General features: G+C 40.5%; 1 protein-coding gene across 8 annotated transcripts; it reads left to right on the forward strand.

Annotated features, from left to right (window-relative positions):
- Window positions 1–2412: 2412 nt before the first annotated feature.
- Window positions 2413–114345, forward strand: LCLAT1 (lysocardiolipin acyltransferase 1). 8 transcript variants are annotated; one of them, XM_036380232.2, is made up of 11 exons: window positions 2413–2521; window positions 2671–2764; window positions 6418–6524; window positions 7741–7857; window positions 8495–8609; window positions 34219–34339; window positions 40215–40383; window positions 42569–42767; window positions 55001–55147; window positions 63674–63790; window positions 110208–114345. In XM_036380232.2, exons 6-11 carry the CDS (start codon window positions 34278–34280, stop codon window positions 110714–110716), a joined length of 1203 nt encoding a protein of 400 aa, XP_036236125.1. In that variant the 5' UTR covers window positions 2413–2521; window positions 2671–2764; window positions 6418–6524; window positions 7741–7857; window positions 8495–8609; window positions 34219–34277; the 3' UTR covers window positions 110717–114345. The 8 variants fall into 8 exon arrangements, with proteins under 8 accessions (XP_036236125.1, XP_036236129.1, XP_036236126.1 ...); XM_036380236.2 differs by lacking the exon at window positions 34219–34339; XM_036380233.2 differs by lacking the exons at window positions 6418–6524; window positions 7741–7857; window positions 8495–8609.
- The last annotated feature ends 29834 nt before the right edge of the window (window positions 114346–144179 follow it).

A 144179-nucleotide genomic window follows, 5' to 3' on the forward strand; every position in this document is an offset into this window, starting at 1 on the left:
GCTGCCTGCATGTCAATGTGATAGACAAAGAGATTTATCTCCAAATGGTACAAAATTGCTCTAGGGTTCTTAAGGAAAACAGGAACACCATTACTCATTATTGTTTGTCTTTCCAATTTGTTTTCTCCACAGTTTTAAGTAAAATATCTTAACAAAAAGTTTATATAGCAAGGTGTTGGCATTGAAATGAGTGCTGTATAATGTTTCACATTTTCTAATCAAATTACAAACTTTGATTATCATCTCCTGACGGCACTCTCAGCAAGAAGAAAATGTCATTATTCTTACTACGCCGATAGGAAAGTGAGATGATTTATCCAGGGTCACCCTGCAAGTGGCAGAGAGTGGGCTGCAGTAAGATTCTGGTCTACATTTTGGTGCACGGAGTGCCAAAGCTCCTTACTTAGCTACTTGGAAAATCTTTCTCAGTATTTTATTAACCCATTTTAGCATGTATTTCCTCCATGCAGAGAGCTTCAACCCAAGAGGCAATTAGCCATATGCATTTTTGCCCAGTTTATCAAAAGAGCCATGACTGCCCTTTGGTACAAATGCCAAAAGCCACATGTAGACATGACTGCAGTTTCACCCCTCTCACCTTCCTAGACTACAGCAGTATAAAAATCTGGGGACAGCTTTCCATTTAGCATTACAGGGTTGCACCAGGAATTTTTGCAGATACTGCAGATGCAAACTATCTATTGCAGATGCCAGCTTCAAACTTCTGTTTGCAGTTTTAAGGTTGCCCAGGAGCCTGGCCACAAGTCTATGGTCGACAGCCCACGGCACATGTTATCCTTGGACGCATTCTGCTGATGCTATGTCTTTCATGCTAAGTTATTGCTATTTAAAATCTAGCAGTTTGCCTTGCTCTTGTCCTTTTTTTCAGGAGGCACCAGTGAGGATTCATTTCACCTGGCTTTAACTATGTCATCAGCCAGAGTGACCTCAAGGTGAGACATTTCAGCTCCCCACGTGCTGGGCTGTTTTAGACATCCAGTTTGGGACAGAATGGGTCACTTTTTGGAGCTGCCTAGAGGAGGGACTCTTGGTGACTAAGTCTGACCAAATGCCTGTTTCCTGGTTAGCACAAGTCAACTGAGGTGAATCACAGAACAAAGAGCCTCCCGACACAAGAGGCAGAGCGCTCCTACACAGAGCTGCTTTTGTCTCTTCAGCTAAAGCATTTCAAAGGATTTGGGATGCTATTGTTAATTTTGCATAAGACCCAGGTCCATTCTGAGTTTGAGATTGCACAAGGTCTTTGGGAAGCCCATTCCAATGCTTGACTGCTCTAATTTTGAAGAATTCCTTCCTATTAACTAATTGGGATTTCTCCTGCTGCATCGTGGGACCAATGCCTCTCATTTGCTTTATTGCACCCTGGAGAAGAATCTGGTGGTAACTTCTCAATTACCTTCCGCCAGTTCTAGACAACAGCTAAGTCCCGCCTTAGCTCCTACTTCTCCAGGCTGAATGAACAAATGAGAGCCCTCAAAAAGCAATGACAGCGGAATTTCCAACATTTTTATGACTTTTAGGAAGAGATTTCCCCAAAGGCTCATTCCCTATTTTTTTTTAAATTTCAAGTTTTGACCAAATTGATGACTGATTCTCAAGCCCACAAAGGTACTCTCTAAGGCGACAAATTCTCACTGGATCATTGTAGGCGTATTGGAAGAGACAATGTTGTCCTCAAAGCTAGCTACAGTGGGAAAGAAGGATCTCACAGGAGGAATGGCTATGGGGGATATATTCCTAAGTGAATATGGGATCAGGTTTTGCCCTGGCATTTGTCACTTTGCAGGAGTTTTGCAGAGGAACATGTTCATCTATAGATATGGAACTGATGTAGAATCAGAAAGAGCACCCAGGTTGCTTTGGTCCCCATCCAGCAACCAGGCATGGACTCACTTTGGTTTCACACAAACATAAAACTTTATTTAAAACCTCCTGGAGTTTCCCTTCTAGGGGAAGGGAAACTGGGGGTTTCACCAGCTTTGTTTACCTTATAAAAACATACATGTGGAAAGACTGTAAAGAGGTTAACTCCACCAACAGAGCGGTGGCAAAGGCGGTGCAATAAAAACTGAAAATACGGCCCGTTTCGGGGAAAGTTAAGACAAACCATCTCCTCACAGCAGTGGAAAACACGCCACGGTCGTTTTCCACTACTCTCCCATCGCACAGGCTATTTTATGACGAATTCCGGAGCTAAGCAGGAGTACGGTTTTCCCCTCGGTGCAGCGCTGTGGGGCGGACGAGCCACTGTCCCTTTTGGGCTCGTGCCCCACAGACCCCGAGCCCCGTCCGCGCGGTCCCTTTAAGGGGGCCCTGCCGCGAGCGCTGCCATGGCAACGGCGTGACCGCCGTGACCGGAAGTGAGCGGGGTCAGAGGCCGCGGGAACATGGCGGCGGCCCTGGCGCCCGTGGGCGGCGGCGGCGGCGCGGCGGCTCCGTGAGCTCCTCCCGCCGCGGCGGCTCCCTGGGCTCCTCCCGCCGCGGCGCTGCCCTGTCCCAGGTGAGGGAGGGGCGGACGGAGGGGAGGCCGGGCCGCGGTGCTGGCGGTGGCAGCGGCGCCGGGGCTCCGCAGCTCCGCAGCTCCCCTGGCCTCGCCGGGTGGTTCTCGCCCGCCGGGCTCTCTCTCAGCCGCCTCCCGTTTGTCCCCAGGCATGGTCGCCGCGCTGTAGGACGGCCGGGCGCCGCGGCGATGGAAGAGAGCGCTTGAGCTTGTCTGCGGAGGCGTTCCATGTGTGTGAGACGTGTACGGTACCCGAAACCTCGGTTTCAGTGCTGCTGCTTTTGTTGCACCTGGAGGAATAAATAACCGGAGGCCTGTTGTTATAATCTCATCTTTAGCGTCTTTCCTTTTAGCTTGTACATACACAGAAGCCAGTTAGGGTTTTTTCCAGCTGTAACTGAGTGGTATTCCTTGGTTATTGGTGCCTGTTGTCACTTTTCCCGTTAGTATTGGCGTGTGTGCTGCCGCCTGGGTTGGATGTGCCCTCTGGCAAAGCTAAACTTTGACCTGAATGGTCTCTTGTGCAGTGAATGCAGGGTGAGTGCTGCAACAAGGCTCGTGGCTTTGCACAACCGGGCTGTTCAGCACATAGCTGTGGCTGCAAGAAGCTGCACGCTAAAAATAAACGCTGGAGTTTTAAACTGGGCGTCCAGCTTTACACTGGTGCTTGTGTGTATTCATTGCAATGCAGTTCTTGGTCACTGGGCTTCTTTAATCTCTACTTCTGTTAGTGTGTGGAGTGGGCTACACTAATGGGTAGTGTATTTTACTTACTGATTGAAAACATCACCATATCTCACTTACTTCATAGCAGCTGGGTGTTCTGTCCAACAGCCCAGCCACTGCTTTTGGACATTTCAGTTGTAGATAGTATTGTAACCTTCTAATGTTTCTCAAGCATGAGCTTATTCTAACACTGTAAACCAGAGATTAATAGATGGGTCCCCCTCCATCCTGCTTCTTACTTAACAAATGGGGAAACTAGGATTAAAAAAAAAAGCCAAAATATGTCTTAAATTGAACACAGAAATCTAAAATGAGTTGGTTGACTTTGCAATCATGTTTTACAGTATTAGCTCATAGTCTGAATGCAGAGCTGTACCTCAGCACATCAAGGTAGCCTTTACCAGTGTGAATTCATAGTTTGGTCAGTGTGTGGGCTGCAGCTGAAGAGTGTGGTCTCACTCCTTTCCATGGCTGGCCATGGGTTCTTGTTACTCTCTTTGTAGTGGATTTAGTGGTTGGATGATTTCAGGGACAGCTGATCTAAGAGTTTTATGGGGATGGAAGTTATTCCAGTGAGTGCTTGCTCTGATATGAATGAAAGCTGTTTCTCCTTCTGCGCTAATGTAACCCAGCTGTGGGTCAACCATAATGTGAAACTGTACCTCGAGAAACCAAATCTCAAAGTGGTCATTCAGAAAATCAGAACTACACCTCAAACTTCTGAAAAGTTTCAGTTTTAAAAAAAGAAAAGTCAGTCATGTGTAGGGAATATATGGTAAAACTGAACAGAGTATAAGCCTGTGAAGGAACTTTCTCATCTTCCAAGGGTTTTTTCTCCATTCACTGCTTGCCAAAGTGTTTCTGTGCTGAAAGAGGGAAGTCACTTACAAACCTTTATTTAGACCTCACATGGTCCACCATGTGTACTCAGTGAGGCAGAATCTTGAAGGAAAGATAATTTTGTACCCTACTGTGAAAACCAGACTGAAATTGTGCAGGGAAACCTTGATTCTGGTATGGTCCAGCTCCTCAGTCTCAAGGAGTTTCGCCTTCTTGGCATTGTCTACCTCTGCCCTCCCCACAAACGCAATCTGGAAGGAAGATTGGAAGTGGAATAAGGTGTCATCTTCACACCCACCTGGGGTTTTAGCAGTGTTAGGATTTGCTGGATCACATAACCCTTTCTCCAGTTGCTCATGTGGGAAACTCTCACGTGTTTCATCTGTTCCTGCAGACTATCTACTCCTTTAGCAGCTATTTTTAGTAAAGCCACATTTTTAATCCCTAGGTTCTTAATGTGAACTGCCATAGGTGCAAATCCTCTTGTCCTTCTGCTGGCTTTCTACCTGATTCTGTCTAAGAGTTTTCCCCATAGAGTTTATTTATCTTAATTTTTGTTTGGACAGTCTCATGTATGTCTTTTCTTTCTTGTCACTTGTCCCATCCTTCAGTGTGCTGCTACCCCTTACTCCTCCCAACTTTGTCTCAATTTATGCTTTCTTCCTCCCTCATGATTATTTACAAATAATTGTGTTTTCCTCTGTCCTTCTTTCCTTATTTCATTCTCCTCTTCTCCACTTACAGTCTTGTTGAAGGCTGTCCCTTCCTTGTTCCCTTGTTTCTTCAGGTCCTGGTGCTGGGAGCACACAGACACGAGGCACTGAGCTCCACAGTCTGGTTCAATGTTTTCTTGGCACTGGCCTGAGGAGAGCTGGATTGTTTGTGTCGTGTGTGTGGTGCTTGGTCAGCACTTAGGGCTAAGAGAGGGGGAGATGGAACCTTTGGACAGTTGAATTTTTGGAACGGGTCCCTGCTGACTGTGGGCAAAAGCTCACAGTTTGATTTTACTGTTTGTTGCCTTGGCCTAACAAGTAAATTGCTCCTGAAAGACAATTCTGCATTGTGAATTGTCCAATTTTTTGCTATAGCAGGGCACAGTGAGATATGATAGAGCTATGATAGCAGAATTCTTCAAACATACCCAAAATGTCTCTTCATTTTCCTAATTTTTTTTTCTCTTAGCTGAGCTAGTTTACTTGTGAACTTGCCCTTATTTTGATACAATAAATTTAATTTACCTAATTACATTTGTTTGTATTAGAGTTCTTGAATGCTTAGGGATTAAAAACTGGGAGAGTCTTTACTTGCCAATGCAAAATTAGTAGCTTTGCACGCTATCTTTTCATGAGTTTGAGGACATTAATTTGCCTTTAATCTGATAATAGGCTTAAGGTGGTTTTCCCTTAGGAACAGAACTGTTTTTTTTCACCCTGCTTTTCCAAGATTTTGCATGTGTGATCCTAAAACTCCCCTGACTCTTGAGGAGCTTGTTTCAGGCATCCTTTGGTGTAAAACCTGCTATTGATGTTATTTTAGGTATCAAGGGAGCAGGTATTGCTTTCATTCCAGTGTTTCTGAAAGATATTTCTTAATTTCGGGTGCTTTTTCATTGAGCTTACAATGGTTTCATTGTTTTTAAGGCATTCAGCATCTCTTACTGTTGAGAGAAATTGATCTCTATTTGCTCTTCTCCTTTGATGGCAGCTCCAGAGGTGCCATGAAGGCTAAATGAAGAGTTCCTCATGAGTCTGTATGAAGCAGTTATGTGGATCAACTCACACTGCTGGTAGAAAGAGAATTAATTTTTACTGAAAAGTTTCTCTGGTCCTTTATAAAATTACTCTTTGAATGATGGTGGTCCTGTGAACTGCTGTGTCCCCACACATGCTCCTCACAGTTCCTGTGTGTTTTTACCTATAAATGACAGATTGTTTTGTACTCCTTTCACCAAATCAGTGAAACAACAGACTGGGCTGAAGTCAGAAGAGTCAAAAGATAACTGAACACTCAGGCTTTCAAAGGAGACCCAGAAATAGAAAACAACCAAGTCATTAATTTTTCTTCTTAAATCAAAGCCAGACTATAAAAGGCAGTGCAAGTACTGACAAGTACATGCCATCATGATTTTTAAACAAGAATGGGGTTACTTTGAATTTCTTACAGTCCTGCTAATTGCATCAAACTGTTCATGATTGTTGCAGATCAAGATTTAACTTACTTTTCAAAGTAACTGGAATTTACAATGGTTATACATGAAATGGACAAATAGCTCTGGGGTGAGCATGTGGTTATGTTTAATTTTTATCTCCTTTTAACTTTTGCATGGTCAGGTATGATAATGATCCCATGAAGATATGAATGTTAATTTTTTGAAGTAACAGAACATATGTTCTATGACCCTTTGCATCTATTTGAAGACCCTCTCTGGTGTTTGAAGGTAAAAATGTTCCTGTCTTGCTACACATGAGAGCTTGGGTGAAATGCTTCCTGATGCAGTTTTAATGGGGATAAAATGGCTGAGGACCCTCTGTTCAGCTTGAGCAGCTCTTGGAGAGACAGAGGCAACAGAGAGAGATTCCTTTTTTTTTCTTTTCCTCAGAGAAAATTCTTGAAGTAATTAATTCCACATCACTTGGTAATTCTGCTCTAAGATTTCATTATGGTTACTCCTATCTAGTGTTGGTATTGATGTTTAACATTGATTTCCTCAGTCTTCACACAAACAGTCTGCATTTGTTCAGATGGAGTATTAGCATTGTGTTTGAATTCAGAAGATAATTGTATATCTTGCAAATTACCCGATGGCTGTTTCATATTGAAACATTTAGAAATCCATTTCAGTTTCTCATAATTATAATGTTTTAGTCAGACAGCCATCTAAACTTAGGACTGCACTTTGGCAGTGATATGCTTGTTTTTCTAAAATGAGCACAGTTTTTGTGGTTAAATTTTCCTTTCATTTAAGTATAGATTTTAATCAGTGTAGGCCAAACTTTTCCAACCATCTTTAAAATTAGCTCAAGCCATATTTTAAAAAGTATGTTCTCCTAATGGGATTTGACTTACATCAAAAAATATATGCAGAAATTAATGTTTTTAAGCTGATTAATGTTTTTGAACTGTTTTAAAACAGCCTCAAATAGGATACTAGTAGTCACTCTGTAATAAATACCACTGAGAGCACTTCACGCTGTATTTCTGAAATTTGAAAGGTAGCTGTTCAGAAAGAAACTGTAAATTCCATTCATCAAGCAGCTAAATTACAACATCAAAACACAGTAAAATGCCTCTGTTTTCCCAGACTTCTCTGCAAGCAGTGTGTGAAGTTTTGGAGATTACTGAAGTTTTCATTGGTTGTCTTGTGTGTCCTTGGGCAGGTTATAGTTAGCATTTTCAGTTGGTGAGTTAAAGCTGTAAACAGATGTCCAGCAAGTGTACAGCTCTGGCTAGATGATATTCAGCATTTTATGTATTCCCACGCAGAAGTGGGAAGGAATTTGAATTGCATCTATCAGGTGACTATTACAACCTTCTGAGTTGCTGCTAAAGCTTTGCTTGTTTCAGTTTCTAGAAAAGTGCTAGAAAAACCCTCAAATAAAAAGACCCCAAGAACTGTTACCAATCTTGTATCACTGTTTTATACCCAAATGCAGAAAAAAAGGTCTTGGCTATACTGAGAGTTTTCCAGTTGGCAGAGTGTTCAGAGATGAAGGGAGTCAATCTGTCAGCAGACTTCTCTTCAGATAGACCATTTCTTCTGATCTACACAGGTAGAGTAAATTCCTTTCCCTAAGTGTGAGGAGAAATGTAAGAGAATGATGAGTCCTCTGGATTTCCATTTTGTGTTTTTATATGAGATGTGCTGGTTAACTTTGATAAACTCTTTCTCCAGTGAAAACAATGTCAAAAAATTCTGTCCTAGTTTGGACATGAAATTGTGACAAAGCTCATTTGGTTTTTTTAGACGCTTTATTTTATTATTCAGATGCTAGAAGGACTAGATCCTTCTGGTTTTTAATACCTGCAGTAATCAGGCATTTGTTCAGCTGAACAATTCCCTTTGTTTTCAAGATCATGTTTGTGATCTGCTTGAGTGTAAAGAGCATTGGTTTTGAAAAAGCAGATAGTACTTTAGCAATAATAAAACATAATAAATTTAATAATGACTGGTAAAGGTTGTTTTTTTTCTTCTAATATTTGCAGCTTGTGCTATTACCTTTAAGAAATTTATATGATGAAGCACTTTTAATTTCAGTGAATGATTTTTTCTCATAAACTTGACTAACTCTTCACCAGAATTCTTGTGGTACAGTGGGAATTTCTTAAGCATTCTGTTCACTGAAAAGCAGTTACATGTTTTGTCCTCATTGAGAAACAACTTTTAACTCTTCTGGTATGATATGCCAGGAGACAGTGATGACTGCATGCTGATCCATGGAAGATATAACTGTTCAAAGTGAGCCAAGCTGCAGATGAGCTTTCAGGCTGGTCAGAACTTGGAGCTTGTTTCTGGTTCTGCTGGGTAAGTTTTTGAGATTGTGTATCAACATGGGGGCCATGTGCTCCAGGAAGTCATTGCTTGGTTCTTTAACAAAGCCAAGGAGAACTGCAAAAGATTTCTCAAAGAGCAAAACAAGTAAAAGAAATTCTTACCTGTTAAGTCTCTGTTGGGAACCAGCTCATTTTTTTTTTTTTAACACTTCACTCATGGAAATCCTCTTTGCTTGAAGAGCCCAACATTTTAGAAAGTGTGAGGTAATACACTCATGCCAAGGTTATGTAGACAACCTGTAGTCTGGTAAGGTAAGGCAAATAATTTCCTTTCAACCTCCTAAACAGACAGTAGCTTTCTTCTGGTCCTCCCTCTTCAGTGTGAAAACACCACTAATCTGTCAATTTACCTAGTGAATTCCTTTAAAAAGAAAACAGTTTTAGCAATTTCTTTTAGGATCTCTTGCCCAGGTCAATAGATTTGTCCTTGGGACAAGCAAAAAGGATGGGTTGCCAGTCAGCTATTTTTGTGTAATTCATCATCAGATAGTGGAGTTCCCAGTTAATGCCCTGGGAATTGGCATGCACTTCACATTTGGAAAGGGGGTGTTTGGTTTGTTTGAATCTCTCTTAAATAATTACAGACTGTCTAGGAAGATGGAATGTAGTGTTCTGGTTATGTTTGATCTTTCTAAACTTCAGTGATAGACTGTTTGAGGGAAGGATTGGTTTTGCTGCATTTTGTGCTGCCTCCACGAGATGGATTTTGCACTAGAGTTTCCTTAAAAAAATACTCGTGTCTCAATATGATTTACAGTAAATGTTTTGCAGACTCATCTATTTCTAACCATTGGAAGTGACAAAGGGTGTGTCTCTCCCAAAATTATGGCTTTGCTCAGAGAAGTGTGTTCTTTTATTAGGAACATCAGGTTTAAATTTTCTCTTGAATACCAAGTTTGAAATGAAATCCTTATAGTTATCTGCTATTTTGAGCGCCTGCATGGGTCTACCATTCATTACAGAATGAATACTTCATTAATTTGTCATAAATTATTCTATCTTGAGATGCCAATTTCCACAAATTACTTACATTTTAATAGAAAATTTTAGAAATTATTATTTTATCTCATAGAGTATTTTTACTTATGTTGCAATAAAGGTAGGCATTGTATGTATTGTATCTCAGTCCTGCTATGAAGAAAGAATCTTGGTCATTTTGGTAAATATTGAGAAGCATTTAGTTTTGCACCTCTCCTGGATGCTGTGTTAGATGTTGAACAGTGTCAACTCCACTCAGCAATAAAAAACCCCACGCTTTCAAACAATACTTGAATTGAACAGCACATCTCATTTATACTATGACAGTGGGTAAAAAAGCTGCATGTTTATCTTGTCTGCCACCTTAATAGTTTTTGAAAGACAAATGCCTGCTAAGTTGTCCGAGGTCAAACAGCTATTTTTTTGTGTGTGTTCTAATTACAGCAGCCATCAAAGGACCTTGAGAGATGACTGACCTGCAAAATTGAGACAATGGCTCTGTAGTTATGGAAGTATGGAAATTAAGTTTAGGCAGAAGCAAATGTGCCTGAAGTGGTCACAACAGGGATATTGCTAAAATGATTCTTGATATCACAGGAATACATATTCTGTCTAAAGGGAAAAATAGCTGAAATGACGTGGGTTTTGTTGAGGTAATTGTGGTAGGCTGGTCTACTGAAGAACAAATATGATGTGTTACATAGCACTCCTGTACTTCTCTTTGAAAACATACTAATAGCAACTATTTTTAATTGGAATGAACCTTATGAAAAGCTTAGAGGATTTAGTAAAGTTTTCCTTTCAGTCACATGTTAGCTGGATTTTCTGATAGTCTGCCTTCTCTGTGTCTTTGCAGCTTGGCAGACTTTCACCTTCCTGCAACAGCACGGGGCCCCTGGAATGGCTGTAGGAAATCCTTCCCCTTTTTAAAGGGAAGCTGTCAGTTATTCCCATGTTCCTTCAGGTCCTTGTCCATTTTACATGTCGTCAGTGGCAAATAGAGGTGCCAAATACAGTTGTTCTTTCTTTTTTAACCCTATGGAAGGCATCCATAAAACTCTTTCAGGCAAACTGGCACTGCACGTATGTCCCAAGCTTTGTTATCATGGGCTCTGGGCATTCAGCTTGCCTTCAGAACTGAAGGTAGCAGTGCTGTGAGCAGAAAGCTAAAATGAGTTTGCATACTAGAAAGAAAGATTATATTCCCAGTCTCCATGATCTCTCACTGTGTATTGAAGTACAAAAGTCGCTGGAAAAGGTATATTTAGGACAGGGTTTTGTAAAGTTTAGAAATACATAATATCTTCATAAATATAAAATAGGCAAGCCTTCAAATTTTGGGAAACTAACTGGTAGCTTTGGATTTCAGTGCAAGATATTTTCTATGAGCACAGTATTAACACAGATGATAATATTTACTAGAAGTCTCACAAAATGGCATGTTGGCTAAGAGATGCCCAAAAATGGAAAGTAGCAAAATATTACTGTAAATATAGTTCCACAGGCGGCAGAATATTTTAGAATAAACATTTTTGGCTGTACAGAAAATTATTTGATCTGTTAGAAAAGTAATATTTTAATGAATGCTTATAGTGTAACAAGAGGAAAAAGAAATTATCAACAGGTATTTCTTTATCACCTAAAGACTGCTCTTACTGCTATTGCACTCCAGCCATTTAGCCAAAAGTTTACAACCTTTATAGGGAGTGTATATTACAAGCTGCAAACCCAATACATTTGGCCTGAGTATCCTGCAAAGATATTTCCTGCAAATTCCATTTCCCCACGATTTTTACTTGTGGAACCTTAGTTCTTCTGCATCCAGCTGATACAAGTCTCCCTCTTAAGAACTTGTGTTTTGTTGTTAATATGGAGGAGTGGCTCATCCTTAGGAGCCGCATCTACTTCTGTGAGACCTCAGTGTCTGTCCTCCATCTGAGAAAGATTATGGTGTGCTTTTCTGCTGATTTCAGGGTTTTGATTGATTTTGGAGGGAAGTTATAAGAACTTTCCTCTCTGGTTTGGGAGGTATTTGTTACAGAATTACCAGTCTGTTGTTCTTGAAAACAGTCACCCAGTTAACATCTCTCTCCTAAGCTGAACCTTACTGAGATCTGTCAGATTTCACCAGACGTGGGACTGAGGAGTAGAACATAAAAGAGAAGTTAATGTTGGAGTGGGATCTGGAGAGAAGCAGTGTTATGGGCAAGTATTTTTTTTCCATTTTCCAACTGTTAAGCTTCAACCACGTTAATAATATTTCTACAAAAATATTACTCGGCTAATTTAAAGCAAAACTCTAGAACGCTTATATCCCACATGGCATGAAACATTCCTGTTTTTTTTTTCTTGGTGTATGAACTTCTTACACAGAAAGGAAATGAATTTTAGAAAGAATGTTATACATAAACCATTTGAGACATTCTCTGTTAAGGAAATACCATCTGTCAAGAAAGATGCAGCCAATGTTGAGTTATATTAAAAACATTGTAAAGGAAACATTTCTCAAGGAAAAGTGGTTTAATTAAAACATTTTAACTGTTTTTGTTCTGGAAAAAGCTTAGGAAATGTCTATATAAGCATTCTAAATGCAATCATAATAAAAGCTCAATTAATTTTTTCAGAAGGAAGTTAGCTTGGATAAGTTGTTCCTTAATGTAGAATAAAGAAATTTTTTGACTACAATGTAACTAGTAGGAAAAAAGAAAAAGAAAATACTTAGAATCATTACTTTATTACCTTCAAATTCTATAGTTCGATTGATGTAATTGATTTTTGTTGATGGGCAGAATTTATTTCAAGGGGAAAATAGGTTACATTTTAGGATTTTCATATTAATGTTTTTATTTGAAAATCAGTTCTTTTATGAGCATTTAATAGCACTAGAAGACATTGTTTTGCCTCTGTGGAGGAAAATAGTGAAGTACTCATAAAAAGGTACCTAGATTAGGCATAAGAAACATTAAATATGATAGGATTTGCTCTTTCTTTAACTCAGTTGAGTCTGCTGGTTTAAGCAATTGTACACTGACTATACAGATTTAAACTAATGGCTTGAAATAAAAGCTTTTGCTTTAATTAGCACTTTGCTCTTTCATCCATTAACTTGTTAGTAATACCAGACCTACCCTGAAACATAACAAATACAGAAACAGTTATGTCTGATCCTTTTCTAGCTTCAGTTGTTTTTTTTGGGTTTTTTTTTTTGGTGTTTTTTTGTTTTTTTTTTTTTTTTTTTTTTTAATTTAGTGAAAGAATTTGAAGGGAATGCTTGGAAGTTATGGGTTTTGGCCAACTTAAATGCTGAGGTTTTGATTTTTAGGAAAGCGTGCATATCGTACATGGGAATGTTGGGTCTTCCTCTGTTTAAGACATCCTACCTTGTCATTGGAGTGTTTTCCTTTCCTTTGTTCCTTGGAAATAATAAAATGACATTTCTTAAGTTACACGATTGTTATTAGAGATGAGCAGCTGTTACTCTCCCAGATTCTCTTCACAGTAGGCTCATGATCTTAGACTTCATTAAAATACCAACAGAAACATAAGTGACAAGTGATATATGGGCTAAGTTTTTTAATATCACCCACATCTCCTTATTTGAATTGACAGGATGTACTTTCATTAACACGTTTTTTCCTCATTAAAAACTTGCTGTTTACCATGGCTTTTAGGAATGCCTTAGATTTAAAGAATGTGGTCTGTAGAACACATTTTACTTGTTGCATGTGCCTGATGTTGTATCCTGAACTGAATAAAGGATTGGAGATGATCATCTGAAGGTTTCTGTAGTTAAATGTCACTGAAGACCTGGATTTTACTTTTTGCTTAAGAAGCAACATATGTAACATTATTAACAGTAACCACTTGAGATCCTTGTATTTGAATAGTAAGGTTCCAAATTGGACATCTATAAAATAAAGAATGCAAAGCTTTCACAGCTGCAACTGAAGCTGATAACAACTGTGAATTGTGCTTGTGATGTACTGCACAGTGACAAATATTCTGAAAAAAAATTAGTCTGGAAACATTCCAGATTAAGCAGACACAATTCATATGCTGTGTGCTGAGTTATAATATAGGCCTTGAGTTATAAAAATAAAAATAGGATCTTTTGTGAAAATAAGTTAGTGAAATACAACACTTTCAGATAGCAGTATATTAAACTTAAGATGGAAGAAAAAGGAGAAAAAAGAGGGTTTTGCCCTAGAATTTTAATATCTAAGCACTCTACTATGGGAGGGGGAAAAAGAAATACAAAGTAATTTCTCCTTCTTCACCCTGCTGTCATGGCCTGTGCATTAGATAAGGTGGGGTTCCTGTGTGAAAAAGCAAACCAGCCAGGGAGCAACAGCTTTAAATCTGGTGCTTTATAATTTCTCTATGTTTCATTGTGCAGCTTCAGTATCCCAAATGTTTTTTTGAGTGGTGCTGAATCCCCTGATCTCCACTGTGGATGTAGCAAACTGTACTTACACTGAGGATGACCCCTTGATTAATGTCATCTTCTCCCTCTTGTAAATTCCGATGTTGCTGTATCTGACCAAAACACTTTCTGGGCCAAAACTAATCATTATGTGTTAGATTTCCACAGCATCACTTCATCTGTAGTCTGAGACTATGATTTCCTGGCAGTCTGTTTTATTGTAAGCAAATGATAGATACCTGAGATCAATGCTGACTCCACAGAGATGTCACTGGAATGAGTTCCTGAATATAGGATCAAGAGCACCAGAAAAACAAAACTGTCAGTATTCCAAGTTATTTCTACAAAGCTATTTACAATCACAAATGGTCCTGTAGTTTGACTGAATTCTGCTTTATGCCTCTCAAGTTCTGCTTTATGCCTTAAATCTTGCTTTGGTCCAGAGTGAAGCAGTTCCTTGTCTATTTACATATGCATCATTGAACACATAGGTTGTTGTTCCAAGAAGTAGGAGGAAAATAGCCTGGTCTAATTTCTCAACTCACATTCTGAAATTTTCCTCCCAGTAACTTGTGAAAATTGTATTGGCCATCCAGGACCACTTCTTCTAGTTTCAATCTGATAGCTCAGCAGACAAGGTGAAGGATGTTGATTGGGATGCCTTTCTCCCAAGGAGTTAATACTGAACCTCTGTGCTTTGACTTTTACTGTCTAATTGGTGATAGACAGCTTTCCCTAATCTTTGTTGGCTTTCACAGTGAATTTCAGCCTCCTAAAAATGTACTTGAAGTTACTTGATGTAAATATACCTTAGTTTTTATGATATTTAGAATGAGACAAAGCTGACTTGATGAACTGGCAGACATCTTTGCAGTTGATAACTTGGAGAGATTTGAATGAGGTGTGAAGCTTGGAGTTTTAGATTTATCATACTTTACCTTATTTGGTAATCAGTTCAGTCTTTTTCAGCTTTTGATGGAGGGAACAGTGGTTGCCTTTATTGGCACATCTGATAACAAATTACAATTAATGCCTTACCCTGCTAGCGGTAAGAAAAAAAATATATTCCTCTATGCACCAGGTAAACTTTGATGGCAAAAAGTGTTACCATTTCTGTTATGTGGTCTGCATAATAGGAAGTGACTAAATTATGCTATCAAAATGTGTAACAGCTTTACAGAAATTGCAGGTTTTAGATATTATTTTATAGGGTATCTTGCAGTTGACTTGAGGTGGTTTGTAATGTATAAACAAACCTACTTTCAGCTTAAAAGAGTCAGTTATGATATCTCTTAATGTAGTTTCCCATTTATATGCTTGATATCTCTATCTGACAGTATGGAAGCTAGAGGTAGAAAGTTATAAAGAGAAATTATTTGACTAGATAAAGTGTTATGGGAGAGTTCATATTGAGTCCCATTAGCTATGTTGTGTTGAACTGCAGCCAGACATTTTGAAATACTTTAAATCCCTAACGTTCCTGAACAGCTGGAGGAGAATCCTGTTCTAATATTCCTTCTAAAAGGGATTATTATTTATTTTTGTTGTAGTTTGGTCTAAGAATTTCAGTGAAGTATCAGGAAATTATTATATTTTTCCTTACTGACTCATGCAGTCAAACCTGATTTGAAGCTTGGAATCTGTTACCAGTAAAAAAGACTTATAAGTATGCTGTTAGAGGCTTTAGATCACTTTCAATTTTGTATTTTCCATAATATACATAAAATCCTATTTCTTGCTTGCTCTGTTGCCATTAATCTCTTTCTTCTTTACTGCAGTGTAAGTTATTAAAAATTCTGACGTCCTAAGAAATGCTCATCACATAAACGTCTCATTTTCTTTGTCTGTTACATCCCTTTTTCATAGTGCAGATTACTGCAAACTGCTCTGGAAGCACTGTGAAAGAATAATGGCTTAATATAAATAAGTGTAAAGGAACTTGAAGTTTTTGCTCATGTCTTCTAGTCTGCCTAGGTATTTGGTCCTCTTACCAAAATGTGGAGGGAGAAAAGTTGGAAGATGGGTAAACTTTTTTTTTTTTTTTTTAATATATTTATGGTTTCCTAAAGTAATTTGAACTATTTTAATAGGTCATGCTGTGACACAGAGTTACTATTTTTTTCTCTCAGCCTTGCAATATTTCACAACAACATTATCTGCTTTATTATTTGCTTCATGACGGTTAAACTGTTTGAAAGAAAGCTGAGGTCTGGTGAATTTTTAAGTGACTTTATAGTCTTCCTAATTTTGCAGCTAGGGAGATATTTTCAGACAGAATTTAGTTTCCTGAAAGCTGGCCTTAATTGTTCTGCTCTGAGTTAGGACCAGGACTGAAGCAATTATTGTAGTGGCTAAAGTAGAAACCCCCTCATGGTGAATTTGGAGGGCTCTGTGCCTTCTTGTAAAACCCTGTGCAGCAGCTTAGGTGAAACTTTTAACCCTTCAGGCTTAATTTCCCAGCTTATCAGAATACTCTATTACTTTCAGAAATGTTTAGGATTGATCCCCTGCACAGACACATACTGGATGTACAGGAGAGAGTTCAGTGAAGTGCCACAAAGATGGGGAGGGGACTGGAGCATCTCTGACATGTGAGGAGGGGGCTGGGAGCTGGGCTGCTCAGCCTGGAGGAGAAAAGGTTTGGGGAGGGACGTGTTATCAGTGTGTGCAAGTGCCTGAAGGGAAGGTGCAGAGAGGATGGAACAAGGCCCTTCTCTGTGGTGCCCAGTGACAGGACCAGAGGCAATGGACACAAACACAGACATTGTCGTATTTATGAGGTGCCCCGTGGCAGGAAGGAATGATGAATGTGACTCCATGTTCTTAGAAGGCTAATTTATTATTTTAAGATACTATATTATATTAAAGAATACTAAACTATACTAAAGAGTACAGAAAGGATACTTACAGAAGGCTAAAAGATACTAATGAAAACTCGTGACTCCTTCCAGAGTCCCAACACAGCCCGACCATGATTGGTCATTAAGTCAAAAACAATTCACAGCAGAAACCAATGAAACAACCACCTGTTGGTAAACAATCTCCAAACACATTCCAAAGCAACAAAACACAGGAGAAGCAAATCAGATAATTATTGTTTTCATTTTTCTCTGAGGCTTCTCAGCTTCCCAGGAGAAGAATCCTGGGCAAAGAGATTTGTCAGAAAGCATGAGAGTGACAAGACACATCAGAAAACACCTTTTTTGACTGGGAGGGTTAGTGAGCACCAGCACAGGTTGCCCAAGGTGGTTATGGAGTCTCCCTCAGATATTCATAAGCTCACTGGCTGCAGTTGGTCCTGCTTGAGCAGGATAGGACCAGAAGACCTCCAGAGATCCCTCCCAATCTCAGCCATTCTCTGTGGATCTGTTGTCTGTAGGGTACTGTGTCTGTATGGGTTTGAGATGACTCAGGGATGATTCTCTTTAAAAGAAAAAGATGTCTTATTAACTCCTGTAAAATTCTCACAGGAAATAACTACTTAGCTTTAAGTAAGCTGCAGAATAAGGGGTGTTATTTGGAAAACAAATTTCCTTTCCACTTTTAAGTCCTGGGAATCATGGGAATTGAAAACAGAAGCTGTAGTTTTAGCTGCTGTTGGAGCAACTTAAATGTACGTTTTAACTAAGCCACCCTAGGAAAATAATTATCTTTCCTGAGGAGGGGAAGGACAGAGACACTTGCTATGTAGTCTTGCTATAGGCTGTTTCTCCTCTTGTGTTAATGGTCTTGCCCTGTAAGAAAGGAAAGAAGCACTTTAAAACACAGGAAAATGTGGTTGTTGAGCCACAAAAAAATAAGTTTCAAGAGTGGTTTTGATGCTATTCACAATCTCTCTCATTCTTGATTTTTGCTTTGATTTTGATAGTGACAGTTTAAAGAAAATTATTTGAAAACCATGGTTTTCCTTAAGGTAATGGAAATCTGCTTGTCGTTTTTGTCATGCTTCCATTTTGAAAATGCTGGTTTATTTTCATAACTCTAAATTCAGTGACTTCAAAACGTGCCTGTACATTTTAATTGGCCTTCTTAACACATGCTTTGTTGTTAAATGAAACATTTTTATTGGCACAAAGATATTTGCCCCACCTATTTTCATTTGCTAGTGGTGGGAATGGTAACATTAAAGGCTGTTTAAAATATATGAAGGGAGTTCTGGGGTCATTCCCCACCTGTTGTTTATTTTGGTTTATGCAAGTACAGTCAAAAGTAATCATATTGGTGAAGCTCTTTCATTTAAGTAGTGCTTTTGGAGACTCGTAATTTACACATCAACAGGTTTGGCTTCTTCAAGCAAAACTTGGGACTTTTATGTTAGTGAACAGTGAATACTGGCAAGAAAGGTCATAGCTTTAAAGTAACCTGGAGTACATTGTACTGTTATGGAACAAAAGACAGTAAATACAGAAAGTCTTTGATTAACTTCTCCTGTTCAAAGTGTCTTGACCTTTATTGAGTTCCTCTAGCTGACATTTTTAGAAGATTTTTAGTATTCCTTTCATTATAAAGGGTTTATTTGTGTATTTGATCCCACATATTTCATTGTCATCTTCTCTGCCATTTGACTTTCTTTAGTTACAGTGGCATCTACATTTCATATCAGGATGGTTTCTGTAGTAGTGGAATGATGTAGTCCTTTTTTGTACAAAATTCTAGAAATGCATTTCTGTGACTAGATGGTATCTTGGTACACAAAAGAAATAGAAAGCAAAATTGAGTGAAAAACAAAAAAATTACCAAAGCTGAAAGCACCTCGGAAAACTTTTGAAAGACAGCATAATATATTCATGTTAGGAGTAAGTCCTATAGGATTCACATCACATATCTTTCTATTTTTAGTTTTAAAATTATTAGTTGCCATTTCTATTTAAAGATAATGACATATTTAGTCAGACTTAATGCAAGTGAATCATAGTATTGCATTATTATTGTATTAAACAGTGATTGTTGGTTGTGTTTCTTATACTCCTTATATTTTGGAGGGCAAAAATAACTTCTCAGTGCTCTGGAAGTTGCTCAGACATTTCAGTCTGGGGTGAATAAATTATACTCTAAATAAGGCAGGCAACAGGAATTCATATTTTTGTTTTCTTCAACCAGCCTTCTCCAGCTGGCCCCTTTCCTTCTCTTTACCCCCTGTGGTCTTAGCCATGTAGGCTGGATAAGATTACAGATACTTGTTTTACAAGGAGTCACTGCAGACTTGGTCTTTTTACATGACTGTTTGTGCTGGTTCTGCTGTCTGAGCTGGTGGCTCCCAGCTGTTCTTTAAAGGGTGTGCCAGGGCCGCTTTTTAGTATGGTTGTGTCCTTCCTTTGCCCAGTTCCACTCCTGGGCTTGCTGCAGGAGAATAAGAACTTCCTCCAACAGTTAAAGGTTGAATAATCTTAGTAGTTGGTGCCTTGGACAGCTGGCCTGCCCAACCAGACCTCCTGGCTTGGAGAGGCAGCTTCTCAAGAGCATCCCTTGCTCTGTAATAACTGAACAAATCCCAGATGTAAGATTTAATCTTCTCCTTACTACTTTCTTCCTCTGTAATACTGTGCTCCCTGAAGCCTTGAAGCTGTTTTACACACTCTGAACCAGCATTCACAGCTATCAATGCCTCCTAGTAAGATAGTCCATAAAATGGGAACTTTTCCTTAGAACAAGATACAGCATTTAGACTTTAAAATAAAGTCACAGGACTTTAGGTGTGGGGCTTCTGACTGATTATCTACTGCTAGTAGCTGAGGGAACCCGAGGGTGTGATTTGTACCTTTGTTGTTTGAATGGGCAGGTTGTCTGGCTGCTGTCAGTCCTTTTCCTTCATGAATTTGGATACTCAGCAAGAGTGAAGAAGGCTTAAAAATTGCTTGTAGAACAAAAGGATTAGGTCTTTTTATATAGAAGACAAGAACAGTCTGCTAATGAATGAGTAGTAGTGAGAAGAATGTAAGCCTGAGTATTTTATGGCATAAGATAAATGTTACCAGAGGCTAAGAATAAACTCACCATCTCTGTCTCTTGCAGGCTTTCTTCCTGCACTTTCTTATTGAGGTGTCTGACAAGACACTGTCAGACAGGACAACTAGCCAGCACTACTGCTGATTGTTTGGCAGTTTCTGTGTTTTTTCCACTGGTCATTTCTTTGAACTTCATACAAGATAACAAAGTTTCCTAGGTCAAGACACTGGAAATATTAATTCTCCATAAATGTTGTTCTGTTCAGCACAAGTCAGATCTGAGTTTATAGAATACTTTCTTTCTTCAGCCTCGGCAATTTTCCAGTTTTCTGAGGGCAAGCAGCCCAGCAAACACTCCTTCAGACAATTCCTCATCTTTCTCCTTTTTCCAGAATGAAAATCCAAAAATCTTGGCAATGGGGGCCAAAATAACAAAAGAAAAGTGGGTGTTGCCACTTCTTGCCAAGTTTTTTGTAAATGTTTCTCTCCTTCCCTGTCCCAGCATAACAGCAAAACTTCCCAAAAAATCCACAAAATAAACCAGACTCTTTTTCAACCTCTGCTCTAATTCAGAATAAATGCCATAAGGAAAATGCTAGAGAACAAGTACTGTAAAGGGTATATGGTTTATCTGACTGTTAATGTTTTATTCCTCATCAGTTAGGTTGCAGGAAACTCTAGGGCCACTGGTAGGTCCTTGATGATGCTCAGGTTTTATTCTTGTTTCTAGGATATCAGTTGGGTTGGTTCCAGTTGCTTTTCTTTTACTTGGTTGCAAGGAATCTTAACTGGGGCATGAGTGGATAGATAGATCTGTAGCTTTGGGCAGGCAGGAGTGAAATACTGTTTTAAAGAAGTGGAAAAGAAGGGGGTACAAGCTTCAGAGAGTGATTGTAGGCTAGGTGTTCTCTCTTGCTTGCTTGTTCCTCCTCCAGTGCCAGTGAAATGATTAGGAATAGTAGGGAGGGGGAGGGGGGCATGGCAGGCAGTGAGATCCAGGAATTAGTGTTAAGCAGACCAGAGGTGAGATTAGAAACCAAGGCTGTGCTGGCAGAATGAGTTCATACAACGGAGGGGGCAAAGAGCACTGCTGGATCAGAACCTAAGACCAAAGGGCAGCAAGAGGGACAGTAAGCAGGTTCTTAGAGCAATAATCAAGATGTTATCTGTAGCTACAGAATAAACCCTGTTTGGGTTTTTTCTGTACCAGGAGTGTGTGGCAGCCTCCGTTGGTGGAGTTCACAAGGTCAGCTCTTTGGCTCGTGTTATGCTGGTCGCTGGCTGCAGGTTTTGTCTTGAGTCACATGTGCTGCTTTTTCTACAGGTTGTTCTTATTTTAATTGAAATTCTTGCAGCTACAATGAATTCATTAGTAGGAGAGTTTTAAGAAGTTTTTTCCCCCCAGAGATGTTTTTTATCAACTAACCATTGAACTTAAACGTGTTCATAAGTGCGATAAGAAAGAATAATTTTTTCACCAGTGGCTTTACTAGAAGAAATTCTGTTTGAATTTACACATTCAAACTGTTGAGATTGCTGCTTTTTTATGTGTCAGGTCTGCAAAATTGATTTGTATAATGAAATGGCTGTGTGTGAACTGTGCCATGACACATTCAAACAGCTAATAATTGATTCCTTGAAACTATCTATATGTGTGTGAGTCATGGTTGGACTTGTGACCTCCCTAAAATGTTGGGGTTTTTTTCAGGATCCTAATTGTGACCTTTCCCCAGGAGTTAAGTGTCTATAAAGTATTTCCAGGTCAATGACTGTCAAAGTAGAATTCCAAATCAAAGGGAACAGCCATCCAAATTGAGACATAGTCTGGAATCTGAGTACCATGTCTGTGTAGGAAAAGAGCTTCTCAATTCCTGTGCTTTTGCTTCTATTTTGATTGCTAATATAGTTTCTTTTATTTATTTTGGAAAGTGCTAAAGCTAGAAAATCTGATTCACTGAATCCAGGCAATGTCTCATTGGAAGACTCCTGGAAAACCACACTTGTTCAAGACAAACATGATGTCATTTCAGTAGCAGAATCCTTTTGTGAGCCTCCTGGAAACAAATGTTTTGCATGAGGGCTCAATTTTTCTTGTTCTGGATTAATTCAAACAAATTACCCTGCAGACTGTATTTGTGGTAAACTTTTTTTGAGAAAGCCTTTTCTTGGGCCACATTCAGAGACAAGACTGACTCTGAGTGATGTTTAGAAGCTGCAGAGGTTGTTAGCTTGTGAACAAGTAAATGTATCAAGCAGAGCAGTGTGCTTCAGTCTTCTGAGCAGCTGGGAAGATCAGTGTTCTTTAGAGCTTCCAGCAGGTGTTTCCATCTGCTCTACAAACTATTGTGCTCTCCATAAACAAAGTATGTTGGCCTGGAACAGCAAGGCAGCTTGCTTTTCTTTCTTTAATTAGGTGATGGCTTAAGATATTTACAGAGGAAAGAAGATAATTTGCTTAAGTAAAGCCAATTTATAATAGGGATGTTGAGGACTCAGCTTTATCTCTTGGAATCTTTTTTCCCCTTCTATATCTGAACATTCCCAAGTTTCTGGTTTCTCTAGTGCAGGAGCAAAGACAGAAGGCTGCCTCTGAATGTCAGGGAGGGACTTAAGATATAAATCCAAATGACCTTATTGGGACTTTGACACATTTGCTTTCCAGCTGATTGAGAACATAGCCATGAGAAGAACGTGCTTGGGAATTTTCCACCTGCCCATTTGACGTAGGAGAAGAAAGAAACCATTCATTTCCTGACAGCATGTCTGAAAACTGGAGATGGAATGGTTATTTAATGTGTTTGGGTTTTGGCAATCTGATTCATAGTTTTTGAATGCTTGTAGTTGCCAGTTCTTGATGCAATGCATTTTTTTATTCCATGAATAAAAAGATGCAGCAGACAAATCTTCAGAGTGTCAGAGCACACTGTGGCCCGTTCTCTGTTTTGTTCTCCCTCTAATAGCAGGATAAATAAAAGTATTTTGAGGCCTGTCCTCTTCCATCAAGCTTCTGGGAAAGAAAAAAGAAAGGACGGGGGGGGAGAGGGGGAGGACAACAGCATGGAAAACTTTATGAAATTGCTTATGGGTTTCCTTTTCATGAGAAATTTCCCTGAAATTTTCCCCATGACTCATTTCCTCCTTATTCCTTTTTAAGTCTGTAGTTTGGGCTTTTTAATTTTTTTTCCTTTTCAAAGACAAGTTGGTAGCTTTTTCCGGCCCAGTGTGATGTTGATTTTGCAATGGTGTATATTTCACTTATGGGCATTGCAGTCTATTCTCCACGTGGGCAGTTTTCCTCTTGTCTCTAATTTCTCTGCACAGAGCAAAGACAGGAAGCAAGGAATACACTTCCACAGAAAACAGATGTAAATCATGTGTATTGTGTGAGGGAAAAAGTGGTGGGAAGTAGATTTTTTATTTTAGCAGATGTGTATTGATGCTTGCAAAGGTCCTGTGCTGAAAGAAGGTCAGTGAGAGAGTTTGTAATGATTTCATAGCTTCTGGCTTGCAGTTTTCCATTCATGCTGATGTACACTCCCTGCTGGGTATAGAATTTTCTAGAACTCATTCCCTGAAATGTGACCCACCATCTTCTGAGTAATAAAGGCAGCTCTTTTCTGGATTGAAAACTTATATAATTAACTCATTTTCCTTGTCCAGTGTGGGAGATGCAAAAGCTTGACAGAACGCCAGTCTTTAACCAAGACATAGTCATTGCTACTCAAAAATGGAACCCAAAAATACTTATATTTACTGTGAATCCATCTAGTCTGACCCAGTTCTTGCATATGCTTGCAACACTACAAACTGACTTCTCTTGCAAGGGAAAAAAAATCAATACTCTCAGGGTTCTTGTTGTACTGCTAAGATAAGGCTTACTTCTTTTACGGAAATATACACAAAAATGTGTTCCTCTTGTGCAGCTAGTGTTTAGTAGAGCAATTCAATGCATCTGAAGAATTATAAACTCTTCAGGACCTTGGCAGTGTTTCTTGGAATATCTGATTCCATAGGAGCTTGTGTGATCAGATCACCAAACTATCTGAGTGCTCCTCACAGTGCATTAAGGCTACTCCTCTCCTTACCCTCATCCAGGGCTCAGATAGATCAGTGTGAGTATTTAAGAAAATCGTGTGATCCCTCTAGCGAAGCAAAAGTATTTAAATTCCCAGTCAATAATTTACTGGGAAATAAAGCATAAATACTATAAGTAAAACTCTCTGCAGAGATAAATTAGATTTTGATCTCTACATTGGTAGAGGTCAAAATGATGACATAACGATTTACATAAACACATACTACTTCTATCACTAACTGTTCCCTTTTTAAAACATAAGCAACCAAATGGAAAACCTTGAAAGAAAAATGTCACTTGCTCTTTAATTGCTCTCCTATTAAGCAGTACAGTCCTCCTAAATGTTGAAGATTTCATGGTTTAGCATCCTCATCCTTTATGAAAAAAGAGCTTTTCTTTTAGAGAAATTGACTTTTTATCTAGGCCCTTTCTACATCATTAATAACATAATTTCTTCTAGTTGGACAAATTGCTACATCTCAAACAAGTTCAGGATACTCAAAAAGAGGTCTCAAGAACAAACTGGAAACTGAAATCCAAAATAAGATTAAAGTAAGTTTATGAAAGATATTAAACTACCCATGCACGCCTTCCTATCCCAATATAACTAGAAAAATACCCCCTGCATTAACTTACAGCTGTTACCTGGTAGGATCTTGCAAATACTAAGAGAAAGGGGCATTTTCCTGAGCTGTGGCAATGATGTCTTAGTTCCTCATTCTAAAATCAAGTGAATTTTCCATCCAGGAAAATTGCAACTCACTTTCAATTCTGTATTTCCATGTGTAAAGGGTGAATTCTTAGCTTGTTCTAGGATATCAACGCATCTAAACATTGATAGATGCTCTCTAATTGTTTGTTCAGCCAGATAGGAGCCCTGAGCAAAAGGTTTGCAATCTAATTTTTATGTTCTTGTCTCTGAATGTACAAATAAATGTGAGGAGTACTTGTTGAAAGGCCAAGTTCTTCAAAATTGTTCAGAAAATCTCCTGTTCAGCTAGGAAAACTAAATTTTTGAGCTTGATCACTGTTTATTCTTTTGGATTATGAATAACTTGACTGGAGACTGGCTGAGCATGGTATATTATTACTTTTATCCAGTTTCTCTAAGTGAAGACTGAAGTTTTGTGGTTAGCTTGCAATTCTCTTTATATATCAAAATTACTGTATGAAAATATGGGGAAACCTTTTTGCAGACCAACTGTTGTTGAATATTGTGGAATAGCATTCTATAAACATTTGATTGAGCAAACTAATGACATCTTCCAACCTTCAGCTTTGAGGAGGGCAAGTCCATGATAATTAAAATACCACCTCAATCTAACACAGTTTTTCCAAACTGGTGGCCTTGATTGAAGGATCTTCTGTATGTTCAAATCAAACTGAAGGAAAACCGAAGAGGGAGCTATTTTGTAGAAGCAATTAATTTTGCAAACAGGGATTTTTTTTTTGTTACTGAAGTTTGTTATGATTCTGCATATTTAGTAATTTTTTATATGTGAAGAGGAGAATGGCAATTTTATTGTCACTTTTTATCCTTTACATATCTCAGTGAGTCTGATGATCTGGGTCTGGAACTGATCTCCAAACCAGCTTGAAAGGGCTAAATTTCATTACATTCTGAAATTCAGTTTAGAAATCCAAGATGTGTGGGTCTACAGAGATAAGCATGTTCTTGTAAAGAAACCTTTTATTCCTAACAGGAAGCTCTTCCATGGCAGCTTGTACCTTTTTCCTTCACCCTCTTTCCTCAGAGGAAAAACTTGGAAAATCTTTGCTCTCACAGTAATTTGCATTTGGAGGGTCCTAATGGCATTCCTGAGGTTGTGTCTCTTTAGCTTTTCCTACTGTGATTGCAAATTTTACCTAGGAGTTCTAAAATATTAACCCCCTGTAGATCAAGCCTTCATGAAAATAAGCTGTATGTATATTTGCTGCTTCACAGGGAGAGAAAGTGCAGTTTTCTTTTGTGAAATTAGATTATAGGATGAGCCTTCTGAATAGAGTGAGATGGGATGGGGAATGAGGGAGAGTAATTCCAGTGACCCAACTTAAGGTACTTATGTAAATGCCCAAAATGAAATGAAGGAAATCCTTCTTTGATGGATTGGTACTGGGCTTGGCAAATTCAAAATTGCATAAGGTAGTTTTGATCCAGGATTTTAAAAAGTCTGTACTACTTTGCTGGTAGGAAGCAGAAGGCAGCTAATTTCTTTTCAATTTAATCTTTTCTCAAAGATTTTTGAAAAATAAAAACAACCAAACCCTTACTCCAAAAACACAGTAATGTATGTATTATACATACAAAAGAGGTGAAAGCTGAGTTAGAAGACCATTCTTAAAAGTACATTAATATCTATTTAAACTAAAACACTTGAAGAAATGTGCTCCTTTACATAAGCAGGTCTGGCTGTGGAAGCTGCTTGTGGTTTAATGTTTCATCACAATAATGGCAGCTTATATGTGCTTGCCAAGAGACCATTACTGTTTCTTCTGCTGCTCAGGCTCTTCCAGTGAAATATCTTTAAGGTGAGAAAATGCATATTTAACAGAACCTGTCATCACTGCCTGTGCAGTGAGAGAGCTTTGTGTGAACTTCTTACCCCATTCCACCAAGCATAATTGCTGGTGTTTCTGTGGAGCAATGTTTAATTAAAAAAAATTAAAGGAAAAAAATGATAAAATAAAACCAAATAATAGAATTAAATGTTACTTACAAGGAGAGGTTTTAAAAGTGACTTATGTAAATATAAAACTTTTTGATTGTAAATACTGTAGTATTCTACAATAAGTGTTTTCCTTTCTGTAAGGAAATAATGGGTAATGTTCATCTGATGTTGTCAGAAAATGGATTGTTCTGTAATAAAATCTTGATGCTTTGAGTTTTTTATTTTTATCCCTTAATGATATTCCTTTCAAAGAACCAGCTGTACCTTTACCTCAACATCCTTTGCCTGATGGAAACAAATCAAAGAGCAGCACACACTGGGACTAATGAGGGCTGCCCATGTGCTGTTTGATCAGTCAGCCTCTTCCAAACAGAGTTCATATGGCTGTGTTACTTCACTGGGTTTGTATACTTTGGTTATGTATTTCTCTTTGAAAAGGGTGTTAAATTGTCATATCATTAAACTAGTAAAGGTGGGGGAAGGATCTAAAAATTCTGGGTTTGATTACTATTGCTAGCTTACCTTCTATAGCAGAAATCCTCAAAGGTGTCACTTTTTTTTGTCTGTTCCCATTTCTCTATGGCAAAAACACCCAAACAAAATAAAACTTTGATTGCTTATTAAGTATGCTAATAATATCATTATTTAAAGCTGAATTTACTGTATGCATTGACCATAAAACTTTTTAAAATATTGATGAAGAGGATTGTTTGCATTTCTTAATATTCAGATCCAGGGCAGAGGGAAAGTAAAGACTCAAAGAATAGTTTCATGAGCATTTGCCTTCAATTTATTTTCCTCAATACTCTGTTCTGAAGTTCTCATCAGTACATTGAAATTAATAATGGGATTTAAGTGCCCAGCGATCCTTGCCATCACTTAGTCTGATGATTGATTCCTCTTACGGGCATTGCTTTAATAATATATCTGTTTGATCCCAAAAGAGGAGAGCTTCATAAAGTTGTTGTGAAAGCTTCTTTTCTTACTGTAATGGTTCAATGAAATGTTCAGCTGTGGCTGAATTGGAAAGGAAACACATGCTGTTGTAGCTTGTATGTAGCTTGGAAAAAAATTTCAATACAATAAATCTTAGCTGTTGTTGAAAACTCTATGCTCAGCAGGAATCCATGTTTCCTCAAGTTGTTTTCAAATTTTCTCCTTATTGCATGTTCTAAATTCTAAGCATCTCTACCCCTCCTTCCATGAGTTAGACAAGGACTCTTGGGAAACACGGGCGGTGGAAAACTCAGGCTCATCTATGCCTGAGTCAGTACATTAATCTTCTGGCTTGTAATTGGTTTCAAATTGTCTTTGTTAGAAGGCATGTTGTATTGCCTTGCTTAACTGGAGTACAGGGCTTTCCAATGACTTTAGGCTTCCCCTTTGACACAGTGTGTTCCTTCATTCCCAACGCTGCATTGTTTTACTGCTTTCTGTCCTCTCTCCCTGATTGTTCATCTGCAACAGCAGCAGGAGCAGGTGAAAATTATTTCAGCAGGCGTGAGCAGGTGTGAGAAGGAAGTTTTGAATGTTAAGCAACTTAATGTAAAATTAATATTTATATGTATTAGCCTTGAGAAATTATGGCCTTCTTTCTTTTAAGTTATTTGAGTTCGTCCAAGTATCTAACTATACTTTAACTGCCAGGGATTTTTCTCACAACATATTTGTAGAGACCAGTAGAAGTTGCAATTTATCTTCTATTTAAACTATGAAAAATGCATTATTTATCTTTAAATAAAACAATACAATGCTGTTTGCATTTCTAAAGAGAGCTTTTAAGGCCGTCTACATATTAAGAGCTATCCTCATGGAAGCCTGTGCTCCTGTATAAATTCAGATCAAAGTATATTCAAGAGCTCATATTTAGTGTTAGGAGTGGAAGCTCTTAGAAGTGTCCACATATGTTCTCCCGTGGAAGTTGGAGAAATTAACAATCAAAGCTAACTTTTTCAGAGATGCTACTTCCTCAACCACTGTTCAAGGGGGGTCTGCTGAGGGGAGAAGTCAGAACTATGAAGAGCAAGGCCTTGCTTGTCACTGGGGCTCTTATTTCACTGCCATTCTGGAGAATTAGGTGTAAAACCCTACTTAGTAGGAATTAAGACACAGGAGTGAGTTATCTTCATTTGGAGCCTCCAGTAGAGCAGAAATTCCCATACTATTCATTCTTCCCATGAGAGTGGAAAGTGTTGTCTCTGTGTTGTCTTGGGTTTATGCCTTTGGGAAAGACAGCAAGTTGACCCAGCTGCCAGTTAATTAATTCATAACATTTTAGTAAAGTGTTGGAACAATTTTCCTGTACCTTGTTTGATGAAGATTATGTAACTACAGTTTCTCTAAATAGTTACCATGTACTTACTTATGTTACCATAAATTAATGGCTTTAAGAGACTCCAAGTGATCTTGTGTAATTTTAGGTCTTTGATCTCTGTGTTGCGTCTTTTGCTATCACTACTCTTGCTCTTGTTTATCAAACTCTGATGGTCTTTCTGGCAACAAAAATATTTCAGAGGTGAACATCTCAGTGTAGGAGATTATAGTTGTTTCTTTGTTGCTCAGATGAAAAATGTCACTTAACTCTAGAACATAAGAATGTTTCATAGTCAATGCTCTTACTTTTAGTGCTGGCTTTTCTGTGTTTAACTTTGTACCTGTGTTTGTGATGTTTTTTCTTAACTTGAGCATGTCTTGCAGTCATACTTAAGGTGGAGTAATTTTCTTGAGGCTGTTGTGTTTGAATACAAAGTATCCCAGTAACTAAAAGCATACTGTCCTTTGATTATTTGAAACTACTCTGGGAGTTTCAGCATCGTGTTTACTTTCAGACAACACAGGGAGAGAAGCCTCAACCTGATGAGGAAGAGAGGGAAGTGGAATGTCATAAGCAACTATTTTTGAGAAGTCCATAATTTATAATTTCCCCAATAAAAACATCACTTTCTCAGTGCCCATTGCAGTGAACTCATTAAAAGCATTTCAAGAGCTGTGGTTACATTTGAGAATCCTTCTACAAATGCAACTAGAAATATGTGCTTGCTTTCTCACATATATCCTTAGTTAGTTGCCCAGTTACTAATGAAAATGTTTTATACCTTGAAGCTAAGTGCTAATCAGAAAGAGCAAATTCTTTCCAGGAATTCTGTGGTTTTGTATAATCTTTTTCCTGCAAGATCAGGGCCCTTGCTAAAAGGGAAAGTGCACACCAGGGTGTGTTCCCACTTGGAAATAACTGAGACAATACTAGGTCTTCTTGGAGGAGATTCTTGTAATAAAACAAAAAAGGGAAAAATCCTTTTAATGAATTGGTAGATCATTAAATCTTTCTGGCCCTAACGAATAGTGTGGATATGGCTGATGTTAAATGTGTTTCATGACTATAAGAACTGCTGTGAGAAGATTCTTGATTTAGGTATTTCTGGTAGCATGACCTGCACAGCCAGATTTGAACAGTATCTTCCTTTTCTGGATAAGATTTATCTAATGCAAAGATTGACTCACTGCGTTTCCTCTTAGATTCCTTTTTCATTGTCATTTATTTTAAGGGGGAGAGGGGATACCAATAAATAACCTTTCCTAGACTATTTCTACCTTGTCACCTGCTTCCTTTATCTTCCACACGATAGTTTTGGTGTAGGTCAGGGTATTATTTATCTTTTGGCCTCTCATTCTCTAGGTATGTGCTGTGGAGTTTTTCTGAATGATCCAAATGAATGTGTTTTTTTGCTTCAGTGGTCTTTTAAAAGTTGTTCTTTTTGTTTCTTTCCGCTATCACTTTTCAGCTTTTAAGGCACTTTTGTAGCAACATCAGTGGTACTGAGTCAGAGACTGGAAGGGGTTTTACTTGGTCTATAACAGTGCCCCAGATGTTGTTGGGAGGCTCTTTATCTGTAGCTCTTGCAGGCTTTCCTTCTCCCCCGCTTTTTTCCTAATAGCTCTTGTTAAGCCAAAGCATTGCTCACGTGTGTAAAATCTAGTAGTCCCTGAGTAGCTGTAATAGGTTATTTCCCTGACTGGGTCACTTGCTGTTCCGTATTTATTTCATGGATACTTTGTTCTTGGATTGACTAGCATCTATGTGTCTGCCCCAGCATGTCTGTCTAAAGCATCTGCAACTGCCAAATGTGTTTGCAGCTGACTTGAAGCTCATTCTTACTGTACATTGGCTTGATCTTTGTGATGGGGAATGCAGCACCTATTAAACCACTTCTAATTATTTTTATAAGCTTCTTTCAGTTCTGGCAAACTTTATTAGAAACTGAGTTTCTGTTTCAAATGAGCTACTATTTTACATAATAAAAGGCTAAAAATCATGGTCTTAGATGTTGCTTTTTTTCCCCCTGTTTGTCTTCTGGCAGCTTAGTAAAGTATTGCATAAGCACTGGCAGATAAACTTCCCCTGTTGTCTCAGCATTGAATTGCTTTATTTAGATTCTTATGCTGGTAATTTTTTTAGGCTAAAATGACCTTGATAAATTTTCATGGAAAACATTTTGTTACTCGTTTGTCAATAGTCCTGGATCCTTTGCATCTAAATGCCAAAAAATTTACAAGTAAGAATCAAATGGTCACTTATGTCTTTGTAGGTGTTTGAGGGACCAAAGCCATTCAGCTTTAACAAGGAACAACATGAGTTGCTTTATGGTACTGTACTGATGAGACATTTTCTGGCTTTGAGAGCATTTAAATCTGAAGAAGAATGTTTCATAGAATCAGATTCAGTATCCCTGGAAGCAGAGGCAGCATGTCTGCATCAGGCTGCTGCCATGAGTACCCCTGCTGAGCCATGGAGCTTTACTAGCAGAAGCACAGATGGACCAACTTAGTTGTGCTTCTTCCCAGGCACAGCCTGCATCCATGCACAGCACAATACCCATGGTTTACACCCTGAAATGCTCTCCTAGAAATGGCTTTGAAGACCTCAATCCACCTGAAGCCCTGGGGACATCCTTTTGGAGTCTTGTCAGGAGAGAAAAGCTTCCCGTTGTAGCTGATGGAAAGAGGAAATTCCAGAGCTGAAGATGGGGTTAAAGGTACCCTGCTTAGCAGTGGTTTGTAATGTAATCTTAGAAATAGCCAGGTATGATTGATCTTACTGGTGAGCTGCGCAAATGAGATGTGAGGGCTGTTCTCTAGAAGACTGAAAAGCACAGCAGATCTTCATCTCTGACTGTAAGGTCCTGAAGCAGAAATATTGTTAGTTAATAGTGGGATGGTAATTCGGCAACATGTGAGTTTTGACTATGCTTTGGATATTGATCTACATCAAAATATAGTAGATTGAAAACAGCATTTCATGTCCAGAAATGGAGAAAATGCAAATAAACTCTTTTCTGCTGCTTCTGATGGGAATGAAACATTTATAAATTTTCTGCAGAACTGCTGCATTTTTCTTCTTTTGCTTTGGAGCCTGCCAGGTAACCCATCTATTGTTTGTTCTATGCTTACCTTGGAAAGCAGCCAGCTTGTAAGCACAGCTCACTAGAAAACTACAATTTATGTGACTTTTAAAGTTGTTATAAAGTTGTGATACTTGCTGATGTGTAAGTATGCTTCAGAGTGCTGTGTACTCCTGACACAAAGGCAGCCCTGCAAAATTTCAAGTTCTCAAATGGAATTTCCAATTAAACAGCTAGGACATTTTTAACATTATTTGCAAATGTTTTTTTTCTTTGATATTTGTCTTGGAAATACATTTTTAAAAGCCTGAGGCGGTTGCAGAGACTCAGAGGCTTGGCAGAGTTATATTCCATTGATAATAACAATTTATCTTTATTATTATTGGAAAAAATAGTGGCATAACTTTGTCTGTAGGTGCTCTTCTCCATCTCTCATCTAAGTACTGTTGAGCCAGAATCACTTAATTGGTGGGCAAATGAAGATAAGTGTCTAGTCTTTCTCTTCAGTCATTTAATAATTTTGAGAGTAGATAAAATCCATAATCTGATCTTGCATCTGATTTTAGGTGGAAACTCACTGGCTTCAGTAAGTTTGCTGTTAGATTTTTAGCATAGGGCCTGCTGAACTTTTGCAGCATGTAATGTGCTATTGAAAACAAGAATAAAGTAGTTTAGCAATTGTTGCTGTACTGGTGATGACTGTCACAGGATAAAAGATGCTAAAAACCAACAAAGCTGCAGTGGATAAGAAAAACAAACCAGACTGCAGTATTACCCATCCAGAATCAAATTCATTTGCAGCATATATTATAGCTGGAAAAGGAGGAATTGTTTGGGTCAATATATTCTGTTATGAAACTGAGAGAGGTTTTTATAGAGGATGGTCACAAATACAGAGCTCTCAATGAAACTTTTTCCAAGCTGGGTAGCTTGCTTAAGGCCTCTGGAAGTCTGCTTTTACATCCCCCCTCGTTCTTTTCATAATTGCACTCTCTGAGTAATATGATTTAGCATAAGCTGTCATGCTGTTACTGTCCTGGTGATAGCCACTGGTTTTCCCAGGCTACATGAGTTTTCTTCATATGCCTTTCCTGTATTTCTTTAGTTGTTAACCTTAAGAGAAAATTCTGTCTAAATGAGGCCAAAAAAAGCCATTTGAAATTTCTTGGATGTCTCCTTCTCTGAGAGTGATTTTTAATTCAGTGCCAGTGGTAGATATTTAAAGATACTCCTGTGAAAATTACTGGTTTTCCATTTGAGTAACTCTTCTTCAGCATGAAGTCCTTTATTTCTGTTTCCCCACTGAGGATTTTATTGTGAAATAGATACTTCTGAATTTATAAATGTCACCCCTTCCCACCAAGAATAGCTCTGAACTAAAGTGTTGGGGTGCTCTTTTGCAGGGGAAAAGAAATTGATTTATTGGTTTGTTTGTAACATCTCCAGTTACAAAGTGGAATATTTTATCTGTTTTTCATAATTTCCACGTGGATTTGTTATCCATCAATGTTGGTCAGCTTTTTGGTCTGTAGACTTTGAAAACCAAAGGACACAGATTTGCCAGCTGTTGACCACAAGTAACTTTTTTGAAAAACAGAGTGGGCCTCAAGCTGACTTGCAGGTTTTATATAAAGTACTTAATAAACCTGTAAAATTGACACTGCTCCATGTTTATTGCAAGGTTATGTTGGTTTTTTGTTTGTTTCTTTTATTTAAAGAGGGGCTGGGAGGAATACAGCAGCTGTTTTTCATCTGCCAAACCTATTCTTGATGACTTGTCAGCCAGGGCACTCTATTTATATTGGTTGTTGTTTAATACAGGCTTGTGGGGCCCCAGCAGCTTGATGGATGGTGCAGAGCACAGCTCCATGCATAGAAAGCCATGAAGAAGGAATTCAGAATTATTAGTGTCTGTGCAATGTGCATAACAAAAAAAAAAAAAAAAGATGCAGCTTTTGGGAGTAAAAGCTCTTGTGCAGTTCTTCCTACAGCAAATTTGTCAATTCATCTAGATTTTCTGATTATAGTAAGGAATAAAAGCAAGCTACTTTTCCATAAATCATTCTTTCTTTTTTTTTTTTTTTTTTTCAGGAAGCAGCTGTAGCTGTTGCATGATACCCTCTTACAAATGATTTCAAATACCTTTGCTCATGCTTTCATTCAAGCTTTATTGGTCTAATGGTTGTCTGGAGCAACAGTGGAAAGAGAACAGGTAAACGAGGGTGAAAAAGCATCAGACTGATTTGATGTCTATACCCTGACTGAATTACCTGCTCACAGTGTCTAAAGGCTGTACTGCAAAGAATCTCAGCCAGCATTTTTGCATTTGGGAAGACACAATTACTTGGAAGAGCAAATTCAATATTCTGTTAAATTTTTTATTGAATTATAATAGTCAGATTAAGTCTTGGCAAATAAAAGAGATAATAAATTGTAGGATGCAGTAATAATCATATTTTATTTGTAATATTCACGGAAATTGCTCATTAAGTTTTGTATTTTTTGTATTTTATGTGTAAGCTAATTTCTGCTATACTGTCAGGGGTAGGGCTTGTGGTGATATTACCTTGTATTACCCTATCCTATATTGTTTTATGATGAATGTATCTCTTAAGTTTTTTAAATGCAAGAATTGTATAAAAAGGAAGTAATTTCAGTGGTCAAGTGCCTTTTTCTTTCTTTTTTTTTTTTGTGATAGTGATCTGTGCCATATTTGTATGTTCCTTAAAATACTGAAGTGCTTAAGAGAAGGATCAGAAACAAAATACAGTTCATGAAGAGTTCTGTAGAGAATGATGGAGCTTCCTGCCTGTGTTGCGTGGACTTCTGATTAGAGTGGCTATTTCTGCAATTAATAATTCAGCTTCCTCCTGCCATTGCTTCCCCTAGAACATCTTCTATTTCTGCAGTTCTTTTAACTGAGGCACAAGTGAGAAGTTACATGATCAAAGAGACGGGGTGAGTTGTAGATCTGGAAATACAACTGAGTCAGTCTGCACAAACTTGCTGCAAGCAAGTTTCTTTTTAAATACGGTGCTACACAGAAAGTAGTTTCTTGCTCTGGGTGCAAGAATTGATAAAAATTTCCTTTGAAATGCTGTTAAGGAAAAAAACCGTAAAATGCTCAAATAGAAAAGCGTGGTGATTTTGTTGGGCTTGAAACCTTCTGCTAGGATGTGTTATTTCCACTGAACTTTTGTTTGCTTGGCTGATGTTCAGCACCTGCTCAGACCTCTCATTTGCATCACTAAAACTGGGAAGGGTTGTCAATCTGCCTGCTCTCTTGTCTCGATAATTTTGTTTAGTAACCTGAAAAAACAATAAACAAGTGAAAGTTTGGGTCATTCATTTGCTGGTTCATTTAATGGACACCTAAGTAGTTGGCAAACTTTGTTCCTCTCTTGCCCACCTCCTGGAACTTCAATTCAGTGCACCCAGATCAAAGGTTTTTAAAATTGTTGTGAAAATGGTATCTTCTGATTTGGAAATTATGTTTCCAAATGCAAAATTGAACATGGGATCTGGAATTTACAGGTCACCTGTTTAACTGCCCTGCTTGGAGGAAATGCAGAAGTTAAGTCAGTTTGGAGTTAAGTGCTGGCTTTCTTTGCAGAGCTGTTAGAGAAGAGGTGTCACTGGCTGTCTGTGTGAGTTTCTGCTTGATTTTAATTGAAGATGTTTACCTTTTCTACTGGTAATTGACTGGAGAAGCATTAAATCCAGTGCCTAGTATTTCCCATTCAGGTTTGAAGGCTAATGAGCAGTTTTATTGCCCATGCTGATTGAATGGAAATGTGATGACCAGTAATCCGCCGTTGTTTTATTGGCACTGAAGAGCGTTTACTTTTTCAGTGGTGTAATAAAACCTGATTTGCTCACTTGGTAGAGCTAAGTGCTTGAAGATTTCTCTCGTTATCACGCAGCTGGCTCTGTTTGTCAGGTAGTACTGCTCAGTGCTATGCTGAGGCTAAAATCTTGTTTTACATGGAGCCTGGAAGATGAATTAACCTGTTTGTACAAGCACTTTGAATTAGCTGGGAGCTGTTAAGGAAGTTTGAATCATGGGGTGAGTTGACTATGCTGAGACTTTCATACGTTAAAGTTTTGAACTTTTCTGTTTCTTATCAGATAAACTTATTTTGCATCCTTTGTCCACTTACAAGCCACAAAAGCAGTTGTGAAGAAAAGTTTTGTTGTAGAGAACAGTCTGTTTAAAACCTTTTGAAATCACCATCACAACAAGCTGTGGTTTGTCTGTCATTTCAGTTGTACCTTCAATAAAAGTATTTAGATGTCAAACGAAACAAGCCAAAATCCAATCACAGGAAAATATCTTTGCTTTATGTTACTACGCAAACATTTTGTTTGCATAGTTTATCAAAATAATTTCATGTAAATATTCTAATAAAAATGAAGTTTACAAAAACTGTTTGGGAAAGTATTTTCTCCCCTTGTAGCCAAGAATTTTTCAAATTAACTGAAATAGAAAGCAAAAATTTTATTTAAAGAATTATTGTTTCCAGTTACCTGGAGACAGAGCATGTTTCCCTTCTGCTATGGCAACAAGAACATGTGAAGTACAGTACCCCAATAACTTGGAGTTCTGCCACGAAATAGATGAAGAACTACAAGCCCAGTATGAGGGTGCTGTCTTTATCAGCTTTCAGTCTGAATTGTAAAATAATTTTGACTGACTTCCCACAGCTCTGACCCCTAATGGAAAGTGGCTTTAAGATACATAAAGATCATCCTACACATTAAATTCAGCGTTGAGGGAGATTGCTACATTAGAAAGAGAATTGTCAGCAGCAGTAAGAGAATACTTCTGTACTTTGAAAATGCTTGCATCCTGTTCAGGCTTCCTGTTGAATCCTGTAATTCATTCCTTGGGTGTCTAATCTCTGACATGAGTCAGCTCCAATTTTCTTTGTTTTGAGATTTTTCACATTTGTTTTAGATCATTTTCCAAGTCCTCATTAAGAACTCCTTTCTTTGGCTGGTTTTTATCATGTTTTGAGGTTGCAGGCATGTATTTTGCATTGATTTGTAGCTGTTGCTTGTTGAATGCAGGTGTTAGATTTGGGATGGCTGACATATCTTAGAGAGAGTTTGTTTCTGAGGTAGGTATTTAAGGGCTGGGGAGTGCAAAAGGATGAAAATAGTCAGTTCCTTCCTGTCCTTGGTGGTGGGTGTGTGGAATGGTAAACTGGGTACAACAGCCTGGGTTTGCAGAGCCTGGCCTGGCCCAGCTGTGTGCCAGCCCTACGTCCTTACCCTTACAAAATTGTGCACTGCACTCCCAGTTGGATCTGCTGAAACTTTCTCCCTTTCTCTCCTTCATTGTGGTGGAGGTAATTCAGAGACAAAGTCCAAGTCTATCTGTTAATCTAGATAAATGCATGTGTAAAGATATATAATGTGTTAAATAGAAGCAATAAGCAAAATGGGGTATTTATCACACTAAAAATGTGGCTTTTAGAGTGATAAATAGCATTGATTGAAAACACACGTGGTATCTTTTGTGTCTTAGAAATAAACAGCGCAGCATTTAACCCACTGGAATGCACTGTAACTTATAATGTATAAAATGGAATGTAAAAGAAAGTTATGCTTGGTGCTGGTTGAAGAAGGGGAAATTCAGGACTTCCTCAGGTCTTTTCCATAGCTCAGATACTTTCATCTAAAAGAAACAAACAAAAAAGTGTTTATGAGGCAGTCTTTCACAGAAAAGACAAGATTTTTTTTTTCCTTAAATCTTTGGTTGTGTTTAATAATTTGAGGGAAGGACCAGTATAAACTGTGAAAAAGACAGCCCCTAAATAAGTGACCCACATTGCTTTTCTAAGAGTCTAGAAGGATGACAGAGCAGTGTCTCCTCTCTTTAGCTCTGGGGGTACCTGTGTGCAGCAGTCAGGTATTTGGAACTGGAGCATGTCCTCAGTCCTCTGTTGTCTGGCAGCCTTTTGGAGCCACAGTGTCTACCTGGCAAATGTCACTGCGTCTGACTGATGGCTCTGAGAGCCTCACAGAGGACCAGAGCAGCTGGCTAAAGCCTAACAAACTCCTGTTCTGTGTCTGGTAGCAGGTTTTACCTGTCTTAAAGCTGTTCCAGTTGTTTAGATACATTTGTTCCTCAAAAAATGCCTGTTCAGATCAAGCACATTGAATTTTAATTCTGTCTGTTGCCTTTTGCAGTAGGTCTCAAATCTTGATGTCAAGAGAAGCTTTTTCTTCTGGTCCTGCTGCAACTAATAATTCCCCCCCCCCAGCCCCCCTTTCTGTTGGTTCCTGCTTTTTTCTGGGTTTTTTGTTTTGGTTTTTTTTTGTCCTCTTCTGTCTTTATTGTGAACTTCCCCCACAGAGGTTTGCAATAACAAATAGAAAAAGTCCTAACAAAAAGAAAATTTCCTCCAGGGCCTTACTCTTCAAGGATCCCTTAATGTGTCAGAATTGATCCTACTTAGTGCATGCATATGTGCAGACGTGGTTATTTAGTTCCTGGTTTTGTACTCCAGATATAAATATTATGTATTTGTTTGAATTCAATTTTCATTTCCAATGCAGCAATCAGCAAACATTTGTATTTAGTGTTGCTTGTTTTACTATGCTGCAGAAGCAGAGTTAAATACAGCTTCCTATACCCTTCTTGCATTAAAAATTTGCATGGCCCCTTGTCTCAGCCTTTCTCCAAATACTATACAGTTTAGGCAATTGTTTAAACCTAAAAGTATCTCAAGAGTAGACCTTCTTTCTTGTTATTTGTCAAGATGAAGTAGCAGAAGCAAATTTCATCTGCTAGCAACCCTAGTGTTGCCATTTCTTGACTGTCAAATACTTTGCTGTGCAAACATCATTGCTATGGACATTGTACAAAACATGCTTGAGATAAATCATGTATGTTACAATACACAAGGCTTAATGGATTGCTTTTCCATTGCTCATTTTAAAATTAAACCCACCAGCTTCCTGTTTTTCTTGTCCTGAAGTCCTGTCTATCTGAGCTCTTAAAATTTCTAAAATAGCCTGTCAAAAAAAGGAGTTCAGTAAAGTGACTAAAAAGTGACTTCTGCTTAACCTTTGGTTTTATAAACAATTGGCTGAGTCCTAAATAGATGAAAACAGTCTATTTTTAGGCCCTAATTTAGAGAATTGATATTTCCACATTTGCTTTGTCATAGCTGGTAGTAGTTGCTAAATTGTGAAAGCTTGTAGCTATTACAAATGCTTGGAGGATTGCTGAGTGTTCTGCCATAATGCACTAAGAAGCTCAGTGTACTGTACATTTCAATTTATAATAAGACAGTGTAGCTGATAGCGCAGACACTGAAATATTTCAAGTCTAGACTATGCCTTAAAAAACACAGGCTATTGGCTTTTTGGTGCAGCAAGTTGGAAAATAACTGATAAGGGCAGTTGAAGTACAGCAGACTTCAAAGAGTGATGAGTTCTCTAAGCCAGGATGGGTTGGGAGGGTTCAGCCACTGCTTGCCTGCCTTGTTGGGATGAAAAGGGAACTGGTGTTTGAAAGGGCTGGTCAGCCTTGCCAGGTTTCAGTGGTTTGTGAGGGAGGTCGCACATAGATGGGGAAGAGAAGTTTCTGCAACGCTGTGTTTAGTAAGAAGAAATGGGATGGAGAACTAGAAGAGCAAAGTTTCCTCTCTTTAGAAAATGGTAATATTAGTATTTCACCACAGACAAAGGAAATGGCCAAAAAGTTTAATGTCACTGGTGTTCTCTTAATAGCCCTTTTGTACCTTTGGATAATAAAAATAGCTTGCTGAAGGTTTTGAGTGGAGCTACATATTGTAGTAATGGGTGGAAATTATGATGTAGCTGATACTTTTATGGCCCCTTTAATATCCCAATTCACCTTACAAATCACTGTGTTTATAAAGTCCTTCTCTTACTGCTGCTGGGGAAGAAGAACATTTTAGTTGTGTTTACTGTTGTCCTGTGTTGTTAGCTTGTGGTGTTTCCTTGTGGAAAAAAGGAAGAATATTACCTCAGACCAAGCTTGTGGACTTGAAGAATTACATAATATCTTTCAGTTTGTCTGTGTCTAACGTAATGCCAACCGTGTTTTTCAGAGCCATGGTGTCATGGAAGGGGATGTACTTTGCACTTGCACTATTCTTGGGAAGTTTTTTTGGAAGTATATTCATGCTGGGCCCTTTTCTGCCTTTGATGTTCATCTCGCCAGCCTGGTACCGCTGGATCACCGACTGCATTGTGGCCACTTGGCTCACACTCCCTGTGGTAAGTGGCACATCATCCAGGTCTGGGCAACTCTCCATAATCCCACAATTTAGCTTGCTCACTAAGACTTTAGATTTTATTTTAGTGTTTTTAAAGCAATTTATGCGTCTATCTAAACAGGCCCTTACATACTTACTATCTGTGGAGACTTTGGTTTACAGTGTTGTAAACCGTGTGTCTATTTACTGTCCCCCTCTTCTTTCACAGTTTAATTTATAGATCAGCTAATGTTGTGTGTTCATTTTATGCTTGAAAAGGTATTTTTTTGACATCTTCATCCAGTGTCAGTCAGATGCAGAGAAGAGTAGGTGAAACTTTAATAAACAGAAGAAAGGTTTTTTTAAGTGTTAACTTCCTTAATGAGTTGTCTTGTTAACTCTTTCTTTGAACTGTGCTCCAAGTGTTGTATTAGGAGAATTATCCACTGTCTGGTATATTGTTGTCAACCTTCACCATTCTGTTCCTTAATCCTTGTAGAATTCAGCCCTTGTAATTGAATTAGAGATAAATGTTTTCAGGTGAACAAGAAGAGCTCCCCCTAGAAAGGATGTATTCCTCACGTATCATCAGCTTTACAGCTATATTAATCTGGAAATCAATAACAAAGCTCTTCCCTGAATTGTTCCAAAGGAAAGGCAATGTGAATGGGATCTGTCTCTTCTTCCGTTCTCTAAAAGCCAGGGAACGTTGTTCCTCTAGGCCATTAGAGATTTGTTTAACTTTTTCTGAAGTGAAATGCCATATTGGTATGCAGAAGTATGTGTCTTGTGGCATAAAGGAAGTTCTATCCTTATTGCAGATCAAACAGTCTCTGCTTTTGCTGTTTCTTCTTGTGTGTTTTAAAGGGGTCTCAGCTGTTTCTTATTCTAAAACTTTTGTAGATTTTATCATTACTAAATGCAGTGAAATTAGGAGGGCTGATGTAATCAACAGTAAAGGAAATAGATTGTTATTTCTTGTCATGATGAAATTTAACTGGGTACTGATACTGTCACAAAATAACCCTTTCTCTGTTTGTCTTCAAATTTTTTTATAATTTCAAAATCTCCAAAATCTAATACCAATCTTTTCTATGATTAGTTGCCTGGGCTTTATAATTCTGGGTTATTAAAACAAGTTTGTGATAACTTTTTCAGTCTAGAAGTTTGATTTTTAGCCCACACTAGAGCTAGACAAAAATAATTTTAATGTCTTTGTGAAAAGGATTCTATCTTCTGAGAATTGTGGGAATTTAGATTCAGGAAAGGAGTCTCACAGAGATTTTGCATCCAACCATTTTGAGGCTCAGACCTTGTCTGCCTTAGGTTTCTATCCTTACACCCACTGCATTCTTAGTCAGGAGAAACAGGTTCTTGGTTTGTGTCTCCAAACAATAAAGTGTTCTTGTGCCAGTTGGACTCCAGCAGGGAAATTCTGACCCTGACCTCTGTGATGTAAGAAATTTTCACCTTCCTCACTCTGCTATCACATTTTACTTCCTTTCTAGGAGTCAGCAGGATGGGACAGTGAGGTGGGTCTGAACTGTTTCAGTTTAGTTTGGCTTCTATTAGGCACACACAGAGCTGGCAGAAATATGAACAGAAGTTGTTTTACTTTCTAGAGCTCTGTTTAAATCCCCAGTGTTTGCTCTTTTGTGGTTTTTTGGTTTTTGGTGGGTTTTTTGGTGTTTTTTTGTTTTCTTTTGGTTTTGGTTGTTTTTTTTTTTTGGAGAGAGAATGGGGAAGAGAGGGTAAGGAGGTAATTTGAAGGCCTTTTTCTTATGGTATTTTACTGGTTTCTTTTTCTGTGCTGTGTTAGACAGTGTGCTGCCAGTAACCCTGACCTTAGGGGCAATAGATGTTTGTGTGGCCAATCTCTCCTTAGGTTACCTACCAAGTTATAATCCATACTGAGTCACTTATGTTCCTACAGGATAGTATTCCTGGAAAACCAGGGAAAGGTAAGTTTAATGTAGTGATGGGAATAGAGTGCTTTTTAAAAAGTGCTGCTTAATTGTTGCTTCCTTTTCCATTGAACAGCTATTACTGGAGAAAAGCTGTCTGTTTTATTAGAAAACAGAAATTTGTTTACAAGTTGTAATGTGAGCGAATAAGTGAAATTATGTAATTCAAATTAATTTTTATTGCTAATGGGGTGATGCTTTTCTTCTGGGAGTAAAGCCATAACACTGAGATTCTATTTCTAGGCCTTGCTGGAAATGGTGTGTGGTGCCAAGGTGGTTGTCACTGGAGATGGATTTGTTCCTGGAGAAAGGAGTGTCATTATCATGAACCATCGCACACGAATGGACTGGATGTTCTTGTGGAACTGCCTGCTGCGATACAGCTACCTCAGACTTGAGAAAATCTGTCTCAAATCCAGTCTCAAAAGCATTCCAGGATTTGGTATGTCACTAAACCCTTTAATTTGAAAGGAAAGTATGTTTAAATTATGTCCAGCACAGTTCATAACCTGCTAAATCACATAGGTTTAAATTCTGTTTCAGTAATTCAAGAAAAATCTGTGTAAAATATGTGGCATGTGGAGTGATTAAACCATAAATCTCCAGAGGACACCTGGACTACATGCCTAAGCATTTCTTTTTTAAGATACTACATGTGCTGCTGTTGCTTGTAGGTAAATATATTTCTGCTTTACATACCAAAAGCATTTCTCAGGATGATGAAAAATGATTTTCAGTTTTTTCAAAGTCTCTTTCAGCATTGTGGTTTGGGTGCTATTTCACCCCACATTGCAAATGCTCTCATCAAGCTTCTTTCTTCATTATCCAATGTAAACTATTGAGAAGATTAAAAAAAAAGCTCTGTAGGCATTGTAAAGTTAATGGTTCATTTTAATAACTAATTTTAAATTGAACTTGGCTATGCAAAATATTCTGTGCAGGATATGAAATCATCAGGATTTATAGTGATGTAGGCTGGAAAGAGATCTGAGTTGCACATATTCAGAGAAATTGTTTCAGATAGTCCAAAAATTGTTGCACAAATGGTTTCTGAATAAATAGGCAGACTTATCTGAAATAAAAGTATCTCTGCATTTTATTTATCTCTTAGATTTATTTGCTGTTTTATACAAAACTAGCTTGGGCAGGATATGCGTCAACTTTATGATGTCGAAAGAGTAACCTTATTTATGGTTGCCTTTTGTCAGGCCATTTATCTGAACAGATAATTTTGGCAGGATTCCATCCTGAGGAGCCCTCCTACTGTTGCACTGGATTGCATTCACTGTTGCATTGTGTTGCATTCAGTGCTCTTTAAGTAACAGCAGCAACAGGGTAATGTGCTTTTATTTCTCTAACAGTCACATATTAAGGTAAATTTTACTTGACAAAAGAAAAATCTCTTTTAATATGACAGGAAATGAGAAAATGCTTATTAGGTATCTTCATTATACAGCAGAAATGTTTTGAAATCTTGGAATCAGCTGTGTATGCAACTTTTTATAGCAGTGATGGAAGATGAAGTCAGGAGTGTCCTGGGGAAGATTGATAGATTTCTGTCTTCAAAAATAACATATGTCTTGTTATTAAAAAGACCATTTGTATTTGTGCTTATTAATGTGCTTGGTAAAATGTAGTTCCTGAAAGGATGTTAGGAGTCATTTAGAGATTTTTTTTTTTCTTTTTTAATTTTTAAAAAATTCAATTCTCAATTTTCTGCATAAACTCAGCGCATCTAATAGATTTGATCAGTGGACTCAGGCAGATGGATCTGTGTCAGGTCAATATTAGCAGACCATGATGCCATCTTTGTTCTGATATAACAGCTTAAGCCACTAACAAAATTCTGGGCTCGTCCTCCACTTTGTGATGTAGAGGTGACACATGCAGACATTTGGTCCTGTTGTTTCCATTACAGAATGACAATTTCTGGTGGTAGAGCTGACACTTGGGTCTGTAGTGTTATAAACAACTATTTTTATGCCTGATCTCCAAGAATTCTCCACAATACACGGGCTTTGAGGACTTTGGTTGCAATTTTGTGAATTATAGCTTATTTTTCAGTAAACTGTTAATGTTGGGTTATTAATCACAGAAGGAGTGTTCAACTAAACTGCATCCTTCACTGAAGCCATGATTTGATGTCCCAAAAGTCTGAAAGATAAACTTCTGTTTTATCTTAGTGTATCTAAAAAAGAGGCCTTAAAATGCATGTCTCTGTGTTCAGTCAGGCTGTGTTTTGGGTGGCATTTTCTTGCAAAAATAAAGTATTCTGTGTATCTATGTAATTAGGAGATTGTTAGAATGTGAGACTCTTGGATTAAATGAAGACTGATGGAAACAGATGAAGCTGTATGAAGTTTGTTGGGGCAGGATCACTGCAAAGAATGGTGTCTAAAGAGGAGAACCCTAAATCTCATCAGTGACAGCAGAATTTCTCCCACTTATTGCTCTCAGCCGTGCTGTGTTATGTGATAGACCTTAGTAAGTGTTTATTCAGGTTTTTGGCTTGTTTTTAAGTTGTGTCCTGTGGTTTTTAACTAAATGTTTTATTTTATGAGCTTGTAAAAGCCAGAAGATCACTTGGAAATCAACCAGACAATTTCAGTGCACTGCATCTGTAATTGATACTTTAGATGTTGGTCATTTAAGATATAATATTTGTGATAATTCAATGAGCTATTTTTATCATGTCTTTCAGGTTTATCTTTTCATGTATTTATATGGATTAGTTGTACATAGTCAGATGTATAGGGTTAGGGAAGTTTGATACACTGGCTAAATGCATCTTCTAATAAATCTTAACCTAGTGGTAATCATGCTCTGAGTTTCAGAAATATTTAAGTGACTATACCATATTTCTTTCTGTGCAATTTTTTGTGATCTTTCAAAGGCTTTTTTTTTTAGCAAGCATTAAATTTAAAATTATGTTTAAGATAAGGTTTGTAATGCAAAACTTCCATATCCATGTTTCTGAAATCCTTGCTGTATTCAGCATAGCACTTCTGTTGTCATAAGTAATTTCCCATTTGGGTGTAAAAATAGGTCTGTAAGAGATTATGCTCTTTCCAGTGGCATATATGATAGGTGAAAGGCAAGGCTGGGAATGGAAATAGATCCAGAGTTCTTGTGGCCCCCTTTGTAGGTTAAAAGTGTAAAGGTATCAGATTTAATGAGTCTGTATTACAAGTAGGCTGTTATTTTCTAGTTGATTATAATTAAAATTAGAGGATTCACTATTTCAAGGAGACACATTGAGTCATTTATCTAGTTCTTAAGTTATTAATTCTTTGCATTCCAGTGTATGAAAAAAACTTTAAAATTGATTAAAGGTGAGCTTTAAAAAAAGAAGTCCAAAGAAAAACAGATGGTCCTTTCTTCCTGGAACTGTAGCTTTGGCTTGATGAATTGTGTGCAGTAAAGTTTTCAAAAAAGAGATATTACGTTTCAGTAATCTCAATTTCAGAAACATTCTTGCAGCATTTCAGTACATCTTGCCAGAGCTGGCGTCTCCAGGGAGCACTACTCTGCTCTTGGCTGTTGCTGCAGTTTCTCATCTGACATCATCAGAAGCTACTGACACATTCTGCAGTATCAGTTTTCAAGGAGAATTTCTAATGGCATTGACAGTTTCCTGCATGGTCTGACATGATAGGACTTCTTTACAGTACTTGTAATAGATAGGAGCAATTAATATTCTCAACTATTCTCATTTAATTAGGACTAGTTTGGGAAGTGATACAGATTATGGTGCAGTCACGTTCAGAATGTCCTATGGAACACATACTGTTCCAGTAGGTACCAAGGAACATACAGGGTAGTGTGGGATGACCAGATAACGTCTAGGAGATGGTTTTAATTTTTTTCTGAGCATTTGTGGAATTTCCACATTCATTTGTGGAAGTCTTCTTGTGATAACCAGTAAGACTTCACTGGAAATAGGTATGTGTTTTAATGATGGACAATTTGATTGTGTTGGATGAGCTTACAGTAATATTTGAATTTTAATGGTTAAATGTGCCTCAATATGTATGTGAAAAATAAATTGAAATTTGGGGTTAATTTGAGTGCTGTCAGATAAATTTATGGAAAAGTGAGAGAGGGTAACCAGAAGGACTAATGTCAGAGCATGGCTGCCACATGAGATAATATTAATTCTAGTTTTGCTTAGTGCAGATGGAAAAGATAAATACCATCATAATTCAGGGTACAAATGTAAAGTATGCAGGTGTTGCAGGTACCATTAATGGACATATCTTCAAGACATCTCTGTTTTGAAAAGGCTCACTAAGGCTGCTAATGGAGGGAATTATAGTTGAAGCAGACTGGACAGGAACAGGTAAGGAAAGGACAAGATGACAAAGAAGAAAGAGGAGAATAAGCAAAGCTGACAAGCCTGGAGTAGTTAAGAACAGAGATAACTGAGTGACTCTGTCCAGATCTTCATCTCTGGATTCAAGTTATTCTGTGGCTAACATTAACATATAATTTAGAAGATTGCAAGATGTTGGAGCTTTTTAGTCATTTTTCACTCATCTGTTCACTCACATATTGTAGCTCACAAAGGCTCAAGTTAAATGCCAGGGGGGGAAAAAAAAGGACGTTTGCTCTATTTCAGCACTGGGCTCAGCCCCACCAATCTTCTACTACACGTCAGTTGATCCATTATAGCTGTCCAAGTGTGCGAGCCTCGCCTGAAGCAAGCTCAAAGTAATTTGAGTCATCTTGTTTTTCAATGAAGCAGGGCAAAACAACTCAAATTATCCTGCCTTTGCCACAGGCTAAGAGCATACACACCGACAGCTATGATGGATCAGCTACCAAGAAGTAAAATATTGTTGTCACTAAGCCTAGAAAATTTTAACACTTAACTCAATTGGAGTATGGCTAAAGCAGTGCACTGTGGAGGATCTGTACACATTTGTATTGGCATGGAAATGTTTGTGCTGCCACAGCTGCTTCCATAGGTAGGGATGGAAATACTTCAGCATAAAGCTCCTTTGCTCTGGCAAAAGCAAATCTATAGCTGGATTTACGTTAAAATTCTTACCAATAGAGCATATTATTAAAAAAAATTAAAACTGTAACCTACTGAACTTCCTAGTATAGTTCCTGTGTCAAGTATCTTACATTAAAATAGGCTGAGAGTTTTGAGGAGCTGCAATGTTTTGTCTTCTAGCAATTCAATTATGAGCTGCCAGACTTAGTTACCATAGAGTTGTTAACCTACGTGATTTTGAGAGTAGAAGTAGAAAAGCATGCTCTCTGATGACAAGCACAATTGTTATTCTACCAGCTATTCCTGCTGAAGACTCTCTTGAAGAAGTTTTAAGTGTGAATGAAGGATTATTACTGTGCAGCAGAAATGCAGCTTAAGTTGGCTGTAACCTTATATGCTTTTTTCTTTTTCCTTTTGTAGGGAAGAAAAGCTTAGGGGCCTGTTTCCCAGCTTGTCTCATCCAGGAAAGGCATAATAGGTTTCTCCCACCCCTGTCAGGAAAAAAAAAAATCCCACAACCAAAGCCAACAAGCCTGTGTTCCATTAAACTTTCCTTATCCTTTCTATATAATAAGGACACCATTTGTTCTCTGCCCCTTTTCCTCTCCAAAATGCACATCAAAAGTGTGAGATCAGATGCTAACTTCTTTCACTCTCCCCATTTTACAAACAATAAGTGATGGAGGGAGGGGTTATTTTGTCCAAGCTCACAGAGCAAATCAGAGCAGAATTAGGTTGGCATGTTTTCCTGACTTGCATTCCTATGCTGTTACCAGTGGGTTATGCAGCATCTGTACAGCTCAGCTCTTCAGGCTGCATTCCTTTCATGGTCCCCCATGGAAGAGATGAAGCATCTGAAGAGGATGCAGGCCTTTGGAAGATGTTTTTTGTTGTAGAATCTCCCAGCTCCTGACTGGCAGTTCAGATGACACATCTGTGGGAGAGTCTCACACTGTTTTGTAGAGCCTGCTTGTTCTTCCTCACAGTCTCACAAGTGGAGGTTGTTTTCTGCATGTCTTTGGAGATTTTGGAGTGACGTAGGGCTTTTATTCAGATTCATATTGGGCAAGACTCATCTTTTTTAACACTTAGGTTTTCATGTGTTGTTTCACTGTATTGATGTATTTTTAAAATGCAACAGAAAAAGCTACTTTCCAGCCATCCCAGAGCCTTTGCTTTAGTTTCCTTTGCTTTTGAGTATGTTATGTTCTGTTATTCTGATTTTAAACAGTGCACCAAATCAAATAAAATTCAAAATAAAATTTAAGACGCGTACTATAACCAAAGAGGTTTAATAGTCCGTAATGCCATTTATGGCATTTTGTAAGTAGCACTAATATAATGGTAGAGTTAATCATCTAATTGTCCATATTCTACAAAAATAGCATAATTTAGGAAATGAAATGAATTTTTGTATATGATGCATCCAATAATACCCTTCTGAACCACAATCAAGGCACTGAATATTGAAAGAAGATGGTATATCTCTGGGTACTTTATATGCACACATATCTTGTTGCTCCTGTAATGAGTCTTTCCCACCTGCTTTCACATGCTCTGTGTGTGTTCCTTGGCTGAGAGATACCAATTCTTCAATGGAATATTCTTTCTAGAAGGTTTCACAGTTATATTTTCACAGGCCACTGTATCTATCTGACTAGCTTGTTGACAACATTGTTCTTGCCCTGACAAGGAAATCTTGTGCTGCAAACCTTGTTTGAAGAAGTTTTTATTCTTCCTCAAGAGAATGAAGCAGAGCAAAGGAAATTAAGAAAGCATTAAGACTTGAATATGATATAAATGAACATAAAATTTGGAATAATTTGTTACTGAAATAAATGCATGAGAACTATGGGGAAGTCAAAGATAAAACTAGCTAATCAGAGCAAGACCAGAATATTTTTGGTTTCTTTCAGTTACCTTGAAAATCTGTGTTTTTAACATTGCTGTTTGTTAATTGTTTTAGTAGGGAAAAAAAAATTGGTTAGGCTTCACATACATTGAAGGACATGATATGAAATAGATAATCTGAACATAAACTGGACATGACCATAAAAATAATTTTTAAAGAGATGTAGATTAATGTTCAGAGTCTGTTAGTGCAAGGCAATAGCAAAAGCATGGTGGTTTTTAAATGAACACCTCACATATTGAATCAAATTAACAAATAGACTGAATCTGATGATTCACTATAAAACCAAGAGCACTACTGTGAATTTGTATTTGTGAATTTTATCTTAGTTTATCTTGTAATTTGCTTAAAGAATTCACCCAATAAGATAGTAATCATTCAATTCATTATACTCCTATTAACTAAATTATTGGAAATGAGCATGGTTAAAGAAAACTTGCCAGGAGCAGAGATTGTACTTCACAAGATTGTTTCAAGAAACATTTTTTTCTGTATTTTTCTAGTTTCTGCTCTCAAACCATTACATTAATTAAAAAAAAAAAGTTATTTGCTTTGGACTTTTAGACATAAAACTACCTAGGAACAGCAAAATGCCCAATTCTAATTGAATTTGCAGAAATGTGCTTATGAGTTTATACTGATTAAAACTCAATGCACAGTAACTTTACACCCTGGCTTCCTGTGTGATTTTCTGTGAGCCAGCATCTTTTCAGTACCACAGATCTCTGAAACAGGGGACATTCACAACTGCATACTTGTTGCCTTGTGGTAATTTTATGCAGCAAAACACTTGGAGTAACAAACTGTTAATGGGCCCAGTTATTTGTGTACAGTGGGATCATGAGCTCCCGAGTGATTTCCCTTATTAAGCCTGGATGTCTGGTTCCCTGATGCCTCAAAAGCCCTGATCAGGACCAGACTCCTGTTGAATACAGACACACTGAATAAGGCTTTTATTTTTGACCAAGATAGTGCTATGAAGAAACAGTGAGTAATCCAGTTGTAGAAAAGAGAGAGGATGAATGAATATAATGGCAAACCCCATACTTGGGCCTTTTACCTTCCTACTTTTTTCTGTAATTTTGAATCATTTATTGAATTTGTTTGCAGGGGTTTTAGTATTATTAGTTGTTCTGTTACATTGCTACAGGTAACATACTGAAGATACATTTTCTTGAGGGGGGTGTGTGTGTGTATGCTTGCTTTCAATATCAGCCATAATATCTGTTTTTGAGATGTGACATTTTGGGGGATATCTAATTTCTGAGGTTGTGTAGATAAAATTGTGATACAAAACCAAACAAGGGCTTTTTTTTGGCACAGCTCAGCTCTTTCTCGCTTTTGTTCATTGTCACGTCCATGTTTGGTATCTGCTTACTTCCAAATTACCTTTGCAATGAAAACACGTAAAGGAAATTTCAGCTTTGAGTGTTGTTTTCTTCTAAAGGATTTTGGGGTTAGGAAAATAGAAGTGCAGGGTCTTAGAATTTAAAAAGCTTTAGACTTGGAGCTAGCATTTTTAATACAATGCTGCAAATTCTTGACCTGCATAAGCTGTAGTTTGCTTTATCCCCAAGGCACTAAGAAAATTCTGATGTACAGCACATCTCTCTATTTCAATAGCAGGCTTTTCTTTCTGTGCAAGCACTTTTTTTTTTTCCTGCTCAGAATTGCATCCTAATAGGATACATATCATTACTGTGTCTGTGTTCCTAGAGATTTTAAGCTGCTTGTTTATTTTTTCAGCTCTGAAATGTTGATTTAAAGGTCATTGTGGCTAGCTATTCTCTCTGGTAGGTTTTTGCACTGTTGTTTGGCAATTTGGAACAAGAGCTGTGCAGTGTGATGCTTTTTGTGTGCCTTTGCAAGCAATGTTAGTCATCCAAAATGTCGGCTCCGATAAGAAGATTATTTTAGCAAAGAAATGGATGTGCATTGTTATGGTTTCTTTAGCTTTACTGTTTCTCTGCTGTGTTTTTGTCATCAATGATTTCTTAAGAATCTGCAAATCCAAAGACAACCATTTTTCCCCAGTCAAGTAAATGCTGCCTTTGCTAGGAAAATTCCTGTTCTCCAGGAGCTTTTAGACAACCAGAAATGCTGTGCAAAGAAAGCAAAATATATTTAATTCAGTTGAACAATATCTTGACCCAAACTGAATAGCAAGTCTTACTGCCTTCTGCTGCTTTTTCATAAATATTACTGATTAGCAAAACCTTTCATTCTGCCCATTGATTTACTGAATTCCTCCTGTTTCCCCACACATTCCTGTTTGCCTACCACATCATGTCTTGGATTTGTAACATGGTGTTTCTGCTGCAGCACAATGCAGACACACTGGAATAGAAATCAAAGCAAAAGTTGCTTTTGCTTTGCACAAAGACAAGGAAAAGTGGGGTTTCCTTACCCACTTGACACTGGTGGGGTGGTGAGACACGAGAACAGCAGGCCCTGTCCCCACTGGTGCATGAACTAGGGTTTTATAGAAATCAAGAATTCACAGTTTTGTTGCCTGGAGGCCTTGAAGCATGAGAAAATGTGGAAATTTCTCCACGGTCATAGATGGTAAAATAGCTCGGCCCAGTGTGCCGTGCTGGGGAAAGTCAGGAGGAAACCTGGGTCCTTTACTCTTAGTCATCTATCTGTTAGATAATCTCTTCTTTTTTGAACAGTCAGGACTGTTTTATCTAATTAGATATACACTTAAAGACAGACACATTCTTCCAGAACACTGGATGTTATTTATTGGAAAGGTTAGAAAATCAAACCTGTTGTTTATCTTAAAAACTGGATGCCTCCCAACTCCTTTCCCACTCCTTCTCCCTGACATTGTACTGTCACTACATTACAGCTTCTGTTTAATTATTCATAGCCCATATATAACACCACCACTTAGAGCAGGAATGGGAAACTACTGCACTCTATCCTCTGTTTTATGCAGTTTAGTCAGGTAAAGTACAAGTCACCCAAGCAGCATCTTTTGTTGGTAGCTAAAGGTGTTTATAATTGGATGGTCACAGTGCTGTTGAAGAATGATAGCTAGAGTGAGTTTATGTGCAAGTTTTGATATAATTTAAAGCCTTGTGCTGCATGAAGAAGGGTAGGAGAGAGGATGGGATCTGGCAGCTTTCTCCATATTCCCTTTCTTATGGACCCAAATCACTCCTAAGGAGCTGCTGACCTGGGAAAGTATCAGCAGGCTTCCTTATAAGTGAGCATTTACTTTGCTTTTTGCTTCCATTCTTTCAGCCTACAGACTATGCTGCAATGAGAACACAAGGACTGAATAATTTAGGCCTGATGTGTGATACCACACAATAAAATGGCTTAGCACAGTACAGGTTTCCATATACTAATTTAGGTGTAGTGTCCTATGTACATAAAACATACAAAAGGTCTGGGCTGAGGGCTAAGAACAATTGGAAAACACAGCAGAACTTTCCTAATCTCTGTGTATTTTTCCACTCTGTCCCTTGGAGCATCTGCATTCTCAGAGTTATAAATGGTATGGTTCAAGGCATCTCAGTTTCTGCTCAGAGGAATTTTGTCCTTTGCACTGTCCATTTTTATGAATTTGATATCAGGTGAAGTATCACAGGATATCTCAAGTTGGAAGAGGCCCATAAGGGCCATCAAGTCCAACTCTCTGCTCCTCAGGGGACTGCCTAAACCCAAACCATGATAGGGAGCATCAGTCAGGTGCTCTTTGAACTCAGCCAAGTGAGATGCTGTGGTGACTGACCACCCTTTCAGTGAAGAAGCTTTTCCTGACATCCAATCTGAATTTCCCCTGATGCAGCTTTGTCAGTCTCCACCTATCTTCTAGAGGAACCAAGTGCTTGGGCACCATTTGGTATGAAAAAAAGTCCTCTTTATATAACACTAGTGTGGAAATGAAGCCCTGATTAATTCAATTTCAAATACTAGTGTGGCACCATTTTTTGCCATGTATGGTAACAGTAGAAGATAATTACATGCCAAAAGATAGCATAGTTAAATTGTATCAGTTATTTTAAAGGTACTGTAAAATGTACTTTTATTTTTTTCCTTCCTTCCATTGTTAAACATGGATAGCCTCTGTTAGTAAAGCTGTAATGACAGCTCTTGATACTGCAGATGTGGGAATGTGATAGGTGCATAAATGCACATAAAATGTTGTGGTCAAAGTTGAGCTTCCTTTACAAAGAATTTTTCACAAATATAGTATGCAAATATGAAAAGATTTGCTGAGACTGCATTCTGGGCATTTCTTTTCTTAAGTCATATAACCACTTCTAGTATTCAGTTTTCTGAATATCACTGATGGTCTGGATATCTGAGATGCATTAGGTCCAGATTGCAGACAGCTTGTTAGTTATTCACGTTCCATTTGTTTAACTGATTTTTAAAGATAAGAAGTATTTACCTCCTGATATACATCACAAATCTTTAACAATACAATTAATGTTTCTGACCAATACAGAACAAATAATGCAGCAGGTTAATGTATTTTCCAGGCTGACTGACTTACAAAGTTGATGGAAAAATGAGTGACTTTAATAAGTAGTTTTCTAGCATGTGGTCCTTATGAGATACTGCTATGAACAGAATATAAAGGAATCCTGTGAAGAGGAGCTGTAATGAAGGGCAAGAATAACATGCTGTAAGTCACCAGCAAAGGAAAAACAGGCTTTGAGAATGGTGGTGAGCAAAGAGGAGAATGGGCAGCTGTGATGTTTTCTCTTTGATGTGCAGGATCTCTCTGCAGGTTTTCTGATGAGGTACAAGCTCACCACGTTTGGTGGCAAGGCAGTGTCATGCTCTTCTGAGCCCTGTTTAGGAAGGGAGCATCTCAGGCATGTGATGGAGCTGGAGCCCTGATTTTTCATCCTGCTGTCTGAGCTAATGGACAGAACTTGTAATATTATGTGATATGCTGTACACTATATACTTGTGCCAAAAAGAGCCAAGAAGATACTGAGGATAGTGGGGTGGGACCCCTGAGCTACAGGCTGAGCAGCAGTTGCACTTACTTCACTGCCTTAAATTGTCAGTTTGATGGCAGGCTGCAAATCTTTGTGTGTATTAATACAAACAAATAGATAGATATATTTTTTTATTCCATAATCAAGTGTAAAGAAAAGCTGAAAGTATTTTCTTCTGTGAGTAATGAAAATTATAAGGAGGTATATGTAATAAAGCCCTCAAAGGAACAGGTACTTTCTGGTTTTAAATGTTTCACCTCAGAGAATCATGGCATTGCTCAGGCTGGAAAAGACCTTTAAGATTATCAAGTCTGAGCACATCCCTATGCACTGCATCCCTAAGCAGCACAGCTACACAACTTTTAAATACTCCCAGGGATGGTGACTCAAGCACTCCTCTGGTAGCTTGTTCCTAGGGCTAGGTTGACAGCACTTTTGGTGAAGAATTTTTTCCTGGTATCCAATCTAAACTTGGTGCAACTTAAAACCATTTCCTCTTGTTCTGGTGCATGTTGCCTGGGAGAAGAGATCAACCCCCACCTTGCTACAACCTTGTTTCAGGACAGCATTTACCCAGTTCTTGGTCTGGTAACAAGTTCTGAGTTTTGAATGCGTTTACACTTTCTTTTTTTACCAATCCAAAACTCTTTCTACAAGGTAACCAAGTGCTCTTAATCAGAGTTGATGACAGGCAGGCAGCAGATTGGGTCTAACACAATTTATAAAGCTCTTTGGAATAACAGACACTGTGGAAGTATCAGAGTGAAATGTTGCTGAAGGTGTGTTTTTTTAAACTTCAGGCTGGGCGATGCAGGTTGCAGCCTTTGTTTTCGTTCAGAGGAAGTGGGAGGATGACAAGAGTCACTTCGAAAAAATGCTGGATTATTTCTGTGACATTCGTGAACCACTACAACTCCTCATCTTTCCAGAGGGAACTGATCTCACAGGTAGGCTGCACTTGTCATCTTCTCAGGGAATATTCAACATGGAAATTCTTTGTTGTTTATGGAAAGAGTTTAAGAAAGTCCAAGGCAGGATCAAGACTTGGTTCTCATGGGTAGTAGAAATGATAGTAAATGATCGAACATGTGCTGATTCGTGTGAGAGGCACAAACACAGTTCCACTGGGAGACTTTGCCAGTCTGCCTGAAATAACTTACATTGCAAAGCATCTACTGAGTGACACTGCTTTTTATTGGTCAGTGCTGTACATACACTGCATTAGCAAAAGCAGGTTTCAAGACCTGGAATATATCACTTGCATGCTCCTATTTCCTGAATTACTGTGACAAAATCATTTCATACCAATGAGGAATCAATTTCAATCCCAAAGAGGGATTGAAAAGGACTAATGATTCTATTTGATTTCTTGCCCAATGTTTTAAGAGGGGAACATGGAGATACTTGTCCCTTAGGCCATGTAAGTACTGGAAGCAGTCTCTATCTGCCTCTGCAAGGGAAATATCTCTGTAAAACAAATGCTGAGGTTATCATAGAGTAAATGTAATGAGTTTGGCCCTGTAGTATTAATTTTTAATCAAATATCTACCTTGATACAGGTATCTTATGGCATCATTAGGAAGCTGTTAATCAATGTTGAAGACAACTCAAGTGCCTATAAAAGAAAATATTGCATCAATGTTCTGTGGTGGTTTGTGCCTCCAGCATGATGCCTGATTTGATAAGTATTATCTTTAAATAGAAAATGAATTGCAATTAAGCTTCTAACTTTTGGCTTACTTTAAAGATTTTTGCTCTACTTTTCATTGCAGATATTCTCAAATCATATTTTATTGCAAAGCCATGTCAGTAAGTAGCAGACATGGTATAAAAATAACTAGCATATTGTGCTATTTTTCCTTCTATATTCCAAATGTCCTTAAAATGGGTATGTGTGTAGTATTCAGATGCTATCACACTGTAGGGAATTATCATCACTTGATCAGCCTTCCTTAAAGAAGGTAAATTCATTGAACTTCTTCACATGACATCTCTTGTTGAATTGGTTATCTTGTATCTAAAGATAGGAAGAAGGATGGAATTTTCTTCACTAAAAAAATTGTGAGGCACTTGGACAGGGTGCCCAGAGAAGCTGTGGATGCCCCATGCCTGGAAGTGTTCAAGGACAGGCTGGATGGGGCTCTGAGTAACCTGGGATAGTGGGAGGTGTCCCACCCTGCCCGTGGCCGGGGGTTGGAACAAGGTGATCTTTAAGGTCCCTTCCAATCCAAACCATTTCAAGATTCTATGAAATTATCTCACTTCAACTTTTTTTCTTGGAATTCATGAGGAACTGTTTCCTCCTAGTTCTAAATTATGAGGTACAATCTGTATCTTACTCACGGAGTCAGGAGACACCTCCTTGGAGCACTCACACTCTCTCAACAGGTGTCTCCATCTCAAGATGTCTGAAAGAATTGGATTGTTTAGAATTTATCCATAAATTTTGTATGCCTTCTAATCTCTAGAGGAATCTGGTATTCCTGAGAGATAACAGATTTTTAAAGAATTGAGGAAGCTTTGTATTGCAGGTTTAAAAAAGATTTGGCTGAGGACTGAGACAGCCAGAGTGTGTTAACATTTGTGCTGCAGTCCAAAAGACAGTGGTGAGGATGCTCCCACCTGAATATAAAGCTGCTTAAGGAAACACAGGGTTTTCTCTGTGCTGTAGTAACTGATTTAAATGACTTAGGCTAAACTTGGGTCTAAGCTGTTTATACCCTCCACTGAGAAACTCATGGGAACAAGTTTCATTATTTAATTAATTTAAAAATAAAAGCTAATTGAATTTCTGAACACAGGTTGTTGACAGATTTTTTTTTCCCTTTGGTAAGATAATTCTGTTGTTCTGATTTCCCCTTTTTATGCCTGTGTAACATGTTCTCATGAACTTCACAAAGCCCAATGGAGATGTACTAACTGTGCTGTTCTGCTGAGGCCACCACAGGTGCGTGTGAGCAGCCCAGGAGGAAGCAGAATGATGGAGTGATGGATAGGGAAGACAATAGGGCACTGCTGTGCTGGCTTCTGACATGTTAAACTGTCCAGTGTTTGCCACTCTTAAATTGCCATCAAGTATTGAATGCCACTTGGATACTACATTTGTGCATAAAAGGATGAATAGAGATGGACAAAACCCTGTATTTTTTTCTCTGGAAGTAAATAGCTCTCCCTCTCTGATTGTCTTCACAGGAAATATTACTTAATATACATTTTAAAATACTGCAGGAGACAGAAAAAATTCTCTTGACAAGCTAATCCTGACCAAGCAGTAAATGTATGCCATATGAGAATGCTAGAACATAATGTATGTACCCTTTTGAAGAAATTATTTTCAGAAAACTGTTGCATTATTAACATATTAGGACCTGTTGCAACTTCATGTTCCATCCTTTAGAGTAAGAAATAAACTGTTTTTTTTCTGACCAGTTGCTCAGAATTGTAGGGAACATTTTGCAAAAATAGAGGCAGTGACTCTTGTTTTCTGGCCAAATGGTAAAACTGCTAACTACTTCTGAAATCAAAATTCCTCTGGTGCTTAAAATGAAGAGTAACATTCTACATCACTGAATAGCAGAATTGCTGTGCAGCTCTGTGCTGCTGTCATTTCTTTATCCTCTCAATGGGCATGTGACAATGATAGATTTACTCCTCTTTATAATATTTGCAGGTATTCAAGAATGAGATTTCCAAGAAGTGTAAAATAAGACTGTATTTTTATATGGGCTACTGCCTGACTTTAAGGTGGTGAAGTACTTTGCTGTGGAAGATGCTACAGAAATAAATTTTAGAAATAGTAATGTCATGAACCCTGAACATTGTATTTGCAGACTGGATTGTATAGGGGCTGAGGTAATAATTACGTAATTGTATACTTATTTCTGATAGGTTGGCCATCTTTTCACTCTGGAGTACTTGAAGGTTAAAGCTCAAAGGTATTTTGTTGTAATTGCTTAAAAAGAAGCTCTCAGCAGGTAAACATGTAGCCAGACTTTCTGAAGCCTTGAGGAAAACAAAGCAACCATGAGTCTCATGCTGCTGGAAATCTGGAATACAACCCACCATATTGCCTGTTCTTTTGTTTTTCCTGGTGTTCCTTACAAGATTGTTTGTAGTAACTCTTCAGAAAGCAATAGCAAAAAAATAAAAAAAGTTGCTGTGTTGCTCTGTGCCTGGTGCAGCCTCATTTCCTCTGGATTTGTGTGTGCATCCCTGTACATGTTCCTTTCTTCACACCAGTGCTCCTTTTCCCCTGTGTTCCCTTCCGTGTGACGTTTCCTCCCCAAAGCTCCACTGCCGCCTGGGCTGTGCTGCCCCGGCCAGTCCTGGGGCACCCGAGGGGCTCTGCATGCTGTGCTGAGAGCCCTGGCACACCAGCAGCCATGCAGCCTGCCCTGCACTCTCCCTGACTCACATCTCTACTCACAGAAGCTTGCCTTTACCCAGGGTTTTCTAAAGCTTCTGCTGGGCTGGATTATCTTTGAATCTCTTGTCCCCGATAAACAGTGTTTGCAGGGGGCAATAGCTTCAAAAGTTAAGGGGAACAAACAGGTGGACAGAGTGTGATTGCACAGAGCTTTTTTCCTTGAGGAACAACTAAAAATCAAATAGGAAAGCTTGCTGAAGTTCAGATTTTGGCAGGAGTGTTGTGATGTGGATGACAGAGGGTAATAAAGATCTGCAGTTGGATTTTTAACTTTGCTAGTAAATGTGATGTGATGTGCTTTGGTAGTGCAAAGAAAATATTGATCAGAAGCACTGAAAGGGGTAACTCTAATGTGGAATAGGTTGAAAGTGGCACAAGTAAGAAAAATTGCTTCATTTTTTCTCAAAGTGTTAACTGTGAGCCAATAAAGCTTTATCATTTCTATGCAAACCTCTAATAGGTAAATGAGGATTTTATTTTTTATCCAATTTGAGAGACTTTTGGAGTACTCATTTATTCTTTCACTGTCTGGTACTAATATAATTTGAGAGTACTTGAAGTCATAGAAGAACATGCATGTTTTTATCAGTGCGTTTTTATCACAAGTGAAATTAAAGGAAAAGGTGCTACTTAATATCAAATTTCAGCTCACAAGCTAAAATTACCATTTTACTAAAAAAGTGAATTTGTTCGTTTTATGCACAGCTTTTCAGGAGCACTTCTTTAAAATCTGTAACTCAAAAATCAAGAAAATGTATTAGCAACATTTCTTCCTTCAGTTACTTTAAATGAAATTTTGAGGCGTGGTGCTTCTAGAAAATGTTGACTTTGAGCTTTTCCAGTAATTTTAGAGTGAGGCAAATGGGATTTAGAGAAAAATGGGAAAAATATAATCAAATTATTTACCAAAGGTGGCACAGGAGCACAAAAAAAAATGAAGAAGTTTTGGCAAGAACTCTTAAATTCTTGTATTTTTGTGTAGTTTGATAGTTGCTCTGCAGATGAGTCCAAATACTCAAATTGCATGGTTGCACCTGTCAACACCCCAAAGAACATGCTCTGAGAGCCTGCATGCATTTGCTGAAGGAGACAGGGGAGGAGAGGCAAGTTGGTGTGAGACCTGAGGAGACAGGGCATGAAGCAGCCCTGGAAATGTCCCACATCACCCTCAGTTGATAAACTGGTGCTTTCCATAAAAATAAGTTATTCTCCTTTTTTTTTTTTTTAATAGCAAATAGAACCAAAGGGTTAAAATACCCCTTATAGGAATGATGAGCAAAAACTTGGGGACTAAATTAGCTTTGACTTAAATACAGTGTAGGAAAGAAAATACTCGTTCCTAGAAAGCAACACTTGGTCATCTTTTCAGAGGGCTTGGTGATAGGGGACATTACCTTTAGTCAACCAAATGATGTGAATGGCCTTTTGAGACTGAGGTAAACTAAGTGCATTTCTAGGACCTGTTTCAAGAGCTACTTGAAGCTATTTGTGTTGGTAGTTTGAAGAAAAGAACATGTGTTTCCTCTTTTTGAGGAAGTTTTTAGGCATCTTTCACTTTTTTTTTTATTATTCCACCTAAGACTGTTATAAACTTGCCTGTGGAACAATAAGACATCTGCATAAGTTTTGCTGCGCTGACAGTGTAGCCTGGTCTATTGATTATGGGATTTTAAAGAGGCATTGGTTGTGTGAATTCCCTCAAGCTGCTGAGGATATAAAAATGGGTTTCTAATTTCCTGGATCAGTTTTCTAAACTCTAGATTTCATAGAATGGGGAGCATTGCATGTGCTGCCTTTTGTTGGCTCTGGTTCTGAGCAGCTGAATTTGTTCTGAATCTCCCCCAAAAAGTCTGGGCACTGGTGTCTGGCACAAGGATCCCAAACAGCAGTGGGCACCAAGGTCCTTGCACTGGATGAGATGGCAGTCAGAACATTTAATCATAAGTAATAAAAGAGCAAGAAACTGGTTTTTTTCCAATGCCATGATTACAGAAGGGGGAGGAAGGGCATCATTCCTACTTTTTTTGTAGTGTGGAGGCTTATGCTACCCTTGCTTTCAGTATATCATCAAAGCCCATTGACCTTCCTGACTTGCCGTAATAAATAATGTTTAATGCACAAAGACCTGTGGCTTTATAGTTGTTAGGAAGGGGAGAGGGAGATGATTTTTCCAGATGACAATGATCGTTGTGTTAGCTGGGAGCATTATTCTAGTTGTAAAATCCCATTACACTAGGGCCATGCAAAAAGGGAGGGGAGCAGTCTCTGTTATATAAAACTTACAGTCCAGAGGCAAGACAGGCATACAAATGTCAGGAAATAGCTGAATAGTGTTGGCCAGTGTGCTGATGTCCAGCTGTTCACACATTTCACAAAGGCAGTGTAGTAAAGGGAAATTTGGAAGATGTTTTGCAGATGTTTACAGTGAGTTCTTGCCAAGTACAGGGAGGTGCACTTAGAAGAAGTTTGATGATTACTTCAAGGTGATGAGCACTGGAGGTCCCAGATTTTTCTTGCGGCATCAGTTGGGTTTTACTCAGAGAACATAAGTGTCCTTTCACTCCTTGCTTATCTTTGGTGCAAGTAGGAGTGTTTTGCAAACACCAAGGAGCATTTTCATGCTGCCTCTGAAGCAAAGTGCTAGTGGAGAAGATACACAGAGATAGTTCTTCTGAGTGCTCATTAATTGTGTGCACTTTGAGGTGCTTAAAACTTAGAATTCTTGTTTTAGACTGCTTACCTTTTTGTAGATGTATATGGCACTTGTGTCTCAAAGCTCTGATTGACTTGATTTGCAGATTGCAAATTTTCTGAAGTGAAACCCAAACTTGGATATGCTGCAAATGAAGAATATGATACTTCTGTCCTTTGGAAACAACAGTACATTACCTTAAGAACTTTTGTGATAAATAAATTTAAAACATTTTACTTGAACCATTCCAGAATCTGGAAAGGAACTCTTGATTTTGGTATTTTTTTATAGGAACACACTTGGTCATCGGTGTCATTTCTTAGAAAATAGTTTTAGTTCTTGAGCTAATACTGGTGCACCTAAGAGGTAGAACCTGTTTTTTTTTGGAGGAGCATTTAATAATTACCAGATTTCTGTTGCCTCTTCAGCCATTCCAAGTCTGGCTCATGGTTCCCTTTGCGAGTTTTGCCATGGCAGTGGGAGTCTGCAAGGCAAGTCCCCTTTGCTGATTCAGAATAGTCATTTGCAGTATTGAATGGAGTAGTAGTTGAGCAGACAAAAATAGATATTCTGACCATGTGGTTAAAGACATAATATATATGTCCAAGGGAAGATAAATTAAATTACCTAGCCAAGTGTAATTTTAGTATTTCACACATTCCATAATTTTAGCAATGCTTTTTGAAGTTGTAATATTTTTCAAGTATTTGTATGTTTTGGCAATTTGGCAAGAATTAAATCTTTAGATCCTCTTTGCTGAATCACTTGCTTGGCTACTGTGCAACAGCTTTCCTTTCCTCCAAATCACATGGTCAGGAGATCTGTGCAGTGAAGCTTTAAGCTTGCATGTATGAAAAGCAGCTCTCTCAGGCCTGGCAACAGTAGGTCACAGGGAAAAGATACTTAGTATGGTAATATATTATAGCATTTATTAATTGATTGACAAACTTTTAGGAAGGGCACCAGCATTTTTGAGAAATAAAGAGGTCATATAATTTAGGGACAAAAGAAAGATGGGGGAATGTTGCATTACAGCAAAAAGGAAATCTCTCACTGCTGTTGATTTGTTCACTTGTGCTATTGTACTTTTACAGGAAAAATTGGGAGGACTGTAAAAGGAAGGATTTATCTCTAAGTATCAGTTATGTTAAATGATTAAACAGTGATATGTTTTCCATTACTTTTATCTTCCATCTCTGTTAAGCTTAACTGTGGACCCTTAAAAAAGAATTTTCTGCTTTAAAAATAAAATAGATTGCTCCAACAGTGATTTTGTTCCATACATCTGTTGCTGGGATTTTGTCTTTTAAGCACCTGTAAAATTTCATAAATATGAGTTATTAAATAAGTTATTTGCTCAAATTGATTTTTGCCATGTTGCCAAGGGAACACTGCATGTGTCCATTGCCTTTTGGCCCCAGGGGAGGCACAGCAGGGCCCACAGTAAAGAGCTGAGTGTAGCCAGCAAAGTCCATTTGGCTGTTGACTGAGGCTGCTTGGATGAGCCTCCTGCACATCACAGGAGAACAAATTGCCTCTTCTCCACCTGTCTCCAGAAGTTTTGCTTTGGTGTCCTTGTCTTCCTTGCTTAGTGGGCTCTCTTAGTGGGCAGCCAGCTCTGGAAGGCCTTTGGTTTTCTCATGAGTTTTTTTGATTAGCAGAGGTTTGAAACACGTTTGTCATGGGGTTTAGCCATGGTGCTTTCCAGCTGCCTTGCATGTACTCTGTGTACAGTGGCAGGCATCTGTTGTGGCATTGAGGTGCTTGGTCAAAAAGTTAAAATGGGGAACTATGTGCAGCACAGGTTGATGAACAAAGCATGGCGAGTTCAGAATGAAGATGTAAAATACCATTTTAAGCTATTAGATTAACTGCTTTCCACTTTTTAATATTTTCTTTCTGAAATAGGTGTAATGTGGTTAAACACTGACTTCAAGGTATTTCTGTTCATAATATCGAACCTACATTACTATAATGTTGTGCCTTTTGAGTTGGAAAAAAACCCCAAAACACAATTGAGCCACTTAATACATCTTACTGTAGAATGGGTATGGAAGTGTACAGAGAACTATTTAACAGACTATTAATTTATAAATTTCAGATTGCATTTGATAAAGTATGAAAGATTTGCTGATGATTTGCTAAAATGAAATGAGAGGGTAAAAAGGCTTTTCTTGCAATCCACATGGCTCTTCCTCATACCATGGTATGGCCAACTGAAAGCACACTTGTGTCTGCCTCCACATCCGTACTGTGTGAGCTGCTGTTGTGCCGTTCCTGTCGTGTTACCATTCCATTTAATCCATGGTCTGTGTGCCCAGTAACACCAAGTGCTGCTTCTCCTTCTCTCCTCAGACAATACCAAAGCCCGCAGTAATGAATTTGCTGAGAAGAACGGACTGAAAAAATACGAGTATGTCTTACACCCACGAACGACCGGATTCACCTTTGTGGTTGAGCGTCTAAGGGAAGGTAATCCTGCCCTGTCCTTGTTTTTCCTTTAAAATGATTGTAACATGGAGAGATTTGAGACTTGGTAACAGACACTGACATCATCAGGAGGTACGCAGGGAATGCAAGTAGCTTTTGTGTTGTTTAGTTTTAAGTATTTTAGCTTGTTTAGCAGTCTTACTTCAGAAAACCAGTGGAAAGAATCTCAAGGAAGTTCAGCCTGTACCGTCCTCAACCCTGAGTGGATGGTTGACACTGAACACACAGGCACATATGTCACTGCCCTCTCAGAAAAGGCTTCTGGGTTTAATTCTGAGAGCTGGGTAAATTAATTGTTATGTTAAATGGACAAGGGGAATGCACAGCAGCATGGAAACGCAGCAAGTCAGCTGCCCAGTGCTGCCAGATGTTTGGGGTGATGGTGACTCAGAGAAGCTGTGTGAAATACAAGTTGTGCTGCTTGGCAGGGTAGTGGCAAGAGAATGTGTAATACTTACTTTTTACTCAGAAGTGGTTTTCCATCCCAATATTATTCTAGGTGTTAGGGTTGAGTCCCTTTTACAGGAGAACAGAGTATGAAGATGTGATTGTTACACTGAGATGTCTGGGAGTTGTTTTGGGAATGGGCACTTTGAGGAGGTTGAGGCCATCAGGATGTAACTTTTAAATGGTAGAGATGTGGCAGGGATTCAAGTACAGATGAGTGAATATTTGCAGGATATATGGTTGAGGAAAATAAACATGTACAGTAGATATGAAGTGACTTTTTTATAGTCTGGTTCTTCAGGGAAAAGCAACTCTAGATCTTTAACACATGCTGGTTATTTTGACTGCCAGAAGAAGTTTGAGATTATTGAAAAGAATAGGGCCCTTCTGATAGGTTTTTTTTCTAGCTGGAATCTTTGCTTGGGTTTTCGAAGCAGACCTGGCTTGCATTTTACCTGCTTCCTTCTAAGCAGATACCCTAAAATCACTGCAAGCGCTTTGGAATTTTGTCAGCTGGACAATCCCATTTATCTGTTTGACCCTATTAGTATTGCACATTCAGAGCTGGACACCTTTGATTTTCATCTCTCTTGAATGTTTATTACTCAATTTGCTGTAGTAAAAAATTTGCTGCATACACAGTTTCAAAAGCTTCCTATACTTAAAACTTCACAGCATTAAGTTAACCTAGTGCATAACAGTATTTCAAACTGGAATAAATTTTCAGTTAAAAAAATGTTTTCCACTTGAAATATTAATAACTTTAAAAAAATTCTGCATTTGCTGCAGGAGCAAGCTTTGTGGTATACAGTAACTTTCTAATTTTATAAAAATGTTTTTCTCTTCCATTGCTCGATGAGCAATCTTTGCAAATTAGGCGGTTGGGTTATGAAAAGGAAAATATTTGAGGCTGATTAACTGATTTTATGCAGTAGAAAGCTGGGGAAAAAACAATAACGGTCCAGCCTTTGAAGTGGTTTTACATCTCCTTTTTATTTAAGGCAGGCAAATATTGTGTGAAATATTAATGTCCCTTTTGTGTTGAATTTACTAGATATTGGATACTTTGATAGGCGTTGTAGGCTATATATATTATAACTGTATGCTATTATGTAGTAAATTGTGTGGGAGAAAGTAGTTCAAGTAGCATTTTAAAGTACTTGGTTATTACTTCTTAATTTAAGAATTGGTTTTCAACTGCTTCCAAGTGTGCAAAATGGGGACCATTTGTGTTGAAAAGTTTTGGGTTTTTTTATATATGTGTATATATATATATAACCCGTCTGTAGTTGCTGCATTTTAAAATACTTCATTATATTTTATAGATGTGCAGATATATATCAATCTCTATCTTTTCATCTGTACAATATAGATATTCAAAGCTGATATTCAGATGCAGATGGCCCAATTGGTACTTGGTGTTATTGTGCATCTCTGGTTTGAGTTATAACTTAAACTGATAGAATGCTTTCTTATAATCCTAATTTCTGATGCTAGCAGTAGTAAATAAAACCAGAACTGTCAAGGGATATAGTGTTAACGTGAATCTCCATTTCTGAATTGTCTTAATGCTACAATCATAGTAATAATCATAAAACCAGATTTATTTTCTTTTTTTACTCCTCATACCTGCAGGCACAAAGCAGTGTGTGTGACTTCAACATGCAGGAGGGAGTGGTGGAGATTTTAACATCATGTGTATGTCTTTGAAAGTATTTTTGTGCATAGATGACAGCCTTACTGCCCTATAGCTCTCCTGTGAATACATTTTGGCTTGTGGCTGTTTTCCATTCCTGAGGCTCAGGTGTCTTTTCTTCAGGCCTATGTACATTATTTTGCTCCAAAAATAGGCTGATGAAAGAGAGGAAAAATGTAATTAGAAGTTTAACTGCTTTTCAAATGTTGAAGAAACTAATTTAATTTGGCAAGAAGCCTGATTAATATGCATCACAAGCTGTAGCATGAAAGAATTACCTATTATTATATAAAAATGACTATTAGTGACCCTTCTGAATAGGAAATGAAGAATCAGGTGAAAATAACCTTCAATAAAATTTTGCCTGTATCTGTGCAAAGGAGTTTGTTCCTGGAGGAAGCACTGTCTGCGCCCTGCCAGCATAAACCGAGCAGTTACCTGTTCTTTGCTTTCCATAGGTGGCCAAAAGCGCTCAAACTCCTCTGGCTGGCTTCTCTTTCTTACAGGGTCATTATTTCAACTGTTTGGTTTCTTTGGCCCATATATGTTGTGGTGGTGGTTTCTAAGTCACTGCTGAGATTATGGGAGCTAAGGAAAAAAAGATCTATATGATGTCCGCCAAAACCCAGTGAAAGTTGTTTAGGTAGTACATCTCCTTGGCTTTTGACTCATACCTTTTCTTTCCCCATTCTGGTTCATCTATGTGGTAGCTCTTCCCCCCTAAGCTGTCTCTTCTAAACAGAAACCCACATAGAAGCTGACTGGTTTTTCCTTTCATTATGCTCAAGTGCCAAAACAGTGAAAATAATTGTTTTATTTTTAAATTATCACATTGTTGTCTTCTTATTCATAGAAACCATAGAATCACCCAAGAGTAAACACGGACTATGAACATGCTTTAGATGTATAATTAATAATAGATATACTCAAGAGAACAAGGACTTCAGCTGTTGCTAGTTTTCAGGCAAGAGATACCTGGTTGGTTGACTATTGATGGAAAGCTAAGGAAATTAAAATAGGTGATTTGCTTTTTTCTAATTCTGTTCACTTGATCAAGTGAATCATTTGTCTTGTCTCAGCTGTAAGGAATCGTTTTTACCAGGATTCAATCTGGTAAAAAACTACTAGACATTTTTGCTGTATTTCTTTGGGGAACAAAGATGAGCATTTTTTGAAAGAGAGAGGAAGAACATGTGAATGCACAACAGAAAGTGAACTCCAGGCTCCAAAATGAGGATTGATCATTACTTTTTTTAGTTAATCCCTCTCTTTAGCCATCTCCTAAAATCATATTTAATCCTTTTTTTTAAGCCTGAAATTTTGAGTAAATGTTATGTGTGGAGTAATTTTTGGCAGAACTTGGGTTAAGGTAAATCATCTCCTTTTACAAAATGCGGGACTTTGAAAAGGGCTGAAGGAATTTAAATAAGACTTTTATAAAATCATGCCATTAGCAATGTTAATTGAAAACATTTGTGGTTTATATAATGTTCTTGAAGATCCACTTTGTGAGATCCTTCTATAAGAGTAGGTTTCAGGAGGTTACTCAGAAATGATGTATAGGTTTTCAGACCTGTTTATATTTTGTAAAGTTTTTTCTGAAGTGCCAAATGACATTGAAAGTTCAGCTGACTTGAATGCTCAGTTTCAAAGAGATGGAAAATAATACTGGTTTGATTTGATTCAATATTGTCTGGATTCATTGAATTACATATATTATCTTGGCATAATATCTGTAATTGTGGCCATATAGTCTGTCAAGAGAAAATAGCTGTTTACGAATGTTTTCTTAAAATTGCTTCATGGCTTTTAAGCATTTTCTCAGGACTAAATAAACAGTAAGTGTTAAGACAGAGCTAACACTTTAAAGCATCATTAGAAGATTATTCATGCTTTTGTAGACAGTAATTTCTGCCAACATTAAATTTAAACTGACCTCTTTTTGACACTTCCTCTACAGCCATCAACAGTCTTTAATAGCTGGATACATTGGACTAGATGTTCCCATTGTGGGGTTTGTATTTTACTGGTTGTACAGTATAATGGCTAGTCAGAATTGGTTGTCTTATTATAGTATTTCAGGTTTGAATTTATTTCTGGTTCATAATTAGCCAACTGAAAAAAATATTGCAGATAACATCTGCCAACTGCAGGATCCCAAAATAAACAAAGATACACATTTAACATGCTTGCCTTCATTGCACATTCTTACTGATGGAAAGAAACTGTGATTCTCACCCTTTTTCCATGATTGATTCAGAATTGATAGTTTTGCCCTAAAATTAATGTTTATACACACACAGTTGAAGCTAATCTGTATCTTCTGATGTTCATACCTGGATTTTACAGTTGCTCTAAGTAATTACATGCAGGTATTCAACCTGATTCATTGCTAGGGCAGGAAAGTTTTCTTTAGGTGTTCAGTCCAGGTTATCTCTATATAAAACTGTAAATGCTTTAATCCTGGGATGCTTAGTGACTATTATGTAGATTCAGTAGTAGTGTAGATTCAGATTTTCTGGGAATTAGAGTATCCAGATATGCATATTTATATACTGAACTCTTCATGGCATTTATTTGGGTTCTGGTGCAATTTGCTCACACGGCACTTTTGAGCTAATAACGTAGGGAGACAGTTTGTGATTTGCAGATCAATGTAGAAGGCAGTCAGTAGGAGATGATGATTAACAGTTCCTGAAAGCTGAACAGTTTGGCTCCCCTTTGCTGAGGTGTGAAGTAGCCAGGGTTAGGCAGCAGGTCTTTGTGAGCAGTGCCTGGACATCTTGCTGTGCACCAAGAATATTTATTAATGAAACCCTTCAGATTGAAGTAGCCAGAGTTTTTAAGCACTCAGAGGTTTTTCTTACTCTGACTTTGAAAGAGAGGCAGGGAGTTGCTTGTATGAGTTGATGAAATGTCAGTGAGAAATGCTACCAGGGGGCTTGTCTTCTGGTGTTGATGACACTTATGTCCAAAGCACCTACAGCTTACAAGGCAGGTGCCATTTGTTCTTTCAAACATAAATCAAAGTAATACCAATTTCTAAGTGTGTTAGATTTTTTAAAGAGAAAATTGATGTGAGTGTGAAAATTAGGTCTACTCATTGACTGAAATATTCAGGCTGTGGTAAGGGGTGTATGAATGAATAGATGTACATATTAAATAAACTGCTTTTTAGTTTGATTACATAGTTTCTTTCCTCTTCACATATATATTGGGTGAGGCATGTGGGTCTCAATCAGAGAAGTGTCTGCTGAATTACCTGCAGAGGTTTTATGTGCTCAGAGCTATGTAGCAGGACTGCAACAGTTTCCAGGTTTATGCATAATTTTTCTTGTGTGTAGCAAAAGTATGGGACATAGAAAGGCCCCACATCAAATGACAGAAAAGGTTAGATTTGTTCTTTCAACAAAATTTTGCCTCCCTCTTTGTGACTAACAGATTTCTGACTCCTAGAATTATACATTGGACCACTGCCAAAATTTCTGTGGGTTTTGGCAAGGCCAGAGCTTGCACACTAACCAGCACTGCCATCTCTCAGAGCAGCTCTTGCCTGTTTGTGCTGGTTGCTCAGTTCTGTAAACTAAAACCAGTCTGTTTTTGAAATAGGAAAACATAAGTGTCCACATCAGCCTTAGCTTTGGGTCCTCAATCAACTAATTTCACCTGTACGTCCATCAGATTTGCAGAGATTAAACAGCAGCTCTAAACCATCATTCCTTAATGCAAGGAAATTCTTTCTTCAGGATTTCTTTTTCCTCTATGCATGTGTTCCTCCCAGAGTCATGTTACTAAGTAGATTGATACTCTGAAATTACTGAGCTATTGTGAAAGAGCTTTGAGCAAGTTTTTAGCTGAAAATGCAATATTAGAGCTTCACTGACTGCTGTAATTGATCTTCTGCTTTTATGAGAATTGGATCCTGTGCATTAAATAGCATAGCCTTTGATACAGAAATATCAGTACGTAAATTGAAGTTTGCATACTTTTTATGCCTTTTGTGTCTCAGTAAAAAATTCATAACATTAGTCATATAAAAAAAAAAAGCAGAGACCTGGTTCAAAAGCATGCTTTTATCACTGGGCATGTCTGTGAAATTCAGCAAAGCAGAAAATCGGATGCAGGCTGTGGTGCTTTATTGCAAATGCTGACAGTTGTCTCTGTACTCTGGAACATGGGAAAGGGCAGCTCGACTTTTTCCAGAATCATGTTAACCGCTGATGATTACCATGTCTTGCAAACATCTGCGTGTGTTGGCTGTGATGTACTTCTCAGAATGAGCACCAGCTTTCTGTTAGATATTTTCTGGCCTTTGGTACACGTTGAAGTTTCTGTTTCTCTTCTTTCATGTCTTACTGGAGCAACATTCTACACTGCTTGCCCCACCTCTGTGGAAAACAGTCCATTGTTTCATTCCTCCTGGGAAGGATTTGCTTTTTCCGAACCACTCTTTTCTGTCAGCCCCCATCCTTTCCTCTTTCCACCCCCTACTGCTATTGAGAAGGGAGCAGAGCCTTTCACTGGAGGGTTTATGGTGAAAGAATCGCTGTCCCTTCAGTGTTTGCAGGGTGACATGTTTGAGTCACCACACATCTGCGGTATTCATCGGAAATATTTCAGGTTTTACGTTCTCGAGCCTCTCAACGTCCACCTACTGCAGTAATTCCCTTGCAGTCTCTCACGTGTGAGTCATGGCTTGTGACAAGCAGATACACCATGCAGTGGATCATTTTCCATTTACCTCCTCACAGGTTATTAATAGTTGCAGTGGTAACCATACTAAAAACTTACCATTTGCCAGCAGTTACCCCACAGTGGTATTAGAGGTTTCCACTGTTTTCCCTTGACTCAGAATACACAGTATCTGTGGTAACGATGTGGTAATGTTTGGCGAGTGTGGACTTTTTTAATTGCTTCAACTGGAGGCCTGGAACAATGCTAGCTCATCAGATTGCATATGTAAAAACTAAGCTTGGCCACCAATGAGTTCAGGAAAAATGATTTTTCAGGAAAACTAGAATTATTTTCTTCAGAATTATGAAAATGTTCCTGCTCTTTGATTTTATATTTATTTCCTCTTGAAGATATTTTTAAGAATAAGAATTTTTAAGAAAGGTTTTTCTAGTAGTTAATGTGCTTTGACTAGGTGGTGGACCAGGAGTGTGGGTAACAAGGTGTATTTGCTGGTCTAGACTGGGTCAGGATCTCTCTGGGTGTGTGTTTTGAAAGGTCATTCATTGATTTGAGTGTTTTGAGTACTGAGCTTTATGGTTGTTTTTAAAGACTTAGGACAGACAGTAGGTGAGCCTGAGGTAAAGTACAAGTTCATTAGTTACTGCTCTTTCTTGCCAGCCACTGATCCAGGAATTTGCAGATGATGTTAGTTGGATTGGTAGCATATTTAATTATTGCTGAAGTTGAAATTAATTCTTATAAACAGAGGAATAGTATTGGCATCTATTTGTTTCACATGCTATTACCAAATGCTTTGCACAGCTTACCCATTTCTCAGCTCGGTTTATTAGTAAGGCAGATAATTGCTTCAAGCAGTCTTGAGTAGAGAGGAACCTAAACATACTTTTTCCATAGTCTCTTTTTTCTTTTTTTGTTTTTTAACTGCTTTAGTTTCCGTTAAGAGATGATGTTTCCTGATGTGTTTTATTAGAAAAATAGCAGCATCTACGGGCTGAATAGACTAATCCCAAATCAAGAGTCCTATTGTACAGGAGATTCTCAGTCATTTTTTTGGATTCTCTGGTCTTCTACTTTTTGCAGATGCTAGCTGTTTTTATTTCCAGCTGCATTAAGGTTGCTGCAAATGTGTTTTGTGTATTCTTGATAACCACTTTTCTGTATGAGTAATTACTGGCAGGGGAGAAGGTCCATGGAGTATCCTTTCAGTCACTGGACATGTTGGAATCCTCAAACTGTTCAGATATAGCCTCCAAATCTGTAATAGAGGAATAAAGCTCTCAATCTCATCTACTTGCAAAATATGCTGCTTATGTATCATTAAACCTTAAGTAGTTTGTTTCTTTCATTCCTTTCTGCTGTTGCAGCTTCAGCTCTCCTTCCCTTTGCCCTCCTCCCAGTCCCCTGCCACTATTTTCTGGATATAAAAAATGAGCCCAGCATCAGACTTTTCCAAGCTGACTCAGATCCCTGAGTTTAGCAATCGTTTGCAAAGGCTCTGATCCAGAGATGTTTGAGCAGTGCCACAGCCATGAATCCTGGATGTTGCTATGGGACTGATACTGAAAAACGAAAAACATCAGGGGGCAGAGGAGCTTGGGAAAAATTGTAGTAAAGCATAAATGCTTTTTAAAATAGATTTTTATCAAAACATAAACTTCAGCATAAATTCAGCTCTACACCTCATTCATCACTTTATATGTAATCTGAAATATTCCTGTCTTTGAGACTTATTTTGTCAACCTTTTTCTGAACTGCAGGATTTTGGAGGGCAGGAAGCAAGGTCTTGGCTCTCTGTGTTCTCACTAAATGTTGGTGGGACAGAGGAAGGATTTCCCTTTACTGCCTGTGTGCCATGCCAGTAATTTGAAGTGCAACATGTAGTAAGTGTTATAATGAAGTATATTACAGCTATAGGATTTGAATATATTTTCCCATAAATTCATTTATTTGTAGAATGATTACCAATTAAGAGTTGGAGAACTGTTTTAATACACATTTGAGTCAGTAGTGTCTCTCTCTAATTCTATTTCATACCATTAAAAACAAATAATATCTTAAAATAAGCATCTCTGAAATGCCTATCATCTATATTTAGACTTATGCAAAACTGTCATTTTGTTTGCATAGAAAGTCATTGTTGCCCTTGCAGTGCAGCAATAAAAATAAATGCTCTTGATGATTATTAAATCATTCCAGAAGCAGGGACCTGAGCAGGGCTTCTCCTGATCACTTGTCCTTCACTTCTCTGCTCTGAAAGGAGCCAGCCTGACCTGATGGATTCTGGCATGGCAGACAGTAAGGACATCTATTAGGAGAAAAGAAGAACATGCACAATAAATAAAAAAAGAGAGGCATTTTGAAAATGCTTCAGAGACATTGGAATTTGTGAGCAATGGCATGTTTGCGTTGCCTTGAAGTTGCTATGGGTACTGGCGTTTAAAAGCCAAACACAGAGGGCAGGCCTTAGGGACATAAGTCCCACTTAAGATCCTATAAGAATGAGTGTCCTTTTAAATTTGCTTGGATGCTTTTGAAAAATCATCCCTCAAAAGCATTCTTTGTCTAAGTGCTCTGCAGGTTCATCCTGTCAGCAGCACCATTGTGATTTTAACCAGTTGACTTCTGCCTTCACTTATCCAAAAAGCATTCCTTTCAACGGACCTGAAATCTCCCTGCCATCCTTTATCAGCCCTTTGCTTGCCTGCTTTTGTAGCTTGTATCAGAGAATTAAATTAAACATATGCTCAGCAGCTCTTTGGCTCCTTCTTTCCTCCCCATTGCTCACACCCCATCTGTGAGGCCTGTGCCTTTTTGCGGCAGGGATTTTGTTTTGTTGTGTCTGAAACACCCATCTCACTGGTGTAAAAGCTTTGTTAGAACAGGTAGCAGCTAAGCCACAGCTGTCTCAAACAGGGATGCCCACAGCATTGCAAATATATAATAAACCTGTTAATAATACATTCCAAACCATAGAGGCTGTGGAGATTCACCAGGATTTATGCTACCTGTTGTGCTGACAAATTCAGTTGACATTACATACTGAGACACACATGTAAGCATGCACTCAGTGTTCAAATATATACATAATTTCTGATTTATAATAGCAGTGTTGTACATTTGGATAGAACATTTTCAAAGGATTATTCTCCTCCTTGAAAGGATAAAGTCTCTTGACTTTCAGTCTTATGCCTTTTTATTTTCTGGCACATGTAATCAAACAGCAGCATATTCTTTTTCATGTCTTCTTGTTTGAACAGCAGTGGACAGCACAGAATTCATTAAAACTGAACAGCCAAAATGCTGATAGAATATAATGTGCCCGTGACTTAAATGGTGGGGCTTTTTCTTGTAAGGTGTGGTACACTGTGTACATATACAACTGTGTGTATGTATATAGAGGAGTTTTAGTGGCAGATTTCCATCTTTCTTGGAAAATTGTCTAGGACAAGGATCATATTGTAAATATCCCGTTAACACAATTACAGAAAACAAATCTTACTTAGCCTTTGTGAATTTATGCATAAGGATGTATGCCCCATGATTGCTGCCTCTGAGCTGGGTGAGGGGAGGAACTCTATTAAGTAGGTTCACATTGCTTGGAAAGTGTTCAAGCATCTGCTGTCCTGGATGCCCTGTCCTGATCTACAAGTGAAACGGCTTCACAGGGCGCTGCTTCTTTTCAAAGTAACACTGGAGGAAAGTGTCAAGCATTCAGATTGTGTAACTAAATACTGAGAAATGGGAATTTCAGGAAGGAAGATTGAATGCAGCCCTCTTGTGGTGTTCGCTTTGGAACAGGAGAACAAATGTGTTTTGCCAGTTTGGTATTTTCTTTGCTTAGAATGACAAGCTTCTAATAATATATTTCATGCTTTTTCATTTCAAACTACAGTAAAAAAAAGTCAGAATGGAGAGCGTTTGCTGGCAGGACCTTGAAGCTGATCTGCTGTCTGAGAAGCTATGAAAGGATAAAGGAAATTCCATAGTCAGTAACATTGTCTGGAAGAGCCCAGGACCTGTGAACCTGAGGAAATGCAGTTTCATCCTAGGAGAGATGTGGAATTTAGGAGTACCTGGTCATAACTCCTGAAATGTTGCCTTCATTTTCAAATATTCTATTACTCTTTACACTATTATTTCAGCGTTGTTTTCTCAAAATATTTTGCTATTCAGAAACACATTCCTACGATATTTTCATTATTTTAGTAGAAGAGTTGTGGCAAATACAAAAGGATGGAAGTAGTGGAGATAGATGAAAGAAATGAGAGGCTTGAAGATTAATACTTTCACAGCAGTACATGCATCCACATGTAGATACAAAAATGGGGTTTATGCCCATGAGTAATTCAGACTACACGTTGGGAAATAGTGGTCTGTCAAAGAGATACTTGCACATGGTTACATAATAGGCATCTAGCTCTCAGATTTTGTTCTCTTAAGAAAAAAAAAAAGAATAACCCCCCCCCCCCCCCAAAAACAAAGAAATAAAAGACTACACAAAAGCTTTTCTAATATTCAAGTGATATATTTCTTTGTTAACTTTCATGACAAAATTTTACTTCTGCTTTATGGAGCAGAAATGTCACGTTGCTTTTTCTTCCCTGGAATTTGCTATGCATACCTGATGTGGAAAAAAATTCAAGAGCTGTCTTGAAAAGGAGCACCAGCATAGTTTTAATCCCAGAAGTATGACACTTCACAATAATCATTCTCTGAAAAATACTAAACACACTAAGAAACCAATTATAAACAAATAGGAACATGAACAGTATGCTGGTCAGGCTTTTGTCACAAAATAAACAAAGACTGTTGAGACCTGCATATAAAATATATTTTGTCTGCTACTTTGCACACACTGTAGCTAAAATGGAAAATTCTGTAGAGCCGAATGATAGCACTAAGTGAATTGGCATTTGCAATTAGTTTTCCAGTGGTTTGGCAGTATTAATAATGCAGCAGAAGGACAGGATATCCTTCAACTAAGTCAGTATGAAAAAAGGTTTTCATTAGCATTACAATGAACTCTGAGAACCAGGTATTCTTCCTCATGGGAAATAAGGTTTGGGGAAACAAATTTTGTGTTTGAAAATGTTGGGTGAATTTTGAAGCATATCTAAATGTGACTATTATCAGAAAATGGTTTTAGAATAGTTTAAGGATAAAGTGCCTTTCTCAGGCTGTTATTGTAATTCATAAGATATTATTTTCGGCAGTGTTTATTATACAAAAGAATGTTCAGAACCAGATAAATACACAAGGAAGCCTGGTTAAATAGGAATAAACCAAAGGAGTTACTTAAAGTTACAAGAGAAACAAAATGCTGACATAGATGAGATAAATTATTCTTTCTGTTGTTTTTCTATAATACTCTACTTTGGTCAAAACCGAAGAGCATTAACTAATACATTTGCATATTTGTGGTTCAAATTTACATGAAGATCTCAAACATTCTGATTTATCAACCAAGGTAAAATGAGATTGAAGCAATCTAGTCCAGAGGAGCAGATTCTTATCAGCACAACCTTGGCACTGAAGTAGATCATTTGGAAGCCTTCTGATGCAAGTTGCTGACAAGGAAGGGGTAGAAGAGGAAGCAGAGTGCCTTCATGTAACTGATGTCACCACAGGCCACCTGTGTTTGTCACAATGGCCAAATTAGTCTAGCCTTAATACCATAGTGTGTAATTCTGCTAAAATTGAGCTGCCTTTCTAGCAGCCTACAGCAGCTTTGGAATTTGGTGCCTTTGCCAGTGTACCCCATCCTGAACAGCAGCATGCTTAGATTTTAGCCTTATGGCCAGCTACCTCTTTATCAGCCAGTAAGATCTTTCAGGTGAATTACAATGTGTGCTCTTACACAATAGCTCAGGGTCATCCAAATTCTTAATCTTTTCCACATACTTGGTTAGAACACTAGCAGGGTTTTTAGGAAGGTTCTCTTCCTACACTTCCCTGCTATAAACACTCCAAATACACTTCCATGTAATACTTTTAAGTCATTGTGGGTCTGTCCTCTGCATGTCCTGACGCCTCTCCCTCAGACAGGCCTGCAAGAGTGTCCTAAGTGGCATCACAGTTCTACAGAAGACCATTCATTCTTCAGTGTTCCTTCTCTCTTACAACACCCTTTTTTTTTTTTTTTTCATCTGAGAGCAAAGGGAGGAAACTCTCAAGTTCAAGAGAATTCAGAAATCTTAAGCATTCCTGATTTTGGTTATTGGACATTTCTTCTTTCTGCTCTGTGCACCCAGCACCATGTTTGCTCTGAAACTAACTAGTGTACAATTAATTGCTGGTAATTTCTGTGTATTTTCTTCAGCTTGTTGTCTTGAAAGAAGCCATATCTTGGATAGGCCCCTCTCTCAAATGCGAAAAACATGATGCTTTGCTAATTTTCTTCAAGAAAGTCACTCCAGATCAGGCATTTGTCAGAAGGACCCTTCTGTAGCCTCTGTGAGACTTCTGCTCTGCATACCTCCATCCAAGGCAGCCTGGTTGTGCTGGTGCCTCAAAGTTGCCCAGTACAACAATGTTTTAATCCAGCATACAATGGATAGAATTTCTTGCCACACAACAGACACTTGTGATAGTAAACTTCCAGCTCAACACTGCTGAGATGTAGTTGGTCTCTTTTTTTTGTTTGTTCGGTGTAAATAATGCACCCCATAGATGACATTCTGAGTGAAATTCAATGAGCTCTCTTTATGAACAGTCATGATCAGTAGAGTCCCCCAAACTCATGTTTTAGATGACAGCCAGCCAGCTGGTTAGTCTCAAAGGAATTGCTTCCAGGGGATGTTGTGCTTGAGGGATCTTATCCATCAGATTGGAAGGCAGATCCATGTTGAGAAAAGCTCCAGAGATGTGTGAGTAAAGCTGGGTGAGGGGCAGGAACATCTGTCTGTACCAGAAATTCAGTGATGCTCTGGGCAGGAGGCAGAGACTTGGGGGCAGGTGTCCAGCTGTAGCTTTGCCATGAATTTTTGACTAGCCTTAAAAATAAATGCCTGGAACACCAGATCTGGAAAGGAAGAAAGATTAAGCCTCTGCTAGCAAACAAACAGAATGTAGTCACCTTGGTAAGTGTAGGTGAAATTTGGTGCAAAGTGTCTAGCCCAGGAATAGCAGATGTGAGTGGAACCTAATCCCAGAACTGAAAACTGTTTTAGGTATCTTAAGAAGGAAGGAAATGGCAAAGTTGTTCTTGTCAAACCTGTGTCCTAGTTATTCAAATACCTTGATATTGCTCAGTCTTAGTGTATTGTCAAAATACAAACATTTTTAATGTTTTGGGGTTTGGTTTTTTTTTTTTTTATTTTCATAAAGCTCTGTCTTTTTTTAAATAAAGTTCTGTCTTATCTAGTCATTATCTAGAAATTCCTTTCCAAAAATTTCAGTGGCTTTTAGCATTAAGATAATTTTAGGTGTCTGTTTTGGCCACCACATCTTTGCAGAATCCCTCCCTTGGTGAAGTTAGTAGAAAATTTCATATTGACTGTACTAGAAAGGCAGTTGCATGTGTTCTTGTATGTGACAAAATATAGTGTATAATGTCTATATATAGCAATCTTTAAAATCCCAGTGTGTCAAACAGGTATTGATGTATTTATTCTAAATTCCAGTGAGGCTTTCTCTGCATATCTTGTATGTCAGTATGTTGGGATAGGTAGAATGACTTTGAGAAGGGGCAGTACAAAGGAGGGGAGAGCTTTAGATGTGTGTTTGAACTCAGTTGAGTGGAACTGAAATACTCATCTCCTTTAAATGTAAAATATCAGAAAACAAAGAATCAAAACACACAGAAGAGGTGAAGATGAGGGGAAATTGCTACTCATCTATTGAATGGAAACTTGATGTTAAATAAGATCTTCTTATGTTTCACCGTTTGAAACACAGTAAGAGTTCCAGGAACTAATTACCTAGCAATGGATGATGACATGGAAATATATTAAATATACATAGATAGCTAACCATGAATACTTGATGCATGCAAAAGAAGAGTCTAGTTAATTTTTATGTAAATTAAGCAACTTTGAAAGTGGCAATATAATAAGCAACAACACTGTTTTGCATTTGAATAGAACAAAGCAGCAAATTCACACTTGAAATAGAGCCTGTCTTCCTAAACTGTCTTCTCCTGGGTAGATATCTTAATGTCTGCTTTATTCACAGTAAAAAACCCTGTGGTCCTCATAGGTAAAATTCTTGTCCAGAAACAGACAATTTAGACTTTTAAAAGCTAATTTAATTCTTTGGTGGGTTTCATGTCTGTGTTCTCTCTTATAATAATGGAAGGGGTTCGTGTTGAATCAGTGTGATAAGAAAGCACAGTTAATGCCAAGATTGTGTAAGGATTAGCTTATTTCCAAAACTTTGTGGAAGTAATGAAAAGGGGTGCTCCCTCCAAGGATGTGTGTTGTGAGACTGGTCTGGCAGAGGTGGAGATGCTCTGAGGGTGGGCTCAGGTGCACCACGCTGCTTCTTGGGGAACAGCTCCAGCACAAATTCAGCTCCAGCCTGTTACCTGAAAGAAAGAAAACTCACTTGTGTGGAGAATAAGAACTGAGGAGCATTGAGGAGGAGGAAAAAGTTCAAAAAGAGGGTGCATTTGTCTTCAGCCTTCTACTGCAGGTTGCTTGATAGATGGCAATGTTTACAATGACTTTATGCATGGTTTATTTATGGTCCTCATATTACTTCAGTTCAGAGTTGTCAGTGGATACACAGAAAGTTCAGATGTAGATGTATATACCTTTTAAAACTCTCTTGGAGCTGTTAGTCTTTGAGAGTCAGGGAGGAAGGTATTAAAGCCATTATTCAATGTATTTTTATTAATATGTACTGGTAAACAAACTTCAAGCCCTGTGAAAGAACAGCTGCCTTTGGCACATTTCACTGGTAAGCATATGGCTATTCAAGTTTGCAGTACAAATCCCAAGGCATTTAGATCAGTGACTGTCAAATAGTTTGTCATGACAGAGAGTTCAGCTTGGAGCTGCAAATTTGGTGCTATTCCTTCTTTCTAATCTACTGTAGAATTTGATTAGTTGAGCCACCACTCAGCTTCCTGTAAGACAGGAGTCCTTCATCAGCAAATAAACTGCCAGAGGCATGCAGGGCACAGTGTTTTACCTCTGTGTTATACAGTGCTGTCTATTACAAAGGTTTGAATAACTTTGGAAGGGCTGAGGAAAAGTGTTTGTATTAGGGATAGTTAATAAAATTAAAAGCATCATCTGAGTTCATGTTATGATGGCCAAAATAGAAATAGTCTCTTATTGCAAACTGCTTACATGTACAAAGTTTGCAGGTGAGGCTTTAACAACTGAGCTGAAAATCAGAATGACAAAATTCTGATTTTTTTTTCCTTAGCTTATTTCCAAATCTACAACTTTCACATGGATTTGAAGTCTAAAATAAATGAATAATTTTATTTATATATGTCTGAGAAACAGAATCAGAAAAATCATAGTGAATTAGCTTTATAGGTGCTAATGAACACTGGTTTTATGCATAGAAAGTGCTAAGAATTGATCATTGACATTATAAAATGTTGAGTCTTCCTGCACAGATAGATTTGGGCTTTGAATTTAAAAGCTGGTGCAAAACTGAGTATTTGAAGGTCTAACGTATTCTTTAGGACTGAGGCCAGATTTCTTTAACATGCTTCTGCATCCAATATCATCTTGCAAGGTTATTCTATTTCATTAGTTGCAGAACTGGTAATTTTAATTGGATGAAACCAACAATGAAAGCAAAATTAAAAAGAGAAGGAGAAAAAAAAGTACAGCCTTTGGAAAATTTGACACTCAGAAGTTGACAAACATCATAAAGCTATTTGTAGAATCTTAATTTGGCTTTCTTACATGTATATATGAGATTATTTGGTCTTTAGCTAAATGATTGCATGCCATTCTCTCCACACACACATCCTCTGCCTCATTGAGCACTCACTGAAGGAGCAACTTTTAAATATTTTGTTTTCCTCTCCTCTTCAGTGTGTGGCCCTGGGGCTTATGTGCTGCATTATTCAAGCTCTTCTCTGAAAACAGATTTCCTATGTAAGCATCACTGCTGCTTGCTGCTCTAGTGCTAGAGTGCTTCCTGATTTTGAAAGAATTTATTTTCTCAATGCCAGTATTTCTCATGTGTGTGGGAAATGGACGTGTGCAGCAAGACTAAGGTCAGGTCTGCTGTGTGGTTTCAGCCACCTGTGGGTTTGTTTTCCAGCCAGGTGCTTTCCATGCCCCGTGCAGCCCAGCCTGCTCAGCAGCGCTGCAAAACTGACCCCAGAAACATCCACTCAGCCCAGCCAGAAGATGAGAAATTCAAGTCTGTTTATGAAAAAGGCATAAATAGCATGCAGTTCTCTTGGGTTTTATTTAGCATGAAGAGTGGTTTGAGACTCAGCTGCCTAAAGTTGAACTTGTCCTTTTTGCTCCCCTCTCCCTCTGTTTTGTTTGTTGCAGACCTTTATGCAGTAGATGAAGCAGAGCTCCTACATTCAGCTGTTAGCCCTGATTCACTGGAGGTTCAGGTCCTGGGGCAAAGTAGTATATAATCACAGAACTAAAGATAATATCCATTATATAGGCAGAGGCAACCTCAGATCTGGCATTTCCCAAGATCTGAGAAATGAACTTTACAACCTAATGTTCTTCACTACTGATGTTTTCAAACACTAAATCAGCTGCCGATCACACAACAGATACTGCCACCATCCCTCCACAGGCTGGGTCTCTGCTTTGGCTGCCAAATTCCCTTCAAGAGCTGTTAAATAGCTGTCCCCTTTGTATTTGAATCAGATGGCTTCCTTCCCTGTGCTGCATGGGTGGTCACATGCAGGAGCCACAAGGAGATGGGGATATAGTGTGATCCTTTACTCGGGGAATTGTGCATGAATTAAGGACCAGAAGTTGAGAATACTCAGTAAGGACAGATTCTTTTTAAATTTCAGCTGTAAACTCTACAAAATGTTTGCTGAGCATGTGCAAAATTAAGATTCTTCAAAGGCTCGTAGTTGTTGGCCAAATTTGGGATGTTTTCTTGAAAGTTGGCAAAAGGCATATTACTGACACAAATACCATCTCCTGCCAAACTTCAAGTCCCGGCTCCAAGGCTTGGGGATGTTATTCCTTCCAAAGAACAAACCATCTGAAATTCTTTGTGACTTTTTAAGTAACAAAAACATTTTTTCCATAGCCTCAGTCTTTGATATAGCTGAATTGCTTTAACTGAGATTGTGGTGCTCCTTCTTCCCTTCAAAAAAAATAAAAGAAAGAATCTCAGTCTGAAGAGCCTGGAAATTTAAACCACTTCAGTCCGAGAGGTTTAAACTTGTTGTTACACATAGCAATTACAGTAGGTTCTTTTAATGAAAGACTTGGGAAATTGTAATGTGGAGGTACTAAGCCTGCTTTATAGTAAAAGAAATTGGCTGTTGTCATCTGAGTTGTTTCATACTAACATAAAATTTGTGTTCAGGAACTCTTCTTTTTAGATGATATAGCCCAATCTGGACTGGACAATCTGTCCTACTTTGATTTTTGCTTGGCTGGGAGAATGTGTGCTATGTTGGCATTGCCACTGTGCAAACCTGGTCCAGCCATCTAAGGCTGGTTTGTTAGGGTATCGTCTTGCAATAGGAAACATCTTTTTGTGACAAGAATGTGAAGAATTTTGTTACTAATAGCATCTTGTCCTTTATGGGTAAAGTTATTTTGCTGCCTTCCAAGTTGAATCCAGCTCTCACTGCTTTTCTGCCTTGTTGCAAGTCTGGGGTGAATTAGTTCAGCTCTCTTGAAATACAGATGAATTTGTCACTGTACATCCAGTCAAGTATTTGCACTTCTTTTAGCTAGAATGTGTGGGTTTGCACTTGGAAGCTCAGGTTTTTATTTCCCAGCTAAACTTTAGTAAAGATAAACCAGGAAGCCATTTGTAAGTTGCTTTGGTTCTCAACATGTTACACAACTGGGGTGGAGGGGATGGGGGGATTATTAATCCACCCAAAAGCTTTGTAACCAACTGTGTAGTTTTATGTGCATGTAAACCAGTGACTGCCACTGGGGAAAAATACAGGAAAAGGATTGTTTTACAACAGGAGAATTTTTCTTATATGATTCACCATCTGGCCTGCAAATCCTGATGTCATAGCAGTGGTTGTAGGGGGAAGGAGCAAACCTACAATGCCACAGCCAGAGAGCAGGGGAGGTGGTCGAAGCTGTTTCATTTTGATGGCAGTGGAGAATGCCACCTCAAGTGCTGCAGCTTCATCTAAAACAGCAGGGCAATCAGACCAGCTGGCAAAAGAAATCATTGATTCTTTCATGCACCAATAGGCACATGACTCAGTTTGATACATCTGAAAAGACCACAGGGTATTGAACTGTTTTACTTTCGTGGGGGTGGGCACATGATGAGTCCAGATGTCTGCAAAATCTCCTCTTCACACTCATGTGTTTGCTGGACTATAGGATAAATAGGTGAATCTGGTACATTTGCCATTTTCTGGTATGCTGTTCTTCTCCAGTTGACTGTCATCTCATGAAATTTAGTATTTGCTGTCTCCTCTTGTATATGAGCTGAGAATTCAATGCTTTATTAACATGGATCAAGGAAAAAACACAAATTCATTTGAAATCAGCTTGATATTAGGTGTTGACATTGCTGGTTTTAAATTTCTCATGTCTTGTGGATACAGATGAATCAAAAACATAACCCACAGCTATTAGCAAGTGTAAATGCCTTCTGATACTCTCTGGTCAATCTGTTATTATCTCAAGCTCTTCAAGCTCCTTGTTGAGTTGCAAAATACAATGAATCTCAGACACATAGAAAGGTTTGGGTTGGAAGGGACCTTAAAAATCATCTTGTTCCATTCCCTCCTATGGGCAGGGCCACTTTCCACTAGACCAGCTTGCTCAAAGCCCCATCCAACCTGCCAAAGCAATTCATTACAAATATTTAACAAGAAACAGTTAAACATTTTTCTTTTCTAGAATATCTTTTGGGTTGTGGGATTCTTTGATTTTTTTTTAAGCTTAAAAAAACCACTGTGCTTGGTATAAAATAATTTGGTAAAATACTGGTAGTCTCTATATTCAGATTAGTCTCTCTTTGAAAATGAATGTGTTAGAAATACCAAAATATAAAAGATATTTACTGGAATTTATAGAGCTTCATCACTCGTTTTTGTATGCTTTTTCTTATACAAATACTACAGGTATTGTTTGATTTAATTCCTGTTTTGCTTTTTAAACAACAGGAGTCAACAAAAGAAGCTAAATGTTCCACTAAATGTGGCTATTATCCTGTATTTAAAGCTAAATAACTTGAAATTATAAGCCAGCAGTGGCTTGTGTGTTGTAATGATCCTAATAAAGAAATGGTTTAGATAAAATCATGACATGGCCTGCTCTACTTCATATGAGATAGGATCATTCTAAAATCAGCAAATATCCTCCTCACTCCAGACAAACAAACAAAAACCCTTAGACAGAAACAAAACAACTTTTTGTACTTCATGAGGTTGTTTGGTAGCCTTACCAGCAGTTGCAATTTTAGTGGTTTTGCAAGAGATTGCATAATTTAAGTTTAACTCGTGAGTACTTCAAAAGGAGCTGTAAAAGCTGAACCTCTGGGTGCAGCCAACTTTAGGGTAACAATGGGAACAACCTATCTTCAGGCACAGCCTTAGGAGCAAATACCTTTCTTCCTGATCATCCTAAGAGTTTAAACGAAGCAGGAGTATTTTCAGAAGATTGTTTTAGAGATTTGAAGAGTAATTACATGTATCTAATGCAAAATCTGTCACCTCTGGTGACAGTTGTTCTGGCAATTTAAGAAATCGTTCATTTTGTGCTGACTGCTGTAGCTTCTCTGGGAACATCTGATGAATGGATACTCCTAAGGAAATATGCAGTCAGTTGTAATAAGTGAATATAAAAACAAATGTGTTTTTTGAAGGACACCAAAATATAGGCTAAGTCATGCTTGTAAAACAGTGATAACCTATTTTCTCCTCTGAATTTCCAAGAATAAGAGACACTTTATTGTTTTTCTTTCTTGGCTAGAGCTTGAAATTCAAAGCCTCAGCTACAGAAGGGTTTCCTAAAAACATTGTCTTTAAATGTCCATTAATCTATCAGTGGTTTTGATATAGTTTCTTACATGAAGATTTGTTTGGGAACCTGACTTTTTGCCAGTTTCAGTTCTATTTAGCCTTCTGTCCTCTTTTCTCTCTCTTGTTTTCCTGAAAAGGGAACATGTAAGTGTTGGTTGAGTTAAAGCTTCCATTTAGTGGTTTCTTGAATTAGGCCTTGCTTCCACTGCCCTCCCACTCCACCCAGCATTTTCTTCATGACTCACACTAATTTGTAGGTATTAAAAGTATTGGGAGCTACAGATTGTCCCTTTTCTACTACTGATTTTCTTCCAGGAATTATTTTAAACTGTAATGGAGCATATCTGTGAGGCCCTCTGCAAACTGTGCCTGAATCTCCACCTCTTAGTAACTCACATGAAGTCTGGCTTGTTTGGGGCACATTGCTCTGTTTTGTTCTTTTTTTGTTTTGTTTTTTTTTTTTTTTAATAGATAATTCTTTCTTCATTCCACTATAGTTTAAAATGCTGAACCAAGGAATTCACAGTCAAAATAAAAAGAATATCAGGCAGAACTCTGTGAAGGGGTGGTGTATTAGCAAGTCTCCCATGCTCCCTTTGAAGACTTCAGGAAATAGAACCCTGTCCACTGAAATTGTGGTTGAAAGGACGGGGTTTAATAAAGCATTGTAGTGCGGTGGCAAAGGTCTTTTAAAAGAAAAATTAAGAAAATCGTATCCAAACTCCTTCAGCAGCTGCTTTGGGAAGAGATACAAGAAACAAAGAAATTGTGTAATAACCAGCCTATCTAGGAATCGCTCAGAGATGTGAATGCTCTGAGTCTACCACCTAGATCATTGCTGGTTTACTACAGAGAGAAACATGGGTTTGTACCTGCTATAAATCTGTGTCTAGCAAAATTTATTTTTGTGAGCTGTGGCAGTGGGCAGGCAGACTGAAGGGGACCCATTCTGCAGCTCTGTAGTGTCATGTACAAGGTGTGTGAGGAAATGGCTGAGCTTAAAAATTGGGGTTTTCAGTAAAAGAGGTGCAGAATATCTTATCAGATGCTAGCAAAACCCATAAAGAGATTCAACTCCTTCAAGTATGGGAGCCTTCTGAAATGTTGGTTCTTCCATCACTAATTACAACCCTGTAAGTGACATATCTGTTTTTTTGTGTGTGTGTCTGTAGTTATTACCCTATTGTTTTGTAACTTTAAATGGGACTTAAGTTTTCGTGTATTGTCTGTTTTTATTCAGTCTTAATTCCTTTGAGTTTAGTTTTTTGGAGAGTTCCAGTTATTGATGCATTGAAGACTGTCATGGACAGAGGTTACCAAAAAAGGGTGTGACTTGGGAGTGAAGTAAATTTAGCACATCCACATTTTATTAAATTTATGACTCATAAAATGCTCAATATTTCACAGAATAGCCAACTGACCCTCATTTTGCTTGTGCTGATGGATGTCCTGAAGTTTTGCCAAATAGTTTTGGAATTATATCCTCCAGAAAATGTTATTGCCTATTAAAAGCTTGAATGTGACCTTTTCTCCTTTCTCTTTTCTCTGACCTCTTTCTCTGGACAGATCCCATATTGAGATTCTTTTTTTTCCTCTGTCCATTTGGCAGAAGGATTCCATCTCCTGCACACCCTCTGTTGTGTTTTAGTAGATGTGAAAGTGGACATTTTTGCATGCAGCATCATCTTCAGAGTTACGTCTGTTTTCATACATTATCTTTGTTTCTGCATCTGGACAATCTGATACTTTTAGACAGGATATTTGTAATAAGCTTCAGCTCTTCAGTGAAAAACTGCTTAATTGTTAAGAGGGTTTTTTTTTGTTTAATCTTGTTATGAAATGTTCCTTTTTGTTTTCTGGGTGGTTTTTTCCATACAGCTGTTGATACTGTAAACTGCACATTTGCAGGGACACATGTGTCTGCAGCCTATGAAGCTGTCGGCTTCTTAGCAGTTTTTCCTGTTTATGGACTGGAGGACATTTCAGATGGAGAGGAGCAGCTGGAGGGAGAGCAATGTCAGCATACCCTACTGGGATTTTGATCACACTAAATTCTGTTAATAAAATTCAGGGTCTATATATCAACATAGAATAACTTGGAAATGTTATATAAACATTTTCCAGTGAGGACTAAGGGTCTGTGAGATGCAACTTAAAAGGTATTATCTTTCTTTAAATCTTTTCAATTCAGAACTGTAAAAAAGCCAAGGTTTTCCTAGCTTCACTGGCAGATTTTTAAAAACAAAGGTTTAGGAGTCCTTTTCGGTAAATGTTAGAGGTAATACTTTTAATCATGAGCTAAGTCAAATCTATGAAAATAACCTTTAGTGCTGGTTTTAAAAATTACAGCACTAAAGATAGGTGGGCTTACAGCAAACTCTGTAGGTTGGGATATGCAGATGTACTTTCCAGAATGGCAGTGTGCACTCACCTGACCTGTGTCCTGTTAGAGCAGCTGCTTGTGCAAACAGAGAGAGACCTGGGGTCTGTGTTCCTCCTTTTAAACTGTATGTCCGAGAAAATACATCAAATAATGTATGTGAGGAGAGAATAACACGTTATATAATGCTCTGCTTCTCTTACTCACTGCCTGAGCAGGCTCATTTGGCCGCTTCATGGCTTCCCCTGCCTGCACGAATGTGGTTTGTGGATTGCAGGAAATAAGGAGAAGTGAAAGAGCTGGCACAGGGAAAATTAATAAGCGTACGCAGAGCGCTTGTAAACTGTTCAAGGCACTGGTGGCCATGCATATGAATAAACAGGTACAAGAGGTGAAAGGGGCTTCTTTAAATTTTAGATCCTAATCTAGCAGGGACTGCACAGATACACAGGGCAAGTTATGCACATGTGATTTCAGGACTGTCAGTGCATTAGGTTTCTGAAAATAAAAATAAAGCAATTTATATGAAACTCAAACAGCGCTCCTTATGTAATTCATCTTCTGCAGGCATCTTCTTTCTTTCAACAAACATGTTGAAACACAATATATTTTTATTAGTTACCCTGTCTAAAAAACTAAAAAAAACAGGCCTGATTTCTATTTTATTGTGTTTTTCCTCCAAATGTATTTTGCACATTTTGTTAAATGCTGTCAGTAGTCACTTTCTGTCCAATTTGAATAATTTTTTACTCTAAAACCACAGGAATAAAAACCTTCAACTTGCTTTTTAAGACATTTAGATAAACAGATACAGCTGCATATATATATTTTTTTTCCTATATGTAGTTTTCCAGATGAGCAGTTGATATTTTTAATAGTAAATTTTAAAAACTCTACTTGCATTCCTTTTTAGGCTAGTTTAGTAAGGTTAGGTATATGAAAATATATTTACAGAATGCTAAAGTAGGTTACAGTTGTCTTTGCATTTCTCTCAAAACCAAAATTGGCCATCTTTTTGTGTAGTACCTAGCTTGGGGTCTTTTTCCCACACAGGATATCAGTGCTATAATGTGGTTGAGGAATGCAGATTTTTGTCTCAACAAATGCAATGCAATCATCCTCAATTCAGAATGGCTGCATAATTTTTTCCAAATAGCCTGTCTCCTTTCTGTTTTGGAGTGGAATATAAAAATATCTTTTCTGAAACCTTGGTTGATCTCCTCTCCGAATGTATGAGGTTAGCATTTAATTGCAATTCTGTGCATGAAGCAAGAAGTGAACATAGCATTTAGTTGTGTGATCTTGTTTCCACTTGAGAAAGGGAAAAGTACAAACTCAAGTTCTGTTTGAGTGAGGCATCCTTAAACTGTCAAGTATTTCAGTTAAGCAACAGGAGAAAGTCAATCTACTGCACTTAGGAGCTAATTTTCAGAAACAGGCAGTGAAACATCATAGAAACCATTTAAAAACCTGAACCAAGCTTTTCAGCAACCAGTCTGGGTAATTTTAAATATAAATTATGTGTTCTGTCCTAGTAAGAGCCTCCCTGGGACCCACAGGATTGTTTTGAAATTCATCCATAAAGCTGAAAGTAGTAGTAATGAATTGCATTTTAATAATCTTCTGCAGGTTCCAACCAGGACCCAAAGGTTTGATTCATATCTGCCAAGCACAGAGAACACATGATAAACAGACAAAAAGATACTGATCCTCCCTGGAAGAAAATTGTTTCCATGCAGAACTTTGGTCATTTTGCACATGGTCGGAGCATTCCCAAAAAGCAGCATGAAGCATCTTTGAACTTTAACACTTTGGAGATCACTTTTTGGTGGGTGGGAGAGCAGGGACTGAGGTAATCCATGTGCAGGGGTGCCAGTAATGTGCCTGCCATGCAGTTTTTGGCAGATTACCTATACATGGGTGAGTCACATCATTTGCAATAAAGAATCTTAGGTGTAATTGAGGATGGAAATTCTAGATGCGTTTCATAAAGGCAGAAAATAAACTTAGACAGGTTTAAGCATGCATGTTTCTCGTACACATTGTGTGTGGAAAAAATACTCCTGTCTCCTAAAGCATTGTAAATTCCAAGTGTTAGGCGCACAGACTACAATCTGGTTTTGAGAAAATGCATTAACCATCATTTTATAGCTACTTTTTCATACCTGTAACACAAGTCACAGTGGAGAATGCCTGTGTCTTGTTCAGGCTTGTCTTTTCCGTGCCAGTTTGATGGCAAATCTCTTTTTCTTTGTCTGAACCAGGATTTTTGCAGCCGTTTACTCAGATTTTTATTACTGTATAGGTGTGTTTAGGCCTCACATGGTTTCTTATAAACAGCTCTAGATGGGATTTGGTTACTGTTTCTGTCTCTGCAGTTAATTTTTTGGTCAAGCACTTTGCCATTTGGAAAGCAGTATAAACTCAAGTAAGCAAGACTGAAGGACTAGGCAAAGCAGGGCTTGTTTTCTTTCTTTTCTTTTTTTTTTTTAAACATGGTTACTCATTTTCAATAGTGCTTTCTGTAGCAGAAGTAATTATGTTGCATCAAGCATTAGCACTGTTTGATCTGTCAGTTTGCAAGTGTATGTATTAAGCCTTCAGTAGGAATTCTTAACGTTGAAACTGAAAAGCACTGAAAGGCAGAAATGCACTGTTTACTAAGACAATATCAGCTCAATATGTCATAGAGGGAGCTTTAAGCATCTTGCAGTGTAATAAGGAATATATGTGTCTTGTCAGTTCCTCATCAGTTAAGATCAAGAGCTGGGTGACTGATGGAAGGCAGGAAGCATCTTGTAAACATTGCTGTATTGAAACACAGGACCTCAGTTTGGAAAAGAAAGGAAACAACCCCCAAACCTAAAATTATAAATTGAATTCAGTCCTGACTTTTTTTTCTGCTGGTGGAGGAGAAGAAAAAAAAAACCAAACAAACCCTAAGAAACTATTCCACTTGTTTTTCTGTTTGCACTTTAATTTTGCTTTTAAGATGGAATCTGTTACATTCCAACATCCAAGAGTTCAGGGCAATGCATCTGGAGGCAGTGGCATAGCCCAGTCTTCATTGTGCTCTTCTCGTGAGGCACTGCTGTTTTGAGTATCTACTATTGACAACAGGAACCTTTTTATTGGTGTGAAGGCGTCAGAGCTGATCACTGCCTGATGTCACAGGGTGATATTTTAATATGGATTTCTTCCTCCCTTGAAAGTTTTTACTTCAGGAATATGCGGTCACTTTTTGCTCTTCTAGATAAATGAATGCATAAGGATACTGTGGGAGGGATTAAAAAGTGCTAAACGCCACAGTTTCTTGACAACTTGAGTCCATCATTGCTGTTTTCTTCTCACCTAGTTTGGGGATGTTTGTGACAAAGCACATGAGGCAGGTAGGTACCTGTTCTGTAATGCAATTTCTCTTGTGTTTTGTCAGTGGTGAAGGGATTGGGTTCTGAGCAGCAGCAACGAGCGTGTTTGTCTGCAGGGATGGAGTGAGTGCCTACACCTCTGGAGGGAGGAGGGAGGGTGTGCCCCTCACTTCTGATGGAGTTTGTAGCTCAGAGGTCCTCTTGGGCCCTTCAGCATTTCAGAAAAGGAACAGCTGTGGTTCCATGCCTTTGTTTTTCCATCTGTTGCTAGCCAGGAATTTGTGAACATCCTTCTCGGATGTGGATCTTGCTGAGGTTATTCATGTCTTTGTCACCTCCCAGGCTGAAATACTGCAATCCATACTTGGAGTAAAAGTTCCTAAGTCTCCCCAGCATTCAGTGTGGTGTGTACAAAGCAGTGGCATACTTCCCAATGGGTTTAATCAGCATGGGCTTGATTTTTTTAGATAGCTTTGAGCCCTTTAGCTCTGTGATGATTTTGCTGAAAGCTGCAGGTGTGTTGTATCTCTGAAAATCAGGTCTTGGTAACACACTGAGCTCATGTCTGTTACTCTCCTCTGGCTACCTAACTTGTTCCAGATGCTCCTTCTAGGCAATAGCAGCTAATAGAGGAAAATGCTACTCTAGGCAGTGGGAAAATAATGAAGAAAAAATGTCCCAACCCTTGGCCCAGAATTCATATGAATTGCAGGAGGACGCTGTGTTCTGTGTAATCTTGTTTTTGCATCTTACCAACACAACAGATGTCAGCTGCAGGTTGGGTCTTCTGCTGTGAGAAGACAAGCCTGGACCCACATCTTAGATGGGTGGGGGAAACAGCACTTACCCTCTTTGGTGGATGAAGGAAGGGGTTTCTAATAAGAAAACAAACTGTTCCTATAGCATCCAGCCTGATGAACTTACCTGGCTCCTCAGGCTAGCAGTAGGAATACCTGTAGCCCACTTCTATCCATAGTCAGGGGTTCAGATTCCTCAGCAGCCCCAGTACAGCTCTTCAGCAGGTCTGGCTTCTGCTGACTCGCGTGCTGAAAGGACTCATTGCAGGATCTGGTGAAGCAAAGGGAGCATCCAGTGTGGGGCAGGAGACAGCAAGATTGTTCCTTTCAGAGTTGGGATATTACTGGATTGGTTATCACCTGCATCCCAAGAATAAAAGTGGCTTAAAACCTTCTTTTGGAGGGAGAGGTGTTTGCTGTCAGGCTGAACAGGCTACACTTCTGGTTTGGTAGCATATTGAGCACTCATGTTCTTCTCTAGCCCTCAGTCCAGGACAGTTGTCTCAACAATTAAAGGAGTGCAAGCAGCAGATCAGAAGATCCATATTCAAGGTGTCCCCAGGGGGCAGAGAGCAGTCCTGGGCTCAGATGTGTTTATTTGCCTGTGAGAATGTGTCACTGTGCTGATGATGCACGAGCATCCCCCATGCATGTCTGCCAGCTGTACCTCCTGCTCCAGCAGTCCCTTTCCCTTTCCTGTTGCAGGGCATGGAGCACATTCCATGAAGTTCTTCCAAACAGTCTCTCTGTGCCTCATACCCAGTAAAATCCCAGAATCACAGAATGGTTTGGTTTTGAAGGGACCTTAAAGATCATCTTGTTCCAGCCCCCTGCCAGGGACAGGGACACCTCCCACTAGAGCAGGTAGCTCAGAGCCCCATCCAGCCTGGCCCTGAACACTTCCAGGGATGGGGCAGCCACAGCTTCTCTGGGCAACCTGTGCCAGTGCCTCACCAGCCTCACAGTAAAGAATTTCTTCTTAGTACCTAATTTAAACCTGCCCTCTTCAATTTAAAACATTATTCCTTGTGTCACTACATGACTTTATAGAAAGGCCCTCACCAGCTTTCTTGGAGATCTCAAGATCTCAAACAGGAAGAAATTTCTGGGAATTTCTGCCTTCACAGGCAGGAAGATTGTTTGGGCATGCTGTGTAGGGGTTAGGTGTAGCTTAGCCATGGTATGACTCTTACATTACCAGTGGGGCCATTTTTTAAACCTAGTTTCAGAGTCCTTAAATGTAATCCATGTGCAACAGTCCTTGTTCCCATGGGGAAGAGGGGAAAAGAAGAAAAATAAAAAGGAAAAAAAATTAGGAATGTAAATATACATATTGTATCCAGAGATGCCTCTTGCCTGGAAAGCTGATGTCTATAAAAGGCTTACAGGCAGTCTGTAAAAGTAGTAAATATTAGTGGTCTCATCTTACAGAGAAACAAGGGGCTTTCCTGTGAGGTTTTAGATTTTAAAAAGAGCAAGGAGCTGTTGATGGGCTACCTTTATTCTTGCTATGAGCCTAAAACTATGTATGTTGTAATGGGCAAAATAGAGAATATCTAAAATAAATCCCCTCATAGCTCTTCTTCAGCTCTTGATCACAGAGAAGAGCTGAGTTGGAAGGCAAGTCAATTTATTGTCTGTTTCTCCAGCCCTGCTCCAGTCTCTGCTGCTGATCAATTATAACAGCGGTAGCAGATTGCATGTCAGGACATCTTTGGAAGTGAGAAATTAGAACTGTTGAAGACTACTTCACAGATATGTCAACCCAGGAATTAAGTGAGAATTAGACCTAAATAATATGTGTGGTCTTAAGAACTGGCTTTGGGTTAGGTTTTTTATTAATTTTTTGATATGGTGTCAAGGGGTTAAAAGTGAAACAGTACTAAACTATTCACAGGATTTCACAGAAATTGTGAGGGTATGTCCCCAGCAAAATGATTGTCTTGTTCTCTAGGTAGAGATAGGGTATTTAAAGCAAAACCAGTGTCATTTAATTCCTCTAATAAAAAATAATGAAAAATATTTATACACATCTATTCACTCTGGATAGTGAAGACAGAAAATGAAACACAGTGCTCTCAGTGGCATTTAGGAACATGGAATTTATGATGTGCTACAGTTCCTTGTATATTGTGTTTATTGTGTTTCACAATATATGGTGGTCTCACATTTCCATCAGTGTGCCTTAATGCCTGACATGCCTCTGGTGCCAAAACATCTCACTGTGGGTTACCCACAGGCTATGCTGGATTTACAATTTCCTATTTCACCTTTGTAAGCAGAATGTTTTCTGTGCCTGGATAGATAAACGAGCACATCTTGCAGTAAAAATTTTATATGGGAATTCCTGGAGCAACCAGCACAAAAGCTGCGGCATGCTATACAATTAATGATAACACTTGGGCTTTCCATTTGTGTTGAATTGTGAAAGGGAGACTGAAATCCCTTTCCTTAACATAAAATATTTAAAATCAAGCATTTATTATGCCTAGATTTGATAAGGCTACTTACCAGCCTAGACATGTTTGCACACAGCAGTATCTTCTCATTTAAATTCAATCACAGTCACAAAACAAGGCTGGCTTAGACTAGCTGAAGATATAAACTTCATTTTCATCTCATTAGGCCACCTGGAAGCAACAATCAGTGAGTAGTCCTGACGTCAATGGTCTCTCTACTTCATTAAAATGTTAATTTCATGGCTTTAATTCCCTTTGTAAAACGTGCTGCTGCAGGACACTATATGCAGATTTATTCTGAAGCAGACAAATCTGCATGCCATATTCCTTTTTAGTGCCTTAGGTTCTTTTGGATTTTTATTTTTAGCCATCCCTATTTTTATAAACTACTGTGAAAAGATGATCACCATAACAACCAAAAAGTAAATATTTTCTTAAAACAGCCCTTTGAGAATGTATACTTAAGAGTCAGGAATTCAGGGCATCATGCATTTACTGATATTTTGCTCTGCTGTTCCCTTTTTCAGTCTTTAAAAATGAGACAGGTATTGTTACTGGCTAACATTTTCAGACCATGGATCATGAAGGGAAAGCATGTGTGGTAAATCAGAAACAGCTACATAGATCAGCTATAGCATCAACATTTTTAGTTGAGGTTCTGCTTAATGACAGAACAAAATGATGGTCTTCTCAATTTTGGAACCCTTCTTTGATAATAAGTATTTCCTCAGCATTTAGTCATCTTCATCTTGCTTTAGGGGATGAATTTCTGGTTGTGTACTTCAAGTTTGTACATCATAGTTTGACTTCAACTGTTGGCAGTAGAATTCTGTCTCCAGTGCAGGAAACAAGAGAAGGTAATTGTCCATCTGGTCTTTCCCCTTTTATTGCATGCAGTTCTTTTTAAGAGTACAAGCACTCTTAGGTATTTTTTGAAGTGCTGTGTAAATGATTGTTGTGTGTTAGTGTGCCTGTGGCACCTCTAGATGGATGAGCTGTTTGCTCCTGCTGCAGATGGTCAATCCAAACCTCAGGGCCTGGGCTTCTCAGGACCCATGGCTGGTGGAGCTGCCTGGCTCAGGAGTGCCCTGCTCAGCCGCTGATGGCACACTTGGGGCTGGGCTGGTGGCAACACTCAGCAGCACAGTCCTCCTGCTCTCCCCTGGCTGATCCTGTCACTTTAGGCGATGTACAAATCCCACTGAGGCCCCGCTGGCATGTGGTGCCAGGGCCCTTCTGTGCAGGACCTTGGGCAATGTAGAGGGTCTGCCTGGAGTTAACCTGGCTGGAGAGGACAAAGACCACCAGGTCCCAACACAGCAAATTAGGAAGGGTATCTTTGCTAACCACTGGACACATCAGAAGTTTTCCCTCTGAGAGTCTCTATGGGATTTCCTGCTGCTTGCCCCAGGAGGGTGTTCCTGGTAAGTAACTAGGAACAGGTAGGTAATTTGGCCTCCTGCCTGCCCTGAGACTGCCAGGAGAGCAGTGGAGATGTAGCTTTATCAGTCTACTACTGTGTACATCTCTGCTGCTTCTCTGAAGATGTGTAGCACAGGGAGCAATATAGCAATGTACCCTGAGTTGTAACTGAGAAGCAGCCATAATAGCTTCAAAGGTGTGAATAAAGGTGAATAAAGTTAATGTTCCAGACTTCTATAAGTTTCCTTTTTCAGATTAAGTAAGATAATTTACCAGCAAGTCTAAAAACATGTTGGTACCTAATTTTTCACTCTTAGTGTCAAGGGAGAAGTTTTTTGAAAGTCAGTGAAGACAAATGGACAGTAGCCAATTCATTTCCATCTTGGGTCTCTTGCCTACAATATTATTTCATCACAGGCAGTGCCATAACTCAATGTACTAGTCAATTTAAAATGCCAAAATGTGCCAGGGTTTTACTCTATGGATAGAATTATTCATTCATGTCTGAAGTTGGTGAGTGGAGTGATACTATGACAACTTCCTGGATCACAGACTGATCTAGAAAAATATTCCATTTGTAACCTGAGACATTAGCTGTTACTGCAGCAGTGTACTCACTCTTCTAACACTGTGTTTTGATTTGACCTACAAAATCTCTTATAAGCTAATCAAAAAATTCATCACTTTGGTGTGCAGGCCACTTAGACATGAGTTACCACAGGTACCTGGACAGTTGTCATCAGATGGTCAAATGAATTTTGTTGTAGCTTAGATATTTGAAAGGCCGTTTCTATGAAAGAGCAACACAGTTAATGTTGCTGTCATCACTTTAAGAATTCATGACTGTGGATTGACATGGCATTGGGAGAATAAAAATAAGAGGTCTTACTGTTTGGTTTGTATTTCTTTTGTCTCAGACACTAAGTGTGTGTAGTTCCAGAGATATTCATGCAATAATTGCTTATTGTTTGGTGTGTTTATTTGTTTTAGTGCTCCTGGAAGCAGGGCAGATGGAAGAGTTGGTGGGAGGTAGTTTGTGTCACCATTGCTTAGGCAGCAAATATACTGAGTGGTGGACTGTAGGCTTCAGCATTCCATGTTTCAAAAAGTATATCAAAGGTACTTAAGTTCACCTTGCTTGTCTTTGCCCAAAGAGAGAAAGATTTTGACCAAAATTACCTCTTAGAGCTAAACTATCTTTGCTCAGCCAAGCTACACTGAATTTTTCATCACCCACCCCATTGTTTATTTTTGGAAGACTAACTGGCAGTTCATCATTCACCAGCTCTTGAAAAGCCTGACTCTTCCTCAGAAGAGAGATTATGCTCTTCAGATAAGCTTCAACTCTCTCACCACCTTTGTTGACTTGCCCTGTGACCCAATGGCAACTTCTTTGTTCTGTTTGGAAGGACAGCCTTCCCTTCCCCATTTGCACCTGGCTGACGAGGACATCATGCTGTACCACAGCAGAGCCTTCCTGCAGGCAGTTGAGAGTTTTACATCAGCCCAGGGCTGGGTCTCTCCCTTGGCTCTCATTCCTCCAGAGCAGAGATGTTGGTGTGTTCAGTGGTGTTCAGGAGATCTCTTGTCCTTTCCCTCCTGCCTGAAGCCCTCCACAGCTGTTTGTGTCTGTAGGCCAAATATGAGTGGGAATAGCAATCTTCCCCTGAAGGCTGTGCAGATGGTGTGCAGCTTGTCCATGGGCACTGAGGCAGAATTTAGCAAGGCTAAATGTTGTTTGCAGTGAACAGGGTTATGTTCAGGAGCACTTGAGGGAAAATAGCAACGTTCTGCTGAGGAACATGGAGTTTTCTGGGGTGTCCTCCCGGTGTGAGTGTTTCCCATCTGTTTGCTGTTCCTGAACACCTTGGGATCTCCCAGTGGAGGAAGCTGTGGAATTTTTGTGATGCTTTTTGTGCTTTCCGTGGTAAGCCTTAGGGGAGCAACATGCAGATAGAATGATTGGTCAGGTAGTTTTGAGGGAAAGTGTTTCTGAACTCAGATGTGTTAGGTGTAGCAAAGGGTATTAGTGGAAAACATTGCTCAGAAGGAAGGATTTTCTGTTGTGACACATAGTTTCTCCCTTTAATTAAGCATTGTCCTCTCCATGCACTGTGTGAAATTTAGGGGGCTACATTTTTCCTTGAGTTAAAATATTTAAGGAAAACAATTGTATACTGACAACAATGGGCTTTTTAAATTGCAGGCCATTTGTTTCTGTAATTCCTATGAAATAAATTCAACTGCCTAAATTGATTCTATTCATTGTGGTTTAGTTATGTACATACTCATATTTGTGTTAAAAAGCAATGTTAAAAACATCAGTGATGAGTGCTTTCAGAGCTTTCTAGCATGCAGTGTCAATGGAGTTAAATGTTCCACTGGAGTTCAGAAATGGAAGTTTATAGCAGATGTTTTTAGGAAACCAATTTTAGACTTCTGTTCAAAGATGACTCTACAAGAAGGATTTACAACATTTCTCATCTGTGACTTCAGCTGGCAGCATGGGTTTGCCTTCTGATCAGTATAAAAACCAGCAGACCACTACTGTACACATCTTTAATACAAAGGTACAAAGCACAGAGGATGACCCTACACCTGGTTGTCTTTGCCTTAGCAGAGAAGCACATTGGTTCAATGTTGGGCCATTGCATACTGGGATAAATGGCCTCTCTCAGTCTTGTGACACTGAGACCAGATCTGAAGATGAACCAATAGCCTGTATCTGATTCTTTCACTGTCCTTGCAGAAGGAATTCAGTTTTTACTTCTCTGGCTGGCAGACTGACAGCACCACCCATGTGGAAGTACAAGATAGGTGCCCAAAATTCCCCCCTTCCGTCTCAGCACAGGAATGACTATCCAGGCACTCCCAGCAGTCTTTGTTCATTTTCATTCAAGGAATTGACTTTAGTGTAATTCCTCTAAGCATCTCTATGAATTGCAGTAGCTGGGAAAAAACATTAGCAAATCGTTTTATCACTGGAGACAGATATTTTTGTTGCTGTGCATTTAAAATCGCTGCAATTCCTCATGCATCTGTAAGGCCATGCTGTACTGTGTTTCCACACATCCTATGGTATGGAGCATCCCTTTCTCTTTTCTGTGGCATTGTCATGACAGCTCCTGTTGGTACAGACATTCTCACATCACCATAACTGAGCTGGAGCTGAGAAAATTGTTCAGTGCTTCCAGCAGTCACTGTCAGAGGAAGCTCATTTGCTCCTGGACCTCCCTGTGTCTGTTTTCTGCAGGGCATTGCTGGGTAGAGGAGCACTTCCTTCAGTTTTCCTACCTTTTAACCATGAAGGGAAGAAACACTGTTTGCTCTGACACTCTAGAAATGTGCTGCAAAGTAAACAGCTCATGTCCTTCACCTTGTCTTGAGTGAAGGGAGGAGTAGCAACTAGCCCAGTGTTGTCTGGGGACCACCTCGCCAGTGCCACCAGGATGCCATCAGGAGGGTGTTTGGTTTTGCAAGAAGAGTGGATTGGGCAGCTTTTTATTTTTTATTTAGGAAAAAAAGAAAATAGGAGACAATCAGTTATGTGCCATGGGTACCTCTAGGGCCATCCCTTCTTAAAGAAGTGCATCCTGATCAGGAACAGTCAGTCCTGCAGTCAGTTCCTACAGGTAGGAAGGACTGTAAGGGTCTGCACTGGTTTTCTTTTCTCCTTCCACAGTGGCTGGGAGGGTGCTTGTGTTATGTGAGGCTTCTCTGCATGAGGAGGATCCAAAGGCCATTAGACCCTTCAATGTTATGGCTCATTTCCTTCAGAGGAGCTGCACCAAGTAGCTGCAATGGGGTTTGGGTCTGATCCTGTGTCATTAGGGAGGAAAGAAACTATATAATCATTATCCTTTTTAGAAAGTTTAATCACAGCCTGCGGAGGGATGGCAGTGTTTTATCTGACAAATATGTCACTGTCTTTCATCAGTTGATTATAATCATCTTGGAAGTTCCAGTGTGTCTGTTTTTCCCTCTTCTTTTTTGCTATTGTGTTTTGTTTAACTTTCCCTAATGAGCCCAGTGAAAAGCAATTGTTCTAAATAAATCATGTGCGCTACAAAGCAGTATATCACAATTAGGTTTCCATTATACTTTAATTAGGCATTCCATTATTAAATTGATGTCTTTGGCTTCTTCCAGGTCTCAGACTAATCCTGAAACAAATTCCTCTTTATGTATAAATATTAGTCAGTCGTAATTAAAGAGTATTAATTGGCGTTGTGGCTTTTCATTAAATCCCTTTCTGATTAAGATGGCTCCCCCAAGTACTGGGCTGATTAAATTTAACAAGATTTGTTCACTTGTGTGTATCATGGTCTGGTGGAAACTGTTTTAGCACCAGGGGATTGTGAACTATAAGTCCGTATCTTGGTGCAGGCAGCCATGGGTCTAAATGCCTGTTTTGTGCTGTGCTGTATACTCTTGTTTCAGGGGGCTCTATGGTTTGTGTGGTCAGCCAGCAGTGGAAAAAAAACAGGGAAATTGAATTAGCAGTGTTAGAGTTGAATTTCAAAGGGCCAAGTTACATCTAGAGGGTTACAATAAAGAAGGGAAGATTAAAGTATGTTAGAGGCTCTGTTTTCTTGACTCTTTCATGACTAGGGCTTTGCTGCTGAGTTGAAACCTGAGTGCTTTTCTACCCCAAATCCTTTTCTCTCTCTCTGAGATGTATAGATGAGCTCATTTCTATGTAAATATGCCTCAGCTTAAAATTCAGATAATAAAACAGATGCTCCTGACAGAAGTTCTGCTAACAGCAGAGAATGAAATGTTTTCAGAGCAAAATCCTTGTCCTGGGTTTCAAAATCAAGGTTAAACTGAAGCGTTGCTATGGCTTTAGTGCATCTATCAATTGGAGAGAGCTTATAAGCATCACTATTTTCTGTGTGCCGAAATTATGTCTTCTCGTGGGGCTGCTGGTGCTGTTCTGCATTCCTCCTGCTTTGTACACAGAAATGAAAACAAACCACTGTGACCAAGAATGGCAATAGCACAAATCGGTGAGGCGTGCAAGAGATCGGCTCAGGACATCTGCAGAAGCACTCCATCCAAATATTTGAGGTGGCAGCTAGCAGGTGTTTTTTTCAATATCCAGTTCATACTCTATTTTTGGTTCAGGGTACGTTTTCATTTAGTGTTTTGCTTTGGGATGGGCCATATTTGTAATATCAAATATCTCAAAATGCGTTTTCAGTTTCGTGTATCCCAAAAGCAGAGGTACTGGGTATATCATCTAGCCAGTCTGTCATATTGCATGGAACCAGAGTCGCCCCCTGATTCCTGAGTGCTCTTGCTGGGGCTGCTGAAGGCTGAGAGTGATGCCTGGTTCGGTCTGAAGGGGCAGGGCTGGAGGCGGTGTCGGGTCAGTGCACAGCTGAAGAGTTCTCTCTAGCGGTTGGTTGTGGGTAGTGAGGACAGACAGCAAAGTGCCCTGAATTAAGGAAAGGGTACTCATCTGTAGCGACTGGCAAAAGGGAGCAACACAGAGTAAGGTGAGGAAAGGAAGCTGACCTTTATATCTGAATTATAAAAAAGAATAGTTGTAATGTACTAGAAGCCAAGAATAAAATGTCTTTTCTCTAACAGTCATCATTTATTTTCTTATTGCTGCTGTTGCAGTACAGCAGTGCATGGTGTTATGCTATTCATAGAACCATCCTTCCACTGGCCTGAAGTGAGGGCTGATGGACAGCAAGAATCCATGGCATTTCCGAGGAGATGGGGTGCACTTTGATCTGTTGATTACCAAGCAAGAATTGCCACAGCTGCTTCCTTTTGAGTATCTGTGGTGAATTAGTTTCCTCTACTCACAGTGACTCACACTGATTTTGTAGTGGCTTTACCAAAGACAAGGCTCAGAATAAGTTGCATGCTCAGTCTGCAGCTTTGGCAAAATGTTTATTTAAGGCAATGATTAAAAATGACGAGAAAATGATGAGAAAATTCCTACTTTGCGTGCTAACAAATCCTAGAAGCATAGAAAAGAGATAGAATCATTTGAAAAGAGTATGAGCAAGGGTTTTGGAAGAATTGAGGGAATTAAATAACATCTAATAAGAAGACCAGGGAGATTGGGAAGTATAACCTCTTTAACCCTTGTATTTTAATTGGAAGCCCAAAAGCCTTTGTATGCTGTTGCACTACAGCATGGCAGTTTATACATACTGCTACTGCTTGCATCTTTAAAAATGTACCACTTTTCTTCTCCAAAAATTCCAGGGTTTAAGCCAGCTCCACTGTTTACCTAGCAGTAACATCCTGCAATGTTGAGCATCATTGGTATGACAGTTGTGTATGTAAACTGTTCCAGAGTGTTTTGCTTTACTGTTAACTCAGTGAGGCCAGTCAGAAGTGGCAGTGGAAATTGCAGATGCAACAGCTGGATTCTGGTAGAACTGGATTACCTCAAATAGGAATGTGTTTTCTGTTGTAGAGATTGATGCTTAATGTCATCTGCATTGGAGAGAGATTGTTCATTCAAGTAGACAGCAAAGAAATGTACATTCACACAGGGATGGATTATTTCTTTCCCAGATTCCCAGGGATTTGAAATGCCCAACAAGTAACAGAAAAAATTAGGTGAATAGTCTGTTATTTTATAGATAAGAATAAGCTCTGTATGTCTGTGTATGATTTATTTTAAGGGTATCTGGTGTCTTATTTTTGCTTAATTGTAATGATACTTAGCTTGCCAGAAATACCTGGATGTCTAGTTTAGCATTTTTTAAAAATAAAAATAACTCAGCCATTTCCTAATTTAGGTACATTTGCCTGCCTAGCAAGACATCTTATTGTAACATGGTAGAGTACACATGATGTTTTTTGAAAATATTTCACTGAAGTGTAGCAAATTATCTTCATTTCAAGCAGAATTGTGATTCTCATCTGAGCTGGTTGGCTGTTTGCCAGGAAATGCATGTTTGAGCTCAGAGGAGTTGGAAAGTTGCATACCAGTGTGTCAGTGTCTCTCTGTTACATAAAAGATCATTTTTCTCTTTGAAAAACCAGTGGTGTCCTATAAGCCTAGAAACAGCAATGTCTTCTTCTACCTAACTTGTAACATACCAATAAAAACCAAATCCCATATGTGTGTGTCAAGAAGACTGTAGCAGGGGAGGTTGGAAGAGCAGATATGCAGTCAAGGGAATAAACATGGCATTTTTGTTATCTGGATTTGATAAATATAGTTTGGGAATGATAGAGTAAAGAGTGGTGAGTCAGTTTTGCCTGGTCATCTCCAGTGACTGAAAATAACTTGTTATTCCAACCCTTTTATCCCTTCATTCCTTTCTCTCCACATATTTTTGTGTTTTATTTATAGCTCGACCAGCTTTTCCTTTGCAATTTGTAAAATAACCCTTCAGAGTCAGGGAGGGAAGACTGAGGAGCAGCAGCTCCTGGGCAGTGTTGTGGATAGAGCCAGTGGATCATTCCCTGTTGCTGTGGCTGGATCCCCCATTTTCTGTGCACATCCTTCCTTCATCTGTACAGGGATTCATTCCTCTTTTAGCAGGGAGCCTTGGTTCCTGAAGTCCTTCATGGGTTTGTGTTGACAGGAGCCACATGAGATGTTTCAAACCAGCTGGCTGTGACTTTGACAGCAGCAGGATCAGAGGCCTCAAGTCTGGAGAGGTGGGAAGGCTGAGTTTTATCAGTGAAACCTTAGTGGAGGCTGTAAGCTGTCCTGAAACACATGAAATCCACTAGCACGACCCATACTTGCATGAATCCTGAAAAGCACAGCTGTGTAAACAATGCTTGCAATAATTCTGAGCTAAATCTTCTGTGTTTTGCTTCAATACCCATGCCCAGAATTTTTGTCCAGTTTAATCCACAAACTAAGGGTCACTTTAGCACTTGATACATCTTAACTTGCAGATCAGGATTAAAATACTTCTTGACCTGCTCTTAAGTCTTCCACAGTACTGACTTCTTATAGCATAACTGAAGAGTTCCATATTAAACCATCTGATTTGGTCTGGAGAGGAGGAAGGGAGCTGGCAGGCTTAGCTGCAGTCCTCCTTATTAATTTGTCCGTGGAGAGGGCAAGGGGAGAGATGTGTTCGAGCAATAAATGTGAATCATAAAATAAATAAATAAAATCATAGAATGGTTTGGGTTGGAAGGGACCTTAAAGATCATTGGGTTCTAAGCTCTCTGCCATGGGCAGGGACACCTTCCACTAGATCAGGTTTCTCCAATCCCCATCCAGCCTGGCCTTGAACACTTCAAGTGATAGGGCATCCACAGCTTCTTTGGGCCAGTGTGAGCCAGTGCTTTACCACCCCACAGTAAGGAATTTCTCCATAGTATCTAATCTAACCCCACTCTCCTTCACTTTAAAGCTTTAAAGCCATTCCTATTTGTCCTGTTACTACATGCCTCCTGTAGCCCTCTCCTGTAGCCCCCCTCAGCTACTGGAAGGGGCTCTAAGGTCTTCACAGGGCACTTCTCCAGGCTGAACAACCCCAACTCTTTCAGCCTATCTGTAGCAGAGATACTCCAGCACTCTGAGCATCTTCATGGCCTCTGCTGGCCTTATTCCAACAGGCCCATGTCTTTCCAATGCTGGGGATCCCAGAGCTGGATGCAGCACTCCAGGTGGGGTCTCACTAGAGTGGAGCAGAGAGAGAGAATCCCCTCCCTGGACCTGCTGGCCACACTGCTTGGGATGCAGCCCAGGATGCAGTTGGTGGAGCCAATTAGCAGACGCCAGCCTGGGGTGTGAGAATCTCAGGCTCTGTCACAGGTAAGAGTGGAAAAACAAGAAGCAAGTAGGAATGTTAGTACTAGATGCCTGTGTATGGACTTAATGAGGCCATTTGGAAAACTGTACTGGTTCCAGCACCCATGCTTTGAAAAAAGAAGAGATATTAGAAGAGATTCAGGGAGCTACTAAAGGGGTTTGAGCTTTAAAAGCCATGTTTCATATTGAGATCTCAGCAAATAAATAGGTTTAGTTTGTTCAGGAGCAACTTCCGAGGTTGACAGATCATACCACCACTTACCTCTGTGAGCAGACAGGTCTCTAATTTAGCCAAGTTACGTGGTCAGGAAGTAGAAGAACAAAAATAATGCACGCAGACCCATGCACGCCCCCCTGATTAATTAGGGAAGCTGCTTGTCTCGTGGTAAAAGCCTTAGGGCAGTGCGGGCTGTCTGTCTCACCACATCCATGGCAGAACTCAAAGCATTCTGCATAAGCTCCTGTGTCATTCAGGAGATCAGATTAGATGATGATAACATTCCAGTCTGGTCTTAGAATAATTAAATGAGGTATTTACAGAGATTTCAAAGTCAAATTGGATCTCCTTCCCCACCACCACCCTCTGAGCAGCTTCAGTTAGTGGTATTGTTTACATATTAATGAGATGTAGCATCAGGCTGCAAAACCATGTGATTTAAATGTATTTAGCAACAGAATTAAGCACATGTAATGGTTGCTGATAGCCGTGAGGATGTCCTTACATCTCTTGATCTTTGTATATCTCAGCTGGAGGTACCTGGTATGGGATCCCAGTAGTCCTCTACTCCTGTATGCAGCAGCCAGAGCACATTTCCTTCCTGCTGGGCAGCAGAAAGCAGACAGAGCTGTCCTTTCCCCTGGCTCCCACCCTCAGGGACCAGAGGTGCAGTGTCCTTAACTCTTTAGTGTCAGCAGGTGGAAGCGCTCCCTCTCTCCTTGTATCACAATGCCAGTGGAAAATCAGATAGGTATAGAAAGAATTGGTATGCAGGACCACTCTTCTCTGTTAATCAAAGCAGCATTATCATTCTGTCTTTTTTTGTTTGCTTATTTGATTGCTACACTTACCTAAAAAAGATTTCCAATAACTACTGAGTTGAAAGTGATTTAGATTAACCCCAGCTGACACCACTGCTTTAAAGAGGGCTGCCTGAAGTTTTAAATCCTCACAAGCATGATACTTCCCAGGAGGAGCTGTAAATCCTTGAAGCTGCTCCCTCCTGATACTGTATTCTCAAGGAAAAATCACTCAAATCTTGTGAGCCAAGACAGTAATATTTCCCAGTAAGCAGTTTTAGATGGCTTTTGTTTTAATGTCCAAAAGTGTATCATCTGTGTTTAAGGCTAACATAAAATACTCAAATACTGTATAGCCTGACAAGTTTTCTTCTACTCCTTTCCATCTTTTCTTTCATTATCTTGCTGATCAGTTTATTTACAGAAGTGCCAAGCCTCCTCCTGTTGGGTTTCCTAAGGAAATGTGAATAGGGTGGAGGATATTAAGGCATAGGTGGGTGAGCAACAGCCAGTGTTTAATGGAAACCTGGAAATGTATGAAATACCTGGAGCTGTGCAATGAAGGGACAGGTATGTCACTTTGCAGCAAAGTTATATAAATATAACTTATAAAAGTTATATTGGGCTGGGAGGTAGGATGAACAAGGACCTCACATATAGGTCCCACTTTCAACAGAGCAGTTTAATTTAAGAATGGATATTCTGTTGTGGGAGAATCTGCGTGTGCCTCTCCCCGTGGTGGCTCAGCAGCTCATCAGCTGCTGTTCTGTGATGTACCCTGGTTAAGAATAGCATCTTCTCTGCTGGATCAGAGCAGGGAAAGAGCCAGTATAATCCTTGTGAGGTGCAAAGGAATGTCAGTGATAACCAAAGTAGGACAAATTAGGGCTGCTGAGATCCTTGGTAGGGATGGAGAGGGGTAATAGCCACCCCTATTAATGCCAAGGAGACTTGAATGCACCTTTGAGGCTGCTGAGAGTCTGAGCAGTTCATTGCATGGATTTGCCTTGGGGCCACCCTCTTTTTCAGCTCAGTGGTGATCATTTTGGCTTTCAGAGCTCCTGTTCTGAGTCACTATTTTGGCCCTGTTTTGTACAGATCCCTTTGTCTCACAGTGAGCTTGCTCAGCATCGCTGGGTAGGAGCAAGGACGTGTCCTTGTGGTTGGTGTGAGTCAGAACTGAGGAACAGACTGTGCTTGAGCTCCCAAACAAAGCTTTAGCACAGGGAATGGGTCCATCCATCCATCCATCCATCCTCCATCCATCCATCCATCCATCCATCCGGGAGCAGCGGCTGGGTCCATCCCCCTTGCTTGGGATGGTGCTGTAGGGCTGAGCTTCACCTCTGGTAGTTGTCTCCAATTGTAGCTGCACTGCAATATTCTCTTTGTGAATGTGTTTGAAGGAAGCTGAATATAATTTAATCCTGCCTTCTACATTCAGGCTGTGTTTTTTCTCCTGGAATTAAAATACTGTGCTGGCATGGTATTATTGAACACACAATTAAAAGTAATTTTCAGTTTGCCTGTAATATCTTTATTTTGAACCTAGTAAGAGGCTCTTGGTAGTAAAGTTTTATGATAAGCAATGAGATAAATATGCTGGCTGGCTGTGCCAGTGTATAGTGCACTTGTGTTGTGTGTGAGCACACTGGGGATGTGTGCTCGGGTTTGCTGGGGCAGGGGGTTGCAGAAACTGAGCTGCATGGGGCTATCAGATGCTGCAGGATAAAAATTCTGATTGAACAACTCGTGTAGTGAAAGAAAACATCCTCATTTTTCCTTGGAAGTGTTTTTTTAAAAAAAAGTGTCTTTCTCTGATGCTGTTTTGGTCCTGAGCCTGGTCAAGTTCTCCCCGTGCCACCTGAGTCCAGTGCCCAAAGCAACCAGCTGTGCATTGTAACTGCCTGAAGTAATGTCGTGTATCATGGAGCTGGAATATAAATAACTTTGATTGGGCACAGAAAGTTCAGTAAGTTAAAGAATAGTGCTTTTGAGGCATTTTGTCATCCCAAAATGGAGACTGCCACATGGATTAATCATCGTCTGCATGTTGTGCAGTTTACAGCCGGTTAACAATAGTTAGAAATAAACTTTATATTCACTCCTGAGCACTGCAGTAAGCTTTCCTTTTCTGAGGTGCTCTTACAAAGCATAGGACAAAATACTATTCTTGGGTGCAAAGGATACATAATTCCACTACTGCAGGAAGAAAGTCATGGAACTGTAAAGCTACTGGAATTGGTGTTTTTATTTGTCCTGAGGAGCTGGGCTACCTGCCTGATGTTTTAGCCTAAATAGCAGTTTCTTAGCTTAATTAGATTTCAGATGCAGATCTCTGAACATTATTTGATTTCCTTTGTCCTTCATTCCTCCCTCAAGGAGTCATGGATACTCACAGGATAAAGACAATCCCTCAGATGTCACTGAAAATATTGCAAGAAGTGTTTTGTCCTCCTCAGCTTCTCTGAGCTGTATGTTTGCTTACTTCTTTTTTGACCCACCAGAGACATAGAATGATGTGGTTTCCCATGGGAAAATTTTTCTTCAAAACTAGCAGAAACAGGTTGTTCAAGCAGGTCTTTAAATTCAGGTGGAAAAAACATCCTTAAGTCAGTGACTGCCCTATGTCTTCACTTCTGATCACTTGATTTTCTGGTTGATTGGCACTTTGCTATGGATCTGAAACACATGTTGTTAGATATCTCCAGATTGCAGAGGCAACAGCCTAACTTCACAGGGAAAGAGACAGTAAAGACGCTCAAAGGATGCAGGTTCAGAGCTGCCTGATTAAACCTAGCCTAAGGGAATTCCCTTTCTCATGAATGGTCTACCTTTGTCTGCTGTGGTGACTTTTCTTCCTTTTAGCAGATTGTCTTGTAGCTTGCCTTGCCAGGGAATTAAAGCTTCAGCCTGCCATTTGTGTGGAGCTATTAAATATGGATGACCCAGGCAAGGGGCCTCTTGCATATGAAACCTGGTATTCTGGTCTTCTCTCTTTCTGATATTTCTGTTCTTTCAGATATGCTAAATATACCTTTGAAGTTTCTTTTCTTCTTGTATAAAATACACTTTCATAGGTGAATCTTGCAGCTGGAATTAGGAGATACTGGTTCCAGCTGGACACACAGAGCAGGCCATGTAATCGTTGTTTGCCTCAATTTCCCCGTGTGTAATGTTGAAACAGTAACAACCTCCCTCCTCTGTGCAGCTCTTTGAGCTTTCTTCTGGGTGACTAAGGCCATAAAAGCCAAAAAAATGTGCAGTCTGGTGGGAAGCCCTGCTGGAAGGTATCTTGTCTGGGGAGGCTATGGATCCATAGGCAAGGAGCAGAGGCTTTCCTGTTTCTGATCAGGAATTCATGGGGAGAAATATACCTGCATGCTAAAGACATTGGACTAGCTATGTGAGTGCAGGGACTCCTGCCAGTCCTGCTTGCACAGAGTCAGAAAATCTGTGTCTTAAGCAGATCTGATGATTTATGACCTGTGCTCTGTATGCCAGTGGCCCTTAAGTGTCAAGCCTTGATTTTTCAAGTAGTTCATGTAGTTGGCAGACTGATAGTTTAGCTGCCCAGGCATGAATGACTGCAACATGTGCAAGAAACTCATCTGGCTAAAAACTCATTTCATAAAAGTCTTTTTTGATGCAAGGATATCAGGAAGGCTGGACTTTTCTCGCCTCCCTATTGGAGTAAAGTGTGTAGGCTTTATGTTCCACTAGACCTGGGGAGCTATGGAGGATCAGGAGGAAGGAGATTGTAAGAGATGGAAATTTCTTGGAGGTTTATGTAGCAGCCCTTCTCCTGGTTGGGCCAGGAAGTAAGGGATGGAAGTCTGTGCTGAAGGATGACTGTAAATCTGATGGTAGAAATATTTGGAATAGGGGAGTTAAAATGCAAGCTGCTCTCAAAACTAAAATGTTTTGTGCCAAGGTGCAACAGGCTGGCAGTTATTTCCCTTTGTAAGGGCTGAGTTTCTAAGACATGATCAATTTTGGTATCTCTTGGAAAGAGATCTGATAGGTTTTACCTGTGCAGAACACAGGGATTGTCTCCTCAGTTCAGAGGTGATCCCAGAGCTAGACAAAAGATGGAATATTGAGATTTGCTGTGATAGACCTCCAAGGAGCCATATAAATCTCTTTAAAACCCCAACTAACCTACCACAAAACTGTCCAAGAGAGATTGCTTCAAGACAGCACAGTTATAAAATATCTGAAAGGCTGAATAGGGTTTTTCCCCCTCTTGTGATATTTGGAGTTGAACTTTAGATACATCATTTTGAACATGGCCTTTTAAAGTAACTTTCTATTCTGGCCCTGTCATTTTTAGGGCTGTAAAGAAAAACCAAAATGCCAGGGAAGGAGAGGAAATGAAAATGAAGAGTGGGGCTAAAGAGTAGGTTTTGATCATCTTTGCAAGAAGTGGCATCATCTGTGAGAACAAAAGTCTTCAATTGCTGCAACTGGAGACAGCTTTTAGTCTCCAATTCTATTTTGCCCTGAGCCAGCCAGCCAAATAAAAACAGCAACATAAATCACTGCTGGCAGAACTTAGCAGTTATGCAACGTCCAGTGCACCACATGCCTATTTTTAGATCAGTTTTACACTAGCAGAATTTACTTTATGAAATCTAAAAAGAATGTCTGTTCAGAGGCTAGGGGATAAAGATGATATTTAGAAAGTGCAAAATGTAAAAACACTTAAAACAAGGATGCTCTAGCAAGCCCTGCTTTGGCAAGACTGATATCCTTTCAAAAATGTTGGCTCAATCAGGCAGGCTAATGAAGACTAGGGGGGTTTTTCATCAATAGCCCCTTGAATTTCTAATGTGCAGTTGCTGTTTGAATGGTTAGCTGTGCTCCCTTTACCCAAACAGCTGAACATCAGACTCACATACAGCGCTCGTTATCCAAGACCAGATGTGCCTCTTCTCTCCTTTACATTTGACTTAATTCTCTTACTGTTGTAATTCTGCATTAGTTTGTACAGTGTGTAATCTTGTTCCCAAAGCTTTTTGTTCAGATTCAGAACAGGCAGTGATTGGGAAAAGTTTGACCTTTCAGCCTTTAGATACTCTAGCAGATGAAACACAGTCTGCATAGTTAATGTATCTCTGGGATTTCTGGGATTTCTGCCATGATTTTGACAGTTTTCAATCATGTCTTGAAGGAGATTAGTATTCTGACTGTTGCATGATCTGTATTGGTATTTTTTCCCCCAAACCTTTCTTCTAGGTGACAACCTCGATGCTATCCATGACATAACTGTGGCGTACCCCCAAAACATTCCTCAGACAGAGAAGCACCTTCTGAAAGGAAACTTCCCGAAGGAGATTCACTTCCACGTCCAGAGATACCCCATCGAGACAGTGCCCACTTCCAAGGAGGAGCTGCAGCTTTGGTGCCGGCAGCGCTGGGAGGAGAAAGAGGAGAGACTGAGGCGTTTCTACGAGGGTGGAAGATGCTTCAGTGCAGCTGGGCAGGGCATTGTCCCACCCTGCAAATCCGAGCTCAGGGTCCTGGCTGTGAAGTGCGCCTCGCTCCTCTACTGGACGGCGTTCCCGCTGGGAATGCTGGCGCTGCTCTACCTGTACAGCTTTGCACAGTGGTACTTTGCAGCGATGATCGTCTTTTTCGTTGTGCAGCAGAAGATATTTGGTGGGCTGGAACTCATTGAACTCGCTTGCCATCAGTATTTTAAAAAGCAACAGAAATTTCACGACACGAAAGTAAAAAGCAATTAGTTCCGGGGTAGAGGAAGGGTGGTTTTCAGATGCCCTGCAAATTTTATGCACAGGGAACAATTTTTGCATGAGAAGTGTCTTTTACTATCGCCATTGTTAGACATTTGCACATGATTCTGTGAAGAGAAAGAAAAATGTTAGTTACTGCTCCACATGAAAATGGTAGTTTTTAATCTCTGAATGTAATTTTGACATTGCTCTCACAAGCAGCTAGCAACTGCGTTCTGCTGTCATTAAGAAACAAATTGCTGGATTACTGAACAATCATAAGGACATTAATAAATGTGATGTGCACTGAAGTTTCATGTAGAAACCCAAACAGTTCAGCAAAGAGAGGCAGATGTATGATTTCTTTAGAGTCACGTTGGTGTGAAGTAAGCACCGAATTTGGAAAACTGGTAAGTTTAGATGGTAGATGAAAGTTGAAGGAGAAGTTGTTCTGTTTCTTTTTTCTATTTCAAATACTCAAACTTATTTTGTAGTAATATTTTTGCATAAGCTTTTCCAAACACTACTGAACCTACCAACTATTCAACTATTCTGGCTTGGTCACTCAGGAGGATTTTCAAGCCTTGCAGTCTTTTGTCATACCACAGAAAGCAGTACAGTGCTCACTCTGCCTACATTTAAGTGTTTGCTGATTATTTAATAGACCTGTGCAGCTCAGTTTTTATCTCTCACTGTTTCATCCTGTTCTTGTCTCCCTGTTAGCTGTGGGAGACTTGTTCCTACTGTAGTATGCAGAGCTGCAGGATAGGGGAGCTTGGTTTTTATTGGCTTATTGGTATTTTTTTTCTCACAGAGGCAAAAATAGCTGTTTGTCTCTGAGTAACTGGAAAATGTTTTTAAAAAAGGCTTCCTTGTATCCTTGTAGACCTTCTTTGGTTGAAAACATTTTATTTAGTTTTCAGAGTAGGCAAGATACCTTTTTTTTCTTTTTTAAAATTTTTGTAGTATTAATTTTGGTTTTCACATTGCTTCCTTTGGCATTTCACGTGTCCATGTACATAAGCAGGAAGAGTCCTTGTTCCTTGCATGTCAGACAGACCTGTTGAAATGCAACAGTTCTCTCCATGGTGGTACAAGAGATGGGTCTGAGTTTTGGACTTAGCACAGGGAAGAGCTGCATCTTCCCTTTACATACTGGCTTTGTTTCCTGATGACATCATTACTTTTTCAACCTCCTTCACAACTTTTGGTACTTTCCCTTATTTTCATGACATTCACAAAACCTGAGGGCTTAAACTCAGACAAGGCATTTTGAAGTGTATCCCTTGTCATATATAATAAAAGTAATGTTCATGCTCACGTAGACAAAGACAAAAACATTGCCAGCACTTCAGAGATACTTCAGGTCTTCAGGTTAAATTTTTTTTGCAACCTCCAAAATTTTAGACAACTTGAACAATCGTATTGCTGCAAAACCTTCCTGACTTACTAAATATTTGGTTTTTATTGCATGAGGGCTTGTTTGAGCTGGACCCAGATGGCCTGGCTCCATTTGTTGAGTGGCATTGCCGTGAAATGTGAAAGTCCAGAGTGCAAAACGTACCTCATACTTTGCTGAGTCTCTCAAGTGTTGGGCCAGCATGGTGGACACACCTGTTTGCTTCTAAATTACAACACTAAGCATGTTGTCTAATGTGTTTGTTTTAAAGACCAGTTTTGGACAAATCACCAGCCTCTACTCAACTGTTCCTTGCAAGGTGACAAGTCTTTTTTAATCTGTGCTTATAATAACTAATTGTTTATTATGCGGAAAGTACTTGAAGCCATCTGGTTTACTCCAAATTTTTTAATCCCTTTTTTCTTAAAAATAAATAAAAGTAGGTTTATATTTAGGCTTATATTGCTTAATGATTTTTTCCATGTTTGTATTGTGTACCTGACAACTGGTGTTGCATTGTCATGAGTGGAAGGAGGTCTTTTTTTAAAGCAGTTCTGTGATATCACAGGTGTGGTTGCAGCTTAAACTTCCATAGCCTGTCTCCTCTTCAGCCAATACCCTGCACATTCAGGTAACCCACTGCAAGGGAAAACCTAAAAACCTCATTTGTGGTTAATGCAGAGGAGACCTAAAAGGCTTCTTCAAGTCTGTCCTGAGCCACGGCTGTGCTTTCATACCAGGAGTAACCATAGCCAGCCTACTCCAATAGCCTTAACATCATCTTCAGGAATGACTTCAGAGGACAGGTTCCATGTGTGGGCGACATAAAATACCAGCTACGCTTTTCTCAGTTGTTCAGAGAACTTTGTGGTGTCATCAGATGTACCAGGAGCACCAGTGTGAGTCTTGGTCATGGCATGGTTCAGGATTTATGTCTCTGTGTAATTAAAGTTGGGCTCTGAAAATGAAGTCAATGCAATCCATCGTTGACCCTTACAAGGGATTTCCTCCCAGGTGGAGCCAAACATGTAACCTACTGTAATGTGGTAAAAACATCCTGCAAAATCTGTAATTCATCCTCCTCCCTGATGTGTTTGGATCAAAGAGAAAGAATAATTTGCTTTTCAGCTGGTAATGTCACGTTTGCAATGCCCAACTCCATGGTGCAGAGTGAGTGGTAAGTGAAGAATCCTCCTCCATGTGTTGATGTAGATGTTTAGATTATGTGCCTCATTTCTCAGGTCAATTAGAAATGCAAGATGGGAAAAATATTGATTAAAAACTAAAAGTTTTGTGGATGGAGAAGCTTCTTTGTTTAAAAAGTGATTAAGAAAGTGGGGGAAGATTTTTCTGTAAATGTTTTTTCCCCCTCTGGTGAAAATGTAGCTGTTTAATGAAAAGGTTCTGATACACAGATTTCTTGGAGAATACTTTGTTCCTACCCTGTCTCCCTTTTCAAAGATCACAAAGCTGGCATTTAAGGATGTGCTTTAGTGGTGGACTTGGCAGTACTGGTTCAGTGATCTTTTCTCACCTAAATCATTCTGTGATTCTGTGCTGGGTGAATCCCTTGGAAATTTTTTCAATGCTGTTGGGATAAGGGTGCTAGTACTCCAGGAATCCCACAGCCCTCTCCATGGGACATGGATTGGCGCTGGATCTCATCTCACTCAGTGGCAGGTTTGTCCCAGTTCACCTTCTCTTGCAGTCCCAGCAGCTGCCCCTCTGAGCTCTGTCTGCAGGGCCTGCAGGTCTTGCTGGGTCTTGCACACATGGTTTGGGATCAGTGCTGTGCTTTAAGGATGCTGCTCCCCTTTGCTCAATCAAACGTTTCCTCATCAGCATCAGGGGGTTTCTTTCTCTCTGCTCAGAACAGAAGGTTGAAATCCTGCCATCTCTGTGTGTCATCAGGCTCATCTGGGTCGCAGGATGTCAGACCAAGACATTTTTCTCTTGACTTCAAAGCTGCAAGGCCCAAAGCTGGTCTGTAAGGTGTTGTCTTGATCATAGGAGATGTAGTTCCTAGTTTTGTGCGTTGCATCAATCGGTGTTGTTTAAAAAAGCTCTGTGTTTTGATAACTTGATTTTATATGTGCACTGTGTGAAAGGAAACACCAGGACACTACAAACCTACAGAAAGCCTTAGTTTTCAGATTTCACTGATGATATTATTAGAATGTTTTAACCATGTACCAGTTACTCTACAGCAACAATAAAGACCTGAAGCATTGCATGTGTTTAATTTTGCTGTTTTCTTTTTACTGCACCTGTAAGGAACAAACCTTGTCTCCAATGATATGGCTGGCTGGCTCAGCCAGACTGGTGTCTGTTTCCATGCTTGACTCATGGATTGTGGAAGGAGAGCACCCCATCTCTCCATGGGAGGCTGGAAAGGGGTGTCTGGCTCTACCCTCCCTTCCAGCTTCTTCATGTAAAGAAGGCACAGAAACCTTTGAGTGTGCAAGAACTGCAGCTCAGCTTTAGCCTTGCTGTGCTGCTTAACCAGGATTGCTGAAGAATAACCTGTCTTAGGACAGGTGGGTAAGTGCTCTATTTTAGCTGTATTCTGTTACCTCCCATGTACTTACTGACACAAGAAACCATCTATGGCAAGGTTCACATTCTTAGAGGGTCTTTAATGTAACTTCAGGTTACAGGGCCCTTGATTTCTCTCAGGTTACAGGGCCATTGCTTGAGTGCTGATCTGGTGTGGAGGCACAAGGGCTGTGTTTCTCAGCTCATGATTACCCAGTGAGAATATCCTGGCTGTGCTGGCCCTAGGGAAGTACCCACATCTCCAGCAGGTATCCTGTGGCATAAAGAAGAAACAGAGACCCTGGCAGCAGTTTCTGCAGCTGGAAATGATAATTGGCCATGTCTGTATACACTCAGAGCATTCAAATCCTTTCCCCAAAGTCAAAATGAGTGGCTTGTCACTCTGGAAAGGTGGTTGTCTCTTCCTCTTGGTTTCCTCACAAATATGCAATGAAAAAATGTATTTCTCTGTCTTACCTGTCCATACAGAAAACATTAGTAATGGAGGCCAAAGATTTTTTCACCCTCCAGCTGCCCCAAACCCCTCCTTTGCAGCTCCATATAATGGGGGAAAATGGTCTTATTTCCTGAGGAAATAGGAACTTTGAATCACACTGCAGGCGATCTCAACCAGACAGTGCTCCTGGGAGCAGGGAGCACAGGCTGTGCTTATAGCATGGCTGGGTTACTGCCAGCCTGGGGGGTTTGGGCTGAGGCATGTGAGGGAGAGAGAGTTTGCCTCTGTCCTTGCTGGTTTTATCAGGAGCTGATACCAGGCCCCGAGTTTTTAAGTAGATGTCTTTGTTCTGTTACAGCAGGGCCTCCAGGTGGTTTGTCATCCCCTTTTCTGGAGGTCTTTTCCTGGGAGCACTGTTTCTCAGGTGGGCATTGCTGCTCTCAGTAGAAGATGGGAGAGTGTTTGCTGCATCTGAGATGCTTCATGCATGAGAGAGGCAGATATGCAGGTAAGTGTAATGGTTTTGGTGGTCAGCAGCCTCTTCCCTGCATTTCTCTCTCCATCTTGCTTGTCTGGGGGAGGAGGAGAGAACCCACAGCTTCAGGGAGCAGAGAAGCACCTCCAGCATTACCAGAGAGAAGAGCTAAAGGGACTCAGGCCTCAGCATTGCTTCTGCATCCCCAGGACAGGTAGCAGAGGAGGATGAGCTGCTGCATGGAGTGAGAGCACGAGGAGATGCTGTAGGAGGAGCAGGAGGCACGGCTTTCTGCAGAGCCCTAACCTGGCCCCCACATTGCTGCTGGGTCTTGCCCTCTGCCCCCCTGCACTATTTCTTCCCCTTCTTTCAAGGCTTGCTCTGCTCTTTGAACAGCTGGGTGTCCAGTCAGCCAGGGGAATGGATGTGGATTAACACTGAACCCAAAGAGGAGGGAAATGTTAGGGATAACAGGATAGAGGTGCTGGGGAATGTGTTGGCTCCTGGCAGTGCTGGGTGCAGCTGTTGGGAGCATGTCATCCTGTTTTAGGGAAAGGTCTGTGTTAAAATACTTCTTTACTTAGATGTCTTTCAAGAAAGTGAGAAGAGAAAGAACGTCCAGCATAGGGTGGTTCCCAGCAGGACCATTGGACTGCCCCAGGAGTCCCTCTGTTCTTACCTGACAGGCTGCCCACCAATGCTGGCATTGCCTGTGTGTCCCTGTAGCTACTCAGGGTGCTGTCTCCTCTCTGTGCTCACATTTCTCACTTGATGTCTTGTGTTTAAAGATATGCAAATGGCTCCTCCTGCTTCTTTTCCTGGCAATTGTGCAAGACCCTGAGTTCTTTAAGGATAGAATAATCCCTCACTGTCAGTAAGATGCCCACTGGCAGCTGGGAAGCTACCCACCTTTCCAGGGAATCTTGCAAAATCACTTGTAACAGCACTGCCTTATGCAATCCATGTTTTGCCTGGCAGCCAGGTGCTTCCTCACCTTCCTGGCAAGGAGCTGCCTCATCATCCCCCTCCCCACTGGCACAGTTAGTTTCCCTCCCCTATTATCCACAGAAATTATTCAAGTGGAGTTGTTCTGCCTGCTGGTAGGTCCTGAGGTTTGCTTCCTACAGCTTTGCACCCCCTGCCAGTGCTGCTCAAAGAGCTCTCTGAAACTCAGCACTGAACCCACTTCATTCAAGTGCCCTTTTTATAGCTACCTAAGCCAAGGTCCCCACTTTCCCAGGGCTTTTCTTGGTGCTTTGTGATGGGTACAAATGAACAGTCAGTGGGTTGGTCTCAGGGTCACAGCGGGGAAACCTTCCAGCACTTGATGATCAGACAATCATTCACAGTCCTGGACATGGGCAGGTCAGGATCTGAAATTGTGCTGCTTCTCACACACCTTAACACCAATCCCTGCAGGAGCAAAACCAGCATTTAAAGGAAATGAGCTAAACCTCTCTTGGCAGCAAACAAAAATTTTGTTATTCCTTTCTTGCTCTATGCCTTCCTTCTCCTCTCTCCCTCCCAGGAGTAAGAGATGAGAAGGTTTTGGGACACCCTCTGTTGCTTGAAGCAGGAGAATAATGATCCTGGAGCCACTACATGGATAAATAGTCCTGCATGGATCAGGCTGTGCTGGCCAAGTTCACAAAGCAGGAGTTGAGGACTGCTTGACACTGCAGGCTCCTTGCACTTGTCTGTCCCTGGAGAGCCACACAAGGAGAGAGAAACTGGGCCCAGTTCCTTACTGGGCTCTGGTGTGGGCACGGCCTGCTCGTTCATCTGCACAAAGAATGTGAGATCCTCATGGCCAACACAAGGACAAAGGGACATGGAGCATCATCCCACAGGATCCCAGGGCTTCAGCCAGCAGCTGGGAAGCCAGAGAGGAGCACCTGGGAAAGGATCTGCTGACCAGCAGCCTTCAGGTGGCCTTGGTGCTCTTATCAGAGACGCTGTGAGTGATGTGTGCCAAGGGTAGGGACAGAGCACAGGCACCCTCAGTGCAAGCCAGGGCTGTGTCTGGCATCGGGCTCTAGCACTCACCTGTGGGTTTGGTGCTGCATGTCCGTCTGGGACAGGTGTTATTCCTGGCCCCCGAGGCCTTGGCTGGGACAAGGGCAGGACAGTGCAGGATGCAGCAGGACAATGGCAGCAAATGCCACACTGCCAGCAGCAGTGAGGGCTGGCACAGATATTCCAGCTCCAGCAACCCAGGAGCCTGCCTGGGCCTGTCCCTGCCATGTGCCCAGCACACCCACCCCCCAGGAGTTCATCCTGCTGATTTGGTGGGGTTTGTCTGACACAGCTGATGGGAGCCAGTGTTCTGCTGTGATCTCTGCTCTCCCACAGCTCCTGCTCCTGCACCATCTGAGGGATGTTGTGTGGTTTCAGAACATGGGGTGCCTCATGCCCAGCCTGGCTTTAAATGAAGGTGTTGAAGCTCTCAGAATAGTCTGTCCTCCTTCTCTACTCCTGCACTGGGATGAGTGACCAGGGGCAGGGCAGCTGGCTCAGGCTTCCCTGGTCCATCACAGGGCACTTGGAGCAGGGCAAGGGCAAGCCTGATCCTGTGCTCACTCTGTGGCCAAGTGTCACATCCAGTGGACATCTCCAGCCTCTCTCTCTGTGCTCCTCTAGAGGTTTTGCTTTCTGCCTGCACTAGGGAAAGGGAGATTCTTTTCCAGGAGCCCCTGAGAGGCAGCACAAGGAGATGTTTTATGCAAGATCACAGCAAGGTGTTCAGGTCTGCCTCCTCACAACATGTGAAGGTTAAAGGCAGGCTCTCAGCTTTCCACTGCTAATGACAGAAAGTGCTTTGTGAGTGAGAGAGAGCATAATTAGGGATTAATGAGAAAGGAGCCTGTGGTTTTATTACCCGTTGGACACCAGTCCCGTGGATGAACAAGAGAGGTTGCATTAGCTGCTTCCTGCTGAGTCCTTAGCAGACTTTCTGCATCATTTAAGGACAGGAGGTAGAGGAGGGCACCGCAGGCAAGGAGTGCTGGGGTTTGGTGTCCTCTGCTGCAGGCTGGGACAGGCCCCAGATCTGTGGCCCCACAGAGCGACTGTGGACCTTGGGGCAAAGACCTTGGGCTCTACTGTTGGCTCTGCCACTGCCCAGTGGCACGTGTCACACACCTCCTGCATCCCAGCTGGGTCAGCAGGACTGAGACACCTCCTCAGGTGGTGCCCAGTGACAGCCACAGCTCTCCCAGGAGAGGCACAGTGCGGGTGCAAAACAGAGCTATTTGCTTGTGTGAAGGTCAGAGCACATCCCACCACTCTGGGATGAGCCTTCTGCCCTGCTTCAGCCTGAATCCAACAGTGAGGGAAGCTGGAAGAAACCAGATAAAACAGGAATAAAACCAGGGAGGTTAAACACCTGATTTTGAATTAGCTTCATCATTCCTAGCCATTGCATAAAAGCTATTAAAGTTATTACAGGACATGCTGGATGCTGGCACAGCAGGAACAACAAATCTAAGTAGAGTGGTCCTTGTCATAAATATCACTCAAGGCTGTCTTGACAGCCCTCTGCCAGCCTGGCTGAGCAGTGCCAAACCATGGCTGCAGCTGATGGGAACAGCTCCTTCTCTCTCTAAATGATACAAGACTTGCATTCTCAAGGAAAGAAACCTCCTGCTGTGGGGCAGACCTGCTTTCCCTGGGTCCTTTCCACAGGGATCTTGCTGCAAGTGCCACAAGGAACTGGAGGCCAGGATTTGCAAACCATGGCACAAAAAGAAATCATCCCACTTGTGCATGCATTTGTCAAGTCTATTAATAATGTGCTTCACACTGTACTTCGAATGCTCTTTTTAATGACTACTCTGCATTTTGCCACTCAGCCATTGCAGTCACATCTAAGTCCTAAAATTATCAGACATTCATCTCGTAAAATCACAGCCTGACTCCCCTGATATCTCACTCCATGATACCAAGGCATCTCTATTGCCAAGCACACGGACTTTTCAAGCCTGAGACAGCACACAGGTAGGTGTTTTTGCTGCTCTATTAGCTGAGCCAGGTGCCTTTTCCAGTGACAGACCATGGCATCCCCTCGGTATAAAATCCTCTGGTTACCCCTCTGGTCTGCCAAATGCTCTGACACATCCAGTTAGGAGACAAAGCCAACTTTTAGCTCAGTGTCTCCAAATCCTAATCCTCCCACTCTACCACGTCTCCCAAGCAGAGGGGAGAATTAGAAAGGGGTGCCTTGCCCCCCACACCAGCAGTGATGGGCAGAGCAGAGAGGTCGCCCTGAACCTGGACTGCTTCCAGGGCCATCGACCCTCCCTGAGTCAGTCGTTAAGAGGATGCAGCAGGAAGTCATTGAAAACAGAAGACAATGGGAATGAAATGAAGAGCGAGGCATCCATTCACACCCTTGGCAGAGGCATTCCTGCTCCCTGCCTGCCCGCAGGGAGGACGGGTGCTGCTTATTAGACAGGTTATGTAATTGAAGTGGTCTATATTTATCAGGAGAGCATGGCGTGCACACCTCGAGGGTCAGAAAGCCCAGCAGTTTGGAGAGCATTAGCTCCCCTAATGAATCAGCAGGGAGAAGGACCTAAAAATATGACTCGGCTGCAAAGGACATCATCGGGTGGCTGGGGGAGCCAAGGTCAGGAGGGCCTGATGTGCCTTTCCAGCTCTGGCTGGAGTGGTGATGCTGTGCTCAGATGGTCATTGCCTCAGAAAAGGCAAAATCCATTTGTGCTAAACTCCTTTCAAACTTTGGCTGTGGTGTTGGATGTTGAGCTGTGCCTAAAGGAGAAGGGAGATCCCCCCACCCAGCCCATGCCATAACCCCTGTATTGTAAAGTCAGCCTCCTTTTTGCATCATTTTCCCTCTGAGCCTGAAACCTCAACACTTGTGGGATCTATCCTCCTTTTTAGGGCATAGAACCACTAAAAATGGTTGGTTTCCTTCAGGGTCAGGGTAGTCCTTGGCTGGTCCCAGCCGTGGAGGCTGGTTTGTGCTCCCTGTGCTGAGCCCTGCTATGGGGGCTGGTCAGACATGAGCTTTGTGCCGGTTCCTGAGCACTGGGGAAACTTGGGGCAGGTTCTTCTTCATCATGCTCAGTGCCCTCAGCCTTCAGGAGCAGCCGTACCACCCCACAGCCCCCCAGCTGTCACCACAGTGGGGAAGCTGCAGCACATCAGCAGTGGCCCACAGTCACCCTGTGTCAGAGTGGAGACACTGAGGTGAGCCAGCAGCTGGAGGGGTGTTCCTGCTCCTTTGCATGGATGGAGATGTTAGTGAGAGCTATTTTTAGGGAACTGGAGAGCATGGAAGGAAATAACAGATAGCCTTTGTTTTCTTGGTTTCTGCTATTTTAAGTGAATTTGTTTGCCTGTGGTGCCAGGGAGCTCAGCTCAGTGCCCTGGTTTACTCAGGGCGTAGGCAAACAGTGGCCATTGCCCCATGCTGTGTTTGTGTAGTGTCAACACTGTCATTTACCTTTATAAGATCCTGAATGCTGTGCCCTGGACCAAATTCTGCCTTCTTGTAGACAGGTTGGTAGACCTGCCTGCCCAGGGCAGAGAGCAGAGCCTGGACACTCGTCTGTCCCCTGAGACTGCCCGTGGCCACAATGGCTGTGCTTTCCTGCCACATCCCCAGCAATGTTTTGGTCCTTGGCTTCACATGATTCAGATGAGCTCTGAGCCCTGCCTACCACTTGGCAGACACTAAAACTACAGAGGGGTAGATTTAGCCCCTCTCCATAATTTATATCATTAGATTGATTTATCAAAGCTGCTTGGTGACCCATCACAGCCAGGGCTGATGTCCCTCTCAGTGGGGTTTGCAGAGCAATGGTACTTGATTCAAATGCTGCACTCCCACAGGCTCTCTCTCATCCACCTGGAACCTCCATGCTTTGTTGTTGTTTAGAAAAGTTTGGTCAGAAAATCCTTTCTTGTTGGTATTTTTGTGTGAGTCTGAAGAACTCTCCCAGCTCTCCCCCCATGGAAGTCAAGGTGGAGGTTACATACAGGAGCAGTACAGCTCCCCAACTCCAGCTGGTATAAACCAAGCCCTGAGAAGAGGATCCTGCTGAGCTCTGAGAGGCAGCAGTGCCTTGGGAGCAGTACAGGAAGGGGTCAGAGAGAAGAGCTCAGGGGATGGAGGAATGCAGGTGGGTGCTGTCACTGTGTCAGTGCTCCATGTGGAGCTCTGCAGTCAGGCACAAGCTGGGATCCTGTTCCCTACACCTGGAGATGCTGGCAGCCCTGATGGCAAGCACAGGCCCCTGGAGAAGGACCAGGAGGTGAACACCAGTGGTCACATCTGTGCTGTGGGCCCAGGGCACTGGTAAGGCATTCATCTGTGTTGTGCATAGTCTCAGTCCTTCCTTCAGTGTAAAACTTTGGTGTGTTTAACATAAACCACAGGAGGATGTTCTCCCATCACACTCTTACTTCTTGTCTGTGGGGTCTCTGTGGTCACTGCAAATCCACCCATGCCACTGGATCAGTCCTTCTGGGCTCTCACTTGGTCAAGCACATGGGTGCCACCTCCTCTCTGTTCCCAGCAATGCCACTGGCTGAGGCCCAGAGACCCAACCCACCACCAGCGCTGGCCAGCATCCCTGGCCTCTCTGGGATCAGGCTCTGTCCTACAGCAAACAAGGAAGAGGACTGATTCAAACATAGCCATGGGGCTGGTCTGCCCCATGCATATTTCCTGAGCAAGGTAATTTACTTGAAAGAGTTGCTCTTGGCAGAGGTGTTTGATTACATTTCTCTGCTCCTGTCCATCCTCTCTGCTGATAACTCAGCTGCCACAGCAGCTCCTCCTCCCCTGGCCCCACATCTCCTGGACAGGCTCACAAGGCACATCCTGCTCCTGCAGTGGCTGCTGAAATTGCTTTTTATTTTTAAACCCTGGGACACAAAAGCCCTACCTTTATCATTTGCCTGAGGTCCCAGCAGCTCCACATATCCTCATTAAATAACCACTGATCATCAAGGCACTGATCATCACTGACAGGCCCCAAAAGCAAGGGATGTCTGGTGTGCCCACAGCTGGTCCCAGCTCCCTGTGGCTGTGAAATATGGGGGTTCTTCTCCCTGTGGGGTGGGGAGAAGGGCTGTCAGGAGCCCAAAGGAATGGTGAGCTTGTGCCTTTCACTGCAATGTCGGGGCAGGTGGCTGCAAGGACTGAGTTTATCCCAGCCCCACCAGAATTTATACAAACAATAATAATGGTTCTTCACAGAAGGTTATTGAGATGGAAAAGTGGCAAACTGGATTATGGCCTGTGCAATTTCATTTTCCTCTTCTGAGACACAATTCAAATAATCCTTTTTCATAATTTATTTTTAATCTCTGTAGCACAGACCCTGAGGGAGGATGTTGCCAGAGCAGGAGGACTACCAGCCATTGGTCAGCTGGTGTGAGGAGGTGGGTGTCCATGGGGCAATCTGGGTGCCAACCTGACCCAGAGAAAGAGAAGATTTGAAGGGAGGGATGGATCATGCAGGGATATGGATGCAGCTCTCTGTCCAGGGCAAACCTCAGTCTGATCTGTCCTTAAATGCCCAAATTTCAGAAGTGTTTGGACTCAATGTGTGAAGCTTGTGTCTTGGTTGGGATTAACTCCCAGCTGGTTTTTCCAGCCACCAGCCTTCCTGCAGTGTCTCCAGGGGAAGGGCCACGCTGCATTTTGGGAGAGATCATGCAAAGATTTGTACATGCACAGAGGGAGTCCCAGTGTGAAACATTCCAATGGACTCAGTGATGGGAAATGAGGGATCACCTGAGAGAGGTGACAGGAGAAAATGTGGTCACTGGTGGCTGTTTAGGGCCAGGAGTCTGCTTTCTGGAACAGGCTACAGCTGGGCCTGCAGCAAATTTACAGCTTGACAAGGATGCTCAGGAGTCCCTGCTGGGGTTCACTTCACCCTGAGACAGGCACCAGCTGACACATAAATGAACTGGGTTTTCCCCCCAGCTTTCACAAAGGCTGGTGCTGGGCTCTGTAATTGCACAAAGTTTTAGTACAGCTCCTGTCTCGACTAAATATCTTCAGGCATCACTAATTAAACTGAATTTACTGGGATGACAAGTGTCTCTCTCTTCTCAGCCACAGATGTTGTAACTGCAGCTCAGGCTCCCGCACAGCCTGTTTGGACCTGCTGCAGGACCCTCAGGCTTCTCTGGCTCAGGGGTACTGCCTGGGTGCCTCTCCCAGTGTGAAAACCAAGGGCCAGACTGGGCATCAGCCCAGCATGGTTTTTATTTCTGCAAATAACTCAGATGCCCACAGGTCTGGCTGTAGATCCTTTGTCCTCCTCTCTGTGCGCGGTGGGGAGAGTTAATAATAGATGTTGGATGCTGCAGGAAGATGCAGAATTTAAATGAATTCCCTTTCCTTCTCAGTAATAAAAATGTTTCTCCCCTAAGAGCCCCTTGATTAATTGATCCGGCAATTGACAAATCAAGGATGGGAAGGCATAAAATCCAATAGAAAGGGATGAAAATAGCATTATGTACCATCTGATGCAGTCAGCGATGTCACGCTACCAAATGACGGCAGAAAACTGGGGCCTTGGGCTGGAGGAGCCTTCATTAAGATGTGGAGTGGGTATTATTAAGTAAAAGAACATTGATTTTGTTTGAAAGATTTGGCCATCCATATTAAATATAATCTCTGTAATGTAATCTTGGGAGTTGCTTTAAATGTCAGCGTCACTTGGCTACATCTGCTCGTTGGGGCTGCTGCTCCAAAATGAAGATGGAAACTTCATTCTCCATCACCCATTGTGCCCCCTTAGCAGCTTGATAGGCTGTGCCCAGGCAGGGGAACATCAGCATATGGGCTCCCCACAGGGAATAAGGGTGTGCCAGAAAGGCCCGTGCATCTAAAGCATATGTGACTGTAACAAAACAAGTCATTTGCTGAGGCAGAAGCAGCCAACACATAGGATATTTCAAAGCAAAAAATTGCTTTAAACTCTGGGCTTTCATGTGAGACTTGAACACCTGGCTAAATTCTCGGCAGCAATTAACCCATGTAGCTCTAATCAAAGTCCTCGGAAGCTCAATCCCCTATCCCAAGTCTAATCTGACATATTCTGATAAAGATTTTTTTTCCTGTCACACAGATGTCCAGATCCAGCAGCAGCAATGCCCTCTCAGGGGTTTGCGTGGGCTCACTGGAAAGAGGCGGCACTTGCTGATGTCCCCATAGCTCATCAGAGAAGCAGATGCCTCAAGACTGGGGAAAAGCACCATGGAACTCACAGCCCTGCAGCACAGGTGATACCAGGGTCCTCACCCAGGTGAGTGTTTCCACAGAAAAATGGAGCACGGTACCACTGGTCTCTGCTGGGAGCATGGGCACAGTCCCAAAGAATGAATCTCACATCTCCCAAACCTCAGAGGAGTTGGGGATGTCCCAGCTGTCCCTGGGCCACAGTGTGGGAAGGAGGTGAGGAGGAGGAGGATCTCTGATGGGGCCATGAAGCCAAAACCCACAATGGTTGGTAGGAGTGCTCTTTGCTGGCTGCCAGGGGCATCTGCAGTCAGAATCCAGCCCAGCACCTTCAGAAGACTCTCACTGTCAGAGACAGAGGAGATTCTATGATGGGAGGGACCATGGGCTTGAAAACACCTGGGAAAGCATTAGTAGGACCAAGGGAAGATTGGAGACTTTGGATGCAGTTATTCCTGCCTCCCACAGGTCCAGTGGGCACAGAGAAGGCAGTGGTGTGAAGAGCAGGCGCCTGAGCATATGGGCTGCATGGCTCTGCTAAAGGAGCTCGACAAAAGGCATCAAAACAATTTCCTTGAGAATCAGAAGTGTCCAGACACAGCTGAAGGCACTGAGCCACTTGACTGTAATTTTCTCCTTCAAAGTGCAGCATATAAACCTTTTCATAGCCATGCACCAGCAGAGCTATTTTTATTCCCTGCCAGCTGTTGAATGCCATTTCTGTGGCTCCCTCTCCATGCCCCTGCCCACCATCCCACAGTCACCATTTCATTGCCTGCTTGAGCACTTGGGACCTGAATGACAAAGAAACAGAAGGTTATCACTTCCACTCTGGCACTGCTTTGGAGCCAGGAAGGAATTCTGTATGAGTGGGGGCTGGCCGGAGATGGGGAGGGCGGCAGTGGCAGCAGTCACATGTGGCAGGGCTCTCCACATGTCCCTCCATCAGGAGATCTGCTCTGTGCATCACTTGTGGTTGTGGGGTCACAGAAACAGAGAGATGGGCCTTTGAAAAAAAAAGCAGGGTCCAAGGGAAAAGCAGGCACACTGACAGAAGAAGATCCTTTGGAGGCCCAGAAAATGTCTCTGGTGCCGAGCTCCTCAATGCCATCCTGCTGGAGATTGTAGGGTTTCTGAGTAAGAACCTTTGTGGTTCTGCCCTGATTTTATTCTTCTCCCAAGAGCCCCTTTTCAGGTAATGGGCTGTGCAAATCTTGCTCTGATCAGCTTCTACCTGGCCTGGTGTGGGAGCAAAACAAACCTTCCCATAGGTCCATTGACTCTTTTCCCATCTCTGTTGTGACTGTGCAACAAGAAATGAGATAGAATCACTCTCAAGATCACCCTGGGCAAGCCCATGTTGTCCTAAGGTAACTCTGAACTAACTGTGAGGCTTGAAACAAAAGGAGCTTTCCCCCATGTCTTTTGTCACAGTAGCTGCAAAGAGGGAACAGCATTACCTTTCCCTATGGAAAAGGACAGGGTCACCTGCCTGTGACCTATGTCACCACAGCTGTGACTCTGTGGATCAAGTGTAGAGCTCAATATTTGGGGCACAGATGAGGCACAAACTCTTGCCTCCCCTCTCAATCAGTCCCATGGGGTGTCTGAAGGAAATACAAGCACCTCTTTGATATCCAATCTTTGGAAAAAAAAAAAAAGGGAGGAGGAGAAGAAGAAGAAGAAGGAGAAGATGGAAAGAAAATAGATTTATGTTGGTTGGGTGAATCCAGTCATTTTGAAAAGCTGCAGAGCACAAAGGTGAAAACATACATGGAAAGCAAAATACAGGAGCTTTTGTGTGCTGCCAGCAATTTTCCTTCCCTTCACTGAGAAAGGAGCTGCCTGGATGTGTGGTGGTACAATCTGCTCTTTCAAATGGCTGAGTCAAATACCAGCTAAATTACAAAGAGTTGTACAGAAACATGAAGGACACATAATGACAATATTTTGTCATCCCTCCCTCAGATGGATGTGGAAAATGGGAAAGAGAAAAAATAATTACATTAGGGTTCAGATAGGACTTTGATAGCAGTTATTAAATGAAATGTAAAGGTTATTTTCAAACCCAGACCCTGGATGCTTCTCCAAGCATGAACAGACTGGCAAATGATCTGAATTTTTCCATTTTCTTGGTATTGTTCCTATGGATGTGTTTACCACACAGTCTGGCATTGCAAACCTAAATTTAAAAAAAAGAAAGGAACAAGCATTTTGCTGGGTACCCAGGCAAAACACATACTGGCAGAGCAAGGGCTGGATTTGATATTTCATTGCCAGGACACCTTGCTCTGGGGTAAGAGTAGCAATGAGCAGGATTGGGATTCAGACTATATGAAACTGAGTATTCTGTTTCTGCACTCAGCACTTAAGTTCTTCAACCCTGAGTACAACCTGCAGCAGATACTTGGTACTCAGAGAAGGAAATGTGTCTGGTATTGTCCAAACCTGGCTGAAAAGCCTGAGTATTTGATGCCTGTTGACTTTGATGAGTTGGTCTTGGGCACAGGGAGCCAGAGCAGGTAGGAGGCTGGCAGGGCTTCTGGAGGCATCCAGGCAGCCTTCACACATGAATCCATAGGAAGCTCCTGCATGTACTGTTTCTGGTTTTTAATCTGGCCAAGTTTACACTGGATTCAGCTGTGCTTAAGTTTTGTCTGAGAAAAGGAAAAAAGCTCAAACCAGAAAAGTCAGTCTCGAAATCGTCCACCTGCCCTAGTGATGCGACCAACATTGCAGAGAGGAACCATCAACCTAACCACATCAGGGCTGACCTGCTCCCTTGTATCCCAGAGTGCAGGGAGCACTTCCTACAGTGTTCAACACCAGGTGCCCCTTCTTCCATCACTGGGCTGCAATCTTACTTTTGGACAGCTCCTCAGAGTGACTTGTTTCGGATCCTCCTCTCCAGCTGTGTCTTCATCTTCTCCCTCCCTGCCATTATGTTTTATCTGTCAGGGCTGGTCCCATGTCACCTCTGAATAACTCACCTCAGCTTGAGGTCATCTGTCATTTCATCTGCCTGGTAGTCAAAAACCAGTTGTGATCCCTCCAGTGTTTTTGGGGCCACAACTGACTATTGTACCTGCCTGGCAAGATTTTCCTTTCTAAAACCTTTCCATAATCTGCAGTGCTGGGAGCACAGGGCAGCTGATGCTGGTTTTCACAAATGAGCAGTGGTTCCCGTGGCAGAATTTGAGAGTGGAGCAGGGCAGTAAAGGTGGTTGATGCCCACAGTGGTTATTTTCCATAGTGTTCAGTACCATCCCTTTCCTCTTGCTGCAATGTGCTTGTTGGTGTTGGCTTTTGCTGACCTGTGGTCTCAGTACTGAAGCCTGATTAACAATGTGCCTGCTTTCCTGCCGCAGACATCTTTTTGTAAAAATCTTTTCTTAGAATTTTTTCTCTTCTGAGAAGCTGAGGCCTCAGAAACAAAATGTAAACAATGGTTATCTGCTGCTGTGGAATGCAACAGGTGGATCTGTGATTGGTCACCTGTGGATGTTTGGATTTACTGACCACTCATGGCAGAGCTGGCTCTCGCGCTCTGTCCGAGCCAGCTGCTTTTGTTATCATTCTTTTCTATTCTATTCTTATCTAGCCTTCTGAGGGATTAAACCTTTCCTTCTATTTCTTTTTAGTATAGTTATAATATAATATAATATATATATATCATAAAATAATAAATCAAGCCTTCTGAACATGGAGTCAACATTCTTGTCTCTTGCCTCATCCAAGAACCCCTGTGAACACTGTCACACTTGCCTTTTCTTCTCTTCAAAGCCTTTTCTTCTCTTCTCTTAAGTCATTTCTGAGGAGCTCAACACTGCAGGATCATAGAATCATGGAATGTTTGGGGTTGGAAGTGTCCTTAAAGATCCTGAGCTGTATCTAGACAGTGACACCAAGCTGAGGTTACCGATAAAGCTCCTGCTTGCTTATCCTTCCTGGGTAAATGAGGCATCCTGTGGCATTCCAGTTATCTTTAACATTGTCACCATATTATTTTTGGTGTTATTCACCATGAGCATCAAGCACAGCTGTAGTCACACTATGGCTGAGAGAGCCTGGGAAGCAGCATGTGCTGTCAGTGACACACCAGCAGCTCCCTCCCTTCCCAGATGGGGTATTTAGGTATTTACCCTCCCTTATGAGCTTCCCCTGGCTGCTGCCATTCCCTGGCAAGTGGTGAGGGAAGAAGGATGCTGCCACCTCCTGTAGAGTGGGTTGCCCATCTGCATGCTGTGCGTGGCTGCCACAGATATCAGACATGGCATCATCTGAGAAACGCCAGAGGAAAACGCTGAACCACAAAGTATTAAGAGGAAAAGGTTAAAGACCTCTCCCAGCAGCCCTGCGTGCCTCGCCCGAGTGAGAGACTGAGTGCAGCACCCCCCGCCCACCGCGCTGCCGAGCTCCCGCCCGATCCCACATTTTCCTGTCCCGGAATGTGCGCAGGGAGGACTGGCTGCACTCCTCGGGGCTGTGCACTGAATGATGATGAAGGGGCATCGTCATGGCAACACGTGCAGATCTCCTGGTCGCCTAGCAACCTGATGCAGGCTGATGTAAGCGGTGTGCTGGCTTCCTCTGCTGGCTGCGCTCCTCCGATGTGTCTGGGAGATTTGTGGCGGCCTCAGATGGGGTTTGTCATCAGCTGGACGTGCCGTGACATCAGAACGATGAGGATGTTTTTCTGTGTGTGCACAGAGGGGAAGGGATAGAGATTTTCTGCTCTGAGAGCCCTCATACCGGGCTCTGTCTTGCTCGGGGGCACTAATGTGCTCAGTTTGCTTTTAGAGGCTTGAGAGTACTTAATTTTGTACTTACTGTAACTGCTTTGTGTAATACAGACTTGAGGAGACACAAAGTTGCCTTTAAGTGATTTTGTCTCAAGCTATCCCTCTTGATTTTTGCATTAGTCTTTTCAAAGGTATGAAGCAGCTGTAAACAGGTTTGATTTTTTCACAGTATGACAGCACATCAGAGCTGTAAGGGAAAGTTGTAGGCCTGATTTTTGTGCACACCAGGTACCTGCAGAGCTGACTGACCTATTAGTTGTTCACGGGTCATCTGCAGTACAGCAAGACTAAATCCTTGTCCACAGTCACACTAAATCTCTGTACACAACCTGAAATGGCAAAAGCCTGCAACATCCTTCTGGCTTAAGGGCGTGTTTCTTTATATGGAGCAGAAAAATATCTTTACAGTGATGGGTGGGGCTTCAGTCTCTGCTGACAGCCAAATCAGGATCGGCAGGTGCCAGAGGCGTCTGCCAAATGAGTCTCAGTTCAGTGACAGTGAGGAGCCAGGTAAGATGCAAGAGGTAGCTCATTAAAAGCTCATGTTGCATCAGTCGCCTCCTCGCTTCGGAAAATCACTTTGGAAAATCTGGTCCTCAGCCTCCGGAAGTAAATTAGCACTTTGATAGCCAGTGGCCTTAGTGGAAGGTGTTAATTCAATTAGCACAAAGTGCTTGGACTTTTGGACAGCTCTGCTCTGCTGCGGATCACAGGGAGGCAGCTCCTGTGAGCCACAGCACAAAGAAATGAGGGAAATGTGCTGGGAGAGGAGTGTCCAAGGGCCCTACTGCAGTCAGCACGTGTGCAAAATAGGCAGAACAGGTCTTGTAGGAACAGCAAAGCTCCTCAGACTCCTCCATTGTCCTGGTAAAGGTAAGAAAGAATCCCAGGCTGATAGGGGAGCTTTGTCTCTGGCATCTCTCCTAAGCTTATGGTGGGCTCTCAATCGTGTGGACCCCTGTGGTGAACATCAGCTGCAATCTCAATCTCAATATTCCCAAATTTATTTGGGAATAAAGAGCAACAGTACAAAGCAGGGGAGGCTGAATTAGAGCTGGGGAATCACCATCATTCAGCAAGTCCTTCCAGATCTACTGGACTATCCATTTCTGGCTGCTTAGACCTTTGTTTGTCCTACACAGATCAGTGGGAACGATGAAATACTTCTGGTGATGCTCCATATGGCCCAAGGAGAGAAGCAATGAGAGAGAGCCTGAAAGAGGGAAGGGGAAGCAAGACTTTAATGGGCCAGAATCTGCATTACCAGGGTAACAGAGAGGGAGGGCAGAACTGGGGGAGGCCAGGACCACCTCAGTCAGCCACTCGCCCTTGCTGAGAGAAGCCCTCCTGCTTACAGACCCATACTTGTATCTTCTTGTGCTCTAGGGGCTAAGAAGTGCTCTATGGGCACTCAGCAAATTGTGTCATCCATGCCATCATTCATGAGCAGACAATGCCCTCAGTGGTTTGGGAGAGGTGGAGTGTAAAGGAAAAAGTCCCCTGGCTCAGGCAGGAAATCCATGCATGTCCCAATAATTCCAAAATATAAGAAGGGCCAATCATGATAAATAAATAAGTAAATAGCATAATAAACAATATATTAAAAATATTGCTGTCAGGTTTTATCAATAGGGCACTGCCAATTCTGCAATGGATTTGTTTCTCAGGTTTCTCATCATCAGGACCAGAAGATGCAGATGAAGAAATCTGTAAGGAGACTGAGCTGAAGGCTTTTATCATCCCAAAGACAGATGGAATGGCTGTACAGAACACTTCTCAAACATGCAGGGTGTTTTTTAGAGACAACAGTCTCCAAACAGCTCTTCCACATGATTGATGGCAGTAAAAAGGAATCCGTCACTGTTTGGCTTCAGGCTTTCCACTCAAAACCATGTTTCATTCTGTGTTTGCTCACAGAAGGAGAAACATTACATCAACAAAGACTTTCTTTAATTGCCAGTAAATTGTAGAGAACCTGAAAAATGAGCATACCAAATTGGTGGTGCTTTTCCCCAGGTCGCTCGGACGTGATTTCCCCAGGGCTGATGCCAGACAGGCAGTCAGCCCCAGTGGTCAAACAGGTAACTCTTACCCTGAAGCAGCCCCTTCTGGAATCTGCTTTTTTGATATCTTTCAGGGTTTATCATCACACAGAAATTTCCTGCTGTGAAGCCTGTGTTTCTGGAGCAAAAATCAGAGGAGCCTTTCAAGATGCCTGCTTGTCAGGTGCTGTGGAAGTGCCAAACTAAACAAAATTAGTGTTGTCTTTTAAGACCTGTGCCTAGGAGAGGCTGTGGAAGGCTTTAAAAAAGCCTCTTCATGTCATAGATTTTGATACCACAGTTCTTCCTCCCCTCATCCCTTACCCATCACCTCTCTTGCTAACAACTCCTAAATGGAGAATCTTTTTCTCACTTTTTAAAATTTTTTAATTTGTTCTTTTTTCCTTTTGAATGTTGAAAACACTGCATTTATTATTTCTTCCCCATCCGGTCTTGTCCTATTTGGTCAAGTAATTTCTTTGAAGGGATACACCTGGAGCAGTATCTCCAGCTTCACTCACATGGCTCCCCAGGCCCAAGGAAAGTGCTCACATGGGAGCATTTTCTCCCCACTGCAACATTTTTGGCTGAAAACTGACTTCTTTGCTGCCAAAGAGGTGACATTTCTGTGAGAAAGGCAGCTTTTCCATCAAAACTCTGAAACACCTGGAAACAAAACAATGTGGTAGAGAACATGATGGATTTGTTATCCCTTGGGAAGTTGTACCAATGCTTATGAACCCCCTGGAGATGCCTGAATGGCATCTCTGGCCAAACCTGCATCTCTCTGGCAGTGTGGTGTCTATCCTTGCAGCCTTCCTTGCTTCCATGCAGCCTTGGCCACCAGCAGGGCTCCAACGTGAGGCCACCAGGAAGGGCTTGGGTCCTGCCAGGGTCCCCCTTGACTTCTCCTCTGCCTCCCACCACGGGCCTGCTGCAGCCACAGTGTTTGGGGAACATTTGTGAACACTTGAACAGGGATGAAGGTCGGTTTTACCAGAGCCATCATAAGGAAGAGCTTACCATCTGTCTTAACAGTGCCAAGGTAGTGCAGGCTTTGCACCAGCAAGGACTGGAAGCATAAATTGGGTTGCAAACTGGCTTGATGCCAGCCACTAGTATTGGACCAATTCTTGCAGGCTACAAGCACAAAAACTCTGTATGAAGCTTGGAGAATTTTAGTTTTTTTAATATTCTGCACACACACACGACTCCTTAGGTGGGCAAATACCACCTCATCCTCAGGCTTCTTACCAGGCATAAAACCTGTCCTGGGGGGTGTATCACAAAAGTGCTCAAAACTGCAAGGAGGTAAGAAATCTTGACTTGTTTACAGCCCCTCTTCTTCTGGCTGTTGTGTTTGGGTGAATGGTTTATTATTTTCTGCCTAATTGCTTTGCTTCCCAGCCCATTCACAGAAAATCTGGGAGCAGCAGCAGTCTGCCTCCCTCCCAGAGTGGAAATATCAGTGCTGGCAGATGACTTTTGCAGGGGGTTTTTGAAGGAGGGGAAAAATCATTCCTTTCATTTTTTGTTTATGAAAGACTGTGAAAAGCCTCTCTGTTTGCAGATTGATCTGTTTGCTTTAGTTTTGTCCCATTTGATTGATTTCCTGGAAATCAGACACAGCTAGCTTTGTGGATGAGCTTCCATGCTCTCAGCATCAAGCTTGTTCAAGAAAAAAGGGAATGCAATCTGGGATAATGGCAGGCAGAGGCTGTTCTTACCTCTGCACTGCCAGGCCACCAGCCCTCACCATCTGTGCTGGGCATGGCATTGCCCATGGGGGTGACAACAGCTTCTCATTTCCCTCTTGGGAAGGTCAACACATCCTAGAGACAGCCCTGCAGATGTCTGACTCCTTCACACAGTGGCTGAGCTGAGGGCATGAAGGGTATCTGTGTCTCTTTCCAGCTACCTCACAGTTTGGGGTTGAAGAAGACATTTGAATTCTTCATTTTTATTTCTTTTTTTCTCTCTCATAAATACAACATGGGGATTATTCTGGAACTTGGAAGGGAGGCACTGCCATTGCTGTTGCTGTTATTATTGATACTGGTATTGCTGCTTGAACACCTCCAGGGATGGGGCATACACAGCTTCTGTGGGCAGCCTGTTGCAGTGCTTCACCTCCCTCAGAATGAAGAATTTCTTCCTAATATCTAACCTAAACCTGACCTCTTTCAGCTGAAAGACATTCCTCCTTGTCCTGTCACTACATACCCTTGTAAAAGAATCCCTCTCCAGCTTTCTTGTAGGTCCCTTTGGCAACTTATTTCTGGATCTTCCTGTCCTGGGAGACTCTGGCCTGCAAAACTCATCTCTGTCCTGGGCCTGTGGGGGCAGGAGAGGGTAGCAAAAGTGTTGTCCTGATCTGCTCAGCCCAAGGTCTGCCTGAAGAGCTGGATTCAAGGCTCAGAGGCTCTTTCTATCTGTCCTGGAGGAGAAGGAAAAGGCAGATTTCAGTTACTACTGATAAAGTAATGCAGGATTTCTGCTTTGCACCCAAGCCTTGCACTTCCTTCTCCTTCCCCTGGAGCAGCCATGAGTGCAGCCACTCAACGCTGCATCTGGAATTTTTCTGAGCTGTCCTGTTTTTCACCAGCAGGCTTAGATTTTCAGTCCCACCTGTGAAACACAAGCAGGGGTAACCATAGGATGGGAGCCTTTTCCAGAGGTGGCCCCAGGTGTTTCCTGTGCTGCTTTCCCCACAGAATGTTGGTGTGAGCTGGGGCTGGCTGAGGGGCAGAGTGGGTCAAAGAGCCCCTCCAGCCCTTGGAGCTGGCTCCTGTGGAGGAGCAAACCAAAGACAAGCACCGATGAAGCCACTGAAGCAGAGCAGGTCCATGGGAGCTGCAGCCTCCAGGTAAAACACAGCTGGAGCTGGGAAAACAGGAGATGATGGAAACAGCTAAAGGCACTTGGCAGCCTTTTGACTCCCAGCAGAAATGTTCTGCAATGTTCATAGTGAAAGAAATTATGCAGAAATAGGGAAGTAGGGAAATGGTCTGGGCTGCTGCTGAGCAGTGAGTCTGTAAGGGGGAATGACTGCCTGTGCCTTTCTGGACAGGTATTGCTGAACTGGTTCCTAAGGGTGGCCTGGGATGGGTGTTGGCAAGGTCTCCAGGCATTCCTTACTGTTGGAAAGACCTGCTCACTGTCCAACATTTCATTACTGTTGGAAAGACCTTTCCATTATTCAACCCAATCATTTCTCCCTTCTTTAACCCACACAGCACTGGTTCAATCCATTTTTCCTCTCAGGTAATTTTGTTAACACCGGTGGTGTCTGTCACTGTGGATGCTGGCAGCTGTCCCCTGGACTCCCCTCTGTCCTCTTGATGCAGGGACTTGCTCTGAGGAGGCTTTGTGGCAGCTGTCAAGGCTGGACCACGCTGGAGGGGAGAAGACAAAGCAAGAAAAAGAAATCAAAGCCAAAAAGCAAGAGTGAGGACAAGTGGTAGCAATTTCCCTCCCGAGTTGCTCATTCCAAGCATACTTGAACAGTGCTTTTGCATAATGTGTAGGGCTATATTTGTCCATGAGACAGAAAGGCAGAGAGAGAAAATATTTTTACATTGAGGTCATTCTTGCTCACTTTTTCCTCTATGAAAATCAGTCCTCTCCAGTCTTTTCAACTCCCTTTCCCTCCACCCTGCAGAGTGAGTTTTGATTCACATGGAAACAGCAGTTTCCTGATGTCAGTTTGCAAGAGGTGCTTGGCACTGCCAGGGCAGCCCAGGTTGTAGGTGGTGGTGATATGCAGAAAGACTCTAAAGTTCAAAGTGAGTGATAAAGAAGGCATGTACTTTCAGTCAGATGCATGTGGGATACCTCCACAAAGCCATGCATATCTACCTGCTCCCAGCATTCTTTTTTATCCTCTAAAATGTTAAATATTCATTAGGGTTTGCAATACATTTATGGATATTCATTTCCTGCCTCTACCTTGTCCTGCTTCGTATGCTAATTAACTTATCAGTCCCTTGTTCCTGTGTACTTGTCTCTGGTGGTCCTCAAGGGGGTCACAGGGGGATGAAATGAGTAGTCTTCATCAGAGGTGACCTTCTCACCCCATCTTCTTGTCCATGATTACTGATCTCCCTTGGTCACAGTCCAAACCACGAGGCTGGTTTGATCTGCTTCAGGGGTCCAGAGAAGCCTTGTGATCTTGGTAGCCTTTGTCCTGTTTTGATGAACTTCATCACCATCCTTCCCTTATCACACATCCTTTCATTCTTTCATGTTGCTCTCACATGTATACCCTGTGCTCCCCCACACATACCCTGTCTTCCCTTTACAGGCAGTTAGCACAGTAAAATGCAGCAAATATTAAACAACATTTCATCTAAATATCTATTTCTAATCAATGCCCCTTTAATTCCTAACCCCATGTCTCAGTCCCCCCTTTTTATAAGGCAGTAAATTCTTTTACTTGGTACAGAAATTCTTTTTCCCAATCTCTACGATGTGTGTCTCTCAATGCTGTGCCACGTACTCTGGATAAAGAGGTTAATATTGCTACTTGTTGCAGCATCTTCCAATTTCGGATAAATATCACAAGAGACTAAGGCTAAATTTATACCAACTAATACCAATAAAACAATAATGGGGTGACATCATGTATTTAGAATCCCAGTTGCAGTCGGAGACCATCCAAAAAAAGTGAATCCCACCAGCTGTGACTCATGTCTTGATTGACCCTTTTCAGGACCTTGTTTATTTCTTTTGTGTGATTAAAGTTTTCTTCCCAGCTTCTTGAATATCTTTTAGAATTTTGACAAGGTCTTGATCCTTAATCAATTGTCTCCCTGAGGTGAGGTTCATTCCAGTAGGTGTAGGTAACAACTTGTGATACATTGTGTGGTTAGACCTAATTAGCTGGTGGGATACAACTGGTACTAAATACAGAATGTCACATCCAACAATCTTAACAAAATTACAAATACAAAAGTTAGAATTATTATTAATGTTACATTATCTTTGTCTATTTCTACAAAAGCACACAAAGTCCTCAAACATACACAGCCCTGACCAAAATGTACAAGTATGGTTCTTTGACTAGTAGTATCTGGGTGAATCTCAAAGTGACAAACACTTTCTCAGTATCAAGATATATGCCTTGAGCATCAATTGTGTTGCTTTCACAAATAAACCCTTGTTGTTCCCAGGTAACACAGGATTCTAGATTCACAGTTTGCCATTTCTCATCCACTCTCTATGCCCATGTTCTGTATTCCAAAGGACAGAGCACTGATCTCTCATGATTTCATCCTAATGCTATAATGGGGTGAATAACATAAACTGTGGCATTGCATATAGTGAGTACAAAGGCAGAAGCTGTGATAGCAATAGGACCATAAGTAAAATTTACCAAAGTCCACCAAGATTGAAATTTCTTTTCAAAATCAATAGCATTGTCCCAGACAGCTTTTTAAATTTCAATTGGAAAGTCTCCTTCACTTCCTTCTCTTATAATTAAGGCAGCTGTTGATTGCAACCATAATTGTGCCTGTATACAGCTAAAATCCAGAGACATATTACTCTGAGCCATAGCAAGTGCATCTACAATTAACCTATGGTCTTGGTCCTCCACTTTTTCCCAACTTAGTAACACTTTTCAAACCTGCTACTGACTGGTTCCCAATGCCAACAAAGATGATTTTAAGGGTTGTTTTGTTAGATCACTTGTTGCAGTGGCCAATTTATTCAGTAATATTTCTGAATCCATTCCATTTAGAACTCACGGCCCTGTTCCTAATATTCTAGTCAGATCCCTTTGCATTCTGCCCCTGGTATGTTCTTGCCTTTGCAACCATGTTTTCCAATCCTCAAAGGATGGCTTTAGGAAAGAAGAGCAGGCTGGTTGGACTTCAGAGATGTCAGTTTGCACTAGTAAATCAACACGCTCCAGAGACCATTCTGGACTAAACAACAATTGCTGTTGGCCTGTGTTCCTTATTACATATGGGCCAATTTCATAAATTTTGGGTTCAGACCTAGGTGGTGTGATTTGGGTTTGGGCTGGAGTGCTGGCATAGGTTGTAACAGGCTCAATTGTGGCATTTATTTTGAATTTGAATAAGAGCCCTATAGTATCATAGGTCCAAAGAAAAACCACCTCAGTGGTCTGTACTAAGGTAAAGTTATACCAACAGTCTAATTCACTTGAAAGACTAGAAACCTCCTGGTGTTTGTCTGTGGGACTGGTTGAAACACTAGTTTGGATTGCTTTCTTATAAGCAGTTCCATTAATCATCTGACATCCTATTCTAATTTCCTCTCCTATAGTCCCTTGAAGTGAGCACAACCTTTGTTTTTGCCATTCTTGCCTTTCATATACTTGGTTTATGAGCATGACTGCAGTTGATAAGTTTAAATCTTTTATACTAGAATATTCTCCCATGGATCCAGTGTACTGAATAAAAGCCTTGGGACCAAGGCCGCTCAGCATTGTCCTGGCTAGAGGTATTTTCTAATATTTGGATTGCAGTTCTGATTACAAACAAAAAAAAATTCTTGACTAAATTCCTGCAATCTAGATTATTAAACATTCCCAACAGAAATGTACTCATTTTGTTCAAGTGATTTTTAGTTTCAGTTTGTTATCACCCGGTGTTGCCATTCAAGGGGTCTCTGGAGCTTTCTTGACTCAAGAGTGGTGAATCCAGGCATTCTGTTCCTTGATCTTAATTGCAGTGGAAGTGGTGAGAAGTACTTGGAACGGTCCTTCCCACTGTGGCTCTAAGGTCTTCTCTGCAGAAGACACATAATCTCCAGGCTGTATGTCATGCACTGGCCCGTCTCACCCTCTGCTCTGAGTTCCAGCCACATGTTTTTCAATTTTTATGAGTTGTTTACCTATGGCCATCATATAGGCAGTCCTCCCATATAGCCTTTCCTTCCCAGTTTGGGTGGATATCCCTTTTTGCACAACATGGGGTCTCCCATAAAGCATTTCAAAGGGGCTCAGCTTTTCTTTAGTTCTGGGTTTAGTCTGAATTCGCAGCAGTGCTAACAGGAGAGACTTGGGCCAAGGCAAATTAACCTCTTGCCCTAGTCTCACAATTTGTTGCTTGATCAAATAATTCATTTTCTCAACTTGGCCCTTTCCAATTTGGCCAAGTTTTGGTTTAGGGGGGTCACTAGTGCTTGCACGTTTTGGTGAAAAAAGGCATGATTCAGTTTTGCTTGTTCAAAAATGTTTGGCAAAGTGTTTGAAATAACTATTGTCAGTTTGTCTGCTCTCACGGTTTTTTTTACTAAAAATTTTGGAAGCGAAGAATAAGCCTTGATGTGAGAAACAAAATATGGATTAGTTTTATATTGCAAAGTTGTATAAAGACATGAAAGCTAATGGTATAAAGTGTCATTGATAACATCCTTTAAAACTGACCCTTCTAATCTCTTAACTACATTAGCAACATAAGCAGAATCTGTGATTAAATAAAGAGGTTGTGGAAAGAGCTGAAAAGTTTGAACTACAGCAGCAAGCTCAATAATTTGAGGAGATTTTTCTACTATTTGAATGTCTGACTTTAAGCATTAATTTTTCGGTTCAACTAAGTTACAACTGATTTGTGACTTTTGCTAGAGCTATTAGTGAAGAGAGTTATTGTGTTTAAAGGTTTTTTACTTAACTCAGGTTTTTCTTTAATTTAATTTTGCTTGCAATAATTTGTGAGCTGGGTAATTAACAGAACAAACACTTGGGAAGTTCAACAATGCATACTGTAAATCATCAGAATTTTGCATTGCTCAATTAAGGTAATATTTTTTTAATGGTAAATAGATAATTGCAAATTCTTGACTTGCTAAACTTAACAATCTGGTTTTGGCTTTAATTACAATTTGTGTTATCTCTAAAACTGTGAAAATAGTTTTTGGAAACTTGTAGGGAAGAAAAATTTATTCTATTATTAACAAAGGATTTGTTTCAGAAGGGTTTCACTGAAAAATGAGACTATAAAGTTGCATTTTTTCTTTTAAAATTTCAAAAGAGAAAGGCTTTTTTGGAATACAGCGATTTGTTGTCTTTGGAGAGCTTCTATGACTTTGTTAAGGGCTGCACAAGTTTTAGGTGTTAAGGTTTTTGGAGAGTTGATGTTGCAGCTTCTTTTTAGTAAATTGAAAAGTGGAGCCAGTTCATCATTGGTGATTCTTAAAACAGGTCTGACTTAATTGATTTCTCTTAGAAGCTGTTGTAAGTTTTGCAGATTGTTGACACTGGTTTGGAGTTGTATCTTCTACGGTGTTATTGTTTTTTCAGTCATCTTCTATTTCAGATACTTTTAGAGTGGAACTTCTTGGATTTTTGTTGCAGAAATTTTAAGTCTAGCATTTTGGATTTTAGTAACAACACTAGTACGGGTTTGCTCAATTTTTGTTTGTGTTGGAGCTGCAATGAGCAAATCATCCATGTAGTGTCGAATCATGGATTTTGGATACTTCTGTCGAACTGGAGACAAAGCTTGTGCAAAAAATACTGGCAAATTATGGGTGAATTCTTTATTCTTTTGGGCAATGATTTCAAGTGATATCTTTGCACGGGTTCTTTTCAATTAATGACAGGAACTGAAAAGGCAAATTTTGAAGCATCATCGGGATGAAGTGGAATGTGGAAAAAACAGTCCTTTAAATCAATGACAACGAGAGGTCAGTGTTTTGGGATTATTGATAAAGAAGGGAGTTTAGGTTGAAAGGGTCTTTTGTTTTCAATTTCAATCCTCACACAAAGCACCATTTGTTGCTAGCTGGGGGCTATGTACAAATTACAAATGGGACGGGGCTGCTGTGGAACGTGCTTTGAGCTGTTTTATTTTTTTAGCATCAGTCTCATTACATGATTATGACAATGGAAAGATGCTAGCAGCTCACATCTCAGGCAGCAGATTAAGAACTTAATATTACAACTTATAAAGTAAGTTTTTTGACCAATTAGACAAGCAAAAGCATATTGACAGTAGTGCTATCCAATCACTATAAGCACACGTACCTTTGGTTAAAACAATGCTTGCTTATTTCGAATAAAATACTTACTTGTAAGCCTTAAAACACAATGCACAGAGCTCCATTATTAAGCTTCAACCTTCCTAATATCTTGTTAGATAAACTTTTCTGTAGCTTAGAGAGCTATTCTAGACAAGCATTAATACACAGATCATTGTTCTATTTGTCCTTGCTTTTCTACAATTTAAATAATTTTTCTGCTGACCTATCTCATCGCTGCTGCTTAGCTCTAATCACAGTTCTACTGCCTCTAGAGCCTGCCTTTTGCAACTTTCCCCAAACCCTCTAATTTTGTAGATTCCCACATAGGGGTATTCTTGTTATTAGTCTGGAGGCAAAGTTCCCACTGCCAGGCCACTTGAGTGAGAGTGGCATATAAGTTCCTGGCAGTGATCTTTCCAATCACATAATTGTACAAAGTGTCAAATTCCCCAGTGTGTTTTCTGATGTTCCTCTCTTACTAATGGCCATAGTAAATGGGAGGGGATAATCAGTTTTCCCTCTTCAGTAACAGGTCATTCCTCCTGGTTATACATTCCCTTTTGATCCTAAATTAGCCTTCTGTCCTTTTTATTGTACACTGGCTTACCTTCTAGGGAGATTTGGCCATCAGGAATCAAGGCTCCTTCTACTCTCACCTCACCTTTTGCTGCTTCTTTTGCCTCTCTGTCCACCAGCTCATTTCCCTCCTACAATTCTGAGCTCACTTTCTGATATGCCTTAATGTGCATGATTGCTGCCTTCTCAGGCAGTTGAACTGCTTCCAGCCATTGTATTATTTCTCATGCATGTTTAGTGTTCTTCCCTTATGAGTTTAACAGTCCTCTTTCTTTCCAGATTTCTCTATGAGCATGCACCATCCCAAATGTATATCTTGAATCTGTGTAGATGTTTACTCTCTTCCCTTTTGATAACTCTGAGGCAGGGGTTAGGACAATTTTTTCCTGCCTTTTGTGCAGAAGTACTTGCTGGTAAAGGTCCTCTTTCAATTAGGTCTCTGGATGTGGTAACCACATTCCCAGCATGTCATTTTCCATTGATGATGTAGCTGTTTCCATCTGTGAACCAGGTTTCTGCATCATCCAAAGGAGCATCCTTCAAGTCCAGGTGGCTGGAGTAAGTGGCTTCAATGGTTTCCAGGCAGGTGTGATGTTCCAGCTCTCCTTGTTTTCCACTAAGGAAAGAAGCTGGGTTGACAATGTTAGTTACCACTATCTCTACATCATCTTCCTCTACCATGATACCTTGGTATTTCAGGAACAATTGTGGGGAAAGCCAACGGCCTCCCATTGGCCTTTCCAGTACTGCAGATTCTGTATGAGACACTAGCATGGTTGTGTTCTGGCCCAGGGTGAACTTGAGTGTTTCTTGAATGTTCAGTACAACAGCAGCAACTGCTCTGAGGCAACCTGGCCATCCTTTAGCTGCTGCATCCAGCTGCTTAGAGACATAAGCAACTGCCCTTCTATATGGGCCCAGGTCCTGTGCTAGTATCCCCAGGGCCATTCCCTGTTTCTCATGGAAGAAGGGAAAGAATGGTTTACTCACATCTGGAAGCCCTAGAGCTGCAGCTGACATAAGGGCCGTTCTCAGTTGATCAAAGGCCTGTGTGGCTTCTTTTGTCCACTGGAGGTCTCTGTTCCCATTTGCAAGGAGCAAATGCCGAAGTTCCACAAGTAATCCATAATGATGAGTCCATAATCTGCACCAACCAGGCATTCCTAAAAAGTTCCTTAGTTCTATTATGGTCTGGGGTTTGGCATGTTGATTCTATGTGCTCTTTCCCCATTGTCCAGCGCTGACCTTGTAACTCAGGCAGATCACCTTCTGCTTTACCACCTGAGCCTTTTGCTCAGATACTCTGTAGCCCTGAAGCCCCAAAAAGTTTAAAAGGCTTACTGTCCAAACCCCACACCCTTCTTCTGTCAGGGTAGCTATTAGGATATCATCCACATACTGCAACAGTTTTCCTTCTCCTGGTGGAGTTTTCCAGGATTCCAAATCCTTTGCAAGTTGTTCTCCAAACAGCATGGGCGAGTTTTTGAAGCCGTGTGAGCTGAGTTTTGTGTCAGCTTTTCAGATTTTCCCATTCAAATGCAAAAATGTTCTGGCTGGCTTTATGGAGAGGGAGGCAAAAGAAGGCATCCTTCAAATCTAGAATGGTAAACCAATGTAGCTCTGGTGTTAACAAGGTGTACGGGTTAGCCACCATGGGGTAGAGATCCTCAGTTATCTTATTAACAGCTCGTAAATCCTGTACGACTTGGTATGACCTATCAGGTTTGCAGACAGGCAGGATAGGAGTGTTGAAATCAGATTGGCACTCCTTCAATAACCCCAGCTGTAAGAATTTTCAATTATTGGACTAATTCCATCTCTATATTCCTTTCTCAAAGGAGACTGTTTAATTCCAACTGGTTGTTTTCCTTCCTTAAGCTTAATTTGTATTGGGGGCACATTTTTCACCCTTCCTGTTACATTGGAAGCCCATACTATGAGAAACACTTGGTTCAGCATCTCCTCACTAATTTCCTCTTTAACCTCCAAGCTGTTAATATTAAACCAAACACTTCTACATACTTTTGCTTATTCATCTCCAGAGTAACTTCCCCATTTTTAAACAAAATAGTTACCCATAATTTCTCCAGTAAGTCTCTCCCTAGAAGTGACTCCAGAGAGTTGGGCATATACAGAAACATATGGATGCCCCATTGTTTTCCATATTTATATTTCAGTGGTTTGCAAAAATATGCTATTTCAAATTGGCCAGTTGCCCCCTTTACTCTAACATGATTGTTGCCCACTGGTATCAAATCTTCATTTAAAGCTGAAAATTTTGCTCCCATGTCCACCATGAATTCTACCTTCTTCCCCAGTTCCATTTCTATAACCAGTGGATCTCCTGGGGTAAGAGCCCCTAGTCCCCCTCAGTCATTTTCTGCATCAGCAACCACCACCTCCCTTTCCCATTTCTTCCCTCTTCAGAGCATTCATTCTTCCAGTGTTCAAATTTTCTGCAAACTGCACACTGATTCTTGTCCAATCAGAGTGGTCCCTGCCTAGATGGTTCCCATCCACATTTTCCTTTCCCTTCTCCTTTTACTACTGCTACTTACTTTCTCATCCCTTGCTTGTATCCTTCTTCTCAAGTGCTAAAAACCCTCCATGCTTCATCTAACAAGGCCTCTAAATTCCTTCCTTCTGGTTCCCGGAGCTTCTGAAGTTTTCTTCTGATGTCTCCTGTAGACTGCCCTAAAAATAAACTTACTAGCCATATCCCTATCTCGGATCCAGTATCTAATGGTGTATGGCAGTGCATTGCATGTCTTAGGCAATCTAAAAACTCAGAAGGAGTTTCAGAAGAGGTCTGCTTAATTGCATAAAAGCTGACTAGTTTATAGTTTTGGGGATGGCTTGTTCCATCCCCTTTGCTAGCTATTCTCAATAGTTTTGTTTTTTTACCAACTGCCCAGGTTCATTTGGATTCCAATTTGGATCCTGAATAGGGAAAATAGCCTCAACATCTTCTT

Source organism: Molothrus ater, chromosome 3, assembly GCF_012460135.2.
Source record: "Molothrus ater isolate BHLD 08-10-18 breed brown headed cowbird chromosome 3, BPBGC_Mater_1.1, whole genome shotgun sequence".
In the NCBI taxonomy this organism is placed as follows: Eukaryota; Metazoa; Chordata; class Aves; order Passeriformes; family Icteridae; genus Molothrus; species Molothrus ater.

Coding starts and splice junctions, on each gene's coding strand:
- LCLAT1 (XM_036380232.2), top strand. CDS start 34,278: ATGCTTTCATTCAAGCTTTATTGGTCTAATGGTTGTCTGGAGCAACAG. Junction 34,340..40,214: donor CAACAGTGGAAAGAGAACAG/GTAAACGAGGGT, acceptor CGTGTTTTTCAG/AGCCATGGTGTCATGGAAGG. Junction 63,791..110,207: donor GGTTGAGCGTCTAAGGGAAG/GTAATCCTGCCC, acceptor CCTTTCTTCTAG/GTGACAACCTCGATGCTATC.